The 140,703-nt window shown below is 48.6% G+C and overlaps 5 protein-coding genes and 1 pseudogene across 8 annotated transcripts in view; 3 read left to right on the top strand and 3 right to left on the bottom strand.

Annotated features, from left to right (window-relative positions):
- Positions 1–1,649: 1,649 nt before the first annotated feature.
- Positions 1,650–30,245, top strand: Rab4a (RAB4A, member RAS oncogene family). Of its 2 annotated transcripts, XM_032887757.1 has the most exons (8): positions 1,650–1,857; positions 17,888–17,968; positions 21,085–21,199; positions 23,059–23,121; positions 24,362–24,516; positions 27,548–27,643; positions 28,755–28,887; positions 29,616–30,245. In XM_032887757.1, exons 1-7 carry the CDS (start codon positions 1,827–1,829, stop codon positions 28,868–28,870), a joined length of 657 nt encoding a protein of 218 aa, XP_032743648.1. In that variant the 5' UTR covers positions 1,650–1,826; the 3' UTR covers positions 28,871–28,887; positions 29,616–30,245. The 2 variants fall into 2 exon arrangements, with proteins under 2 accessions (XP_032743648.1, XP_032743649.1); XM_032887758.1 differs by lacking the exons at positions 1,650–1,857; positions 17,888–17,968 and having other exon boundaries at positions 21,089–21,199; positions 24,400–24,516.
- Positions 30,246–34,478: 4,233 nt separating this feature from the next.
- Ccsap (centriole, cilia and spindle associated protein) lies at positions 34,479–52,030 on the bottom strand. Its single transcript, XM_032887695.1, has 4 exons — positions 51,851–52,030; positions 51,090–51,524; positions 39,065–39,330; positions 34,479–36,900 (listed from the first exon to the last, which is right to left on the bottom strand). Exons 2-4 carry the CDS (start codon positions 51,403–51,405, stop codon positions 36,724–36,726), a joined length of 759 nt encoding a protein of 252 aa, XP_032743586.1. The 5' UTR covers positions 51,406–51,524; positions 51,851–52,030; the 3' UTR covers positions 34,479–36,723.
- Positions 52,031–58,333: 6,303 nt separating this feature from the next.
- LOC116886174 lies at positions 58,334–59,565 on the top strand (annotated as a pseudogene).
- Positions 59,566–67,294: 7,729 nt separating this feature from the next.
- Positions 67,295–67,744, top strand: LOC116886465 (zinc finger protein 431-like; the record flags this gene model as incomplete). Its single annotated transcript, XM_032887966.1, has 1 exon — positions 67,295–67,744. A coding segment is annotated over exon 1 (450 nt), but the record flags the coding sequence as incomplete, so codon positions are not given.
- Positions 67,745–93,127: 25,383 nt separating this feature from the next.
- On the bottom strand, positions 93,128–95,105 carry Acta1 (actin alpha 1, skeletal muscle). Of its 2 annotated transcripts, none has more exons than XM_032887863.1 (6): positions 94,967–95,105; positions 94,546–94,870; positions 94,195–94,356; positions 93,905–94,096; positions 93,588–93,769; positions 93,128–93,511 (listed from the first exon to the last, which is right to left on the bottom strand). In XM_032887863.1, exons 1-6 carry the CDS (start codon positions 95,093–95,095, stop codon positions 93,161–93,163), a joined length of 1,341 nt encoding a protein of 446 aa, XP_032743754.1. In that variant the 5' UTR covers positions 95,096–95,105; the 3' UTR covers positions 93,128–93,160. The 2 variants fall into 2 exon arrangements, with proteins under 2 accessions (XP_032743754.1, XP_032743755.1); XM_032887864.1 differs by having other exon boundaries at positions 93,572–93,769.
- Positions 95,106–101,030: 5,925 nt separating this feature from the next.
- Positions 101,031–140,703, bottom strand: part of Nup133 (nucleoporin 133) — a 49,557-nt gene continuing 9,884 nt past the window's right edge. Inside the window, exons 5-27 of one of the 2 annotated variants that reach the window (XR_004386102.1) lie at positions 140,160–140,294; positions 139,299–139,469; positions 138,276–138,431; positions 137,562–137,632; positions 134,178–134,325; positions 131,494–131,641; positions 130,021–130,178; positions 127,691–127,779; positions 122,127–122,290; positions 120,650–120,744; positions 120,186–120,410; positions 118,976–119,098; positions 118,044–118,143; positions 117,134–117,385; positions 116,509–116,642; positions 113,896–114,054; positions 111,273–111,408; positions 109,038–109,156; positions 107,211–107,291; positions 105,545–105,609; positions 103,862–103,950; positions 101,172–101,383; positions 101,031–101,046 (exon numbers count right to left, since the gene is read on the bottom strand). Coding sequence is in view for 1 of the 2 variants with exons in the window: in XM_032887862.1 (XP_032743753.1) it covers positions 101,247–101,383; positions 103,862–103,950; positions 105,545–105,609; positions 107,211–107,291; positions 109,038–109,156; positions 111,273–111,408; positions 113,896–114,054; positions 116,509–116,642; positions 117,134–117,385; positions 118,044–118,143; positions 118,976–119,098; positions 120,186–120,410; positions 120,650–120,744; positions 122,127–122,290; positions 127,691–127,779; positions 130,021–130,178; positions 131,494–131,641; positions 134,178–134,325; positions 137,562–137,632; positions 138,276–138,431; positions 139,299–139,469; positions 140,160–140,294 (2,955 nt within the window). In the remaining variant the exon portion in view is untranslated. Of the gene's footprint in view, positions 101,047–101,161; positions 101,384–103,861; positions 103,951–105,544; positions 105,610–107,210; positions 107,292–109,037; positions 109,157–111,272; positions 111,409–113,895; positions 114,055–116,508; positions 116,643–117,133; positions 117,386–118,043; positions 118,144–118,975; positions 119,099–120,185; positions 120,411–120,649; positions 120,745–122,126; positions 122,291–127,690; positions 127,780–130,020; positions 130,179–131,493; positions 131,642–134,177; positions 134,326–137,561; positions 137,633–138,275; positions 138,432–139,298; positions 139,470–140,159; positions 140,295–140,703 lie in introns of those variants that run through there. The other variant, XM_032887862.1, reaches the window with a different exon arrangement.

Here is a 140,703-nt window from a genome sequence, read left to right on the forward strand (position 1 = left end):
ACCAAATTGTCACTAATTAAGAAAATTAGTCCTGGTAGCTTGCCTACCGGACAACTTTATGAATGAATTCTCAATTGTGGTGACTTTTTCTCAGATCCTAGCTTGTGTCAAGTTGACAAAAATACCAGCCAGGACAGGATCTCATGCGGGTCAAGCTGGCCTCAAACTTATTATATAGCTAAGTCTGGCTGGCTTCTACTCTCAACCCTCCTTCCTCCAATTCTTGAGGGACAGGATTATAAACAAGCCTCCACGCTTGGCAGTTTTTAATACCTCCCTTCTATCTTTTTAAAAATGAAATCATAGAGTTGTTCCTGAGGTACCCTGGATAGGGTTAGTCTCCCAATGCAGTCTTGGCTTGCCTAGAACTCACTGTGGAGCCCAGACTGGCCTTCAACTCAGCTGTGCGTGGCTCTGCCTTCTGAGATCCAGAGCTAAAGGCCTGTGCCGCCATGCCCAAGCAAGACAGGTGTTTTGAATGTAATCTTGTTTGTGAGCGACTCTGAATATTGCAGATTTTCAGCTGGAAAAGAAATGAAACAGAGCTCAGAGGTCGCACATTCTCAGGCCTTCAGCTCAGTTCCTTGCTATTTTAACATTCTTTCTTTTTTTTTTTTTTTGAGACAAGATCTCTCTCTGTTTAGCCCTGGCTGTCCTAAAAATCACCCTGGAACCAGGCTGGACTCGAACTCACAGAGATCCACCTGCCTCTGCCTCCTCAGTGCTCGGATCAAAGGCATGCGCCAACACTGCTGGGCTATTTTAACATTCTTATATGAAATATCTCTATATTAAATGAATTGTGCAGGCACTCATTCTTGTTATTTTAAATTGTATTTACTTTTTTTTTTTTTTGGAGTCTTGTCTCTATCATCTGTTTTCCCTCCTTTCTGTGTTGCCCAGGTAAACCTTCAACTTGAAACAATCCTGCCTACGCCTCCCAAATGCTGGGATTATAGGCAAGGGACACCATGCCAGGCAATCTCAACAGTCAATTTCGCATGCTGTGCCAGCAAGGGACTTCAACAAGATTCCAGGATGAAGGAGGATCCTTTCCCTCCCCACGTCTTATTTTTCCACAGACCCAGTCTCTGCAGCTGTGAAGAAGGCAGGATCTTAGGCCCTGCTTTGCTCAGGTGGGTCAAATTCCCGTCCCCAGTTTCCCGTTCAATAAATGTCCCGACCCTTTTCCTCGGAAGAAGGAATAGGTTCTGACCTGTATTGTTCCATAAACCGAACACACCTTTGAAATTAGCCTGCAGTCAGGGCCACGCAACACTGCACTGTCCACTAAAGCGGGGAGCAGGAGAGTTCACGTGACCAAGCACACCTGCCTGGGCTGGAGTTGGCTTTCTGCTGGTGAACCCTCTTTCTGTCAAAACAAGCCCTCGGGCGGGCGGCCTCCTGTGCACCCTAGCCTGGTAGGTCACACTTAAGGAAGACTGAGTCTGTACTGCTAAGCCATCTGGGAGGACCTATGGGGCGCAGGCGCCCCCTCCCGAGCCCCGCCCTCCCTCCTTCCTGGTTCCCTCCTTCATCCCCCCCCCCCTCGCCTTCGCCTCCTCCTCCGAGTAGGAGCCTCTAACCAGTTCTCTTGCCCCCCCCCCCCCCCTTCCCCAACCTCGCTCCTCCTTCCTCCTGCGACCCCGCCCCTCCCCCCTCCGCCGGGCTGCTTCGCCGGGAGGCGGTGCGCAGGCGCGGAGCCGAGTCCCGCTGGGCCGCAGCCGGTGGCCGGCTCGCCGTGGGCCCGTACCCGGCTCTCCACACTCGGTTCCTCTCGCTCTGCGGAGACTGGAGGACGGACCCCGTGGAGCTGTGGCGGCAGGATGGCGCAGACCGCCATGTCCGAGACTTACGGTAGGACGCGCGGGCTTGCGTGCGAGGATAGAGGGGCAGGCCTTGGGGTCCCGGAATGTTGGGGGCTGGGGTCAGTCAGGGTGTCCAGAGCCGGTGTCTAGACTATCGAGATGTCGTGCAAACCTCGCGGTGTCAGGGGCCAGGTGGAGATATTGAGAATCTTGGGTTGTTTAGGGTTGGGTTGGGATCCTAGTCATGTCAGCAGTTGGGATCCTGAGAATCTGGGTATTAGGGGCCAGGTGGAGATACTGAGGATCCTGAAGTGTCAGCGGCTGGGAGCCTGAGATTCTTGGGGTGTCAAGGTCGAACTGGAACTTGAGAATGTCTGGGTGTTTCAGGATAGGTTGGAATCTTGAGGAGCTAGGGGTGCCAGGCGCTGGGCTGGACTCTGTGGCCAGCAGGTGCCCCCAGCTGTGCAGAGCTGCTGTGAATCTCTCTCCCAAGTTCCCCCCTGCTTTGACCCTGGTTTCACCCTACATTTTCCTCCTTGGGTTGTTTAAATGGCTCAGGGTTGGAAGAGCCAATTTGTGGTTGAGTCTCCCCCCTCCTCACTGCAGTACCAACCGCGGGGATGAAGGTTCTGGGCCACGCCTGCATTCAGTGTCTCTGGGGGCACGGCTGTGGGCCTCTCAAGGTTTGGAATTCCTTTCTTTGCATTGAGATTATAATGAGTTTTAAGTGGATGAATGCACCTCTCTTCTGGAGACCCCTGGCCTCCTGTATCTTCCCCTTCCTCCCTCCCTCCAGCATATGTTTGCATTATAGAGATTTATAAATATATTTCCTCTTTATGGCCCGAGGCCTTGGATATGGAGCTGTGGTTTTGTTTATTTGGGTTTTTTTGTTCTTGTTTTTTTTTTTTTTTTCATCTTTTGTTGTTGTTGTTGTTGTTGTTGTTTGCTCCTGCAGCACCCAGGCGTTCTCAAAGCACGTGCTGGGTGCTCCCCCTCCCCCAACCGAGGTAAGACTAAACAACCAGTACTATGCACGGTTGGCCCACGTTTGCCTGTACTGAGACCTGAAACTTTGACTCAGTCTGTGCTGGTCCCAGGGAGGGACTCCCACGGAAAAGCGTGGTGATCTGTCAGGTGATCCCCAATATGTGCTCCCTGCTTTCTTCCTGCCACAGGGTGGGGTCAGGGTACCTCCAGGAAGGTTCTACTCATTGTCTGAGTGCGATGGAAACTTCCCCAAGAGTTTGCAGTCCAGCGAGGAGTAGATTTTTATTTCAGATGTGGCCTTAATGGGTGAACAATTATAAGCCAGGCAGCAGCTCTGAGGGATTCAGCACGGCTGTGTGAGAAAGCTGACCTAGATGGGTCAGAGACAGGCAAGTGGACAGGCAGACCTGGGGTTCAGGTCTGGGAGTGTGGCTTGGGCACCTTACCTTGAGAAGGGTGAGGACACAATTGAAGAACTTTGGCAGTTTGGACTTTGAGAGGGTGGGACCCTGGAAAGGGTGTCATGAGGCACACAACAGCCTGGTCCACTATCACCCAGAACCAGCATCGACTCTTCCTGTGGCAGTGGGGCATAATGCTTGTCCCTGTAAGCTAAAGGCACTATCCAGTGGGTGACTGGCTTTGTCAAGGCCACAGGTGGCCTATGTATGCCTCTGTGGTGTGGTGTGGTGTGGTTTGATTTTTCTGCCAGGAGCCACTGTAAGAAATGCCTCCAGCAAAATACACTCTCTAGCTCATTGTCATCCTTTTCTTTGAGTTGCCTGAGGAGTTCCTGGGAGGAGTAGAGCCCTCAAAGAAAGCCTCCTGGTGTCATGGCCAAGTGAGGCAGGAGGAGGACAGCATGGGAGGCAGCCTTGTCCCTTGGTTCTCTCAGGAAATGATAGGTAATAAGGCGGACATCCCTACACACCCTCTGCTTCATGGCACACAAAGTTAATGAGGGTTTGCTCACCACAGCGTACTGATTAAACTCTGATCGTGAAGTTGTCACTGTTAGTATTACCTCAGGGACTGGAGATAAAACTCAGTGGCAGAGAGCTTACCTAGCATGTGCAAGACACCAGGAGGCACACACATTTTGTGTGTGCCTGTTTATTAATTTACTTATTTCTAATTTACGTGCATTGGTGTTTCGCCCATGTGTATGCTTGTGCGAGGGAGATCTTGGAGTCACAGACAGTTGTGAGCTGCCATGTGGGTGCCTGGAATTGAACCCAGGACCTTAGGAAGAACAGTCAGTGCTCTTAACCACTGAGCCATCTCTGCAGCCCTGTGAATATTTACCTTTTCCCTTATTTCAAGGTATTTTTCCCAAATATGACTTTAGTTTTATTTTTTGTTTGTTTTGAGACAGGGTCTTTCTCTATAGTTCTGGATGTATTCACCGTGTAGCCCAGGTTGGCCTCACACGTATGGCAATACCCCTGCCTCTGCCTCCCAAGTGCTAGGATTATAGACATGTGTTCCTGTTTCCAGGGTTTTAATGTTTTAATTTTCTTTTTTTTTTTTTTGGAGCCAGGACGGAACCCAGGGCCTTGCGCTTGCTAGGCAAGCGCTCTACCACTGAGCTAAATCCCCAACCCCCAGGGTTTTAATTTTTAACTAAGTCTGAATCTAATATTTCTTTCAATGGAGGAAACATGTGTGTGTGTGTGTACATATATATATAATATTACAGTATTTATTATATATTAATAAGTAGAAGTTTATCTTTAGAAAGAGGCACAAGTGTTCCCTAAGGCCTCCGCCGTGAAAGAAAAGTCACCCAAAACCAAGGCAAAGGCTGTCACTTTCCCTTATCAGTGGCTGTGTTTACAAAGCATTGTTCCCCAAATTAAAACAACCAGGTCCTCTCCTTCCGGACGTTCGCCTGTTGGCTGGCAGAGGAATGTTTGCCTAACCTTTAAGTTCCTCGTGTTGGGGCTGGTTCTCTTTCTTTTGTGAAGGGGAGGCTCTGCGGCTTTGTGGAGGTTGATGAACGCTAAGAGGCAGTAAGTGCTGCTGCCTCCTGTTTGCAGAGGGCTGCTGATGGCTGCAGAGCGGTGGCTACAGTCCACACTGGCTGAATGAGGCCCAGCACCTCCTGAGCCCGAATCCCCTAACCCCGTGATCACTGCTTTAGATCACATGATACCATAATGCAAATTGGAAGGTTACACAGGTAGGCTTCTGGTGGAAAGGTGCAGTGGTTACCCAGTCTACCTGGTTAGACCGAGGCACCTAGTATATTACTAAAGCATACTCTAGGTATGTCTGTGGTGGGTTTCTGGGAGGGGGGGTCCATACTTATCAATTATCTATCCATTAATAGATTCATGATCTGATATTACTATCGACAACCTGTCTCTTCTTGTACACCCTTCGCTCTGCATCCTAGCATCTATTTCCAACGTCCCAGGCCCCATGGGATGACCCTTGTGAAACTAAGCAAAACAAGTCCTCCTTCTTCAGCAATCTTGGTCCCAGCAAACAACATGACACTGAATCCTCAGCCTGAGCCCCCTGATCTGAAAGGAGGGAGGTTCTATTGTTAGAGAAACAGCCCCGGGGTTGGGGATTTAGCTCAGTGGTAGAGCGCTTGCCTAGCAAGAACAAGGCCCTGGGTTCGGGCCCCAGCCCAGGAAAAAAAAAAAAAAAAAAAAAAAAAAAAAAAAAAAAGAGAAACAGCCCCCTGGGTTCAGTGAGGACTAGCTGGACCACCCCAACGCTAACCCCAAGATCAGCAGCCTGAGACCCCAGGGCTTGAAAACTATCCTTCAGTTACACAAACCTTTAGGAGAGATGGCTGGAAAGGTGGCTCAGTGGTTAAGAGCACTGACTGCTCTTCCCGAGGTCCTGGGTTCAAATCTCAGCAACCACGTGGTGGCTCACAACCATCAGTAATGGGATCTGATGCCCTTTTCTGGTGTGTCTGAAGACAGCTACAGTGTAGTTAAATATAATAAATAAGTAAATCTTTTTTTTTAAAAGCACAAGAAAAACACACCTTTAAGTTCCCCGTGTTGGGGCTGATCAGACAGAGTAGGGTATTTCTGGACGGACACTAAATGGCTGGTCACAGACATCGCTAAGCAGTGCGTGCAGGACGAATTTGAGACAGGTGTCTACCCCCTTCGGTCTACTCCGTGTACTGCGTGAGTGACTCCTGAGACAGAGGATGTCCATTCTTGCTGGTTGCTTCCATTGTAGTAAATTCAGTGTGGAATACTTCACCTCGAAAAGAACATAGCACTCTGGTGTCTGACGTGCAACACTGAGATCATCAGAGTGCTGTCTTAACTTCTCATCCTTTGTGTGTGTGTGTGTGTGTGTGTGTGTGTGTGTGTGCCTGTGTGAGTGTGCGTGAGTATATGTGTGTGTGTATGTGTGTGAGTATGTGTGTGTATATGTGTGTATGTGTGTGTATGTGTGAGTGTGTGTGTGTATATGTGTGTATGTGTGAGTGTGTGTATGCGTGTGTACGTGTGAGTGTGTGTGTGTGTGCATGTGTGTGTATGTGCGTGCATATATGAGTGAATATGCCACGTGAATAGGTGCCTACAAGGCCAGAAGGGGCCATCTGATCTCCTGGATCTGGAGTTCTAGGCAGTTGTGAGCTGGGTGCTGGGATTGAACTCAGGTTCTCCGGAAGGGCAGGAAGTGTTCTTAACTGTCGAGCCATCTCACCAACCCTGAGCATTTCTTCGAAATGAGAACAAGAGGTTTATTTTGTTTCTGGACTCTCTTCTCTGAAGCTGTCTCAGGGGCGTGGTCAAACTGAGCTGGCACGTTTGATCAATCTCAGGAGTTCTAGGAGAGCATCGCCCAGTTAAGGTGGTTTGTGGGAAGGCTCTGCAGGCCTGAGTCCTGGCCTACACCTTAACTAACCCCATTGCTGTCACGGAAGTTTCTGAGATGGGACAGTTTTGTTTGTTTGTTTGTTTGTTTGTTTTTCTTGTATGTGTCTGAGTGTTTGCCTGCATGTGTGTGAATATTCCCTGGGTGCCTGATGACTGCAGAGCTCCGAAAACCGCAGAGCTCAGAAGACAGATAGTGAAAAGGGACGAAGCCAGCACCCACCTCAGCGTTGCCGTTCTCCGTGTTTCACTGATGGACTGTTTTCTGTGCATTTGAAGGACGTGTGACATTTGCTACTCGGTGACTGCAACTGTGCAGTAAAACAAAATGACACCAGACGTATATTACAGGGTAGAACTGGGTGTCCTGTGCTATGCCAATAACCCTAGTACTTCTGAAGTAGGGCTAGGAGGGTAACCTGGGCTACATGAAACCCTGTCTCGAAAAGGTAAAAGGAAAGGAACCACATTGTACCACGGAACATAAGGGAAGGGAGCACTGCATACCTACAGTTTGTTTTGTTTTGGGTTTTTTGCTTTTCTTTTTCTTTTGAAGTTTGTCTAAGAGTTCTAAGGAACTGGGTTTGTTGGTTTCTAGCCTTTAATCCTAGAACTCTCAGGGCAGGGGCAAGCAGATCCAGACTGATCTACATAGAGGCTTGGGGCCAGCCAGGGCTTCAGAGTGAGACCTCGTTTCAAAAACAACAGTTCCAAAGGTAGTTTATGTTGTGAAAGACCTGGTCAGTACAAATCAGCGTGTGATGGCGGTGAATTTGACAGGTACCACCGCACCAAAACAACGTGTTTTCCCACCCGCCTCCAACAGCGTGTCACGGCATTCATCAGCTGAGCCCCGTGGCTGCTTCCGATTTGTCTGTCTGGTTTTGGGTTTTTGTTTGTTTGTTTTTGTTGGTATCTTGTTGTTTTTAGGACATGGTTTAACACTGGGAAGATAGCTCAGCAGTTAAGAATACTTGCGGGCTGGAGAGATGGCTCAGCGGTTAAGAGCACTGACTGCTCTTCCAGAGGTCCTGAGTTCAAATCCCAGCAACCACATGGTGGCTCACAAACCATCTGTAATGGGATCTGATGCCCTCTTCTGGTGTGTTGAAGACAGCTACAATATATAATAAATAAATAAATAAATAAATAAATAAATAAATAAAAAACAGAGTTTAAAAAAAGAATACTTGCTGTCTTCCAGATAACCCAAGTTCAATTCCCAGCTCAGGTAGTTATAACCCCCTAAGTCCAAATCCAGGGGGACCCAACAAATCAAATCTGACCTCTGTAGGCACTTGCATTCATGTGCATACACACACACCCACCACACACACACACACACACGCACATACGGCATGATTTAAAAAGAAAAAGACAGGGTTTCATGTAGCCCAGGCTAGACACCCGGTCCTTCTGCCTCCTGAAACAGGTTGCAAGACTGAGCCACCACATTCGGCTCCCATCTTCTCCCAGGTGCGTTACGCTTTGGCGTTTAAGCCTTAAGGAGTCAGTGATATTTAGATGGGGGAAAAAAAAAGACACTATTCATAAAGTGCTAATAAATTATGAATGGGAGGCCTATTTTAGAGAGATGTTTATCATTTTCTTTCCAAACATAAATTTTTAATCTTGCAGAAAAGCAAGTAGAGGTCTGAAAACAAAGCATTTTGTCATAGCTGGCGATATATGTAGAGCGTGCATTTAGGGGCCCCGCCGGCTTCCGGTGCATCTACCATAGCGGTTGTCGCATGCTCAGAAGGGAAACACAAGTCTGAGCACGGTCCATGGGTCCTTCTGCTCTTGCTTACGAACCTTCTTTCAGTATTAGAAAGTAAACTCTCATCTCGGTCCTCTGTGCAATCCAAGGACAGCCAGCCAGAACAGGCTTTGATGCGAAGCCATTGGAGAAACCATGATTTTCGCTCTCAGAGAAGAGGAAACAAAAAGCCAAAATAAACAGACACTTGGCGTGGAGGCCTGGTTTTATTATTCTGCTTGTGACAGAAATCAGACAGTCCCATTGTGGTGGTGGAAATGGAAGGCTAATAAAACCTGTTCTGTGGATTGAGTTTCCTGGACCGATGAGATCACGCGGGTACCTCCTGTAGCCTGAAAATAGGCAAAACAAGTCTCCCTGCCGAGGACCCGGATCTGGAGCCAAGGCCCTGCCAAGCCTCCCTCGGAGCAGAGCGTGGGAGGACCTACTTGCCAGCTCCGGGGGTGCCCTGGAGAGACTGAGGGTCAGATGGGGGTGGGGGTGGGCCAGCCAAAGAAGTCATGGGGTGAGGGTTGGGGATTTAGCTCAGTGGTAGGGCGCTTGCCTAGCAAGGGCAAGGCCCTGGGTTCGGTCCCCAGCTCCGAAAAAAAAAAAAAAAAAAAAAGAAAGAAGTCATGGGGTGACAAGCAAGGCCTGGGGTACCCACTCAGGTGCTGCAGGGCACATTTGTGTGCAAGACACAACTCAGAACCCCGTGGAGTTTGCTCAGTGCACAACCCCGGTGCATTCAGGTGTCTGGCTTCATTGTTACTGTTTGCACGAGGACTCCCCTTTGTCCCAGCTCAGGACTACCTGGTAGCCTCTCATTCACCTTGGTCTCCAACGCCCTGTGCGGGCAAAGATGACCTTGAACGTCTCATGCTCCTGCCTCTACCCTCTGAGTGGGAGATTATAGGTGTGCACCACCACGCCCAGCTCTTGAACACTGGGTATCAAACCTGGTACTTTGTGTGTATGAGGCAGGCTTGCCGCGGTCATAAAAACATCACAAAGGTTCTGGCTCATTTCTCAGGAACACAATTCCTGCTCCTTAGTTACCCCTGCTCATGGATAAATGATTTCTAGATGTCGACAGGCCTCAGTTTTCAGGGCTGATCGAAACTCTTCTGACACTAATGGTCGGTCCTCTGCCCACTGCTACACTGGGGACTTTCCCACCCCAAGAAGCAGGTATGTGCCTTAGTCAGTGGTTAGCCTTATCTGCGGATGGGAGGGGAGCCATATACTTCGTGCCCAGAACTCAAACCCATTATGAGGTGGACCGAGATCCCACATGCAGCCTTCCTCACCCCTACCCATGTGACCAGATTCTGTCGACTTACCGTGATCCATATGGAGTGGAATCTATCTGTGGATCCAGGGCTAATTTGGTTACAAGGTGGGAGTGCACAGTGGTCCCTCAGACCTAGGAGGCCTCTAGAGCATGGACACTGTCCATCTGTACAGTATCCTGTTCAGAGGGCCCATGCTTTCTGTGTATGCCTGTGGTGGCCAGATCACAGAACTCATCGCAATAGGAGGTCGGACTTTCTAAGACGGTGAGACCTCGGGTCCCTGCCCTCGGTGTGTCAAAGCTGACACCCCCTGAGCCTGCTCCCCATCAAGGAAGAGCTGAGAGCCAGCTGACAGTTCTCTGTCTAGCACGCTTACCCGCCCTTCTAGTATACCAAGGCACATCGGGAGGGCCCTTTGAATCAGCCATCAATCAAGGTAGCTGTTCACACTGGGTGCGGTCACCCGTACCTGTGATACCAGTACTTGGGAGGCAGAGGCAGACCCCCAGGTTGCGTGGTGAGACCCTGTCTATAAAGGAAAAGCTATTTAGCTCTCTCCCTCTTTCTCTATCTGTCTCTCTTTGAAATGTTCTGAAAATCATCTTGACAGACTATTTGCCCTTGTTTCTTTAGTGTTTGCCCGGCTTCATCCCTCCGTTAACCTAATCAAGTCTAACAGTCTACTCTTTAATACACTTAAAACTTGTTCCTGATTAAGGGCTTCTGTCCTAATCGGACATCTTCATCTTTAGCTCGCTGTGTCCTGCACTGGTGCTGACCTCTCATTCTGGGCTGCCTTTCCCTCAGGAGGACACCAGACTCCGCATTTTCTGAAATGTCCACGCCCTTCATGCTGAGCCCTGCCAGCTCTTTTTAGATTGCTGTCATCCACAGACATTTGGGCAAGCCGTCATCAGGGTCATCTGCTGGTCATCTTGCTTTGTCCTCAGTTCCTGACCGACCCGGTGCCTGATGCATCTCTACAGAGGACTGGCCAGTACCTCAGCCTCACGGCTCTGCATGGTCAATTCTGGCCACCTTCTCTTCTTCTGCTTCAGGTATTCAATTCCCTGGCTTTACCCTGGGTGCCTTTCTGCCCAGTTCCCATCACTGACTACATCGATCCTGAAGTGAAAGTCCCTGCCTCTTTGATAAGCCACAGTCTGCGCCCTTCCCAGATACCCTGCCCTTCACCCCCGCAGCTCCAGTGTCTGCATTTACTGCCCTGCTTCTCTGTGTTTCGAGGACATGTGCTTTGCAACATCCTGGCCCAGTCTTCTACCAGATCTGCTGCTCCAGGGCGGTGAGCTTTGTAGGGGGAGATGGTCAGGATTCTCTCCCTCCGCAAGGGCATAGACTTCACCGGGGCCTTTCATGGTCAACCCGTTTGAGGGATGCTTCCCGTGGCTTCAACCTTGTCTGCTCATAGGATTGTCCAGCTGAATCTGCCATTCAGTATCTCAAAATAGATTCTTCCTGCATCCTTTGACACCCCTCTATTGGTCTTCATCTCGCAAACTCTAAGCTTGAAAGCAAGGAGGCCCCAAATCTTCCACCTACCTGTCCAAAGCCAAGTGCCTCTTGGACTAGGAAGAAGGACCCTGGGGGGTGTGCAGTTCAAGGGCCCCCATCCCTCTATGGCCTGCAGCAACCTCAACTTCAAAGTGGCAATATGAAAGGGAAACTAAGAAGGCATTCTAGAACTCGTGTTCAAAGCTCTCCGCTATGAGGGTGTTAGCATGTGAGGGCGTGTGTCCTGGAAGGGGGCCACCATGTTTGTGTCTCCTTACCACTTTCTCCTTTGGAGAAGTGGGCAGCATTCTTGGGAGGACCAGGTTGTTGTCTCCTGAAGTCTAGTGCTGGCAGACTGCAGGTGGTGTGAACACACACACACACACACACACACACACACACACACACACACACATTGGCATTCTCTCATCTTGGGGGTTGGACATCTAGTTTCAGATAAGTTTTATCTTAACAGCCAGTTCCATGATGCCTTCAGAAGGAAAAAAAGATAGCAGGGTCCCATGATGCAGCGTGGGGCCATGATCCAAGTCTGAGAACAGGACCAGAGTTAAAGCAAAATGGGGTCAGAGCTGGCAGACAGGCACTGTCGGCCAACCAAGCCTGAGGTCACGGGCACTGGATGTTGAGCACAGTGTGCAATGCTGTTTCGTCATTTGACTGATCCCCTACCGCATACCCTGTTCTGTGCCTTGGCTCACCATCCTGCTGGGGGTCTGCTGGGGTCTGCTGGGGTCTGGGGAGGAGGTAGGGCATTGAGTGTCATGTCCTCTGACTACTGTGACCTTTTCTGCTCCATAGTGCCTTCCAAGGAAGGGTGGCTGTGTCTACTTACTGCTGCTGATTGCTTGATAGCTTTCCCATCATCCCATCTGACATTTATCATATGGAAAGTTAGAAGTACACTGGCGTGAGGTCCCGTTTTAGCATTCCTATTTTGGTATATAGACTCTTCCCTGCCTTGGAGCTAATTCCTCCCTGAAGAAACCATTACCTTGTGAGTGTCATAACCGTGGGGTTTTCAAGAGGATCCTGGAAAGAAATACCCTGAGGATGGAAATTCATTCCACCATGATTTGGAAGGGAACAGAATGCTCTCGCTCTCTCTCTCTCTCTCTCTCTCTCTCTCTCTCTCTCTCTCTCTCTCTCTCTCACACACACACACACACACACAGCCATGTAATAAATATTCATAAACTATAAAATTTCTCAGCTCAGAGCCCTGTGCTGTTCCTTCCACAACCCCTTGCCACCTTAGCTAAAGCCTCTCTCTCTCTGCCTCCTTTCTGTTGATTGGCTGTTGGATGGGTGAGTGGGGGTTGTTATTGTTGTTGGGTTAGGGTCTCACGGATCCCTGGTTACCATCTAAATCCTTTTTTCTTACAATTTTTTAAGATTTATTTATTTATTATATTTATATATTTATTATATTATATATTTATTTATTATAAATATAAGTACACCGTAGCTGTCTTCAGACACACCAGAAGAGGGCGCCAGATTCCATTACAGATGGTTGTGAGCCACCATGTGGTTGCTGGGATTTGAACTCAGGACCTCTGGAAGAGCAGTCAGTGCTCATAACCACTGAGCCATCTATCTCTCCAGCCCCTGGTCCTTGTTTTGAAGCAGGGTCTCGCACTGTAGCTCAGACTAGCTTTGAACTCTTAGTGACCCTCTTGCCTGTGCCTCCCCAGACCTGGGAGCCCAGGTGTGACTCACCACACCCAGCTGATTCCTTTAATGTTAGTGTCATAAAGCCCCCAATCACTGTGCCTTTCGGTGCTAACCCTCGTTAACAAATATTAGGTTTTCCTCGGTCTTCGTTCTCTTTCAGGGTCCCCCTGTGTGTTTGTTTTGGTGGTGGTGGTTTGGTTTGGTTTGGTTTTCTGTGTGTGTGTGTGTGTGTGTGTGTGTGTGTGAGTGAGAGAGAGAGAGAGAGAGAGAGGTGCTCTATTGCCTGCTGGTAATTTTCCTACAGTTTCCACCGCATGCATCCTCTCTTCACTGTGTCTTTGTCTGTTCCTCGATCTGCGTTGAGTACTGGTTTTGTTGGTTTTTCACCACTGGGGACTGAACCCAGGCCCCTGGACACTGCAGGCATGCCCTACTGCCTGGTCCTTGATACATGCCCAGCCCTCTGCTTTCACATTTTATTATGAGACAAAGTTGTCCAGGCTGGATTCGAACTTGTGATTCTCTTGCCTCATTCTCTTAAGTGGAAAGGTTGGAGTACCAGGCTCTGTGAGAACTTATGTTTAATGGTTATCATTTTTCTTCCTAGGCCATCTAGACTATTGTACCCGTTCTCCCAAGCCTCCTGTTCCTTCTTTTTTTTTTTTTTTTTTTCTTTTTTTCGGAGCTGGGGACCGAACCCAGGGCCTTGCACTTGCTAGGCAAGCGCTCTACTACTGAGCTAAATCCCCAACCCCCTGTTCCTTCATTTTTAACTGCATTTTCATGTTACTCGTTGTCCTGATGGCCCCTACCAGGCTGCTCATTGGCAGGTCCTGAAGGTAGGGTCTGCATGCGGTGAGGCACTGAGGGGCATCCCCACCCCCATGCCCCTGTTCTCTGTGTGTGAGCTCCAGGACCCTCACCCAAACGGGATCACCGTTTGGCTTATGCCACTAATCATAATGTCCTCAGGAGGGAGTTTGTAGTTTCTGGTTGTAAACTTATCTTCAGAGGGCCGTGTGTGTGTGTTTGTGGGGAGGAGGGGGGCTCTGTGTCCCTGTGTCTACATTGCTTTCTGGGGTTTTTATTGTCGACTTCCTGACTCGGGCTTTATTGTCTGGAATAATTACAGTATCGGCTCATAATTCATTTTCCAAAGGGACTGTTCCCATCCTCCTGAGAGGAGTGAGTGGGTTTTTGACGTTGTCCAGGTACTCCAGACCCCCTCCGCCCTTCCCCCCCAGACTGCACCTGCACTGTTCCAGCCAGGCACCGTCACTCCTGGTTTCCTAAACGCTGGACCATTCTTGGATATTTTGCCAAAGTGATTTCAAACAAAATGTCTTCTGTTTATAATCTGTTAGCTTTCTGAGCTTCCGTGTTTTTGCATAGAGATCATTTATCTTTCCGGTCCTTTCTCCTCATGGAACACTTATATGTCACCCTCTGACCAGGCGTGGCAATGGTGCAGTCAATAGTTTATGGAGGATGGTTCAACAAATCTGAGCCAAAGTCCATGCTCAGCTATGTGAATCCAAGGTCCAGAGTGTTCAGTGTCACAGCAGCTCTGGTCCTTCTCCCACAATACTCAAGAAGTAAGAGACCCAACGTTTCATCCTTTTTTTTTTTTTTTAATCTTCTCTTTACATCTTATAGAGCTTTATTTCCTAACAGAAGAGAATACTGAGCAAGGCGGAGACATTCCAGTTCCCTTGGCCTGGCAATCGTAACCACCTTACCTTCAGGTTCTTGGTGTGAAAAGCTGTTTAGCGAGAATGATTAGGCTTGGTTTCCCATGTTTTTTTTCCTGTGGATGGGGATACACACACTCCCCCCGCCCCCACCTCTTCCTCCAGGAGAGCTCGAGTGTGATTCCTCCAAACCCATGTAAAAGCTGAGTGTACTAGTGTAACACACGTCTGGATCCTGGTGTGGAGATGGGAGGTGGAGACAGGAGACAGAATCACCAGCTCTCCAGCCAGTGCACACTGTTAGATTAAAAACAAAAACAAAAACAAAAAACCCTGTCTCAAGCAAAACAAAATGCAACAGGCAGCACCCGAGACGGTCCTTTGACCTCCAGAAATGTCTCATGGCACAAGCTTACCGCATTCGTACACACCACATATGTTGTATGTATGATATAAAGACTGAAATTTTGTATGTACATTTCAGTGGTGTTAAAGCACAGTCACATTTCTTAATTCAGTGGTGACCTACAGTCTCTAGAACTCTCATGTCTAAAGCCGATTGATGCTCATGCCATGAGATAAAGTTCTCTATTTTTACCCCACCCAGGCCCTGGCACCCATCACTCCACTTTCAGTTTACTGTAAGGTCCTCACGTAAATGGAATCATCAGTATTTGTCATTGTATGACCAGTTTATGTCACTAATGTCCTTAAAGGTCATCTGGTATAGCAGGTATTCGAAACATTTCCCTTCTTAAGGCAAAGTTCCAGTCCATTGTATGACACATTGTGTGGACACATTGTATGGACACACTGTGTGGACACACTGTATGGACACATTGTATGGACACATTGTATGGACACACTGTATGGACATACTGTATGGACACATTATATGGATACACTGTATGGACACACTGTATGGACACATTATACGGATACACATGTATGGACACACTGTATGGATACACTGTATGGACACATTGTATGAACACACTGTATGGACACACTGTATGGACACATTGGACACACTGTATGGACACATTATATGGATACACTGTATGGACACATTAAGCTTAATTATTTTTATGTGTGTGTTTTGCCTTTGTGTATGTAAGTGTGTGTGCAGCTGATGCGTCAGAGGCCAGATGAGGATGCTGGGTCCTCTGGAACTGGAGTTTCAAGTAGCTGTAAACTGCCACGTGCATGCTGGGAAACAAACCTAGGTGCTCTGCAAATGCAGCCAGTGCTCTTATCAATAAGTCATTCCTCCAGCCCTTATTATAACTTGTTTTTGAACCAGAATTGAAGTTTATTAAAATATATTTTAACATACATTTTATACATAATTATTAAAAGAAAGAGAAGCTCTCAGGAAGAAAGAAGAGCAGGGTCTCCATGCCATGCTTTAAAAACATATAGTGAGAAGCTGACGTTGTTGGTATTTAAATGCTGACAATTCTAATGCACTGTTCCATGATTTTCTGCAACCATTTGAACATCATTGGAGACCAAATAGGTTTAATCTCTGAGTGATGGTAATAGTTCCAGAAACTGGTGGCAGGGCCATATCAAAAACTAGCAGCTGTCAGCTTAATGGGGGAGAACAGGAGCGGCTAGGGTCATGAGCACATGGTCCCATCTGGAAGAGGATGTGGTCTGGAGAGAGGAATACAGAGCGGTGCCGTCAGGGCGGGGCTTGCAGCAGATAGGGTTACTTCTGGAGCAAGGAGCCAATGGTGTGCAGCTCCCAGCTCTGCAGGACTAGATTTCTTACTAGAGAAGGCAATTGTTTGGGCAAGGTGGTAAGTGCTTTTAATCCCAGGTCTCATGTGGGCAGGCAGATCTCTGAGTTGAAGCCAACCTGGTCTATAGAGCAAGGTCCAGGCCAGCTACAACTACATAGTAAGATTCTGTATCAAAACCAGAAAGCAAGCTAGCTAGCTTGTCTTTAATGTCAGCACTTGGGAGGTGGAGGCAAGCAGATCATTGGAGTTTGAGGCCAGCCTGGTTTACATAGTGAGGTCCTGTCTTAGAGGGGCGGGGGATGGACGGATTGAGAGAGAGAGAGATGAAGGGCAGGAGGAACGGAGCAGTTGAAGTGCTGGGTATGTTAGCACACTTGTAATGGTGCACTTAAGAGGCAGAGGCAGGAGGACCAAGAGTTCAAGGCCAGCTTCTGCTACACTGAAAGTTTTCAACCCTGACTTTCTGAAGCTGTTTCATATTAATTAACAAATTCCATCTTGAAAGTCTTTTATTCCAGTCCTGTAAAAGGGATACCCCAGGGCTGGAGAGATGGCTCAGTGGTTAAGAGCACAGGGTGCTCTTCCACAGGTCCTGAGTTCAGTTCCCAGCAACCACATGGAGGCTCACAACCATCTGTAATGAGATCTGATGCCCTCTTCTGGTGTGTTTGAAGACAGCTACAGTGTGTGTGTGTGTGTGTGTGTATAAAAAATCTTAAAAAAAAAAAAAAAAGTAATACCCCAGAAACTGGAGAGGTCTCAGAGCAGTGGTTCTCAACCTGCAGGTCTCTATCCCTTTGGGGGTCAACTGGCACTTTCACGGGGTCATATCAGATATTTACATTATTATTCACAATTGTAGCAAAATCACAGTTATAAAGTAGCAATGACAGTAATTTTATGGTCGGGGGTCCCCGCAAAAGGAGGAACTGTATGCCCTCTTCTGACTTCTGCAGGTACTGCACACACGTGGTGTCTAGACACTCGGGCAGAACACGAAACATAAAATAATAGGTTTTTGGTTTGTTTTTTGTTTATTTGTTTTTTTAAAAAGGAACTATGCCAAACTAAATGACCCTGTCTGCCCTGAGTCAGTTCAGTCAGCCTGAACATGACCTCAGCTGCTTTTGGGGAACTCCAGCCAAGGGATGAGAAGTGACACACAGCCACGCGTCTGGGAACTCAGACGTAACGTATAGAGAAGGAAGGAGAAGCAGGCTTCTGTCTCTTGGCTAATTTTGCTTGCAGCTGAGAGTGTGTGTGTGTAGTGGCTAGCCGGGACACGTTTTATTCATTGTTGCGGCTAATTTTCAACCCAGGAAGAAGTTGTCAAAGGAGCGATTTGAAGAAGCTCTGAGCTTATTAGAAATACACAGATGTGAAATGGGTAAATAAGCACAGGCGGCCGTGCGTTTCCACGGAAGACTCAGTTACCTCTTGTGTCATAACCAGCAACTAACCCTTCACTAGATTTATGACCACGGCCTAAGAATGCCTTTAAAGTTATTTCTCATTCTTTCTTTGACTTTCAGATTTCTTGTTTAAGTTCTTGGTCATTGGAAATGCGGGAACTGGCAAATCCTGCTTGCTCCATCAGTTCATTGAGAAGAAATGTAAGTAGCAGCCCTCAGCAGCACGGGTCAACACCTGCACGCACCACGTGCTTCTGGGAAAGCTGGGCTTGCAGGGGGAAAACCATGGTTTCAAAGAACTTCACTTTTTTTTTTTTTTTTTTTCGGAGCTGGGGACCGAACCCAGGGCCTTGCGCTTGCTAGGCAAGTGCTTTACCACTGAGCTAAATCCCCAACCCCACTTTTTTTTAATTCCTTTTTAAATGTATGTGCATTGGTGTATTGCCTGCATGTCTGCCTGTGTGATGGTGTCAGATCCCTTGGGACTACAGTTACAAAGAGTTGTGAGCTGCCATGTGGGTGCTGGGAATTGTGCCAGGATCCTCTGGAAGACCAGCCAATGCCCCAGAACCTCCCCCTCAGAATCCTCTTCCTCACACACCCCACCCTCTAGAACCTTCTCTCAGAACCCTCTTCCTCACACACCCCACCCTCTAGAACCTCCCCCAGAACCCTCTTCCTCACACACCCCACCCTCTAGAACCTCCCCCAGAACCCTCTTCCTCACACCCCCCACCCTCTAGAACCTCCCCCAGAACCTCTTCCTCACACACCCCACCCCAGAACCTCCCCAGAACCTCACACACCCCCCCCAGAACCTCCCCAGAACCCTCTTCTCCACACCCCACCCTCCTAGAACACCCCAGAACCCCTTCCTCACACACCCCACCCCTAGAACCTCCCCCAGAACCCTCTTCCTCACACACTAGAACCTCCCCAGAACCCCTTCCTCCCAGACCCCACCCTCTAGAACCTCCCCAGAACCCTCTTCCTCACACACCCCACCCCTAGAACCTCCCCAGAACCCTCTTCCTCACACCCCACCCCAGAACCTACCCCCCCTCTTCCTCCACACACCCCACCCTCTAGAACACCCCAGAACCCCTTCTCACAGAACCCCTAGAACCCCCAGAACCCTCTCCTCCACCCCACACTAGAACCTCCCCCAGAACCCCACACCCCCTCTAGAACCTCCCCAGAACCCTCTTCCTCCACACACCCCACCCCCCCTAGAACCTCCCCCCCAGAACCCTCTTCCTCCACACCCCACCCTCTAGAACCTCCCCCAGAACCCTCTTCCTCACCCACCCCCCCCTCTAGAACTTCCCCCAGAACCCTCTTCCTCACACACCCCACCCTTACTTTCCTGTCATATCACCAGCTTTGATTTGGGTTGCTTGCCTATGTATGCGGGGGTAATTATAGGACCGTAGGCAACAGGCAGCTTACCAGTGGCTACACCCCTGAATTTAAACAACCCTCCCTCCCTTAGTAGCCATTAACTGCTAATGTCTCCTCAGCTGGTGGGGCCTTGCCCAATGAGCCCCTCACCCTTCTATGCTGAAACATTGGTGGACTCGATTTTGTGCAGGTCTTACACAGGCAACGCGGCACAGGTGCTGTGAGCTCCGTGAGTGCGGTGGCCACATCATGTCCAGACATAGCGCTCCTCCCCGCCCACAGCTCTTACAGCTTTCACCCGCCCCCATCCCCCACCCAACACTGTGAGCGGCACTCAGCCTTACCCTCAGCACTCTGAGCAGCTTCGAGTCTCTGCACTAACGTCTGCCCACCCCAAAAGGAAGCTTCTCTGACCGAGGCTGAGAACGGCCCTAACCTAAGGGTATAAATGTAAACATTTAGGAGGCGGTTTGACAGCATGACACGTCCATTTAGCAGCTGTAGCAGGTGCCCCACTAAGCCCCATAACCTCTTGAGCGTGGGCTCTTGGCCAGGATTGCAGAACCATTATGAATTTCCTCCTGTGGGGCAGGCCTCACATCCGGTCTGGATGGTTGGTTACTCCTGTAACAGTTGTACCAAGGGGCACATCCTGCCTGGTGGGTCAGCATCATAGCAGCAGGGACTGCTGGGTGAGAGTACTTTTAAATACAAGGTCATCTTATGTAGCCTTGGCTGCCCTGAAGCTCACTACATAAACCACAGTGGCCCTGAACTCAGAGATTCACCCAAGGCCTCTGACTTCTGAGCACTAGGATTAAAGGTTTTTTGCCACCGTGTCCAAATAGGTTGCATTCTTAAATCTGTGCATGATGGAGTTTTTATTTAGTGTTTCAGGCTCGGCGTATACCGTTTTCTTATCCTAAGAGTTGACAAGATGGTGAGCCCAGCAAAGGGTTCTTCAGTAGGACCCTGTTTCCTGGCAGAGTAGCCAGATACACATCAGAGTGCAGTTGGGTTATAGCCTTCAGCTGCCCTGGGTGGCCTTTAGTGCCTCTGAGGCCCTTTGTCCCCTGTCCTGGTCTGCAAGTCAGGAAGAAGGATGGAGAAGACCCAGGGAGTGGGGGATGACTGTTACAGAGGCCTCTAGACCATGGTCCCACATGCTTACCTTGACTAGCAGCATTAGGGAAGGGAGAGCTGGTCTTTCTTCCACACTGTTTAAGACTGCGGAAGCCTGTGAGTTCAAAAAGCGAAACCATGGTCATAGCGTGAGGAATTGTGGAGAACGACCTACCCGTCTAGGGCAGTCAGAGGCAGGCTCAACACAGACCTGGCTTAATAAAGTACACCCAAGGAGGGGACCCTCAGGTGGAGGAAGGAAAGAGTACAGAGCATCCTGGCCGAGAGTGAAAGAAGACATTTATGGAGTTCATTCCGTCAGCTTCTCTGACCCGCACGGGCTGTAGCATGGCGTCCCAACAGAGTGTCCTCCGAACCTTCACTTAGTTTTCATCTTTGGAAATGGATCATCTCTCATCTCTTAGCTCTCTGGCTGGCCAGGGACTTTGTATACAAGCCAAAGTGGATCAAACTCACGCCAATCTCCTATTTGTTTAGTTTTCCAGCCCTTGATCTATTTTTTTTTTAAAGATTTATTTATTTCACATATGAGTACACTGTCACTGTCTTCAGACACACCAGAAGAGGGCACCAGATCCCATTACAGATGGTTGTGAGCCACCGTGTGGTTGCTGGGAATTGAACTCAGGACCTCTGGAAGAGCAGTCAGTGCTCTTAACTGCTGAGCCATCTCTCCAGCCCCCCTTGATCTATCTTAACTTTCCTGTTTAAACCTTGATCTGTTGCCTCTGTGCTCTAAAATGTAATTATTTGTTGTTTGTTTTTCTTTTTAGTCAAAGATGACTCAAATCATACCATAGGAGTGGAATTCGGCTCAAAGATAATAAATGTTGGTGGTAAATATGTGAAGTTACAGATATGGGACACAGCCGGACAGGAGCGGTTCAGGTAACTTTCCTTCTAATTTACTAAGAACACTGGAACCTGGACTGCTTAGCTAGACTCCTTCTCTGGGCATGGTCTCAAACCGGCATGCACACTGAATTCAAAAGCTCCAGCTCGATCTGGGCGCTCTCAGTGTTGAGAGAGCCCTGACTGGACCCCAGAGATCAAAACAAGCAAAAGATCACTAGACTCTCAGAGGTGGCAACTCGGTCAGGAGCATGCAGTGCTGGGTGTCCGTGCAGTTGGGATTTGGCTCCAGTCTGTTTGGTGGTTTTGGTTTTTTTGGTTTTTTTTTTTTTTTTAATATTTTATTTTTCATATATGAGTACACTGTAGCTGTCTTCAGACGCACCAGAAGAGGGCATCAGATCTCATTACAGATGGTTGTGAGCCACCATGTGGTTGCTGGGATTTGAACTCAGGACCTTGGGAAGAGCAGTCAGTGCTCTTAGCTGCTGAGCCATCTCTCTGGCCCCTGTGTTGTTTGTTTTTAAGACTTACTTATTATGTCTACAGCATTCTGCCTGCATGTATGCCTGCAGGCCAGAAGAGGGCACCAGATCTCATTACAGATGGTTGTGAGCCACCATGTGGTTGCTGGGAATTGAACTCAGGACCTCTGGAAGAGCAGTCAGCGCTCTTAACCGCTGAGCTGTTTCTCCAGCCCCCCTGCTTGGTGTTTTGAGCCAGCCTCTAACTACAGTCTAGGTAGACCTCAAGCCCACGACTTTCATGTATCAAGCTCATGAACACCAGGATGACGGGTGTGTAGCGCCATCCCATAGTATGCATGCTTTTAGACTAAAATCAAGGGAAAGCAACAAGACAAATGGCTTTTTTCCGTATTACACTTCTATGGAGGGTTTTTATTCCTTTACGCTAACTGGAGTATGCCATGACAGTTGCTATGAGTCCTGCTGGGCACGTTTGCACAACTGGTACTCAGAAAGGCTAACTCCAGGTCCCTGCTAATCAGGTTGTGCAGTTAGCATCCTGTAACCGTGGATGCACAGCGGTGTGTGAACATTTAGTCATGCTTTCATTCAGTGTGGAAGGAGTGACACCCCCCAACACAGGCTTTTCACCTTTTGATTACACTTGGCGGATAGAGTGTGGTGGTACCCATAGTCCTAGCTACTTTGGAGGTTGAGGCAGGAGGATCATTTGAATCCAGGGGGGTCGAGACCACAGGAGGTGCCAGACCAAGTGATATCTTGCGAGTATAAAAACCTCACAAGACGGCTCAGCGGCTAAATGCTCTGGCTAAGCAAGCCCGACAGGCTGAACTCCATCTCCACAGCTGACCTCCATCTCCACAGCTGAACTCCATCTCCACAAAGGTAGAAGTAAAGAGTGACTCCACAAAGTTACATGCTGTGGCACCAACATGCGCCACCACAACATCATACAAAGGAAGAAAAAAAAAAAAAAAAAAAACCTAGCAAAGAGAGAGGGCGAAGTCTGTATTACAGGGGAGAAAATATATTACTGAGAAACAGATGGTTGAAAATGTGAGGTGGACAAAGACCCAGTCCTCAGTAGAGCAAGGGGTGAAGAAGGATGTGTGGGTCAGAGTAAACGTGGTCACTGGCAGGAATCCAGGCTGTTCCCATCTCGAGCTTCTCCTGGGAAGAAGAAAGGGAACCCAACAGGGCACCTGGAGGGGAGACAGAGAGAGATATGAGGATCTCCTGGTGCCTGCTGGCCACATTGCAGACCCATGAACCTCTGGGCTCTTCCTGCTTCGGAGAGAGCACCTGCTCATCCTGGCCCGCCCTATGTTGTGGTTCAAAAGGAAGCATTGTTTTTTATGGGGAGAAGTAAAGGGCCTTGATTGTTAGAAGCCCCTGTCATCCCTTCAGGTCTGTGACGAGAAGCTACTACAGAGGTGCGGCTGGGGCACTCCTTGTCTATGACATCACCAGGTAATGTCACCTCCCCATCACACAGGCTACTTGGTGTTCTGCATCCCCGTGTTGGAGAGATGTGTGATTTAGTTTGGTCAAAACAGGCAGCACAGCTGTACCCAGGAGGCTTCTGGGCCCTTTCCTGGGGCATCATAAAGGTCTTTAGTGTGTGAGCTGTTGGGACTGAAACAAGCCTTTTGCCTCATTCTTCACACCGTGTGGGACACACTCCTCCAGGTCTGCAGGGCTCTGTGCCTCCTCAGAAGTAACCAAGAGGCTAAAGACCCAGACTGAGGCTCACTCAGATCAACCAATGGCTTTGCCATCTCCCTAGGCCTGGGCCTCCCTCTTTTGGTCTTGGTTTCCTCATTGATAAGGGTAAAACTCTTGGGTTCTTAGAAAGCTCTGGAGGTGGTTAAATCAGCTAATGAAACACTGTTGCGGTTGCTGGTGACATGTAACTGAAACATTGTTGCAGTTACTGACGACATGTAACAACTTAGTTTACTCCTACCCTATTCTGGCCACATTTAAATGTGCCATGCCACACATGCCTGGTGACCACAGGATGGCCACTGCAGCTTGCAGCACATTCCCGTCTTGAAGAAAATCTCACCATTCACTACCTCAGTTAGCAGCACTGCCCTGGAAACACGTCATCCAAAAGGTTCCAGCAAGGGGCTCTTCCTGGGAGGAACCTGAGGCAGGAGAGAACAGCTATGCTGCCTTCCTCTTCTGAGAGGGGCGATACTCCTGACTTGACCCCAGTGCCATGAGAGACTCAACCTGCCAGGGTGTGACATCACTTGTGCCAGTCCTCAAATATGGGAGCCAACCTGCAGATCTGAGCTGGTCCTGGGTAAACAAAGCCAGGAAGTCCTGTGTAATATCCCCGAGCCCCAGCTCCGAGAGGCAGGAGGTCATTGCAGAGTGGACTCCTGTGGGTCAAGGAGCCCACAAATCTACAGGTGACCCTGATTAGTGTTGTAAGCCAGGCACGTACCTTGCACATACTCGGGGTTCAGTTGCATTTGGGAAGTGAGAGAAAGCCCTTCTCTGACTTACGGGTTTCATTGTAACAAAAGCTAAACATAGCCCATGGGTCTGATGTATCAAGCATTCACGTTCCCATGTCCCCTCTGAGGCGCCCTTGCCCTCTCTGAAGTGTTGATAAGCGGTGTGCATGGTGAGGATGGCTGGAAACAGTTGCTAGTTTTATAAAATACATGTATTATTTCCACAATCTTATGTTACACAGCCGAGAAACCTACAATGCGCTTACTAATTGGTTAACAGATGCCAGAATGCTGGCGAGCCAGAACATCGTCATCATTCTCTGCGGGAACAAGAAGGACCTGGATGCCGACCGGGAAGTCACCTTCCTTGAAGCCTCCAGGTTCGCACAAGAGAATGGCAAGTGACTTTTTCCTCTTAACGAGTCTCTCAGAGTGGTCTGGGCGCAGCGACAAGTGGGTGGATGGGGCTTAAACCACCCGGTGGGGTTTTGAGATTAAACTATGGAGTCACCACTGTCAACTCAGGCTTGTTCAGCGCAGCTTAGTCTGTCCCATTCTGCTGACACAGGTCAACAGGCCGAGGGAAGCAAGGTATTTACTATCAGCGGGGCCTTCGTGTCTCTGGTTTGTTAGCTGTCTTAGGACGGGCATGTTTGTTAATGTAACTTGAAGCGTAACTGGTAAAAGTCATCATCCTACATAGAAAGGAAGCAGAAGAAACAACCAGCCGGCTTCACTTTCTTACATTAACTCATTACATTAACTCATGCATTCAATGGTAACAAACTTCTATCTTGCTTGTTTTTGTTTTTTTATTTTGAGACAGTCTTTTTATGTAGTTTTGGCTGTCCTGGAGCTCCCTCTGTAGACCAAGCTGGGTAACAAATTTATTAATGTCAAAACTGCATTGCAAAATTAGCAGTCGCTTGTAGAAATAACAGCATTATAAACCTTCAGGAAGAGCCTTAATTCTGAGGGCCAGCTGCGACTAGTCCATCCTTCCGTTGGAATCAAGGACGAACGAGAAACCTGCTCTCCCAGCTTGATGGGTGTTTACTAAGAACTAAACATGAGCCAGGCTTGGTGTTTGGGGCCTGTAATTCTTGTACTTGGGAGGCAGAAGCAGGAGGTTTACTGAAAGCTTGAAGGTAGCCAGGGCTATACAGTGAAACTCTGTTTCAAAAAGGGGGTGGTGAGGAGGGGGGAGGAAAGAAAAAGGAAAGAGAACTAGTTATGTTTTACACAGGAGATGTGTGTTCCCAACCTTCCTAATGCTGGCCCTGTAATACATTACAGTTCATCATGCTGTGGTGACCTGGCCAGAAAAAATATTTTTGTTGCTAAATCACAACTGTAAATTTGCTACTGTTAGCAATCTTAGACAACCCTTATGAAATCATTCAACCCCTAGGGTCACGACCCACAGGTTGAGAGCCTTGTGTTAGCATTTAGCTGTTTGTATGGTTTTGATTTTTTTTTTTTAACTCTGAAAGATGTTTTTATATACATTTACATACATTACATACATTTCACTGGTTTTTACAATCTGGGCAACACGAGAGCCTGTTTTACCTTGTCTTAGTATGTTCAGCAATTGTATTTTTGTCCAGTCACATACTGGAGGATGCTATTTCAGTTTGGTTTTGAATTTGGATCATTGAAAGTTTGAATCTATTTCCATGTGTTAATTCTCCATTTGAAACTTCACTTTGATGAACCATTCTTTGCTCAATTTTTTTTTTATGTTTGATTATCTACAGATTTTTTTTAATCTTTAATCTTCCTTTTTTTTTTTGGATATTTTTTATTTACATTTTATATGAGTACACTGTAGCTGTGTTCAGACACACCAGAAGAGGGCACCAAATCTCATTACACATGGGTGTGAGACACCATGTGGTTGCTGGGAATTGAACTCAAGACCTCTGGAAGAGCAGTCAGTGCTCTTAACCACTGAGCCATCTCTCCAGCCCTTTATTTACATTTTAAATGGTATTCCCTTTCCCGGTTTCCCCGGCCATAAACCTCCTAGGATCCTATCCCCCTCCCCTTCTTCTATGAGGGCGTTTCCCCCTCCCCATCCCATCCCCCTTGGTTTTGATTTGATTTGGTGTAGCCTTGGCTGTCCTGGAACTCGCTCCCTAGACCAGTCTGGTCTCACATCCACCTGCCTCTGCCTCCCAAGTGCTGAGATTAAAGGTGTGTGCCACCACCCCACCTCCACCCTGCCACCCCTGCTCCCCAACCCCCTGGCATTTTAGAGCTATTTAGAAAGCAAGAGCTGTTTAGCATGATCAGGAAAGTTGTCCATTAGTACTGACCCGTTAGTACTGACCCATTAATACAGGCTAATGGCTGCGGTGCACCTGACAACAGGAGCGGGCTTTCCGCTGCTTTCCCCTTTCTGCATCCAAGAGCATGAATCCAAGTAGTACAGCAGGGCTAGATGGATAAGTGCACTCGTTCTTGCAAAGGACTCGAGTTTGATTCCCAGCTTACCACCTCCTTGGGCACCAGATACCCATGTGGTGCATAAGCATCCATTCAGGCAAAACACTCAACAAAAAAAATAATAAAAATAAATCAAGTGGGACTGCCCAACCTCCCCAATTAGTATTAATGATTAGTATCGATGATTAGAGGAGAGCTAAATTAGTAAAAATTGTGCCCAAATGCACACATTTTCAAAGTGAATGTAAATGGCTTTTCTTGGACAGCGGGGCTGTGTCTGGCTGGGATGGACCTGCTCATATGTATGCCGTGCAGTGATTTATCAGCACGCAGATCACTTAGAGGAGAAAGTCAGGCTCAAGTCTCGACTTCAGTCAGCCAGCCCCTACTCTGATAGTGACTGACACAGTTCTCAGTGTGCTTCCTCCATCCTGTCTGTTCAGGGGTCAGGGCACAATGGCCAGCAAGCGTTGGGCTCCCGTAACTTAACACGTCAACATACCCAGATATGGTGGAACCTGTGATCCCAGCATTTGGAGGCAGGGGCAGGTCAAGAGTTCAAGACCAGCCTCAGCTATGTGAACCTTCTCTCATAAAAACAGACAAAGTACATATTTCTGTGTATTGATTTTATAGTTATAGAAAGAGAAGATTTAGGTACTGGATTTTGCATGTAACTACCTGAGAATCCTGAATAGGCTGTCAGCAGTTAAAAGTCACTGTCATTGGGCCAGGAAGATGGCTAAGTGGCCAAAGGCACTTGCCCCCAAGCCTGAGGACCCGCGTTCCATCCCTGTGGCCTACACAGTGGGAGGAAGAAAAGTCTGACCTGTGACCAACTGTCCTCTGACCAATGCACGTGCACCATAGCATGCACTCCCTCCAAAATGAACGAGAAACTGTAATGAGACTCTAGAAATCACTCTCTCCCAATCTCTTCTAAATGTGGCTCCCTCTCTCTTTAATAACATTTGCAGAGCTCATGTTCCTGGAAACCAGTGCACTGACTGGCGAGAACGTCGAAGAGGCTTTCATGCAGTGCGCAAGGAAAATACTTAACAAAATTGAATCAGGTACCAGCCTTTCCCTGGCCTCTGTGGATTTTGCCCTGTAGCTCAACAGTGCCCCCTGCTGGCTGGGATGAGCAAGGCTGTAGTAAAGCACTGCTATATAGCAAGTCAGTCACACTTGCCTGGGAAGCAAGCACCCAGGAATCTCTCCGGTTAGGGGACGAGTGTGCACGGGGTGCTGTCAAAATTAGGTTATTACAAATTAGTGAGCATTGCTATCGCTTAGTTTTAAATAGATTCTTTTTATGCATAGTGCTGTCACATAGTCCCACTCAAAGAGCCAAAGCTCTCGCTGAGGTAGCTCAGAGGCGAAAAGCACACACTGCTCTTGCAGAGGCTCCAAATCCCATGGACAGCTCACAACTGTCTCTAATTCCAAGGGATCCAATGCCCTCTCATGGCCTTCTTGGGCACCTGCATGCATGCATGCATATGTACTCTTTAATTTTTTAAAAAATCCAAATGTCCCTTAAGTCAGCCATTGTTATGGGCTCTTGATCCTCCTAGGAATATTTGATATCATGTACTCAAATAAATATAGCTTTTCTAGGCACCGGGATGAACGCATATAAATACGAGGGCCTGATTCGATCCCCAGCACCTGTGTAATAACCTGGGTGTGGTGGTTCGCGTCAGCAGTCGCGGCACTGGTAAGGCAGAGTCAGGAAGACCCCTGAGGCTCACTCACCAGACTGCATTGCCAAGTTAATGAACCCCCGAGTCTCAGAGAACCCATGTCTCAAAACAAGTAGAAAGCTTGCAAGTTGAGCTCTGGCAGTCCATGTGTTACACACCTGCACACGCGTTACACACATGCATTTTAAAATTAAGGCATTTCTTTTCCAGCCCAGTGTGGCGGTGCGCTTTGATCCAGGGTTAGGGAGGCAGAGACAGCCACAGCTCTGCACTGGAGGCCAGTCCGGTCTACATAGCAAGAAAAGAGCAGCCAAGGCTACCTAGTGAGAGCCTGTTTCAAAAAACGACAATCTTTTTTAGTGGATACATTTTTGCTCTTCACAACGAAGATACAAATGTATGGGATGTTACACTCTGTCATCTTCCACTTTGCCATGTTTGGGGGACACAGAGTCATAGGCATTGTCCTGGTCCTCAGGTGAGCTGGACCCCGAGAGGATGGGCTCTGGTATCCAGTATGGAGACGCCGCCTTGAGACAGCTACGGTCACCCCGACGTACACAGGCTCCAAGTGCACAGGAGTGTGGCTGCTAGGCACCCCAGCAACACAGGTGGGTGTTGGGGGCCCTGCATCCTGGGTAGAAAGGAGAGGCTCTAAAACTGTAGTAGGTGGGGAAGGGGGGAGGGGAGGGGAGGCTCTTAGGAATAGAGGTCTGGGGCTGGAGAGATGGCTCAGTGGTTAAGAGCACTGACTGCTCTTCCAGAGGCCCTGAGTTCAATTCCCAGCAATCACATGGTGGCTCACAACCATCTGTAAAGAGATCCGATGCCCTCTTCTGGTGTGTCTGAAAACAGCTACAGTGTACTCATAAACAAAGGAATAGAGGTCTGCCCTCAGCACTGTCACTGCAGGAGCTCCTCCCAGCCATCTAGAAACAAAGGCAGGGCAGACAGGGAGAGCCCAGTGATCTGCTGTGGCTGTTTTTCCCTCAAACCATACTCACTTGACTTCACTGAAGCATCCCCAGAACCAGCAAGCTCTCCACCAAACTTTTGGTAGCTCCCTCTCCACTTACCACAGCAGACATTTTTGTTGGGGAAGTTGAGGCAGGAGCTTACTCTGTGTTCCACGTGGGCCTCCACCTTGCAACAATCCTCCTGCCTCAGCCTCCCTCCCAAGTTCTGGGATTACAAGTCTACATGCTCAGCTCACGTGACGCTGGCCAGCTGCATGAGCCAGTGTTGATCTGAAGGTGAAAACCGTCCTGTCTGTCGGACTCTGAGCTGCTTGGCCCTTTACAAGCACAAAAGTTTCTGAATCTCGCTTCATGTTTCTCAGGTTCAGTGGTGGTGTCTGGAGCACAGCCGCAGGAGCCCGAAGAGCTGAAGATTTTACTACCATCTACTACTCTGCACAGAAGTAGATCTCCACAGGAACGGTGCACGCCGGCAGCCAGGGCTCAGCAGCCGTTCTGCAAACTAACTCAGAGGACAGACAGTACCTTTACATGCCACACGTATGCAGATCCCCGCCCCACACGTACCCTTCATGTTCCGTTAAATCCAGCTTGTGCTGCACACAGCCCAGCACGTTCCCACACAGCACAGAGCCAGTGTGACATGATAGGATCCCACACCCAATGAGCTTTTTTTATTTAAACTCACGGGAAATGCAGTTGTGAATGAGAGAGAGAGAGAGAGAGAGAGAGAGCGCGTGTTTCTCATTGTGTCGGTTAACTTCCAGGAGATATGCAGTTTGTAAAAGTGGAGCGTGCTTTTCTCATTGTGTCGGTTACACGCGTGACTCAGTACGGAAGGACTCTGGTGTGAACAGCCAGTGCGTTTCTTATTTAACCCCTCTCACCCACTTTTACACTGTTTCTGTGATTCCACACCTGAAATGCTAAACCCACAGGACTCGTTAACAGCCTGGAAATAAAGTGGAACCGAGTTTCTCATGCACAGTAAACGCCCCTGCTCTGTGGACTCAGGTCAGCTTGCCCGTCCTGCTTGGCTTCCGGGTCACCTCCACGCCAGAAGACCCACTGTTGACCGCAGTGCTCTTCTTAAAGTTCAGCGTAAGGGCATCGCTGTGTTCTTTGTGGTCGCTTTCAGGGAACTCGCTACCTCTAGCAAAGGAGGCAACTGCTTATTAAGAAATCTTGGGCTAGGTTAAAATGCCTCAGTTTGCACGTGCAAGGCCCGGGGCTTATCCCCAGCAAACTCCTCCACACCACACATTATCAGATGCCAGGTGTGGTGGTGCACACCTACAATCCCAGCACTCAGTGAGCTGAGGCAACAGGAGGCTGTCAGGAATTCAAGACCAGCTTGACTGGAGTACAGTGCAGAGGTGAATCTCACAAAATACCTTTGTAGCTATCCCTGAATATGTCAATGCCTGACAACAAGCAGTTATCTAGCTGACCTGGTTTTGTTTGCAGGCAAGGTCTCACTATGAAGCCCTGGGACTTGCTATGTAGACCAGGATGATCTCGAACTCAAAAATGCACCTGCCTCTGCCTTATGAGTTCTGGGAATAAAGGCGTGAACCCTCACAGCTGGCAAAGCCTGTTTCCCAACAATGTTTCCTGAGCACTGCCTTGCGCAAATTTTAATATGCCGAAACTTCATCTCTCTTCTATTTAAAACGTCCGATTTTGAGACTTCTCTTTGGCAGTTTATTTTATGTGTGTGCTTAGTGCCCACCTCTCTTTGGCAGTTTATTTTATGTGTGTGCTTAGTGCCCACCTCACCTTGGGTCTTCTGTCACTGATTTCTACTTTACTTCTAACACAGTCAAAAACATATAATGCATGATCCTACTTGCTTTGACCAGCAAGGTCTGTTTATACAAGAGGACTGGTGTCTTAGTAACACTGTGTCCCGGGAGGGCTTGCACTGTCATGGCTGGGGGAAGCAGGATCATCACCAGGCTCTCCTGCCTCATGGCTGATCCTCGCCTGTTATCTCTAGTGCTCCTGGGAGGTGCAAGTCTCCAGCTCTTACTCTGAACTCCTCAGTCCTCCCTCTCAAATTCCCTGTCCGTAGCTGACGCGTACAACTCCGTAGTCCCAGCTAGACCTGGCTACACAGCCTCCGTCCCAGTACCGCAGCTGCTACAGGATGTCTTCCCTTACCTGTACCAGCCTGTCAGTGTGATGCTCACACATTCTGCAGAGTCAGGTGGGTCCCGGGAAGCCTCAGCATCTTTGCAGCGTGGTTGGCATGGAAACGCCAAGACACAGTACACCCCGATATGGCTGGTTTCTTTTAACGCTGCTCAGACCCCCTGAACCTGCTCTTTTTTAGGTTAAACATTTTTAGTATTACATATCTCATTGTAAAATTTCTGAATCGTTTTAGTCTTTTCAGAGTTCCCCCAGCCCCCTTTAAGAGAGGGTCTTACTCTAGCCCAGGCTAGCCCCTTTTGCTGGGATTATGGTGTATGCCAACATGCCCAACTCAGGATACAGAATTCCCAGCTGACATTTTTTTTCCCCACTAATGATCTACTTCCTCTGGTCTCAGTGAAGAGTTTACCATCGTTCCTTTGGCTTCTATGGTCTCTATAAAGAATTCACCACCATTCAGACTGCCAGGGCAGCGTGTGGGTTTCCTTTGAGCAGCTCATGGTTTCTAGTTCTCGGCAGTTTGATGACAATGTGTCCTAATGTGGCCTCAGGCCCAAATCCTGCCTCTGCCTCCCCCAGGATCACGGGTGCTCAGAGCCTTTCTTTGGGTCGATCCCACATACGGTTCGCTCAACCTCTTTCATCAGAGTGGGAGTTTCCGGCCGTCGTTCATTCCGATCCTTTAATGCCTTTGCTGTCATCTTTGTCACCTTCCATGTCATGGATCCCCTAAGACTCCCCTTTGTCTCTCTCTTGCTCATACTGGTGTGTGTCTCTCCTCTCCATTCAGCCACTGAATCTACCCAGCTGTGCCCGCTCACAGTTCTGTTTCCATCTAGGGTTTGTGTGTCTGTCTGTCTGTCTGTACACGTGAGCCCAGGCTGGCTTCAAACTCGCAGAATGTTCCTGCCTCTGCCTCCCCCACTCTGGGGTTAAGATGTACAGCGCCTGGCCCGTTCACTCGGTTCTTTAGGACGTGTTTCCTCGCTGACCTCTCAGTCCAGTCGTTGAGTGTTTCAATGGCTCACTAGGGCTACTTTGACGCCTGCATCATTTGCTGTCTTTCTTCTTGTGCCTCCCAGCTCAGATACTGAGTGGCATGGCCTTGTTGTTGCTTGCCGTCATGGCTAAACCCCTTAGAACAGTTTGAACCTGCTTTCACGTCAGGATGGTCCCAGTTTAGCATCAATTCCTAGAATCCTGGCTGCAATTCGGATGTGCCCCGCCTGTGACCCAGAGGTCCCTGGTGGCTGTTTCCTTTGGTATGCTAGCTATGGCCAGGTGACCCAAGTGGGCAGGAGGTCTGGACATCCAGCTGAGGTCGTTGCAGTATTCTGAAGTGAACGTGGCCCTCAAGATAAGTTTAGAGCAACAGTGCAAACTTCCCCTAATTGCAACTTTGTTCTTAAAAAAATCCAGGATACCCGATATACTGCAGGAATGAGGGCTGACAACTCCCAGCTAGCATCTCGAGGGATGCTTAGCCCCCTCACCCCTGCTGCCTAAAACCCCCCACCAAAGGTCCACAGAGTTAAAAATACCCAAACAGGACCAAAAGCTGCTTCTTGTAGAGATTTTTAAAAAATCTTCAGATACTTTCAGTTACATAAAAGCTCTTGTTAGTTCTCGCAGATCTTCAGATTTTTATACAAAGGTGTTCGGGATCCACAATTACTGCATTCCCGGGACACCGTCCATGGTGCTGACTTGGACGCTGGTCTGCACGTGGTCATATTTGAGAGGGCCCTGCAGGGATTGTCCCAGGTACTGAACATACGGGTGCTATGTCTGATGGACCTGTGCCTGGTACAAGCCTGGATGAAGAGGCTTTATAGAGACAAACGACGGGTGGACCAGTGTGCGGACCTTAAGAAACCACCGACTCACCTCCTCTGTGGAAGTTGGTAGCAAAAACGTAAGTGGTTGCTGCCAATCTAAAGCCTATGTTGAGGACTGGGAATAGATCTCAGTTGGCAGAGTAAACACCTAACATCCATGAAGCCCAGGTTCTTGCATCCCCAGAACTGCAGTAACTAAGCGGCACACGCCTGTTATCCCAGCAGTTCCAGGTAGAGACAGGAAGAGCAGAAAGTTCAAGGTTATCTTTGCCCATTTAGCTTCAAAATCAGTCTGGTCTATGTGAAACTCTGTCTTAGGATGGGGAGGGGGGAGAGGAGGAGGAGGAAGCAGCAGCAGCAGCCTTGAGGGTCGGGAGGTAAATGAATTTACATAGTGAGTTCCAGGACAGTCAGGGCTACATAGAAAGACTCTGCCTCCCAACCCAAATCCACTTCAAGTTTGCATGCACGTGTTTTGAAATGACCCCAGATTGCGTTGAAAGGGTTGCATTTATATTGGCCACAGAGTACATAGCAAAGACCTTACCTGAGCCCGGAACTGCAGAATTGGCCACGGCATAGCACCGGTTTAATCCGGAAAGTAGACCATGCAGCGATCATGTTTTTCTTGAGCAGTGAACTTACCAGGAAAGGGAGCCTCGCCGCCACCTGCGCTGGGCCTCTCCTGGCCTCTCCGATAACGCTTCCCCGTGTCCTCCAGGTCAGGGAGTCTCATTCCATTTGCAGAGATGTCCTTGAAAGATGTTTTTAGCATGAAAGGCTTTGCAGAATTCTGTGTGCTGCCATGTGGAGACCCCAGTGCCTCCTCCATGTCAAGCAAACACCTATGACTCAGCTGCATTCCCAGCATGGGAGAAGTCTTCTGGATACAAAGCCTTCAACGACAACTCCCTTGCCTGCAATTTAGTGTGAGCACAGACCTTTGAATTAGTGGGCAACCCTCAGGGAGACACAACTGCAAAGATGTTGCCCGGTAGCTGACACAGGCATTGTGAGCGGGTAAGATTACCTGCAAAAGTGTATAAACATGTTAGGAATTCCGTGGGGCAGAGAGAAGGAGCAGACACATAACCAACCCAAGCGTTAAACACACCATTTAAGAATACATTCCTATTTTCTTCTCATTCTTGTCATTGTAGCCAAGCTGGGCATCCTTACTTCAATAGTCTGTCTAATCCTAAAGAAAAAGCAGCACAGAAAACAAAAACGCTTATGGAAAACTGTTTTAATTAAGACCTTAAAATCAGATGTTTTAAAAAGACTCGTATATCATTTCTTTTAAATACGACTGGATTTCTCAAACATTTTCAGATGTTTCCAGCATAGAAGTTAACTCTAAATTATCTCACTGCTCCTAGAACAGGGAAAAGTTGTTAAGGTTCGTTAAAATTTTCATAGGCTCAAAAAGTAATCACCATCTTCTTAAAAAGGAGAAAATTTGACCCCTAAACATTAGGGACTCAGGTGTGGGGAGTCACCGCTAATTCATATTGACTTATTTGCGGTGTGCGAACATTAAATGTTCTCCAAAGTCCGGATCATTTGTGCTCTGTGTAAAAAGGATGTGGTAAGTCTTTAATCCCAGCACTTCGGAGGCAGAGGCAGGCGGATCTCCGAGTTCGAGGCCAGCCTGGTCTACAGAGTTTGAGGACAAGCCAGGGCTACATAGACAAACCCTGTCTCAAGAAAAGAAAAAGAATTTGGTAAAGACACCAGCAGACCTCTCAACATACCTCAGCCTGCACTTCTACACACATATGCAGAAGGATGCACGTCTGTTTTCTGAGCAAGTCTGAAGGCCAGGGTCAGGGTCCTGTGTCCCTCCCCGACCCGCCTTTCTGAGATTGTCAGGTGCGCTTTGATGATGCTGGGAATGTAGGCTTTTCAAGGTATGGCTTTACAAAGAGCAGTTCTCAACAACCTGGGCTACTGTGCCAATCACCCTGGTTATGTGACATTTGGGGACTAGGTAGTTAACACAGTTATCACTAGCAAGGTTGTATTTGGACAACATGTAGAACTTACTCTTTAATTAATATACACCTCAGAGGGGAGGGCTCTGTACACGGGGGACTATACAAAACTAGGCAAATAGTTTAAAAGTTTAAAAAAAAAAAAACCACTCATGATTCTTTAGTATGCATTTTCAAAGCCTGATAACAGTTTTCAGATGACATCGTGTGACAATCTCACGTGGAATGAAATCAGTCTTGCGTCCTAGAAATTACCATATTCAAAAACCCAGGGTAAAAATATCATGGAAATAAATGCTCAGCCGCACGCCCAACACCGGGTTTTACCCAGCAAGCTCAGATGCTGAGTGGGTGCAGGCAGATCTCCCTGTCTCTCAGGAAGAACACAGTGCTCGTCCTTCTGGAATTCTCTTCTACAGGGTGTCGAAGGCACCCCTCTCATGGGAACACACGTTCTTTAAAACCCTTTTCTTTCTTAAACCCTGACAGCGGTTCCCTATTAAAGGAAGGACGTTACAGTCAGGCCAGCGCCCGCCCTATTCTCCCACAGTACGGCAGCAAAGATCACCGGGCCAGAGATGAAGCCATCAGGTTTTCAACCTAGACTAGCAGCACCGCGCACAAAGCCGTCATTAAGCACACCACAGGCAAGGACACACTGGCGGTGTCTGCTGGTCCCATCCCCACAGGCCAAACAAACCCAGTTCATTTAAATGTCACTGCAGAGTTCTCAATGTCTTCATCCGCTATCTCAGAAGAGGGAATGGCAGGTCAGACGTAAGGGACAGACTGCAGTTAAAGGAATGTCACCATTGCTTGAAACATGCTCTGCACGTTGCTCACTGGAATGTACCAGAAACATTAAACTGTGCATTTAATAAACGTCTAAGGGAGAAGAGGCTCTGGCCAGAAAACTCTTAAATATCACAGTCTATGTGAAGGTGAGGTGAAACGAAATCTATCAAGTGTAATCGTTCTGCAGTTGCCGAAACTCGTCAGGAACAGCCGGGATCACCACGCCTGCTCTCCTGGGTGTCGGCTCCGGGCGTGGCGAACTGCACGCTGAATGCTCAATGCTCAACAGTGGACGGGATGCCCTGCCAGTTGTGGAATGTGGTGCTGATCAGAAAGGGCAGCTCTGACTAGACTACGGGAGGGTTGGGTGGGAAGCGCCTAGAGCCGGTTAAAGGCACTCAGTGTGGGTATCTCCAAAGATTAAAATCTTTAAAAGAAAACTCTTACAAGGATATCAAGACTTGGGGATTTGTCTTCGTAAACAAGCCAGCATCTATGGCTTCCACAGTCTGTCCCACCACTAAGGCAGGTGACCAACCATCAGGAAAGCACAGCCATCTCTTGGAATTTCCTAAGGGGAGCCGCCTTGCAGGACCAGTCAGTCTCTCCCACCCGTATGTGGTGTCATTAGCTAGTTTCTGTTTTCCTTCGCTCGCACGAACACTTGAAAGAGGATGCCCCAGGATCTACGCCCTCGCCGAGTAGCACCGCATGTACTCTGTCAGCCACGGGTTCTCCGCAGACGACGGCTTTACCCTCTGGTTCTTTTCCACATCCACCGAGTGAGCCCGCTGCCTCTGGGCAGCCAGCTTCCTTTTCTCCACCTGTCTTCTATTCTTGGCTCGAAGTGCTGACTCATGAATCTACAGAAAAGTCAGAAAGAAAGGTAGTAGCTAAGTGGGTTAGAGCCGACTTTTAAAGAATACCTAAATAACTAAAAGTCTGGGGAAACGGCTTGGTGCAGCCTAGCACATATCAAGCCCTGGGCTCTATTCCCTGGGCCTGGTGGTGCACACCTGTAAGCCCAGCACTTGGAGGTAGAACCAAGAGGATCATAAGTTCAAAGCCAGCCTTGGCTACATAGAAAGCTCAGCTTAGTGTCAGCCTGATGAGGCCCTGCCTTAGGTTACCAGTCTGAGTCCCTCAAGAAAAGAGCCAAGCCCCACCAGTCTATGGCATCAATGCTTGCTTCGGAGTAAACTGTCCCTGTTACACCCCATTACCGAGGACAGTAAAGATAAGCAACAGAAAATCAGATTTAGGGTGGAGACATGCCTCTGAGGCAAGAACAAGCAAGTTCTGCTCTTGGAAAGGGCCTGAGTTCAAATCCCAGAACCCAAGCTGGGCGGCTCGCAACTGTCTGTAACTCTAGCTCCAAGGAGATCTGATGCCTCCGGCCTCCCAGGGCACCAGCACTCATGCACACAGACGCACGCATACACATGACTAAAAAGGAAAGGTACTTTTAAAAGATAAAAGTTTAGATAGGGGGCTGGAGAGATGGCTCAGCGATTAAGAGCACTGGCTGCTCTTGCAGAGGTCCTGAGTTCAAATCCCAGCAACCACATGGTGGCTCACAACCATCTGTAATGGGATCTGATGCCCTCTTCTGGTGTGTGTGAAGACAGCGACAATGTACTTAGAATATAATAAATACATAAGTCTTTTTAAAAAATTAAAAGATAAAAGTGTAGATAGAAATGGTAATCATCTACCTTGCATCTAATCTAGGTCCAGCTTGGGAAAACTGCTGTTTTAGGGTTGGTTTGTTTTTTATTGAGGGAGGATCTTGTATGTAGCTCTGTCTGGCCCGGAACTCACTACATAGACCAGACTGGCTATAAATGTTGGGGATCCTTCTGCTCTCCCTCCAAAGCACCAAGATGATATGGGGTACCACCACACCAAGCTACAGAAAACCGTGGGCCCCCCTCTACATTAAGCAGGTCAAAGAGTTATCTAGCATGCTTTAAAACACGGCACTAAAAATGGAGGGCAGCCAGGTGCAGCACACAAGCCTGTAAATCCCTGAATCTGGCAAGAGGATCAGGGGTTCAAGGTCATCCTCAGCTACATACTAGGTTTGGCCAGTTTGGCTACATGAGACCCCCCCACTCTCGTGTTTGTGTGTGTATAATGTCAGAGGAGTTTATATATAATGTCAGGGGAATTTATTAGTTAAATCAGTCCCAGGGACTTGTGAGAATCCTCTGTTGGCAGCTCCCGTCTCAGATTTCACCTCAGATAAACAGCATCTGCCACCTACACGCTGCTGCTCCGGGAACTTGCATCAGGGAAACATCACAGGGAAACTGAGTTTGCGTTTCCTCTTCCTGCCTGTTCTTAAGGCGTCCCTGACGTTCAGCTGGTGCTAACACAGTAATTGTCTCATGGCTACAACAAGGGCCCTCGTGTGTAAAATATCTCAGGCCTCGACAGAATGACAAACCAAGGCTGAGCCAGATGACTGGAGCTCATGGGAAGAAAACACTATGGCAGACAAACAGGAAGTCAGCAAGCTTGAATCTCGTCAGAAGGGACAACAGAGGTCCCTAGTAGATGTCAAGTAGTCAGAGCCAAGGAGAAAGTCTCGGTTAAGGACACCAGGTTACCAAAGCTGAGGGACACTGATGCCTCTCCAGGGGACAACTCCAGCTCCTGCTATCCCTGTGGCCCAGGCCACAGAACGTCACACACCACAATGACAGCTGCCTCCTCCCGTCAGCAGCCATTAGCCCTGGCTATAGCCCCAGCCAACCAAAGCCCACTCCATCTTTCTTTTTTTTTTTTTTTTTTTTTTTTTTTTCGAACTGGGGACCCAACCAGGCCTTGCGCTTGCTAGGCAAGCGCCTACCACTGAGCTAAATCCCAACCCCCCACTCCATCTTTCTAGGACCAGAGCCCCCTTCTTTTGGCTTCTATGGACCCCCACATGACCCAAGGACCACCCGTGGCCCCGAGCACCACAGCCATTGGAGAAACGCCCCGAGCCAGCTCATGGCTAGAACGGCCCCGTTCAAGGCACACCTCATGCACAGAGGCCGATGCGCAGACATTGTGCGTCTTCTGGCTCCCCATGTCCATCTGTCTCTCTCCCCAGCCATAAAGGGCAAACGGGTGCTTGTTCTCTTTTATTTTGCTGGTGGGTCTTTGGGGGCTTCTGGCGGCTTTCTTACTTCCTCTGGCACATAAGGCACTGGGCTGTTGTCGAGGTCCGGGGCCACTGGGCGCCCCGTCAGTCTCTTTTGTCCTGTGTTCTTCAGGTCTCTCTTCTACGTCCTTTTTTGGTGGGGCTTTTGAAAAAAAAGAGACGAGAAGAGATGGGAAAACTTTACATCAAGTTCATATATAACGACTTTTAAGTTGAAAAAAAAATAATAAAAATTTCGTCAAGTCAGTCACACGGTTAGCTCTGCGGGCTTTACTTAAAGCCAGCTATGGAAACAAATTACCAACATTAAACCAAAACAATTCCGGAGCAACCTCGACGGCCATCCACAGAGGTGGTCATCACTCTACAAACGAGCATGAGCGTCGCAGGAGCTCCCTCCACAGGCACCCAAGGGCACCCCTCCTTGGGGACAGACTAGGCTGTCCTCCCTGGGCAGCTCTGAAGATCGGTTTCTAAGTCACTCCCTGGAGTGTGACCGCTCTGCTTCCTTTTGTGATGCACACTGATTGAGGAAAACCTCATCTGTGCCTACAAGGAGGTGGTTGTCCAACTGAGTCCAAGGGCTCGTGTCACCACAGGATGTGGTCACCACAGCCCCTGGCGCTGTACCCTTATACAGCATCCTCGGCACAAACAGCAAGAGACATTGAAACAGGAGTGACCTCATGAGCCAGGGCCACAGAGCTGTGCTCGGGATGTGCTGTCCTCGAGGGCTCCTGAGTTTGAACACCCGACCATGCTGGGGGTGCTGCTTTAGGAGGTCGAGGAATCTCGGGGAGACGGAGTCTTGATGGAGGGAGGGAGTCGCCACAGGATGAATATTATGGGTTGTAGCCCAATCCCAGTTTTGACCTGATTTCTGTTTCCCGAACCAAGATATAAGCAAGGAGCCCCACCTTAGCTGCCACGAACTCCGCCGTACCTGCCCCAGGAGATGGAGCACACCCTTTCCAAGGACAGAGAGGAAACTGTGTGGTGGGGGCGTGGGGGGAGACGAAAGAGGTCAGCAGACCTGGGGAGTGGAGGGTCTTGGGGGAGGGGATATATGTGGCTACCCCAACCTGAGTCGAACACCAGGCATTTGAGAACATTCCAGAATGTCTCAATTTCCCTTACCTACCTTTGACATTTTAATACCGCCGTCCTTTATAAGATGTGATTTTTGCATAAGTCCTTCCCTCCTACACACACACACTGAAGTATGAGCTCCGTGTGAGTCACCCACTGCTCTGGCATTACTTACAGCTCCTCCATCAGTCGCTGCAGAGCTCGGGTCTTCCTGACAACCACACAGAGTGCTAGAACAAAGCGGGGTCCCCTCAGAGCACAGACCCTCAGCCCTGATGCCCTTGGCTGGGAACCTGTTTCATATTCCTTTACAGGACAGTGTTCCCTGCACGGACAATCCAGACAGCATGCCTGATTGTAGGAAACCTTTACTTCTGCCTCAGCTTCAGCCTGAGCTCTAAGAACGCATTCATTTCCTGGGCCACACCTGGGTCTGACACCTACACCAAGGCCAGGCTGCGATCCCAGCAGGGAAGCATCACAGGGTGAAGGAACAGCAGGTTCCACTTACATTCACTCACTGCCCTAGTACTGGGCGCTGTACCCTTCCCCTTCCCCGCCTTAGAACAGGATGAGGAAGAGGGAACCTCAAAGTCAAAGCCCAGAGAAAAAGAAGCCTGAGGTGGGACCCTCGAAGTCAAATATGGAGAATGAGGAAGGGCACATCCACCTGCATTTCCAATCTCTTCACCTCCTCTCCTCCAGATCTCCCCGGAAAGCATGCCAGGGAGGACAATAATGCCCTCTGTGAGGAAAAAGCTTATGCAGGCCACAGAGAGACCCGGAGAGGGAACGTCCACTGAAAAGGAAGCAAGAACAATGAGACGCTCTAAGGACACGTGCACACACCGAGTGACAGCCAGCCACAGGCCAGGAGCAGGAGGCACCAGGGAAACAAAGTCCTTCTGTGCCAGCTTGAATTGGAGGTGGGGGTGATTGTACCTTAGAAATCATGGAGGACTATGGGGAAAGGGGTGGTTAAGCTTAGAAATAAAGTGGTCCTGTCTTTATTTTAAGATGAGCTGGATAAAAATAATAGCGTCAAATGCCTGCCAGGAAAGCTGAGAACAGACCAGGGTAAACAGACACACTGGCACCAAGCTGGCACTGGGTGGGGGTGGGGGTGGAGGCAGAAGAACCTGACGGGTCTCCACGGATGTTCTAAGCAGATGGTCCTCCAATCTATGGACCCAAGGTACCCAAGGAAGGGTGGAACAGCCAGGCAGGCTGCTGGGGGATACCACAGGCACCTTGAGAGAGAAGACTGAGCCGGGGCTAGGGGCAGAGTGCAGGACTGCCCAGGAACACATGGAACAGGAAGCCAAAAGGGCACAGTTGGATCCCGGGGACACTTATCTAAGGAGAGAGAGAGAGAGAGAGAGAGAGAGAGAGAGAGAGAGAGAGAGAGAGAGAACACGAACCCAAGAGCAGGACAAAGGAAGACTGTCTAGAAAAGTAAAAAGAGACCAGAAGAAAACCTAAGGAAGCGCCACATTTCACAGAAAAGTCATGGCGCTGGGACCAGAAACCCTGCAGCTTACCAGTGAGGCTCTGGTGTGGGAGGGGACACAAGGTCAGGGGTCAAGTCGGGTGGGCGAAGAGCAGTGAATCAACCCTTCTTACCCATAGGGCCCAAAACAGCTCAGAAGTATAAAAGCCACTGCCCGCAGGAACTAGGGACCTAGGCAGGACCCCAGAGTCCAAACAACCCCCACAAGTAAATTTTCACACAGCATTACCATGGCACGTACCACAGAGTGTCACAGAGGCAGCCCAGCACCCAGGAAGAGAAAACAATACAAACACAAGGGTCGGGAGCAATAGACTGAAGAACTTAAATTATCACCTACAGACTGTGAAGTAACGGTGCTTACACTCTGTGCTTAAGGGGAAAAAAATATTATTCCCAGCAGGAGACAAAGGACGGACAGAAACAGAAGAAACGAGATAGAACACATCGCTGTAATTTTAATATTTATAAAACTCTCAAAACCGTGCCTAGCACATGGTAATTAGATTTAAGTATATGCTTTCAAGATCCTATTCGAAAGAACGGTGTTCAAAAACAAGGGTATTTTCAGGCAAACAAAAACAGTAGTTCCCACAAGACACAGGGGAAGATTACAATGCTTGTCTCACCAACCGAGAGAACTGTCGAATTGAAATAAATCCAGGCTTTAGAGAGAACCATCGAATTGAAATAAATCCAGGCTTTAGAGCAGAGCTGCCCCATACAATAACCTGTAGCCAATGTGGCTATTAAAAATAAACTCAAGTGAATTAAAATAAGTAAAACGAGATGATTGTGCTTCTCTGTTAGACATGTCGCAGGTCAGCCATTCAGTATTGCCATGGGAACACCATGGTAGATGCTATGGAAAATGCACCTGCTAGCACAGAGCTGTAGGGCAAGCAGAATGCAGTCAGGTAGAGCGCTGGATGCTGGGCTGGCACATTCCCACCAAGCGGATGCAGAACATATACGAGCTTTTCATAGCCAAAGCCTTAAAGGAGAATCTTCCCACATTTACAGATCTGGACTTAACATAAACTGAAATTACACCGAACATATTCTCACAACCATTAGGGAGATGACGCCACAAACAGAAATAACTTCCAAATCTCTTTCATTTTTGAGCCCAGTGTGGAGGCTAACACTCATAACCCCAGCACTAGGCAGGCTGAGACAGGAGGATTGCTATAAATATGGCTGAGTTTCAGGCCAGCTTGGTACATGATAATTGTATATGCTTTTAAAATCCTATTTGAACAAATATTCACAGAGCATAAAGCCTCAAAACAGCAGCAACGAGAATTTAAAACTACACACAGGGATAGGAGAAATGGCTCAGGGAGTAAGAGGACTTGCTGTGGAAGCCTGAGGCCCTGTGTTCCGATCCAGCACACACAGGAGGAGTCAGGTGCAACGCTATCCACCCGTAACCCCAGCACTGGAGCTGGGGATGGTGAAGCAGAGGTCACTGCAGCCCACTGGGGACCAGCCTAGCTCCAAGGTCAGTGGGATGCGGTTAGAAAAAAACACATCAATGAAATGCACACTGGAAACTGTGCATTTCAAGAAGGTTAAGATGGTGAACTTTGTGTTCTATATTTTACCACAAGTTATTATAATCACACTTGGGCGATGGAAGCAATCGCATTCAAGGTCACTTCAGGATACTAACTGAGGCCAGCCTGGGCTATAGGTATCAGATGCCTGTGATCCCAGGGAGGTTGTTGAAGGACCTTTAGTTCAAAGTCAGCTTGGGCTATGTGGAAAGAGCCTCTCTTAAAAACAAAATCAGTGTATGGTGGCTTTAATCCCAGCACTTGGAGGCAGAGGCAGGGGGATCTCTGAGAGTTCAAGGCCAGCCTACTCTACAGAGTGAGTTCCAGGACAGCCAGGTATATGCAGAGACCCCGTCTCAAAAAGCCCAAGAGAAAAAAAAGCAAACAACAAAAACAGCTAGGCATGGTGGTGGTAAGCTTTTAACCTAAGCACTCAAGAGACAGAGGTAGGAGGATTCCTGTGAGTTTGAGGCCAGCCTGACTGAACAGTGAGTTCCAACCTATCCAGACGTACATACTGAGACTCCCAAGAAACCACATAGATAAATGTGTTCTTTCAGCACAAAAATCCAAAGCTAATAGACAGAAGTTAGTTTTGTAAAAAAAGAAAGAAACAAACAAAAAACAAACTAAAAACTAAACAGATTTACAAACTTCTTGCAAGCTTAATCAAGAAAGAAATGGTCCAGACATCGTGAAGTCCATCTTTAATCCTAGCACACCAGAGGCAGGTGGATTTCTGTGCGCTCAAGGCTAGCCTGGTCTACACAGAGCTAGGGATACATAGCAAAACCCCGTTTCTAGATGAATGAATGAATGAATGAATGAAGCAGGGGCTGGAGAAATGGCTCAGCAGTTAAGAGCACTTTCTGCTCTCAGAGAGGACCTGTCTTCACCACCACAATAGGTAGCTTACAACTGTGATTCCATCTCCATGAAATCCCATGTCCGCTTCTGTCCTGCACAGGCAGCTGCATGCACGTGTGCATGTGCATGCACGTACGGATGTGCATGCGCATACATATACAGCTAGGTAAATAATAAAAATAAAGTAGGGGGTTCTGTTTAAACGAGCACTTCAATCTCTTCCTCCCCGAAATCCCAATCGGTAAAGGCCAGAAGGCACAATGACGAAGGCCAGGGGAAGCACTGGTACCACACAAAACATTCAATAGTGAGAGAAGCAGATAAGACAGGAACATAGACTTGGGCTAATCAGAGGAGGCCCACTGCATGCAGAGCAGCACAAGACAAAAGCTAAGCCCGAAAAGGGTTCTCAAGGCTAGGGCAGTGGACTTCTTTCCAAAGGCCCAGAGCAGCCAGCCCCCACCACACACCCTTGTGAAAAGCAACAGACACATCTCTACTGAGGACCGGGTCAGGGAACCCCAACTCCAGACTTGAGCAGACGTCTGCAAGTTCTAAGGAAAGCAAGTTGAGAGGGAAAGACACTGTCTGACCCACAGAGAAACTGGAAAGGTGGGGATCTCCACCAAGCTCCGTTTAATTGCACGCTGTACCAAAGACCATCTGCACACCCTCAGGAGGGCACAGCATAGAGGAAGCTTTGCACGTGTTGATCTAGCAACAGCTCAGCTGGTCTCTCAGCAGAGGCCAAGGATAATGCCCATCAGACAAGGTGTGCCAGCCTTGGAAAAGGGCCTGTGTCTAGCCCACAGAGCCTACCAAGCCTCAGGAGTGGCGCCAACTTTGGCTGGGTTTCATATTTGCAGCAGTAGATAATCCTCTCATAGTCTCCCCACCCCCACCCCACCCCCCACTCTCAAGCTCTGGTTGTCCAGGAACTCACGATGTAGACCAGGCTGGCTTCGAACTCATGGAGATCTGCCTGCCTCTCAAGTTCTGGGATCAAAGGCGTGCAACGCCACTGTCCAGCCTCTTTCTTTTATTCTATTCAAAGTGCCTAACCCTCTCCTCCCTGACTGCCAGAGAACCCTCTAAAGATGGAGAAGCACAGGGTCCTGGACCTGGGATGCCAGCATGACAGGAGCCAGGGTGATACCTTCCTAAAAGGACAGGAGGCCTCAGCACACAGAGGGCCCTCCTCTGTAGCTTTCATCCTGGGCTCCAAGCATGTGGCAGACTGGCTGGTTCCCCTGGGGCAAGAGGAGAGGCACCATCTGGGAAGGACACCCAGGAGACTCCCAGAGGGTAAGTTTTAAATGCCCCAGAGAAACACCCCTGTCTCTCTCTTAGTCAACAGACAGGCCAATAAACCACCTCAGGACACCAACCATATCTGGGTCCCTCAGAGCAATTTCAGGCCTCAGCATTAAATATGAGCAAATAGGTCAGGCTTAGACATCTGGTTATCCCCCTCCCCCATGTGTGTGTGTGTGTGTGTGTGTGTGTGTGTGTGTGTGTGTGTGTGTGTGTGGTGTATGCATGTATACATGTGGATGTTAGAGCAAAACTTGGAGAAGTTGGTTCATTCATTCCACCATGTGGGACCCAGGAATCGAATTCAGGTTACCAGGCTTGGCAGCAATCACTTTTCTGCACTGAGCCTCTCACTAACCCATGGGTACATATTTTAACAGAAAAGACATGGAGATGGATGCAGTATTTTACACCTGCAATACCAGCTAGCCAGCTTAAAGCAGAACAGAGTTCAAATCAGTAGCGTAGGCTCAGCGATCAAGAGCACCAGCTGTTCTTCCAAAGGACCCAGGTTCCATTCCCAGCAGCCATACAGCGACTCAGGACTGTCTGTAACTCCAGTTCCAGGAGATCTGATGGCCTCTTCCGGCTTCCCTGGGGACCATATCTATGCGGGCAAAGCACTCATATACATCATATATATTTAAATCCAGACAGGGTCTCACTACATAGCCCTGGCTGTAGTGGAACTCATTATGTAGACCAGGCTGACCTGGAAGCCACTGAGATCTACCTACTTTTGCCTCCTGGGTGCTGGAATAAAAGGCTTGCACCAACACACCAGGTAATAAAATAAAATTCTTAACTTTAAAACGTTAGAAGTTTGATCCAACAAAGGAAGAAAATAATCTGGTCATGGTGGGGCAGATCTGTAATCCTAGTACTCGGATGCGAGCCTGAAGACTTTCTACAGTGTGAAATCAGTCTATGCTACCGTGGAAAAACCCTGCTCAACAGGGAGAAGAGGAGGGGAGAGAAGTAAAGACAGTGAACTGTGAAGCAGAGGAAATGACTTTACATTGCATTAGGAAATCTTGTCCTGCACGAAGCTTCCATGTTCAAAAAGCCCAGGATGATGAAGGAAGGAAGGAAGGCATCACAGAATCTGAGTCTGCCTAGGAGAAAAAGAACCTTCTGAAAGCTTCTGCCTCCCACCAAAAAGATGCTGAGACAAGATGTAGGAAGAACGAGGAGTAGGCGCGAGTAGGAAGCAGGGCAGGATTACTTCGCTAATTTTTGAACAGGTTGTTTAAAATAACGTTAGCGTATGTAAACTTTACCAAAGGTAAAATGTACTCTGGAAAGTGCGACCGTGGAATAAGGAACTGGAGACGGTCTCACAGGCTGGTGGGCCAGCATCTTACCTGCTGTAGACCAGCAGTGACACAGTTGCCTAGCAGCGAGAAGCTGGGTTAGATTCCCCGGTATCCCAAAAATAAATCTGGAGGTGGTCTGCCAGTTTCCCAAGAGAAGTGTAGTTAGAGTTTTAGTTACATTAAAAAATAAAATTATGGGGTTGGGGATTTAGCTCAGAGGTAGAGCGCTTGCCTAGCAAGCGCAAGGCCCTGGGTTCAGTCCCCAGCTCCGAAAATAAAATAAAATAAAATAAAATAAAATTATGTTATATGAATATGTTTTTGCTCTAATCCCAGGTGAGGGTAAGAAGCTGCTTCACAGCAGGTGATTATGATTTGCCTCGTGCACTAGCAGGGGTGTGATTTTTTTGGCCAGCTGTAGACAGTCTAATTCTGGGGACTCTGGAGAGGGTATAAATGAGAGTCCTTAAAGGGCCTGGGGCAGCTGCTGTTCCCCCTTGCTGCTCCTGGTTGCTGTTTGTCAAGTGGTCATGAACAAAGAGATGAGAAGAGACACTGGAAATATTCTGACGAAGACCGGACTTACCCAAGGAATCCAACACCTCTAATCAGCAGGAAGTAGTCTAAAGAGGTCTACTTTCCCCTCTAACTCTTTCTCTCCTGCCTAGTGTTTGGGCAGTAGAAGGGATTGGAATGAAATGAGGGTCGGAAGGGTGGTAGATAATAGAACCCACTAAAGTAGCCCCCCCCCAATACGCCAACACAGGTCAGCTAGAAAAGTACAGAATTCCTACTAACAACACACTCCCACCACCAACATGGCAGTTGGAACTTACCAGAGAACTATTCACAGCCATTTCTCAAATAAAAAAAAAAAAAAAAAAAAAGCCAACAGATCTCATTCATTTGAAAAACAGCCTCCAGAGAGCAATACAGAATTATAAACAAAAAGAAACAAAAACAAAGAAGGGGAGGAGATACAGTCCCCTAAACACACAAAGAGAAACAAAATCCTCTAATAGCTCTGACAAGAAAAGATACAGTGTACCCACTGCAAGAACCCGTTACTTCCTGTGATTCCTGCTGCAGAGGATTCACAGTTGAAGCCAGCTGGGGCTACTTAAGAAAACTGTTTCCAAAATGGGGGAAAGTTCACGCCAAACTAGATACTTTTCCCCCTTTTGAAACAAGGTTGCATGTGCCAGTTGCACAGTGCTTTCCTAGTGTATACAAAGTCTTGAGTTCCATTTCCAGCACCATAAAATGAACTCACACACACACACACACACACACACACATATACAGGAAAGGAGAAATCAATGAAATAAAATAATTCAAGACTCCCCAGAATTAAAGATAGCTTGGGGGCTGCAGAGATGGCCTATCAGTTATAAACACAGGCTGCTCTTCCAGAGGACCCAGGTTCTATTCCAAGCGCCCACCTAGAGGTTTACAACCTCCAGTTCCAGGGGATACGACACCCCCTTCTGGCCTCTGAGAGTATTGCATGCACGTGGTACATAGACATAGATACAAGCAAAACACCCATACACATAAAACAGTAAAGGGACTTACAAATGACATATCAATTCCTAAGAGTCAGGACAGACAAAAGATTCTAACAGTCCCCCTGCGGTCTGACTCAAGGATCAGGACTCACAGCAACGGAGCAACACCTCCACATGTCTTAGAAACAGAGCTGTCATCACAAACTCAAAAAATTAGGAGGATTGTTTTTCCTCAGAATTCAACTTTTCATCCTTTCTTAAACTAACAGATGACCTCTACCAATGAGGGGGTAAGTCAAAACATGGCGGTTGCTCCCACCTGTGAGACAGAAAGCCGGAAGTGCCTGATGTTATGCCAAGGGCCCTTTTTTTTTTTTTTTTTTTTTTTTTTTTGGTTTTTTTCGGAGCTGAGGACCAACTCAGGGCCTTTGCGCTCCTAGGTAAGCGCCACCACTGAGCTAAACCCCAGCCCCTGCCAAGGGCCCTCTTTAGACAACAACGTCAAGCCTGCCACAAGGGCAGCAGGCAGGCCAGACAGAAGTAGGTCAGTGGCCCCTGGGGATAAGTTAAGGTGCGTGTGATGATGAACCACTGTACTTGGCTACATTGTGAGAGAGAGAAAAAGGACCCAGAGAAGCAAAGTGGGTCAGCTTTGAGCACCAATCCAGTTTCCACGGGCCTAATATCACACAGAATACAGTAGCTATGAAGACTGTGTAGAAACGGGCATGTCTGTCTGTATAGAAGAGCAGAAATAAAGTTAAGAGCCAAGGTAAAGGGGCTGGGGTGGGGAGCAGCGATAAAAGTATACAGAAGTAAATACCAGCCAAGTGTACCAATGCTCACTTGTGGGCTGAGCTACTCAGGAAACTAGAGCAGGAAGATGGCTTAAGCCCGGAGTTTGAGGCCACCCTGGGCAAAACAGTAAGACCTGGTCCCAAATAAGAATACAAACAAAAAGTGTTTGGACCCAGTAGCACAGGCCTATAATTCCAGCTACCCATTCAGGAGGCTGAAACAGAAGGGTCATACATTTGAGGCCAGCCTGGGCTACAGAGGAAGTTCAAGACAAGTGTGGCTTAGTGAGACCCTGTCTCAAAACAAAAGACACAAAGTGGGCTGAGAATGGGGTTCAGTGGGAAAGCATTTGCAGTACCCCAAGAAGAAAAACGGAAAAAGCAGGAGAGGGAGCCGACAAGTAGACAGCAGCTGGGGGGCACCATGTAAGAAGCTTCATGGAGCCACAGGATTCTTCACGAAAAAGTCCTGGCACCTGGGCAGTGTTGGCACAGATAGCTTTAATCAAAGCACTCAAGCGGCAAAGGCAGCTGGATCTGAGTTCAGGGCCAGCCTAGTGTACACAGTGAGTTCCAGAACGGCCACATCTACACAGAGAAACTCTTGTCTTGGAAAAAAAAAAAAATCCTTGCAGTAAAAGTAAGGAAAATGTATTTTAGAGCAATGTGAATCAGTGGCTCACCAATCCAGCACCATAAAGCATCATTCATAAGGAATATTTCTCATGTCGATGATGCTGGTCCACAGGAGCCAGCAAAAAACCGTGCTGATGGAGGATCCTGAAAGCGGGGACATATCTATTTTCCCCAATGCCTACACACACCAAAAATTTTAGCAGGGATTTTTGTGAATCTTTGGGGAGGGCTCTGTATCTCCATGGAAACCCAAATAATCATGAACTCGGGGCACTCCTAACTAGGCAAACACGGGCACGAAGCACACTAAAGTGCTGTCAACAGTCTTCATATGGCACGCACAGATTTTGCTCTGTAATACCTGGGCGACATGCTCCCCGCCCCCACCACCTTCTGCCACTCTAATTTCTAACCGCATCACTGAAGGATCAGGATGGTCGTCACAAGCGACCGGCTGACAAGAAGGCAGCCGAGCCATGCAGGAACTGAGACTAGGCAAACAAGGGAACCAAGAGCAAAGCAATCCGACCCTTTCAGACTCTGACCATGGATCCCAAGCTCCCTTGGCTTTGTTTACAAAACTGAGATTAAATACAAAGGCCCCATCGAATGAGTTTGAAGGTCGGGTGAGAAAATACATTTTTCTAGACCAGTCACTGAGTAACTTTTTCATCACTAGACTCTCAGAAGATCTCGAAGGTGGCTGGCAACCATAGTGATGTCCAGTTGTTCTGAAGCACGGCCTTGAGTCCAGGCAAACTCCAGGGCTCTCTGCTGACAGCCCCACTCCGCTATGGCGGGAAAGTGGCTCACAGCCTAACCAGGGTGTGAGGCTGGACTAGCGTACACAAAGAGGGCTCGTTCACAAACACATGCACACCATTCTGCAGAGACAGAGAGGCCAGGCCAAGGCGTTCACACAGACAACCATGACCCTAATGACAGCTCGGTTGTTCTCAACTTCAGTCGGTCATCTTTGGAATGAAAAGCTCCTCTCGCCAAGAGGGATGTGCAGAAGCAAACAGATCCGCCATCTGGTGGATCGAGGGCTCACTGAGCCCGCCACTGCCTGCGACCAAAGACCCTAGCCAGGGGGCACTTGGAGGTCATAAAGGGCTCCGCCAAGAGTCACCAAATTAGGGAAATCCCGGGTGGGAAGGCGGAGATGCGGCCCGCACCTTCCCCGCTTAGCTCAGCAAGCGGATTCTGTCAACCCCAACCAAACCAAACCAAAACAGGAAGCGCCTGCCCAGAGAGCAGAGCAACGCGCAGCTCGGTCCTCGGAGCGACCCGCTGTGCCCGTACCTGGTAGCACTGTGTCCTGCTCCTCCGTGTCCCGCAGCTCCGCGCCGCGCTCCCCCACCGGCGGCTCCTCCTCCGGCGCGGAGGGCGCCGCGGGCTCCCCTATCGCGCCCCTGGGCGCAGGACTAGGTGAAGCCGAGCTGTCCGAGGGGCTGTCCGGGCCCCAGGCGTCCCAGAGCCAGGGCGCGTGCGCCTGCTCCAGCAGCCGGCGGCCCAGGCGGTAGCGCAGCAGTTCGCGGTAGCACGGCGCGTATTCGTCCCAACGCGGTTCCCGGTAGCGCTTCATATACTCGCTCTTCACCCCGCTGCCCGGGGACATGGTGCCGCGCGCTGCCGCCTGCTTGCTCCGCGCTGCCGCCTACGGGCCCGACCGGACTCAGAGGCGCGGCCCGCCGCGCGGTTCAAACCCGGAGCCCCGCCCGGACCGGAGGGCGGAGGCTAGGGCAAGGAGAGGCGGGGAGGGGGCGGGTCTGTGACGGGCGTTTTGGGAGGGGCGGGGCCTAGCGGGGGCGGAGTCCTGGTGGGGGCGGAGTCCGGGGCTGGGAAGGCCCGTAGTTCAGGTAATAGCGGGGGCGGGGTTCCAGGAGGGATTCCAAGCGACGCGACCGTGCTAGGTGGACTGGTACTCGTGGGTGGTCACCTGGGGTCTGCTCCACCCGGTAGAGGTGAAGACTGTCGGACTCAAGGTGGCGGGACAGGGGATCTTAGGTTCCCAGGCACCCTCCTGGGCGAGGAGTCGGGGACTCTGGGAGCCGCGGCCTTACCTCCCGAGTGTCCTATTCTCCGCTCTCCGGAAGTCGGCAGAGATCGTTGGTGCAGCAGCTACCGAGTGAACAGCGTTTCCCCTAGCACGTCCTCCACCAAGATGTCGCCGATAGAGCGGCGGCTCCGCGGTCCTACGGCAGCCGGAGGCGAAGGCGCCGCCCCAGCCTGAAGCCTGCACCTCCCCGCGCGCCCGCCGGGCCCCCGCCCGCTCCTGCGCCCGCGCCTGGGGCGCTGCTGTGAACCCCCAGCTCGCTCGCCCACTCGCTACTGGGGGCCTCGGGAGGAGGCTTCCCATATAGGTGTAACCTGTGCCTGGGAGCAGCCAGCACCTTTCAGGGCAAAACCGTGTATCCCGATTTCTTCCTCCCTGTTCACAATGCCAGGGTACTCAGGCCTTAGTGATTTTTTTTATTGTTGTTGTTATTTTAATACATTCCCCTCCTCTGTCCACTTTTTTAAGACAAATCTCCTGTTACCAAGGCAGGCCTAGAACTCATTCCGGAGCCCAAGCTGGTCTTGAATTCCTGATCCTCCTTCAACTTCTAAAGTGCTGAAATTAACAGGTATGAGCCGCCTCACCGGCCCTTACCCTTTATTACCTACAGGCCAACTTTTGTAAAAATAAAGAAACAAACAAACAAATAATAAAACCCCGTGGGACCTGGTGCAAATGTCTGGCTTGGCTCTAATGTAGTAACAACAGGGTTGTTACTGTTGCAATCCTGTTCTAAGGACTGCTTTTTATAAAAAGAAACCTTGACGCAATAGCTGCGGGAAGATGGGAAAGGAAAGGCATTCAAGAAGGATAACATTTTTAAAAAGGAAGGAAGGAAGGAAGAAAACAAAGAAAAAAGCAGGTCTAAGCCAGGATGTTTCCAGTAAGCAGATTACTCCCGGATTTCTGCAGTTCAGTTGAACTATGCCTCTGTGTCTATACCTGCTTGGACCCTTGGGTGAAAGACCTGAACTTAAGACGCTAAGACTCCTGGGTAGTTCACAGCTTAGGTGGCTGTCCTGAGAACCTGAACTGATTAGTCTGATGGGATTGTCCAGAGCCATTTTCTGGAGGACACAGAAATGCAGAGGTTACCACAGAGGCCAGGCTTCTCCCCCTACCACTCAACAAACCTCAGGAACCTCCTTACTGCATTCCCGTTTGTGGAAGCTAGTCAGGTTGATCTATGGTTTTTTGCAATCAAAAGAAGTTTATAACTACTTACCAGACATGGAGGCACACCTGTAATCCTAGCACTTCCGCAGTCTCTGAGGCTGCATAAGGCCTTGTCTCAAAACCTACGTAAAAAGATTCTGAATAGGGTAGAAGAAGTCGTGATGTACTGTGACCCAAGAAATCAGGGTTAGGGTAGATCGTTTCAGCTTTTGTTGCCTGAGAGAGAGAGAGAAGAAGAAGAAGAAGAAGAAGAAGAAGAAGAAGAAGAAGAAGAAGAAGAAGAAGAAGAAGAAGAAGAAGAAGAAGAAGAAGAAGAAGAAGAAGAAGAAGAAGAAGAAAGGAAGGAAGGAAGGAAAGAAAAAAGACAGACTAGGGATGCAGTCTCATGGTAGAGCACTTGCTTAGCACATGCAAGACCCTGAGCTCCATCACTGAAAAAGAACAAAGAAAGTGAACTAATGTCTTCAGGGTAGTGTAAAACAACTGACATGACTTTGGATGGCAGCAGAAAGGGGAGGCGGGTGGTCCCCACTGTTTAGCATTCTATGGAGGGTACTAGGCTGGTCCAGAGAAATTTGACTGCACTCATCATATCTCGTGGGCTAGACTGGCTTCTAAAAATCAGACCCATGTTCACCACATTCTTATTTTTTTTTTCTTTTCTTTTTTTCCGGAGCTGGGGACCGAACCCAGGGCCTTGCGCTTGCTAGGCAAGCGCTCTACCACTGAGCTAAATCCCCAACCCCTGTTCACCACATTCTAATGTCCAAATAAGCCCGAGTGCGAAGAAGATTCAAGGGAGAAAACAAGTCCATCCAACTCTGATTCAGACTACCACCCTGAACAGGACTGCAGCCTGCCGCCGCAGAAGCAGTGACCGTGGGTTGAGACAAGTATGAGACAAGTATGCAGGCGCTCTCAAGAGGGCTTTAAGGCTTAGTATCAAATGAATAAAGTCAGATTGATCATTTCTAACCTTGCTAGTGTTTTCCATCCATGAGTTGTGGTTTTCTCAGCACTTGGGAGGCAGAGGCCCATGAACTTGAACCAGCAGCCGGGCAAACCTGGTAAGACCCTGTCTCGAAGTTCACAACAGCAAAAAGTATGACTTTCATTATTTGAGGGGATCGCTTTGGTTTTTTGAAACAGTTCCTGGTCTGGTTTGGAACTCCCTGTGTAGACAAGGCTGGCCTCAAACTGATGGGCAGTCCTCCTGTCTCCTAAGTGCTAGGATTTTAGGCATGCGCACCATACACAGCTTGTGAATCACTAAGAATCCATCCCATGGCCTCACACCTGCTAGGCAAGCACTCTACGTCTAAGCTGCGTTCCCAGAACTCATTCAAAATGTTTAATTTTTTTTTAAATTGTTTGAACCCGGTGTGCTAGCGCACACCTTTGATCCCAGCACTTGAGAGGCAGAGGCAGGAGGAGTTCTGTGATTTTGAGGCCAACTTAGTCTACATCATAAAGTTTAAGGGCTTCCAGGACTATGTAGAGAGACCCCGTCTTGGAAAATATAGTTAAGACATAAAGAGTTTAAATGCATGGGCATTGCCTCTATGAGCGTCTGGGTTCCACATGGATGTCTGGTGCCTGCGAGGCCAGAAGTGGGCATGGGAGCTCCTGAACCTGGAGCAAGGAAGACTGTGAGCCACCCAGTGGGTGCTGGGGATAGAACCGGGGCCTCTAGGAAAACAGGTAGTGCTCTTTTTTTGTTTTTTAAAGATGTTTTATTTATTTTATGTATATGAGTGGTCTATCTACACCTGCCTGTCAGAAGAGGGCATCAGATCTCATTACAGATGGTTGCGAGCCACCATGTGGTTGCTGGGAATTGAACTCAGGACCTCTGGAAGAACAGTCACTGCTCTTAACCACTGAGCCATCTCTCCAGCCCCCAGGTCGGACTCTTTTTTTTTTTTTTTTTTTTTTTTTTTTGGTTTTTTTTTTCCGGAGCTGGGGACCGAACCCAGGGCCTTGCGCTTCCTAGGCAAGCGCCTACCACTGAGCTAAATCCCCAACCCCAGGTCGGACTCTTAACGACTGAGCCATCCATCTGTTACCATGAAGACAAACAAAAGAAAATGACTAAGAAAATAACCTAGAAGGAAGCATCCCTTTGGTTCACAAGTTTGAGTGACAAGTTTGGATGCTTGGCTCCATTGTTTCCGGGTGTGTGACGAGGCAGGCCGATCATGGTGGGGAGTGCATGGTAGAGCACAGCTTTTCACCTCGAGGCAGACCTCTAGGAGAGGAAGCAAGAGAGAACTTCAAGGTCCCACCTCCAGCGATCAGCCTCCACCACCACCTTCCATCTTCCCAAGTGTCCGTCACCTCCCTGTAACCCTTCAAGCTGTGTATGAATTCCCCAGTGGATAAACCCGAGTGCATGGGATCCACTCACCTCCCAGAACTCTGCATCTGAATACTGCAACATGGCAGCCCAAGTCTGCAGCACGCAAGCCTTTAGGGGAACCTCCTATCCAAACCAATGCTCTCTGGTTCAAAGAGAGCTCAGCCCAGGATTTAAGTCTGTCCTTGGGATTCTGCTTCCCTTTCAAGGGCTTTCTTCTCTGCTCTGTGTAAATGGACTTCATTCATATACTCGCAGAGCAATCCTATGGCCCACCATGCATCCCCCCACCCCCGGCTTTTGTCCCTCATCATCTTGGTCACAGCTGATGAGCCAAGTTGGGACACATAGCCCACAAGTGTGAAGCTTTCTTGATTGTGCAGACCCAAAGGAAGGGCTTTTAACCCAGCTGGGCCCAACTGAGCTATTGCATTCTAGGGTCTCCTAGTCCCCAGTACCTGAGGTCCAGAAAGGAGTTGACGGAGCTAGCCCTCCAACTGACCCAGGCAGCTGAATGAGAGTGAAGATCCCAGAGGCTGGAGAGTTAGCTCAGCAGTTAAGAACACTTGCTGCAGGGTTGGGGGTTTAGCTCAGTGCTAGAGCGCTTGCCTAACAAGCACAAGGCCCTGGGTTCGGTCCCCAGCTCCGAAAAAAAAAAAAAAAAAACCACTTGCTGCTCTTGCAGAGGCCCCGTGATTGGATTCCCAGCCCCAGGCAGGCAGCTCACCGCTGTCTGTAATGCCAAACCCAGGGGATCCAACATCCTCTCCTGACCTCCTCGAACCCCAGGCGTGCACGTAGCGCCTGTATATGTACTTGCAGACAAAGCACTCAACACATAAAAAATAAAATAAATGAAGCTAAAACAATAAGAATTTTTAAAGTCCTCAGTGACAACTCAGAAATGATTTACTTGCCCCCTTCTTGACCACCTACAGCAGACAGTGGAGACGCGGTGCAGAACGTGAGGTTCAGGACAATGACTGTTACTCTGGGTTGTCCTGATGGCCATACCCTTATTTCTCCAGGAAAAAAAAAAAATCAAGCTTTGAAATAGAAGTGTGTAGGAAGTTAGACTAGGAATCTCATCCCTCCCACATGACCTGGACCCCCTGGACCCCCTGTACATGCAACAGCCACAGATCTGACAAAATTGCCCCCCACCCACCCACACACACAATAGGAGCTTTGGAGGCTCTAAGGGAAAACTGCCAGCAACCTTCACTCCCCCAGCCTGAGAAGCACAGATGTTCTGTGTGGAGCCCACCAAACACAGGCTCTCATTAGACTCCACTTCTTCTCACCTGAGAAGCCTCAGGTGGGACTGATGCCCCCAGAGACGCTAAGCCTCTGCCCTCCACTTCTCCCCTCCTCCCCCTCCTCCTCCCCCTCCTCCCCCTCCTCCTCCCCCCCCCCGCCGCCGCCCTTCCTCTTTCCTTCCTCCCCGATGCCTGCCCTCCCTTCCCTCAGTGCCCCCCTCTCCTTTTCCCTCCCCCCATTTCTACCCCTGCCTCTGACACCCTCCAACCATTCCCCCCCACCCCACCCTTAGAACCATGTGACGGAGAAACAGAAATCTCCCCAATTACTTTGACTGCTAGATAATAAGCTGTCAAATGGAGAAGAACAGTGTGATTACCACGGCAATTTATCAGAACACAAAATTCCATGTGCAGCCCCGTTTGGCTGCACTGGAAACACCTGCTTTGAGAACGTGCCAGGATAGAAGTTTCACGGCTGTCTTCTGTAATAGTAGCATTGCTGGTGCTGCTGGTGGTGGTGGTGATGATGGTGATGATGATACTGATACAGATGCTGCTGCTGCTGCTGGTACTGATTTTTGATGATGCTGGTACTAATGCTGATGGTGCTGCTGCCAGTACTGATGCTGATAATGCTGGTACTGATGCTGGTAATCCTGGTGCTGATGCTGGTAATCCCGGTGCTGGTGTTAATGATGCTGATGATGTTAGTACTGATGCTGCTGGTGGTACTGATGCCGATAAAGCTGGTACTGATGCTGATAATCCTGGTGCTGATGCTGGTAATCCCAGTGCTGGTGTTAATGATGCTGATGATGCTCATCCTGGTGCTAAAGCTTAGCTTGAGGCTCCTACTCTCTTGCATTTCTTTTTCCTTTCTTTATTATTGTTAACTGAAAATTGTTTTTCATACACACAACATATTTTGATCATGTTCCCTCTCCAAAAAAGAAAAAAGAAAAAAAGCAACAAAGACAGAAAAACCAGAAACAAAACCTCCTCAAAAACAGAAAGAAAAAAAAAGAATCAAAAGAAACAAAGGGCCAATAAGATAAAATATAAAATGTCAAAATGAAGCAAAAAGTCCATGAAAGGGGCTAGAGAGATGGCTCAGTGGTTAAGAGCACTGACTGCTCTTCCAGAAGTCCTGAGTTCAAATCCCAGCAACCACGTGGTGGCTCACGATCATCTGTAATGAGGTCTGATGCCCTTTTCTGGTGTGTCTGAAGACAGCTATGGTGTACTTATAAATAAAATAAATGAATGAATCTTTTTAAAAAAATGGCACTGAGTTTGCTTTTTGTTGGCCATTACTCCTGGACATGGGGCTGGCTCTCCCTGGAGTGTGTTGACATTCCCCGGGACACTTCCTTAGAGAAAGCTGCTTCCGTACACGCTTGGGTCGGTTACTCCGTTCACCTGTCGCTGTGCAGATATGAGTTCTCACGTTTCCCCGAGGAGACAATCACCCCACTGCCCCACTGTGTAGTTACTGCCCACAGCTCAGTGTGTCCACACCCCAACTCCTCTGTTGCCCGAAAAGCTGACCTCCAGAGCTACTGGGATCAGGAGAACCCTTTTCTTTTTTCTTAAGCAACACAAGACATTATTTATTATAAATAGGTATGAGAGGGAGCCTTTTATGGTGAAATGAAACAACTGGACACATACTGCTAATTTCAAATGGCTAAACATGAAGTAACAATAAAAGGTCACACACAGACAAAAAGACAGCACTCTGTGGTCAATGTCTTCTTCTAATTAAGAGGCAAACATAGAAAACAATAACTGGGAGACTATGCTGATGGCAATACAACAAAAGAGGACATAAACTTTACGGCTGCTGCGTTTGAAAGGGGCACAATATAAAGCCGTAAGTAAGCAAAATCTATGCAAATTGTTGAAACTAAGTCAACATTAATTCAAACTCGATTGTTTTAAGATGTCCGTTCCACAAGGGGAATCACTAAGACAGCTATCCAATATTATTCCATAAAAAGAAAGCAAAATAATTGCGATTATGGGATATGTATTCTCTAGTAGAAAGAGACAGAATAAGGAATAGTAAGGGAAATTAAGAACATTTGAAACACAGAAAACACATAATAAAATACTAAATGTCAATGCTAACGGTATTTACAAAATGTAAGTTGATTAAACGATTCTAACCGAAAGATGGAGGCAGAAGAATCTTCAAAATGCTCGACTCAGGCAGGTGTGGTGGCCCAGGCCTTTGATCCCCACACTCGGGAGGCAGAGGCTGAAGGCGCTCTATGAGTTCAGGGCCTGCCTGGTTTACAAGAGAAGTTCCAGGCCAGCCAGGTTTGCATAGTGAGACCCAGTCTCCAAAAAGTTAAAACTAACAAACTTCATGGTTCCTAAAGAAGGCATCAGGGGTTGGGGATTTAGCTCAGCGGTAGAGTGCTTGCCTAGGAAGCGCAAGGCCCTGGGTTCGGTTCCCAGCTCCGAAAAAAAAGAACCAAAAAAAAAAAAAAAAAAAGACATCAGCTCTCTTTCCGCCATCTTGGTGCCCTCGGAGGCCTGCTAGGAACAGGACTTCTAAAAAAAAAAAATCAAGAATGTCTGCAAGGCTGTGGTGCAAGGCTGAGGTGCAAGGCCATTTTTGCTGGCTACAAGCGAGGCCTCCGGAACCCAAGAGAGCACACGGCTCTCCTTGAAATCGAAGGTGTTTACGCCCGAGATGAAACTGAGTTCTACTTAGGCAAGAGGTGTGCTTGTGTGTACAAAGCAAAAAACAATACAGTGACTCCTGGAGGCAAACCAAACAAAACCAGAGTGATCTGGGGAAAGGTAACTCGGGCCCCTGGAAACAGTGGCGTGGTTCGTGCCAAATTCTGAAGCAACCTTCCTGCAAAGGCCATCGGACACAGAACCCGTGCGATGCTGTACCCATCCCGGATTTAAACTAATGGAGAGTAGATAAATAAAATAAAGTAAAAAAAAAAGAAGACATCAGTCGATTCAATGACAGAAATAAGTCCAAAGCTAAAAGATTGGTCAGGGGGGTTGGAGAGATGGCTCAGAGGTTAAGAGCACTGTCTGCTCTTCCAGAGGTCCTGAGTTCAATTCCCAGCAACCACATGGTGGCTCACAACCATCTGTAATCAGACCTGGTGCCCTCTTCTGGCCTTCAGGCATACATGCAGGCAGAAAACTGTATGATGTATACATAATAAATAAATGTTTAAAAAAAAAAAAAAAAAGACTGGTCAGGATATCGTGAAGGCAGTACCTAAATGAGATCTGTCATTAGATTCCTAACTATCAGGTTCCTGTCAGGCTAATGCCATTGTTCTTATTTGCCCACTGGAAGAGGATGACAAGGCCCTGACGCAGAAGACACCACAAACTGGTCACAGGACAGCCATGCTCGAATGAGCTGGAAGCTCCCTCCCCACTCACCAGCTTTCATAGCCTAATTGCAACTGGGAGAGAAAGATCACAAGCAGTCCTATCCAGATGTGAACCCCATAAGCTAGAAACTGTAATACCAATTGCTAACGAGCGCTCACCACTCTGCTGCTCTGGGCTTCCCTTGAACCTTAAACAGAACTGACGCTGAGAGAGAACGTCACAGCCAAGTTGTCCTGGGTGTAGAACCTGGGGTCCCAAATATGGTCCACAAGCAAGCGTCATTCTTGGCCCTCGGTCCCATTTGTGAAGACCTTGGAAGACGTTTATCTTCCTCTTTGATTAGTGAACTGACTTCCTTTCTACCTCTCAGGGAAACTGTCTGTCTTTCTGCTTTGATGAATGGGGCACTCCATTTATATCCTTCCCATCCTTCTGCCCCAAGAAACAATCAGAGCTATTGGGGGTGTGTGTGTGTGTGTGTGTGTGTGTGTGTGTGTGTGAGAGAGAGAGAGAGAGAGAGAGAGAGAGAGAGAGAGAGAAAAAAGATTATTTTTTTATTTTTTGAGAGAGGGACAGAGACTTTGTGTGTAACTGAAGAAGACATTAATTACATTTCCACTCCTACTGCCCCCACCTCCTCAGTGCTAGGATTAGATGTGTGCACTACCATTTCCAGTCTATACGCTGTGGGGGATGGGATGCAGGCAGGGGTTGGTGCATGCTGGGCAAGCACTCTCTAAGTCAGCTTTGTCCTCAACCCTTTTCTATTTCTTATTTTGAGGCAGAGAGTCATGTTCTGGCTGACCTTAGACTCCCACTATAGCCTGGGCCAGCCTTGGGGCTTGTGATCTGTCCTGAGTCACCTTCTGAGGGCCTGGGAGGATAGGTATGGGCCACCACGCCGTACAGATGTTCTCTACTGGTATTTTTTGTCTCGATCTTCTCCAGTCCCAAGCACAGCTAGAACCTGCAGGCTGTTCAACAGAAACAGCATTTTCCCTTCCCCAGCAGTCAGTGTCAGAGACAGGAAACCATGGAAGGGCGCTGCTCTCTGATGCTAAGCCACGGTACTCAGTGAATGAGACATTCTTCATCATTCTTTCTTCTTCTTCTTCTTCTTCTTCTTCTTCCTTCTTCTTCTTCTCCTTCCTTCCTCTTCCTCCTTCCTCCTTCTTCTCTCCTTCTCCTCCTTCTCCTCCTCCCCCTCCCCTCCTTCTTCTTCCTTCCCTCTCCCTTTTTCTTCTTCTTCTTCTTCAAAAAATAAAACTTATGTATCCAAGTACTCTGCCTGCTGTACGCCTGAAGACCAGAAGGCGGCATTGGATAGTGAGCTGCCGTGTGGTTGCTGGGAATTGAACTCAGGACCTCCGGAACAGCAGCCAACTGCTCTTAACCTTTGAGCCATCTCTCCAGCCCTCATCATGATTTTTCAACTGAAGATTTAGTCAGTACAAAGTCTCCCCAGGAACCTCAGAGCACATCTCTTTCCACATGCTGGCCCATGCACTTAGGAGTTAAATAGACCTTTGACCTATTGATTTACTCTGATAAACTGAGAGTCTAACAGGAAACTGGGATTTTTATTAGGTCATTTATTAGGTCAAATACTAACAAAAGTATTTACCAGAGAAAGTGACGGTGGATGTAGCTCAGTGATAGAGCACTTGCCTAGCATGAGTTGGCCCAGCAGTTAAGATCACTGGCTACGTGCTCATCCGGAGGACCCGGGTTTGATTCCCAGCACCCACATGTTAGCTAGCAACTCTCCAGTTCCAGGTGAGTGGATGCCCCTTCTGGCCTCCAGGGGCACCAGGAGTGATGGCACACAGACATACAAACACTCAAGACACACAGACACATAAAATAAAGTTAAACAAATTAATTAAAAAGATAGATATAGTCTGCTTAGATTTGTGGAAGGAAAACAATCTGAGGAGAAAAATGTGTTCACATTAGAATATCAGAGGCAAAATTAGAGGATTCTTGCTCTCCGTATAGCTCAAAGCTCACTCTGAAGTCAACAGCCCGAAGGAGACAAAAGCATGGGTAAGAGGGAGGGCTCTGACCAGTGGTCAGAGTGGGGAAGGCCAGTGCCGCTCCCAAGGTTCATGTACACACACACACACACACACACACACACACACATATACTCACACACATTCACAAACACACTCACAAATACACACTATACATTCTCATACTCACACAGACACACATGTTCACAAACGCAAACTCACACACACACACATTCTCACACTCTCACTCTCACACTCACACACATACTTGCACACTCATACTCACATTCTCTCACACACTCACACACACACACTCACACTGCTAAACCCTGGGGTGTCACATTGTTCCCTGCTGCCAGTGACAAACCAGAGCTAGGCTCTGTAGGGTGAGTTAGGCCTTTGAACAGCCAGCATTTAGAAGGCAGAGGTTTCTGTGAGTTCGAGGCCTGGTTTACAGAGCTAATTCTAGGACAGCCAGGGCTATATAGAGAAAGCTTGTTTCAAAAAAATAAAAGAGGGGTTGGGGATTTAGCTCAGTGGTAGAGCGCTTGCCTAGGAAGCGCAAGGCCCTGGGTTCAGTCCCCAGCTCCGAAAAAAAGAACCAAAAAAATAAATAAATAAATAAATAAATAAATAAATAAAATAAAATAAAGAAAAGAAAAGAAAAAACAAAAACACACAAACAAAAACAACCAAAAAAGAAAAACCGAAAGGAGAAAAGTCTGCTTTGTGGCTGGGAATGTGGCTCAGTTGACACAGTGCTTGCCCAACTTTCACAAGCCTGTGGTTTGATCCCAGTACCACATAAACCGAGGTAATGCTAGCCCTTGGGAAGTAGAGGCAGAGAGTGGGAGGTTTAAGGGCGTTCTCACATGTGCAGTTTGAAGCCTCTCTCTCTCTCTCTCTCTCTCTCTCTCTCTCTCTCTCTCTCCATATGTGTGTATGTACATGTGTGATTCTGTATATTTATATGTATATAAGTTTTTTAGACTTATTTACTTTATGTATGTCCACTGTAGCTGTCTTCAGACACACCAGAAGAGGTCATCGGATCCCATTACACATGGGTGTGAGCCACCATGTGGTTGCTGGGAATTGAACTCAGGACCTCTGGAAGAGCGGTGTTCTTAATCGCTGAGCCATCCCTCCAACCCTCGAATAAAGTTTTCTTTGTCAGACTTATCTAAAAGAAAATGTGCTGGATGTTAGAAAGGGATTTTAGTCTTCCCACAGGGAGATCTGTCTTTACTGCACAACCACTCCTCAGGAACAGCTGCTGAGTCTCTGAAACGTTCCTTGTCTGACAGGAATACGCCTGAGGGTAACTGTAGACCTTCAATCAGTAGACCATACCACACACACACACACACACACACACACACACACACACACACACACACACACACACACACACAGATCCCCAGTCTTCTGCAAAAGCAGTATTTGGTCTTAATATCTAAGGCATCTCTCCAGCACCACTACCTCCTCCTCCCCTCCCTCCTCCTCCCTCCTCCCCTTCCCTTTCCTCCTCCCTCCTCCTCCTCCTTCCTCCTCCTCCTCCTCCTCCCCCCTCCTCCTCCCTTTCCTCCTCCTCCTCCTCCTCAGACAAGATCTCCCTGTATAGGCTAGTCCAGTCTAAACTAGATGACAACCCCCCTGCCTTTCCCACTGCCTCCAAGTTCTGCATTACAGCATGAATCACTTTAGGAAGCTCTTTCACCATCCCTGCTCCATGCTGCTGCCCTGATCTGCTTTGGAGACCTCGTAGGAGACAGCCTGTTAGACCTTTCCTCTAACAGTACAGCTCTTGTTCTCTCTAAATGGAAGCACACATCAATAATAGAGGATCAGAGGTTGGAGGAGGAAGGGCGGCGGCATCTGCCTTGGAATAGAGCGCTTTCTGGTAGACTGAGATGGCTGCAGTTGTGAAGGGCTGTGAGGATCTCTCTAAGGAGTCAGGCTGACTGAAACAGACAAGTGACTCCATAGCAGAGTGCTCGGTGCCTGACCCATAGAGATGGAGTGCTGTTACTTGGTACCTGACCCATGGAGACAGTACTATTACTTGGTACTTGACCCGTGGAGGTAGAGTGCTGTTACTTGGTCCACCAGCCTGGTTCACCTGGTGAGGCCACTGTCTTTTTAACTCTGGAGCAGCATGAAACACATTGCATCCTTCAGGCCCTTGAAGACTCTGTGTCGCCTCCTGTTTGGAGACAGAGGCATCCATTAGCAAGCCATTTTCTTTGAATGTTGGAGTTTACAGGACCGTTAAATGAAGTCCCTCTCCCTGGTGAAGAGGAACCATTTAAGAGCCATGCCAGCCCTAAGCTCATCTTTACCCTCTCCATAGCATACACTCTCCCACGTGGGCATAAGGACATGTCCTTATATATTGTTAGTTTTCGTTTTGTTCTCTTTGTTGTTGTTTGGATGGGGTCTTACTACGTAGCCTTTGCTGACTTGGAACTAGATGAGGATTTCTTGGAACTCGCAGAGATCTGTCTCTGCCTCTAGAGTTTTGGGACTAAAGGGATGTGACACAGCGCCCGAGTGCATTTGTTATTTTTTTTTAAATAAAAGGATTAACGTTGTATATATGGATTAAACATTGAAGTTTAGCATGCTTGGCATGAGATGTTCCGAGACCCCTCCCTGTTCTTCTGGCCCTGGGTGTCCTTGGGCTGGGCACAGTTCCTGGATCTTCAAAGGCAGGTGGCTCAGCAGGAGGGGGAAGAAAAGTAACTTTCTTCTCCAACGACTGGTAGGGATCTACTTGGTGCCTCAGGAAAACAGGCAGGGCCGGGGGCAAATTTTACCTACTGTGAGTGTGGGTCTGACTCTTTAGTGCTCTTTCACGAAGGCCCTCCCTCTTGCTAAATCTCTGTGCAGAGCTGAGGATGTGGCTTGGTGGGTAGGGCGCTTGCCTAACATGCACAGTCCAGTTTGAGCCCACCAACACCACATAAGCCTGGCATGACGGCACAGCCTGCTATACTAGCACTCATCAGGCAGAGGCAGGAGGATCAGAAGTTCAAGATCATCCTTGGCTGTATAGGACATTCAAGGATAGCCTGGGCTACATGAGACCCTGTTTAAATGAATAAAGAACTTTAGTACAAATCTGGAAGTTATATTGGCTGACATTTTATTTTACCTGTATGTATGTATGTATGTATGTATGTATGTATGTATGTATATGTATGTGTGTATGTGTGTATGTATGTATGTGTATGTGTGTATGTGTGTATTTATGTATGTGTATGTATATGTATGTATGTGCGTGTATATGTATGTGCATATATGTATGTATATGTATGTGTGTATGCAAGTATGTGTGTATGTATGTATGTGTATGTATGTGTGTACGTATGTGTATGTATGTATATATATGCGTGTATGATATGTATGTATGTGTGTGTGTGTATGTATATACAAATGCCACAACAAGAATATGCAGGTCAGGGGTTGGGGATTTGGCTCAGTGGTAGAGTGCTTGCCTAGCAAGTGCAAGGCCCTGGATTTGGTCCCCAGCTCCGAAAAAATGAAAAGAAAAAAAAAAAAAAGAAGAATGTGCAGGTCAGAATGGTTCTCCCTCTCTACCGTGTGGGTCCTGGGCACAGACTATAGGTTGCCAGGGTTGGTAGCATCACTGTTACCATCGGAGTATCCCACTGGCCCCTGATCATCATTTCATTCATTGACCTGAGCCCACAGTTGCAGGCTGCTGAATTCAGGAGATGAGTTTGGTCACTGTCTAGAAGTTTCCTAACAAGCCTTGTGCTACCCACAAATTTGGCAGGTTTTCTGCTTCCAAACATTGAGGGCCAAGAACACAATGTTAGCAATATCGTTTTTAGATATGTATTTGTTCAACCACCTGATCTTTGACTGACAAATTTTGCTAGCACACAGCCCACAATATATACACACATATGTACACAATATATACAATATATACACATATATATAATATAGACACAGGACTTAATGGATTTCTCTTTCTTAACTTATTACTTATGATTTTTGGGGGGTCATGCATGTGTAAAAATCAGGGACAGCTTTGTGAATTCAGTCTTCCCCACTTTCCTATGGGTTTTGAGGTTCAAATTTATATCATGAGGTTCAGAAGCAAGCACCTTTTACTACTGAGCCATATTTGTTTTTTTAATGTTTTTTTTTATTTATTTGTTTACTTATATTTTGGGGCAGGATTTCTCTGTGTGGCCCTTGCTGTCCTGGAACTCTCACTGTAGACCAGGCTGGCCTCGAACTCAGAGATCTATCTGCCTTTGCCTCAGGAGTGCAGGGATTAAAGGTGTGTTCCACCTTATTTATGGGCTTCTTTGATGCTCTCGGCCAGGTTCTCTGAGGTAGCAGCTGAGCACCGTCTTACAGAGAATGGCATGTATTGAAGGTGAAGTATTCTTTTTTTTTTTAAGATTTTTTTTAACATTTTTATTTATTTATTATGTATATATGCATCATACAGCTTCCTGCCTGCGTGTATGCACCTGCAGGCCAGAAGAGGGCACCAGACCTGATTACAGATGGTTATAAGCCACCATGTGGTTGCTGGGAATTGAACTCAGGACCTCTGGAAGAGCAGTCAGTGCTCTTAACCACTGAGCCATCTCTCCAGCCCCGAAGGTGAGGTATTCTTTAGGAATGAGCAAAATATGGTAGTTTGAATGAGAATGTCTCTCATAGGTTTATGTTTGAATGTTTGGTCACTGGTTAATGGAACTGTTTGGGAAGGATTAAGAGGCATGGCCTTGTTGGAGGTTTCAAAAGCCCCCACCAGGCCCAGATTCTCTCTCTGCCTGCAGATCAGGGTAAATGATTGCCCAGTATCAGGCCTGACTGCTTCACGACACGATGATTATGGACTAAACCTCTAACACTGTAAGCAAAGGCCCCAATTAAATGCTTTCTTTTATAATAGTTGCCTTGGTGATGGTGTCTCTTCACAGCGATAGAACACTAAGACACACAGAGTCCTGGTAGCCTTTACTATTGTTACTGATGGTCACTGACCATATATATTCTCCAATTCCCTCCCCGCCAGAAGCAGCTCTTTAGGGCCAACTGTACCCCTCTTTTCACTGGATTTTAGCCAAAGGCCAAGAAATGAAACATCTCTCTTTAAAAATTGGAGCGATGGAATGCTGTAGCTGTGGCTTTTTGAGTGATTGGTGTGTCGTGCACTGTGAGCTACTGCTGTGTGCTGTTGGGGGAGTTCAGGCGAGCTGTGAACACGAGATATGGGTGCACTGACCTGTGATGATTTACACATAAACTTCACTCAGGAAGAGTGGGCCTTGCTGGACCCATCTCAGCAGAGACTTTACAAAGATGTGATGCTGGAGACCTACAGGAACCTCACCGCTATAGGATACAATTGGGAAGACCATGATATTGAAGAACATTTCCAAAGTGATAGAAGACATGGAAGGCATGTAAGAAGTCATGCTGGAGAGAAATCATATGAATATACACAATGTAATAAGGCCTTCACATGTCACAGTCATCTTCAAAAGCGCAAAAGAATTCAAACTGGAGAGAAATCCTCTGAAGCACGTAGTAGTCTACAAAAACGTAAAAGAACAGATACTGTTGACAGACTCTACAAATGTAATCAATGTGAAAAAGCCTTTTCACGACATAGCTATGTTCAAATACATGAAAGAACACATACTGGAGAGAAACCCTATGAATGTAATCAGTGTGATAAAGCCTTTGCACATAAAAAAAAAAAAAAAATTGGAGCGATGGCTCAGCAGTTAAGAGCACTGACTGCTCTTCCAGAGGTCCTGAGTTCAATTCCCAGCAACCACATGGTGGCTCACAAGCATCTGTAATGAGATCTGATGCCCTCTTCTGGTGTGTCTGAAGACAGTGACAGTGTACTCACATACACATAATAAATACATTTTTTTTAAATTCAAGGCTTTTCTGCATGTAACCTGTTATACTGGTATCTATCTATCTATCTATCTATCTATCTATCTATCTATCTCCCTATCTCTCTATCTCTCCATTCATTCTGAATCAGGATCTCGCTCACTGTATAGCTCTTAATAGGCTAAAACTTGATTTATAGAGTGGACTAACCTCAAACTTGCAGCAATTCTTTTTTCTGCCTTAGTCATTCGGAGAACACAGGCTTGAGTCACCAAACATGGCTTCTCTCTGGTATCTATACAAATTCTTCATAGTGCTTAACAGTCACCCCTGCCCCAGGCTGCCCCCCAAGCCTGAGTCCGATGTGGTGGCACACAGTTTTAATCCAAGAGCTGGGCATGTGGAGGCAGGATCTCTAAGCGTTTGAGACCAGGCAGAGCTGGACCATCTCAAATAAATATAGAAATCTGTCTCAAAATACATGGACAAATAAACTCTCCCCCTTAAAAGTTCCCGATTATTTCCGGTAGCATGGAGCATGCCCAGAAGGCCTACTCAAGGTGCCCTGGTCAGAAACCACAGCCAGTCACAATGTCTCATCCTGCCTGAGTGAGTGTGGTGTTCCTTGTGTAGTGAAATTCCCTTGGTGACACGAATGGACCCAGAAATTCAAACTGCTTCCTTTTGCATGTTCAGCACATGTGACAGGCCCAGACTTTTCCAAACCCACCAGCTGGGGCCCTCGGGGACTATGCCTTCTGTCAGGCATCTCCTGGGTAGCAGCCACTATGGATTAGGCAGTAAATGATGCCACAGCCAGGTCCACATGCCCAGACATCCAGCCTTGTGCAGGCGTTCATCAAAGCCTGCACCGTATGTCAGAGCTATAAATATCTCTCCGGCCTCTGCGCTAGGTTCAAGGTGTTCCTGAGAGTAAAGGGCACTGTTGAGGTGAGGGAAAAGAATTCTTTCATGATTTCAAGAGCATCAATCCAAGCCTATATAGATTCCAGGATTTTCAGGCTAATTTCCTCTAGGATTAGTTTTAGATTGGCTTTAAGACCAGACAACAGAAGGCCAGAAACCTTAGAGGCTGGGGCACTGGCTGAGCGGAGGGGGAAAGAACCCAAGACTTAGTTTCCAAATAGCTAAATGATCTAATTTATGGAGAAGCAGATAAATGTCTCCACAGCAGGTCCTCAGCCATCCAGCCTCTGTAAGGAAGGGCACACAGGCGAGCTTACCTCCTGCCTGTCCACTGGAGGACTGAGAGAGTGAAGTAAACCTTGTCTCTGCTTCAGGAGTTATGTGAAGGTGGGCAGTGCGGAGCAGTACCTCAGGCCTGAGAGAAGGGTAGTAAGGATGCTACACAGCCCAGATTTTGGTCCTCAGAGGACAACCTAGTGCAAAGAGAACACTCACTCACTCTTAAAGAGGAAGAGCATGTATTCAGGGATCCTTTGTTTGTTTGACTGGTTGGCTTTTGTTTGTTTTTGTTTTGTTTTGCTTTTTGAAGCAAGGTTTCTTAAGGTCCAGGTTGGCCTCAAATTCTTGATCCTCTTGCCTCTGCGTCCTTCGTGCTGGAATTCCAGGGTTATACTACCACACCCGGCTGGGACAGTGGATTCTAAAGAAGTGCCTGCAACTGTTCTCTGGCCAATGACAGACAGAATTCCGGAGTTTTCTGCTGGTGGCGGTGTGGGCACACAGGCCAGCATCCTGTGTGGTGAGCTGGCTGTGCTCTGCTGGCCAGCGTGGGCTCACACCCTCCACCCTCTGTCCCCATAGCATTTCACACCACGGTGACCACTCACACCGGGGCCTTCATAGTGGCCCCTTCTCGGTGTTTGCTGCTCCATATCTCATTCCCAAACCACAGCCCAAGCAGGTTTGGTGTCTAGTCAGAGTTCAGGAAGCTACCTTAGTTACATACTAGTCACCTCTCCAATTCCCCTCACATTGTCACATACCCCAGGAAAGAGAGTTACACACCCACTTATCCATGACAGCCCCTGACACATGCTTCAGAGCCTTGTGAGGACACCCTATGTGAACGTGGGACAGAGACCAAGGCTGGCTCCCAGCTCTGAGCTACACACAAGCCCTACCTGGCTCTGAGTCAGTATCAGACCTTCTTGCTCAGCAGTCTCTTGAGGCTGCACTCAGCCCTTAGCTGGCTTTCTTCCTTCCCTCCCTCCCCCCTTTCCCCCTCCTTCCCCTCCCCCCTCTCCCCGTCTCTATCCCCTTTCCCCTTCCTTCCCCCTTTCTCTCTTCCTTCCCTTTTACCCCCCCCCCCCTCCCTCCTCCTCTCCTTTCCCCCTCTCCTTCCCCCCCTCCTCATCCCTCTCCTCTTTCCCCCCCTTCCCCCTCCCTCCTTTTCTCCTCCCTCCCTCCTCCTTCTCTCCCTCCCCCCTCTTCTCCCCTCTCCCCCTTCCTTCCTTCCTTCCTTCCTTCCTTCCTTCCTTCCTTCCTTTCAAGATGAGGTCTTGCTATGTAGCCCTATCTGGCCTGGTACTTAGTAACTCAAGACATAACCCTAGTCCTTAAATTTGTCATTCTGCCTCAGCTTCTCAAGAGATGGAATTAACAAACCTACACCATCATAGCTGGCTCTGTGTCTGTAATTTAAATAGGATCTAGGTACGTAGCCCAGGCTGGGCTGGAACATACGATTCTCCTGCCTTAGCCTCCCATTGCTGAGATTACAGGCATACAGCATGGTGCTGGGCCTACTTCCACCTTTCCTGGTAGAAAAACATGGACTCCTCCCATAATTACCATCCTGAGTGCTGAGTTACCCATCGGTCATGAGCCCTGTCGCTTTAGAGATGGTCTTGCTCTGTCTGGAGAGCCAGGCTCACAGGAAATGCTCAAGATTTTGCTTCTGGAAGCAAACTAGCCAGAGTGAACACTATTTTTGTTGTTATATAAAGACGCAAACCGTTCTGCCTCTCGGAGATGATCTTCCTGCACGAAGACGGAGGGCAGAGCTGAGCATCGCTGAGATGAGTCATCTGTGGCACTGTCATCCATTTTTCGCCCCCTGGCTGCCTCACTTCAAGTCCTTTGAGCCATCGGACTCCGTATCACTCCTGAAAGCACACGGTCTTTTGTTCAGATGAGGAGAAGGTCAGAGGGATGCTCAGGCGTGATGACAGGATCGCACATTGAAGGTAAGAGGCCATGGCGTTAAGGTTACCACTGCATGAGTGGGCACTCATGAGTGTAGACGTACACTTGGGCCACAGCTGTCTCTCGTACATGGAGGTCAGAGGACAGGTTGCGGAAGTCAATTCTCTCCTTTCATCATTTTCAGATTCCAGCGGGAGCGCTGTAAAACGCCTTTACCTGTCACTCCATCTCACCAGCCCTCAACTCTGGTCCCCGATCCTTCTTCCCTGAATTCCTTTTTTTTTTTTTTTTAAAGATCTATTTATTTACTTATTATATGTAAGAACACTGTAGCTATCTTCAGACACACCAGAAGGAGGCATCAGATCTCATGACAGATGGTTATGAGCCACCATGAGGTTACTGGGATTTGAACTCAGGACCTTTGGTAGAGCAGTCAGTGCTCTTAACCGCTGAGCCATCTCTTCAGTCCCCCTGAATTCCTTTTAAGACACATAAGTCAGGCTGGAAGCACTGACTGCTCTTCCAGAGGTCCTGAGTTCAATTCCCAGCAACCACATGGTGGCTCACAACCATCTGTCATGGGATCTGATGCCCTCTTCTGGCTCACAAGGGTACATGCAGATAGAGCACTTGTAGACATAAAATAAATCTTAAAAAAAAAAAAAAAAAGACACACAGGCCATAACATCTGCTGATCAGGAGGGCATTTATTTGAAGACGCCACTATTTCAACACAACTCTCACTGCCATGGAGGCCTTGGTTCAGCACAATGAAGCCTTGGTGTCAGCCGGAGTCTTAAGGACCCACACCAGAGCTAATTTCTAAAGCCAATACTTTCATGGGCAAGCACCTGCCTTTCTGAAAATGTCATGTGTGATATCCTCTGAGCCAAGCCACCATCTTGGTGGTGTTCAGCTGTGTTCTTGCAAAAGGATTATCCCAGCTGGGTTTTGACTGTTCACACCCTCTCTGGAGGGCTGGGGAGACTCACAGGACCCTCTCCTGTGCCCCTTGCCTCTCAGTACCATGCCCCTGTTCCATTCTACTTCACCTTGATTGCAGTGTGGCCCAGTGGGAAGAGTATGGACCAGACAAGACTAGGAGGAGGGGCTCCATCTATGTAGCTATGGGGAAGCCCTCCTCTCTGTTAGGTAAAGGCTTCCAGGACTAGCTTCTTGGGAAGGACCACCCCATTGTATTGTATGCAACCTGACGCTCTATACACCCAATGAGTTCATTGCTTCCCCAGAGTGATCTTTGTGAAATCGTGCCTTGGTTTGTCATGGGGACTTTAGAGGAGAACTTAGGGAAGGGCTTTTAGAAACGGAGACTAGGGGTTGGGGATTTAGCTCAGTGGTAGAGCGCTTGCCTAGCAAGCTTAAGGCCCTGGGTTCGGTCCCCAGCTCCAAAAAAAAAAAAAAAAAAAAAAAAAAAAAAAAAAAAAAAAGGTCAGCCAGGAGACTAATGGAGCTGTTGCATTCCATTAAGACTCAGGGCAATGGGGGTTGGAGATTTAGCTCAGTGGTAGAGCGCTTGCCAAGCAAGCGCAAGGCCCTGGGTTCGGTCCCCAGCTCTGAAAAAAAAAAACAAAAACAAAAAACAAAAAATCTGTAAAAGACTCAGGGCAATGGGACTGTGTAGACACGTCAACAGGCACATGCACACTGGTGCGCATGTACACATACACTCTTGCATACATGTACTTACAAACACGGATGGACACCTCCATTTCCCTTCCACGCTGAAATGAAGAAGCCTTTTCAGGAGGGAGCTGGGCCTCCTCTGTCCAGACCCACCCTCGTTCCTGACCCTCTTCCCCTCAGCACTGCCTTTGCCAATGTCCGCTGAACAGAGCAATTGCTCACATCCACTCACCCCTTCCAACACAGACTGTGAGCTTTGGATTCCTGGTCCACAAGGAAAGTTCCAGACAGAATCTGAGTGTGCCTATGTGTAAGGCCAATGGGAATGCCCGCTTATCCTATTTTTTCATTGTTGTGACAAAATATCTAACAGGAAGACACTTCATAAAGAAAGAGAGGTTCATTTGGGCGTGTGGGTCGAGGGCAGCAGGGCCTGTGGTAGGAGTTGTTGGCTTGTGACTGCAAGAAGATGCTTGCTTATATCTGATCAAGAAGCAGTGACGGGACCAGAAGTGAGGCTGGAAACCTCAAAGCTTGCCAGCAATCGCTTCCTCCATGAAGGCTGCATCTCCTAAAGGTTCCACAGCACCCAAGCCAGGGTATTCCACAAAGCAGCCTGCTGGAGGGGGATCAGAGGAGGGAGTTATGAGCTGCCCTGTGTTCCTCCAAACCAGTCCTAGGCCCAGAACTCAGAAAGTGACCTTATTTGGAAAGAGGGTCTTAAATGTAATAAAATAAAAGTTGTTAGGGAGAGGCCTAATTTATTAGTCCTGTGTTCTTACAAAGAATGCAATCGGGAATAGATAGACCATTAAGGAGGACACCATTAGAAAGGAGGAAGGTATTTACAAGGCAAGGAGAGGAGAGGGTTCAGAAGAAACCCCTCCACCATGCTTAACACCTGTACCTATTTGTCCCGGAAATAGAAACATCTGGCTTTCAACACAGTAAGTATTAATCATGGCAGTGCAGGCCTGTGATCCCAGTACTCAGGAGAGTTAGTCAAGCCTGGGCTACATAGTGAGATGATACATTAAAAGTTATTAAAGACACATCAAAATCAGATTTTGAAATACTTTTCCTTTTTTTAACTCAAAATTCTCCTTTATCATCAATAACAAAATCCTATATTTACTGTCACACAAAACAGGTGGTGGTAGTGAGGGACTATACTCTTCAATAGGGTACCTGCGGCTCTCTTGTAATTCCAGCACTCAGAAGGCTGAGGCAGGAGAATTGCCATGACTTTGAACCCAGTCTGGGCTACACAGTAGGTAACAGGCCAACCAGGGCTACCTAGCAAGACCCTGGATGGAAAAACGAGATGATCAGTGGTACACACCTTAAATCTCAGCACTCAGGAGGGAGAGGCAGGTGGATCTCCTTGAGCTTGAGGCCAGCCTGGTGTACAGAGTTCCAGGGCAGCTAGAGCTACATAATAGAGAGACCCTGTCTCAAATACCAAGATGATGATGGTGGTGATGGTGATGGTGGTGATGGTGATGGTGGTGATGGTGATGGTGGTGGTGGTGGTAGTGGTGGTAGTGGTGGTGATGGTGATGATGGTGGTGGTGATGGTGGTGGTGATGATGGTGGTGGTGATGGTGGTGATGGTGGTGGTGATGATGTGATGGTGGTGATGGTGGTGATGGTGGTGGTGGTGATGATGGTAATGGGGGAGGAAGAGGAGAAGGGGGAGGAAGAGGAGAAGGAGGAGGAAGAGGAGACGGAGGAGAAAGAGGAGGAGGAAGAGGAGGAGGAGAGGAAGAGGATGAGGAGGAGAAGAAGAAGGAGAGAGAGGAGGAGGGAGAGGAGGAAGAGGAGGAGGAGGAGAAGGAAGAGGAGGAGGAAGAGGAGGAGGAGGAGGAGGAAGAGGAAGAGGAGGAGGAGGAAGAGGAAGAAGAGGAGGAGGAAGAGGAGGAAGAGGAGGAGAAAGAGGAGGAGGAGGAGGAAGAGGAGGAGGAGAAAGAGGAGGAGGAGGAAGAAGAGGAGGAGGAAGAGGAGGAGGAGGAAGAGGAAGAAGAGGAGGAGTCGGAGTCGTCTAGATTCATTTTTGTTTTTGAGGCAGGGCTTCCCTGTATAGCCTGACTGTTCTGAAACTCACTCTGTGGACTAGGCTGGCCTTAGACTCAGAGATCCTCTCCTGCCTCTGCCTCCCGAGAGCTGAGATAAAGGCACGAATCACCACCACCTGGTGCAATGAGTCCGGATCTAAATATTGAAAGATGTCAGTGACGAAGTCGGGTTCTTGCCCCTTCTGCTCATCAGTCCTTGTTTTAACTCTTCTGTCTTTCTGCAGCCAGCAGTTGGCAGCTCTCTGGCTTCTGTCCCTATTTTTTCTGGTCCCAGAAGTCACTTGTGGTTCCGCAGCTGAGAATTCATCGATGTTTGGGGAAATGCCAGGGACACATTAGACCTGTTCGGAGAATTACACGGGCAGGATTGATTCTACAGGAATTAGCACAAGCACCTTCATTTCTGGGTAGAGACCTGCTCTAGAAAAACCCAGTGGGTAAATAGTCAGTGCCCTCTAGTGAGAGCACAGCCTTCCCTCTGCTGTGACTCCTCACAGCAGAATACACTGGGGAAGGAGGAGGAGGAGGAATAGGAAGAGGCTGAGGGGAAGGAGAAGACAGGGGAAGGGGAGGGAGAGGAGAAGACAGGGGAAGGGGGAAGAGGGAGAGAAGGAGGAGGAAGAGAGGGAGGGGAGGGGGACAGAGGGAGGGGGGAGGGGACAGGAGGAGGAAGAAGAGGAGAAAGAGGGGGGGGGAAGAAGAAGGGGAGGGAAGGAAGAAGGAGAAAAGGAAGAGGAAGGGGGGAAGGAGAGGAAGAGGGAGAAGATGAGGAGGAAGAGGGGGAGGGAGAGGGGGGGAGAGAGGGAGGGGGACGATAGCATGGTTATACTTTTCCACTCAGGACTCCAGTGACCTGGGAGTTGGCACTGTCTTAAAGTCTATGACTCAAAGAAGCAGCCATTCAGACCCGCACAGACCGTGATCCTTGACTCCAGGGGCGGCCATGAGCTTCCTACACTGCCACAGCATGGGAGAGCTCTGGGGCCTTTGTAGGAACACCTGCTGCCTGCACTCTCACACAGGAGACATCCTGAGCCTCTGTGGGCACGACCTGAGAAGATGAGGTGACAGTGTCCAGGGAAGTCTCTCCAAGAGGACACACTCTCGCCTCTGTCCTCTGGTAAAAATATCCCCTCAAATCTACAACCCGCTGAGCAGGGAGCATCGCAGAGCCTCAGCCATGATGTGGAAGCTTTCTGTGGGCATCAGGGCTCCCCGGCTCAAATGCTCATGGTTCACCAAGACAGCTCCCCCTCTTCCTGCCCCATCTGGATGGAATCCGGGACCTCAGGAACGCCTTGACTCTAAGGGCCCTGCACGGATGTGCTGCTCATACACACGGGTAACACACCACACACATAAGTGTTTTCATACTAAAAAGCAAACGAAGCCGGCCCGGGCTACAGAGTAAGTTTAAGGAGAGACTGATCATTAAATAATTTGGAGCTGACGAGAGCGTAGTGGCTGAAAGCTCTCTCAGCAATCATAAGGTCCTGGGTTCCATGCCCACTGCCATAGAAGAGTCCAAATGTGCTCTCTAGCACGCAGAGATCCAGCTACCCTCAATCCATTTGTCGAAAACGCCATTCCTGGGCTGGAGCGATGGCTCAGTGGTTAAGATCACTTGCCGTTCTTCTAGAAGACCCAGGTTCAATCCCCAGCACCCACATGGCAGACTGTAACTCTCGTTTCAGGGGACCCAACGCCCTCACACAGACATATACGCAGGCAAAACATCCATGCACATGAAATACAAACAAATTAAAAGGAAAAAGAAAACGCATTCCTCCTTTCCCTGAGTCCCCTTTTGTGGTTGACCAGTTGACCATCAGTAGATGTCAAGCTACTGTCAGCAAGATACTGACTTGAGCTTGAGGTGAGAGCCAAGAGCCAGATGCAAACCTTTGGGGCAGACAGGAGGGCTCATGTCTATCCAGCCCCTTCAGAATGTCTTATTCTGTGGTACTCAGTGATTCCGTAGTTTTCTCTTACTAAAGGAAAACTAAGCTTTAGAGAGATGGTGAGATTCAGGAACGGCCAATCAGGGGCCTGGTCTCCTGTCAAGCTCTTGGAAAAGAAATGACTGTCGCTGACCTCAGTTGGTAGAACGCTTGCTTGCATCAGCACTGCATGGGTCCCCAGCGCTAATAAAACGGGGCGTGGTAATAAGTTCCAGGCCCACTGCAGAGTGAGACCCTGTCTCGAAAACAGAAGGTCCAAGGTCATCCTCATAATGAGTTCAAGGCCAGCTTGGGATACAAAAGAGGCTGCCCGCAGAAGGAAGGGGAGGGAAAGGAAGGAGAAACAAGCAGTATGGTTTGTAAACAGAAACATGGCTTCTACCCAACAGGCCTACGGTGGCATGTTCAGGGCTGACTGGTCCACTCCAAAGGCAACACTCCAGGCTCTGGGGAGCTCAGCCTGGCCCACAGGGTTCAGCATAGCAGTTGCCTGCCCCTGGCCATGTGTGCAGGGTCCAGGGCCTCCTGCTCTGGAGGAGAAAAGGGTCTGTGTCAAAGACTACTTCAGGCTCAGTCTCGAACAAGCCACAGTGCACAAGAACTGCTAAGGCTATGGGTTTGCTTTTTTGGGTTGTACGTATGAGGGTTTTTCTGTAGAGGGAGGGGTTCAGCTTCCTCAGTCCTGCTGAAGGTTTGGCTGTCTATTTCTGGAGAAATTTGGAACACATGGAGTGTACACGCTCACAGACACGTGCACACGAGAGCTGGACTGCAGCCCAGCCCTGGGGAAGCTGCTTCCCTGGTGACAGATTCCCAGAAAGGAAAAGCCCACGTGTGAACGCGTATGAAATCATTAGGTTGCCTAGAGCCCGTCCGTCACAGGATGCCGCAGCCACCTGATATTCAGGAAACAAGGATGCTCTAAATACCAGGGCAGAGAGGTTCTTCCTTCAAAGGAGAGCTCTCAGGGACTCCAGAGAGAAAGAGTGAGTCTGCTTCCTCCCAAAGGGGCCAAGAAGCCCACAGTTGACTTCAACAGGCAAGTGGTGGAAGCCCAGCAGTAACCTACATGTTAACTACCTGGGGTGATGTGCATCTGTTACACCAACCCCAAGGAAACATGCCCCCTTCCCTGAAGATCCCTGTTGCTTTGTAGATTTGGTCCATGCTAGGAAGGGGGATAGGACAGAAAGGGGACAACAAATACTTATGTGTAAGTCTCCACCATGTAAACAAACACTGGTTAAGTATGTAAGTGGCTTCGAGGGCAGCGGGGTGTGTGTGTGTGTGTGTGTGTGTGTGTGTGTGTGTGTGTGTGTGTTGTGTGTCTGGGGGGCTCCAAGGTTCTGAATAACACAGGTGACCACTTCCTCCTCCAGCAGGTGGAGCCTATTCCCGAGCTCCAGAGCAAATTGCAGGTTCAAGGTAATTTAGACAGAGAGACCCAGCAGACAACATGCACGTGCAGTACATGGTGAGGGTGACTCCCCAGGCTTGCCCAGTTACTCAGCAGGAAGTCACTTTGTCACTTCCATGTTTGTTCTTAGAAGATAATGGTCAGGGAGTTGAAGACCATTCTGTAGAATCTCTGACCAGGAGCCGAGCATTGTAGCTCACACCTGTAATCCTAGCCCTTGGGGGCAATGCTGGGAGGAGTGTGAGCTCAAGGCTATCCTCAGCTACATACTGAGTTGGAAGCCCGGGCAACCCGAGAGTCTCTGTCTTAACAATAAATCAAACCAGATCAAAATGAAAATATTTGATCAAGGACTTGAGTGTTGTCGAAATTATTGAAGAACAAGAAAGGGTTGGGATGGGGTTGGGATTTAGCTCAGTGGTAGAGCGCTTGCCTAGCAAGCGCAAGGCCCTGGTTCGGGTCCCCAGCTCAAAAAAAAAAAAAAGAAAAGAAAAAAAAAAAAAAGAAAGGGTTGGGATAGTGTCCCAGCCCAGAGGAGCATCAGCAAGTGTGCTAATCACATGGAGTCCTGCATGGGTTCTCAGAGTGGGAGGCTTTGCTGTGTGTAGCATACATCTCTCGGGGGTGGGAGGAACTGAAGTATGGTGGCAGGGTGGGACCCAGGCTTCACAGTGCCCTCTGCCTGCATCCTTCCTCCATCCTCCTCAACCCAGACCCTGGCAACCCTGACACCAAGGGCTCAACCTCGTTACCCCTGTCTCCTGTCCAGCTCATGGACGGTGAAGTGGTTTCCGTGGTGACTCTATTGCCGGAGGCTGGAGTCTCCTCACAGCAAAATTCGTGGGAACAACCCCAGCTGCAAAAAGCACCTCCTGGTGTTTTCACATCTGCCGAGACCAGCGAGGGAAGACAGCTTTAGGGAGCAGATGGTAAAAATGCTGGGTGATCACTGTGGACAGAACGTCAGGCCAGACGGACGCCATCTTGGAGACAACAATGCTTGCTGCATACACTGCAGGTGAGCCGCACGGGCACAGCTCCGGAGGACAGGCAGCAGCATCGCTCGCACCACAGTAAAGAGAACACGAGGGAGGCTGTCTAATAACAGCAGTAGGCTCTCGTCGGAAGGGTGCCTGGTCTCATAAGAGACCTCAAGTCTTTGTCAGGCTCCCTAGGATTGACAGACCAAACTCCCCCCTGCTTTGCAGCAGCTCCCCGACTGCTTCCTGCAGCATTCCAGCTGGGCAAGGACCACAAACCCACGCGGACACTTGAAAGCGGTGAGGACTGCAGAGTCTCACTCAACAGCAGTTTGAGGCGCTCTGTTCGTGGAGCTGGCTCTGGAGCCCAGGCCTGCCGTGGCTCCTCTTGCTGGCATGAGTGAAAGGAGACAGGTGCACTTTGGAAGATGCCTGTCATTTTCTGCCACCCCCTCCCCATTCCTCCAAATAGGAAAGTGGAATGTAGCATACGTTCCTCCCAGCCCAAACAAGCCTTTGGCATGGAGCAAGGTGGGGCCCACCTCACCCGGACCCCACTGAATTACCTCCCGTTTCCAAAATTAGCTACTATAGTTGAGTTACATTGACGGGCCTGGTAAACTCACTCATGTAACCACACAGGGTGGGTAAGAAGGCCCTGGCCAGGCTCCCACCAAGTTAATTTACAGAAAGAGTCACCGGGCGTTGGGAATAGTCAGGTAAGGAAGTCATAGTCTTTTGGGAGTCTGAAAACATTAAAAAAAAAAAAAAAAAAAAAAAGTCTGGTGTCCCCTCTTTCTGGAGGCCCTGGGCCTGTCCTGCAGCACTTGAGGCCATCTCAGGTTCTGAGATAGAAGCTATAACAGACACCCCACCCTGCCCTACCCTACCCCCGTGTCTCTGGGCTCTCCAAGTTGTGGAGTTCCTAAGACCTAATAATACACACAAATCAGAAGGCAGGCCCCAGTCCCTAGCCATGCAAGGGCAGAAAGAAAGTTGATACCTGCCCTGGCTTGTCCCCTGACTTTGCCCTCAGGCAGCACGGCTGCCCAGGGCCAGCCGGGCCTATATTGAGAGCATGAGCCTGCGGGCGGGAATGGCTGGCATGCATGCAGCTGTCCCAGCAACCCTGCCCAAGCCATCCAGCAGAGCTGAGCTCACAGGGACATTGTCATGACACTCATCATTGCTGTCTTCCAGTTAGAACCCATGGAAGCACTGCACATGGGGAAGGGGACTTAGGGCAGGACGACATCAACCGAGGAGGTCATGTGTACTCAGAAGACCCGCCCAAGGTCTAAGTGGGAAAGGAACCACCTGAAGCCCCACCATCCCGGAAGTCACCTTATGATCTCCTGACTCAGGGGAAGCACAGGCAGAGACAATGTCCTGATACAATAGTATCTACTAGTATCTGTGATCACACTCCCTTGGCCTTGTCTTGATACAATGGTATCTACTCCTTGCTCTCATATCCACTAAGTAGGACTCTTGGAACCTCTTCTCCCTAGGGGGCAGCTCTCAGTTCTCCCTAGGGGACAGCAGACAGTTCCTTTACTCCAGGTCACCTCCCCCAGATGGGCCTGCTGTGAGGGAGTCAGTTATGAAGGGAAACTTGGTCTTTACTTTTCCAAGGCTGGTCAGAGAACGGCAGGCGTCTCAGGGAGAGTGTCTAGAAGCTTGAAGGAAAGTTGCTTCGCCCTTGGGATCAGGGGATCAGAACCTGAACCCTGGATATCTGGACTCTTGAGAATTGTCTATCAAAGCTGCTCTCAGTCCTGAGTTTACATTTTAGGCTGTGCTTACTGGGCTAAGGTAAGCCACAAAGCCAGAGCAGGCTTGTCGGTGTCCTCTGCTTCCTGCTGGGGTCAGGCAGCATTGAAGAGAGGTCAGCTGCTGCCAGAGGCTTCCCTCCAGAAGAGGAACCTGTGCCAGGGAGAAAGCGCCCATAGAAAGCTTCAGTGTTCTGGGAGGCCCTGCTTCAGTCATTTTTCTGAGTGTGGGGATCTTCTTGAAGACAGACTGACAAGTTTTTGACTCTTTTCCATTAGCTCCACAAGCCAGTGTCTATCCCGGGGATGTGGGACACACATTCACTTTAACCACCCACCTCCCCAAAGCATGTTGAGGAGATGCGTGTTGTCCTACCTCACCTGGATCCTTCTTCTGGAGTGGACAAAACTCCACTCAGTATGGACTTTACAGATGAGAAAGTGGAAGCTTAAAGACATGGACTAATCTGCCCAAGCTACCATTCTTCCCTGAACGGCAGCCCCGGGGCTTCTGTCTGTGGTTCTGTCCTTATCTCATCATCCGTTGTGTAGCTGAGAGACCTGTCACACGGGTGCCTGTGCCCACTGTTCCCTAGCCCTTCCCGAAACAGATGCCTCTGGTACCCCAGCCTGCTGCTGTGCTTGTAAATACTCTGTTCCCAGAGCCTCTAAAGCAACCAAGGGTCTTGCAGCTCTAAAGCACCTAGGGCCTCCTCATAACAGCAGAATTGCTCTGAAATTCCTGCATAGATTTTCGAATGACTCCTTCAGCCCTTGCCCTCTGCCATCAGATTCTCCTCCACCAACTGGAAGGCTTATTTCACGCAAGATGCGAGCAGGCGCTGGTATAAAAATAGAAGCAGGCAGTGGGCGCTGCTCAGTGACTCACTGAGAATGGCTCTGTAGACAGCTGCTGCCCAGCTCCTCTCTCCCTCCTCCTCCCCCTTCAAGCTCCCCTCCCAACCAGCACCCTCCCTTCCCTTTGCTGTCCCTCTCCTGTTATCTTGGGCTCTCATCTCCTCACCCCCTTCCCTTCCCTCGCCTTCCCTACCCACACACACACACACACACACACACACACACACACACACACACACACACACACACACACACACACACAGAGCAGGGACTCCAGAGCCCACTAAGGGTCAGGCAGGACTATTTATACAAGATAGGAGGGGACCACGGCAGCAGGAGCTCTCGCCCTCCAATAGTCATGGATTTTCTGCTCAGCATGTTTTAATTCCAGTTGTACTGAACCTCCCTCCTAGCCCCAAGCTTCCAATGGACTGAAGGGAAATGAAAAGGCTTAAAGCGAAGTCCTGTGTCACCCAGGGCCCGGGCTGCACCCCTCCCCCCACCCAACACAAGGTGTGCTTGTGGTAAAAACAGATCAGTGATTTCCAATTGTATTTATTTATTGTTTATTATTATTCTTGCTTATTTAACGTAGGCTTGAGTGTTCTGTCAGATGATTGCATGCTGGGACCAAACCCCAGTCCTCTGGAAGAGCGGCCAGAGCTCTTAAAACAAGGAGCCATCTCTCTAGCTCTCTTCCAGGCTCTTATGCTGCACAAACTCTATGTGTCCAGCAATGAGGCTCACCCAGTGGGGCAGCCACTCTCAGCACCCACACCTTCTCCAGCCACGACCTTTCTCCAAGTCCAGCTATGGCCTTGCAAGAGCCTCTCCTCTCAATATGTCAACTCCTGGCTCCCAGAACTCCTCCCCCAGCACTGTGACTGGGTCTAACCCTTCTTCTTCTTCTTCTTCTTTTTTTTTTTTTTTTTTGGTTTTTTTTTCAGAGCTGGGGACCAACCCAGGGCCTTGCGCTTCCTAGGCAAGCGCTCTACCACTGAGCTAAATCCCCAACCCCTTCTCCTTCCTCCTTCTTCTTCTTCCTCTTCCTCCTTCTTCTTCTTCTTCTTCTTCTTCTTCTTCTTCTTCCTTCTTCTTCTTCCTCTTCCTCTTCCTCTTCTTCTTCCTCCTCCTCTTCTCCTTCTCCCTCTCCTTCTCCCTCTCCCTCTCCCTATCCCTCTCCCTCTCCCTCCTCTGCTTCTTCTTCTTTTTTAATTTATTTCACTTTAAAAAAAATTTATTAGATACATTTCTTTACTTACATTTCAAATGTTATTCCCCTTCCCGGTTTCCTGTCCATAAGCCCCCATCTCCCATCCCCTCCCCCTCCCCCATACAGGTATTCCCCCATACATCTCCCTTATTGCCCCCCATATTCCCCTGCACTGGGGGTCCAACCTTGGCAGGAGCAAGGGCTTCCCCTTCCACTGGTGCCCCAACAAGGCTATTCTCTGTTACATAATGCAGTTGGAGCCCTGGGTCAGTCCATGTATAGACTTTCAGTAGTGGTTTAGTCCCTGGAAGCTCTGGTTGGTTGGCATTGTTGTTCTTATGGGGTTGCAAGCTCCTTCAACTCTTTCAATAATTCCTCTAATTTCCCACAAGGGAGTCCTCTTCTCAGTTCAGTGGTTTGCTGGTAGCATTTGCCTCTGGATTTGACATGCTCTGGATGTGTCTCTCAGGAGAGATCTACATCCGGTCCCTTTCCACATGCATTTTTAGCTTCATCAATCTTATCTAGTTTTGGTGGCTGTATTTACATGGGCCACATGTGGGTCAGGCTCTGAATGGCCATTCTTTGAGTTGCTGCTCTAAACTTTGCTTCCATATCTCCTCCTATGGATATTTTTTCTCCTTTTAAGAAGGAGTGGGAGCATCTGCATTTTGGTCATCCTTCTTCTTGAGCTTCCTGCGGTCTGGGGATTGCATCTTGGGTAATTTGAGTTTTTTTGGCTCATATCCATTTATCAATGAGTGCATACCAAGTGTGTTTCTCTGTGATTGAGTAACCCCACTCAGGATGTTATTTTCTAGTTCATTCCATTTGCCTATGAATTTCATGAGGTCATTGTTTTTGATAGCTGAGTAGTACTCCATTGTGTAGATGTACCACATTTTCTGTATCCATTCCTCTGTTGAAGGGCATCTGGGTTCTTTCCAGCTTCTGGCTATTATAAATAAGGCTGCTATGAACATAGTGGAACATGTGTCTTTGTTGTATGTTGGAGCATCTTTTGGGTATATGCCCAGGAGAGGTATAGCTGAGTCCTCAGGTGGTCTAACCCTTCTCCTTTGCAGCCTTCTGTTGGCATTCTGTCTAAGCTCCACCCCCACAGTTACCGAGCAACAGCCAGGTATGCTCCACCCCACAGTTACCTGGCAACAGCCAGGTATACCTGACTCAATATAAAAGGGGTTGCTTGCCCCCTCCTCATTCTCTTCTCTTGCTCTCTTGCCCTCTTCCCCTTTGTCCCTTCTCTCCCCATTTAATGAGAGAAGAAGAGTAGAAGAGTAGAGGAATAGAGGTCAGCCATGAGCATGTGGAGGGAATGGGGGATGGAAGAAAGGGGCAGGGACAAAGAGGGCATAAGAGCAGAGAAGAGTGAGAGAGGAGTAAGAGGGAGAGGAGGGGGCAAGCAGACCCTTATATGGTCAGGCACAGATGGCTGTTGCCAGGCAACTCTGGGGCTGAGCATACCTGGCTATTGCCAGGTAGCTGTGGGGGTGGAGCTTAGACGAATACCAACACCCTGCTTTCCTCGTCTTTTCCTGATGATGGAAACCAGGGTTGGTTCCACAGCTTAGCTAATGCGGATAGCGTTGCAAAGCACTGATGTGCAGGGGTCTCTGTGGTTTGTTGACTTGGAGTCCTTCGGTGAAATCCCCCAAAGTGGAGACTGTCTAGCAGAGCACAGGGGAGCAGGGAGGAGAGAGAAGGGAGAGAGGAAGGGCAGGCAGGTGGAGGAGATGCTCAGCATGCATTATACGTACAGATGTCCTCATGTAACCCTGTGCAATGAACATTAACACTGACTGGAAAACCAAAATGGCCCGTTATTACCCCAGAGCCTGGCTGATTCTTTGAAAGTGTCACCTCGATACAGCAGGAAGGAGACAACCTCATCTGTAACTGAAGAGACCTGTGGTGACTCTCTGGCCTCACCTGCCCTGGCATATGAGTGACCTTATGGGATTCCTTTCTTATTATATATTTGTTTGCTCCATTGCTTGCTTATTTTGAGTCAATCTCTTACTCTGTAGCTCTGGATGGTCTAGAATGCTCTGTGTAGACCAGGGTAGCCTTGAACTCCCAAAGATCCACCTGCCATTTGCTTCCCGGGTGCTGGGGTTACAGGTGGTCATTACCACACGTGCCTTATGTGATTTCTGAGGGACTGTAGACCCTCTCCCCAATTCTTTCTTTGTTGGGCAAGGCCAGCATGGCGGGGGCAAAACATAGCCCTCTCCCCCTCTGTTGTCTCTCTGTTCTGTCTGGGAACTCCTAGGGAGCTCAGCTAACCCTGCCTGGACTTTGAGGGACTCTCAGGGAAGTGTGGGAGAACCCTTCTCCTTAACCCCCTGCTGTGCATGGTTTACAAGCTATGACACTCACAGCCCCTGAGTTTAGCTCCAGCTTTCTCCCCTACCTCTCACCAGGACTCAGAGCTGCAGGTCCCTTCCCACAGGTGTTCTTCATGCATCAAACCCAGGCCTGGTTGGCTTTAGTGTCAACTTGCCACAAATTCGGATCATCTGGGTAGGGAGCCTCGCCTGAAGAATGCCCCTGGTTGGTTTGGTTGATGTGTATAAATTTAACTTTTTTTTTTTTTTTTTTTGGTTCTTTTTTTCGGAGCTGGGGACTGAACCCAGGGCCTTGCGCTTCCTAGGCAAGCGCTCTACCCCTGAGCTAAATCCCCAACCCCTAAATTTAACTTTTATTCTCCAGATGTAATTGTCATCTTGTTGGCCTACTGCTGAATAAGCTCACCCTTTCTTGCTCTTTCTGAACTCTGGCTGGCTGGTTCAACTCAGCTGTTCTGGCCCAAATTCCTCTGCAAGCTGACTGATTAAAACTAGCTTCTCAGGCTGGAGAGGTGGCTCAGAGGTTAAGAGCACTGACTGCTCTTCCAGAGGTCCTGAGTTCGATTCCCAGCAACCACATGGTGGCTCACAACCATCTGTAATTGGGTCTGATGCCCTCTTCTGGTGTGTCTGAAGACAGCTACAGTGGACCCATACATAAAATACATTTAAAAAAAACAACAGCAACAACAACAAAAACAAACAAACAAAAAAACTGGCTTCTCACTGAACTGCTCTGTTTGGCCTCAAACTAACTTTAGCACTCTGTTCTAAATGTCTGGTTTCTTCTTACTCTCTGGTTTCAACTACCTCTGCATGAACTCACGAACAAACTCAACTAAACTGCCTTGCCTGAACTCAAACTCCACTCTCCCTGTGTGGCTCTTAAGTAGCCTCTTTTTCCTGTCCTCATGAGAGATGGGTATATCCTCTTTCTGACTCATTCTGGCGAATCTTTCTCTGATTCGTCACTTTGTCTGCCCCTCAATTAGACATCACTTTCAAACGTGGCTGCTTCCTACAGCAAGCCAGTTTTACCTTTGTTGTTTGGGATTGAAGGTTTGTATTAAGGCTGTGTCTATTTCAGCCAGATTACATAGACCTAGAAGGTCTTTGGTGTGATCTTCTTATGCCAGAGCAGACACATTTCTGGATTAAAACTCTTCTAGAGAAGTGGAAAGACCTACCCTGATTGTGTGCAGCTTCTTCTAGTAGGAGTCCAGATAAGAGTGTGGGAGACAGACAATCATCTTGGCCTTTTTTCTTGTGGCAGAGTTAACTTGGCCTTTGCTGCTGCTGCTGCTGCTGCTGCTTCCTTGCTGACTTCAGAACCAACAGTTCCAACCTTTACCCTATGAGGAGAATAAAACATTTGTATATAGGTGAATCTCTGAGTTTAAGGCCAACCTGGTTTACAAAGGAATTTCAGGACAGCCAGGGCTACACAGAGCAATCCTGTCTCAGATAAAAAAAGAAAAAAGGAAGGAAGGAAAGAAGGGAGGAAACAAGGGAGGAGGAAGGAAGGAAGGAAGGAAGGAACACTTGCACAAAAGCAGGGAAAGGTAAAAGATTTAAATTCCTTGTCCTAAACACAGCTCTATTGTGTTTGATAGAAAATACTAGTATTTAATGTTTCTTATAAAGTCCACCTTATTTTTGAACATTTTCGTCAAATCATTAAAAAGGAGTTTAGGGGTTGGGGATTCAGCTCAGTGGTAGAGCGCTTGCCTAGCAAGTGCAAGGCCCTAGGTTCAGTCCTCAGCTCTGAACAAAAAAAAAAAAAAATCAATAAAACGGAGTTTGATTTTTTTTTTTTTTCCTATCACATCTCGGAGTGAGAAACTCCTCTAGGGAGGGAGTGGAATGCCTCTTCAGTAGCTTGCGTAGTAAGCCCCTGAGTTAGGCTCTACCATAAGGGACTAATTATTCCATTTATTCAGTGGCCTGGTTTACTGGAAGCCTGCCTTCCTAGGGGCGGTTCCTTGGCCGGGAGACTGACCTGGCCCCATTGGAATGTCTACACGCAGGCCAGAGATTCTATTCTCTTGACTAGGAGTTTTCTCTTAACGGACTGTCTTAGTCAGGGTTAGTATTCCTGCACAAAACATCATGACCAAGAAGCAAGATGGGCAGGAAAGGGTTTATTCAGCTTACGCTTCCACATTGCTGTTCATCACCAAAGGAAGTCAGGACAGGAACTCAAGCAGGTCAGGAAGCAGGAGCTGATGCAGAGGCTATGGAGGGATGTTTCTTACTGGCTTGCTTCCCCTGGTTTGCTCAGCTTGCTCTCTTATAGAACCCAGGACCACCAGCCCAGGCACCACCCACAATGGGCTGGGTCCTCCCCCTTGATCACTAATTGAGTAAATGCCTTACAGCTGGGTCTCATGGAGGCATTTCCTCAGGGGAGGCTCCGTTCTCTGTGATGACTCCAGCTTGGGTCACGTTGACACACAGAACCAGCCAGTGCGCAGGCTTTCCTTGCTACTTAAACCTCCTGCTCGCCCTCCTGCCTCCATCTTTGGGCTCCCCCTCCTCCAGTCGCTAAGGCTGTTCTCCAAAGTGGCAAACCCAGCATCTGCTTTCAGGCCCTTTGGTAGCTGTTGGGGTGTCTACAGCCAAGAGTGTTTTGGACCTCTTGTAAGGCTTTCAGACAGGGAGAGAAGAGATATTTAGCCATTGCTTAATAAGTTTAGGTTAAAGTAACAGTTGGGCAAGGTGGTATAGGCCTCTAATCCCAGCACCAGGGAGACAGAGGCAGGCAGATCTCTGAGTTCAAGGACAGCCTGGTTTACAAAGCAAGTTCTAGGACACCTAGGGCTACACAGAGAAACCCTGCCTTGGAAGACAAAACAGGTGGCCAAAATTAGTTTTCTTTCTCTCTCTTTCTTTCTTCCTTCCTTTCTTTCTTTCTTTCTTCCTTCCTTTCTTTCTTTCTTTCTCCTTTCTTCTTTGTTTGTTTGTGTTTGTTTTTGTATCATCGAGGCCAGTTGAGGATCTGGTTCTCAGGGTCCCCTGGACTAGGAAGGGATCTCCTGTTCCTTTACCCTTTCACCACTAAAACAATTTCACACTTTATTATTTTTTTGTTTGTTGTTTGTTCCTTTGTTTTTTAGATAGGGTTTCACTGTATAGTCCTGGCTGTCCTGTTACTTCTTTTGTAGACCAGGCTGGCTTCGAACTTACAGACCCACCTACCTCTGCCTCTTGTGTGCTGGGACTAAAGACCTAAGCCACCACCACCCAGCTTTGTTCTCCTTTCTTACTAACATGAGACATTGTAACAGACCCTGAGGCCTCAGCACAACTGACTCCATGATGGAAGCATCATTCAGCCTGCAAAACTCAGCATATAAACAGTACCACCTGCCGGGGCTAAGGCAAATGTCTGCTCTGTAGTTCCGGGAACATCTCTAAATGGACTACCCTTGCTTTTGGGCTTCTGTAGTTCTGCTCCTGGCTAACCGTTCTTGTTAACTGGAATATGTCAACCTGAGACATATTTTTTGTGCTTAAAAGTTCACTCTGAGGGTTGGGGATTTAGCTTAGTGGTATCTTGCAAGGCCCTGGGTTCCACCCCCAGCTCCGAAAAAAAGAAAAGAAAAAAAAAAGTTTACTCTGAGAAAGACTCAGGGCTATGCTGGGATCCCAAACACCACTTTCTATTGGCTTAAACCCATGTAGGAACAGTCCTCTCTGGCAAATACACTACAATGTAACAACATCAACAAATAAATGTATCATCTGTTATGAAAACTTTCTCTCTGGGGAGAAGGGGGAACTCAGTCATGTCTCTCCCGCTTCATGAGGTCCCAATGACGAACCAAACATTGGTTCCATCAAAGTTTGCTCTGGGTGACCAATGGGTTTATTGAGCTTACTGACAGAACATGGCTGAGATGTTTTGACTGGAATGTGGGTCCTCAAGAGTAGCCACACTGGAAAGTCTTCGCCCTGTACCTGAGGGCTCCCCCAAAGCTGCACAGGTGGTCCCCCTCTCCCTAATCTTTCCCAACTATGTACTTACTATAACAGCTCCTCCCCAAAAACCATGAGGCCACATCTGATTAGGACAGAATTATACACCTCCGACTGAGAGGAAAGACTTGCTGCTCAGATGAGAGTCCAGTGTCATACTCTAGCCACTACAAAGGACCCTTCACAGTCACCAAGCCCAGCTGCCTTAGCCTGCTCTGACAACCCACTGCTGGCTTTAAGAGGACAGCAGCTGTTCGACTTACAGAGTAGTGCTGTATAGTTCCAGCTATGTGAGGAGAGCTGACCCCAAACTACATACGTAAGATAAAGTAATGCGTTAATATTGCGTACACACTGCTAAGCTATGAGGCTTTGTAAGTCCCAGATAAATCTCCTAGAAAACACAAGACAATCTTTGTAGGTCTATTCCTCCCATTGGTCTGTCTCTTTGGAGAACCCTGACTAACACATCCTCCTGGCCTCTGAACTAGAACCCCCGCCACTGGGAGGGTGGGGCCTTTTCCTTTGCCTATTTATTTGACTTTCATTTCACTTTAATGTTTCAATGCTAACATGATACATATCTGCTGGAAATATTAAGTCAGGAGGAACATGGAAAAGTGGGGGGGATGGGCAGAAAAGGAAAAAAAAATAAAACCCACAAAACCCAGCCCTCATGCTCCCCATAAAAGCTTTGTGGTGATTCGTCACTTTGACCTGATTCCTCTGTCCATTTTACCCTTCATTTTGTTCTTTTTTCATGGTTCAGATGCTCCACGGGCACATTATGTGTCAGTGTTAGCCTGCAGGGCCCTCGGTCCCCCTGGCCTTCCAGCTGCTCTTGTCCTCCTGGGGACTTGACCAGAACAGCAGGTTGAAACCCGGCAGCAGGGCTGGGGCTGGCCCTCAGCTGGTGGAGTACTTGTATAACATATGCAAAGCACGGGTTCCACCCCCATGCTCCATAAACTAGGCTGCTGGAGCACCCCTTTAGCGCTAATCACCTAATCTGATCATCTAGATCAGAAGGTCAAGGCCGTCCTTTATTTTTGGCAGAACAACAACAAACAACAGCAATAACAAACAAACCAGAGGACAGTAGAGTTTGGGTCACACCCCCCCACACACACCTGGCTCCAAGTTGAGCTGAGCAGCGCTTCAGAAGCAATGATGGGACTGACACTTTTTAAAACTGGGAGGCTGCATTTTATCATTGTTTGCATTGCTGTTCTGTGCTCCTTTGTTGTGTGGAAAGCAGTGCTCTGACCATGTCTCATCTGGCCTGCTCCCACACCCAAGGTTCCTACATGTTGGTTTCTTAATACTGCTGCTATTCTCTCCCCTGCTAAGCTAGAGCCCCAAGGGGAGAGAACGGTCACCTGAGATGCTCAGACGCACAGTTTGTAGTGTATCTCTCTCTCTCTCTCTCTCTCTCTCTCTCTCTCTCTCTCTCTCTCTCTCTCTGTGTGTGTGTGTGTGTGTGTGTGTGTGTGTGTGTGTATGTGTGTGTGTGCTGGTGTGGTGTGACCTGTTTTGTGCCTCACTATGTTGTTTTGTTTTGATCAGGGTCTCATGTTGACCAGCCTGATTTCAAACTTACTGCAGAGCCTAGGATAAATTCCTTTATCTCCCTAGGGTTGGGATTACTAGCATGTGCTGCCAAATTCAGCATTCTCTCTCTATCCCTCTCCCTCTCCCTCTCCCTCTCCCTCTCCCTCTCCCTCTCCCTCTCCCTCTCCTCTCCCTCTCCTCTCCTTTCCCTCTCCCTTCCCCTCTCCCTCTCCCTTCCCTCTCCCTCTCCCTTCCCCTCTCCCTCTCCTTTCCCCTCTCCCTCTCCCTCTTTCCTCCTCTGTCTCTGTCTCTCTGTAACTGTCTCTCTGTCTCTGTCTCTGTCTCTCTCTCTTTGTGTGTGTGTGTGTGTGTGTGTGTGTGTGTGTGTGTTTTCTGTGCTGGGAACATGCTACACTGAACTTTCAAGCCTCATTGATAATGGTTTGTCAGAAATCAACAACTTTCTCCAAGGGCATGAGAAGATGCAGAACACTTAACGAAATGTATGACACTTGCTTCTTTTCAGAGAAATATCAGGAAAAGAAAGGAAACCTTAGGCTTGGTAAGTCTTGAGTGAAATTATACAGTCCACAGTTCTTGTCCCCTTCTCGGTGGTAGACCGAGTCTTAGACTCTGACTGGTGCTCAGGGAAGTGATTCGTTTCCAGAGTCTAAACTTCTGTCAGCTTCAGAGTATCTTGAGTTGCTTGTTGATTGCCACTGTAGGAGAAACAGGTCATTACCCTGCCCATACTTAAGTCTCTGGCTCCAACATGCCCAATATGGCAGCCAACTTAGAGAATACTGATGGTTTCCTGGGTGATATTCATTCAGATATGTCCGGCATTGGGTATCAGCAGGCTGGGCATCCCTAGTTATATTTAATATTATTAATACAACCTGAGTTCCTATATAAGGCTAGAAATTGATCCATCTTGAGCTTTCCTTCCTGCTGGGTGGAACAAACGTGTGGTTTTCAGTAAGTCTGGCACCGTCCGCTCACTGTAATAAAGTCTGAAGCTGTATTTAGAAGCCAGCTCTTCTGAACAGCGCCCTGGGGCCCTTGGAAATTCCCAGAGCTTGTCAATAGGAAAGAAAGAGGGAAGAAACCCTGAGCTCTGTGGCAGGTAACAGGTACATGATTAAGCCCATATGTGAGCATGCGTCTAAGTGAACTTTTTTCTTCTTGAGTTGGCATCTGTTTTATTGAGATCACTGCTCTTGGAAATATTGACTGGGAATAGTAAGGTACTTTTAATATCAAGTTGGGTCTGGTGATATTAGTGGGATGGCAACTACAGAGAAGCCGGGGTGGGGGGAGGGTGGCTGAGAGTCCAAGGCCAGCCTCTACTACATAACACATAAGAGATCCTGTCTAAGAAATAGATAAAAACAGGTATAGTCATCTCCTGGGGAATTTCAAACTGTCGTGGTTTGTTTCTTTAAAACATTTGGCGGTGGCTGGGATGTAGCTCAGGGACTGCGTGTTGTCCTAGCATGCTTAGGGCACTGGGTTGGGTTTTTAAGATGGTTAAGTGGTGACCAATTTTTGTGCTTATGATGTCTTCTTCTATGAGCCCGGCTGCCAGCCTTGGACTTTGTGAGTCATCCCTTTCTGGATAGCCCAGATCCTTCCTTGTTCTCCCTTCCTGTTAGCTTCCCCACAGCCCCGAAAGAAGAGGGCTCCTTAGCGCCACCAGCATTTGATGGAAAGGAAGAGTTGGTGACTGTTAAAAGTTCTCAGTACCGCTGGTTAGACTAGAGGATCCAATTTCCAGACCTGGCGAGAGGCGCTTCGGGCAGCACCACGGCCAGCGCCCGCCGACTCACAGCTGGCAGTGGCCGCCTCTTAAGGGGCGTGGGGGTGGGGAGATGTCAAGCAGCCAGGGACCAGACAAGCCACTTAGATACCCTTATAGGGGGGACTGGCTATGATCTAGAAGGAAAAAACAATGGGGGGGGGCGAGAAGACTTAACTTCCTAACGTCTTTCTTTTTTTTTTCTTTTTCTTTTTCTTTTTTTCGGAGCTGGGGACCGAACCCAGGGCCTTGCGCTTTCTAGGCAAGCGCTCTACCACTAAGCTAAATCTCTAGGCAAGCGCTCTACCACTGAGCTAAATCCCCAACCCCTCCTAACGTCTTTCTTAAGGAGCTCACCCAGTCTGTGAACAGTGAGAGGTGGAGAAGGGTCCTTCGTTTGCCCACTGCCTACTCCCAGTAAATAAAGACAACACACACTTTATTGGAGCAAAACAGAATGGCTGGCTTTAATGCTTCAAGTTTTCCATTTCCTTCCACAGGGCTTTGTTTGAAAAATAACAAAATGAGGTAAAACGAGTGAATCTATGTACACGTCAAAAACAGGCGCCGGCTGCAGTGGCGGCGATGGAGCCACGGCAGAGGATGGGGCCACCCTGCAACCACAGCACGATGGTCGATTGTCGTCCTGAGGAGAGAGAGCGCGTACACAGACGCGGGTGCGCCTAGAAGCATTTGCGGTGCACAATGGAGGGGCCGGCCTCGTCGTACTCCTGCTTGGTGATCCACATCTGCTGGAAGGTGGACAGCGAGGCCAGGATGGAGCCGCCGATCCACACTGAGTACTTGCGCTCAGGGGGGCGATGATCTGCAAGACAAGAGTGTCAGGTGCCTGCGAGGTCCCCCCGCCCCTGGTCTCCGCCCATACCAGGCGCGTCATCCACCTTGATCTTCATGGTGCTGGGAGCCAGAGCTGTGATCTCCTTCTGCATGCGGTCAGCGATACCGGGGTACATGGTGGTGCCCCCTGACATGACGTTGTTGGCGTACAGGTCCTTCCTGATGTCGATGTCGCACTTCATGATGCTGTTGTAGGTGGTCTCATGGATCCCCGCAGACTCCATACCTGGTGGCCCGGGGGAGAGGCAGTGTGAGCAACCACAGAGTCAGACTAAGGGCACCGGCGGGAGGAGACCCCGTACTCTGAGGCGTGGGATGAGGGAAAATTGATTCCGGCACACCAGCGGAGCCGAAGGCTCACCGATAAAGGAAGGCTGGAAGAGCGTCTCCGGGCAACGGAAGCGCTCATTGCCGATGGTGATGACCTGCCCGTCAGGCAGCTCATAGCTCTTTTCCAGGGAGGAGGAAGAGGCAGCGGTGGCCATCTCATTCTCGAAGTCCAGGGCCACGTAGCACAGCTTCTCTTTGATGTCGCGCACAATCTCGCGTTCAGCTGCAGGAGCAGAAGCAGTGGGAGGCCTCAGAGCAAGGCCTGGGGCATGTGCTCACCCTCTGCGGGCCCACCCTCAGCGGGGCGTTGGGAGCACGCACCTGTGGTCACGAAGGAATAGCCACGCTCGGTGAGGATTTTCATCAGGTAGTCAGTAAGGTCGCGACCAGCCAGGTCCAGACGCATGATGGCGTGTGGCAGGGCATAACCCTCATAGATGGGCACGTTGTGGGTGACACCGTCCCCAGAATCCAACACGATGCCTGTGCAGGGGAGGAGCAGTGTGTGAGTGGAAGGAACCAGCAGAGAGAGCAGAGACAGCGGTTCTGGACTGGGGGTCATCAGGGATTGGATGGGAACGGTGCAGGGTCTGGGGCAGAGGATTCAAAAGCTGGGCTGGAATGTCGGGGCGACGCTACCTGGCCCAGAGCGGGCCGTGTGTGAGCACTCACCGGTGGTACGGCCGGAGGCATAGAGAGACAGCACCGCCTGAATAGCCACATACATAGCAGGCACGTTGAAGGTCTCAAACATGATTTGAGTCATCTTCTCCCGGTTAGCTTTGGGGTTCAAAGGGGCCTCAGTGAGCAGGGTCGGGTGCTCCTCAGGGGCCACACGCAGCTCATTGTAGAAGGTGTGGTGCCAGATCTTCTCCATGTCGTCCCAGTTGGTGATAATGCCGTGCTCAATGGGGTACTTCAGGGTCAGGATACCTCGCTTGCTCTGGGCCTCGTCGCCCACGTAGGAATCCTTCTGACCCATACCGACCATGACACCCTGCAGATGGAGACATCAGATACTTGTTACTACAGCCAGGGGGCAGGGAGAACACGGGCTGTATTCGGAGAGCCTATCTTCTGCTCGCAGCCTGACCTGGTGACGGGGCCGACCCACGATGGATGGGAACACAGCCCTGGGGGCATCATCCCCGGCAAAGCCAGCTTTCACCAGGCCAGAGCCGTTGTCACACACAAGAGCGGTGGTCTCGTCCTCGTCACACATGGTGTCTGGTGTCTGCAAAGAGAAGGCGCTGAGCGTTGCGAGTTTGTGATGGGGGTTAAGGTGAGGCTCTGCTTAACCCATCTTCACTTTGGAGATGCACAAACGCCTCTCCCCCAGCCCCTTCCTTGCACAGGGCCAGAGGATGCTCTCCCAGCTCAAGGCTGTGCTTTTTTTGCTATGGGAAGCAGTTTGTTGGCCACTTTAATCCCTCCATGTAGGCGTGCAGAGGACATCCTGAGATCCTCAGCCTTCGCTGTTGGCCACACGCGCCACAGCTAGTGCTGGCGCTATTCCTCTCTACTCAATCTCATCTGTGAAGGAGGCATTAAGGTCCACCTGCCAGTCTTATGAGAGCGGCAAGGATTTTGCCCAGGGAAGGGTAATACTGTCCCAACTCTGGAAAAAATTGCCCGTTTGAAGCCCCACGGCATTCCAAACTCAGAAGGAACCCTTCCGCCCCCGTCTCCTATTTCAGAGAAGAGTAGCCTGGCATGGTGCTGGGCTTTAGAAAAGCCTTGAGCTCAGAAGGCTAAGACAATGCTTGCCTCTCTCCAAACTCATCTTCAAGTCAGTCTCCCAGGGGCTGGCTCTGTGGGAGATCCAGCCCACCTCTTGCATCACAAGGGCCCAGATTTGATCCCAGCAGAGAAAGAGGGTGGGGAGGAGAGAGGGATGAAAGGCAGGAGGGGAAACTAATTCAGGGAGAGAAATCTCAACCAACCAGGGGCTGGTGTGTGGCTCGGTAGGAAAACACTGGCTTGCTCACTTGCAGGAGGACTCGGATTTAGTCCCCAGCAAGGGGGGGAGGGTAGAGTCTGAGGGTGGAAATGGATGGGTGTCAGACACCCCCTCCCACCAGGCAAAAAAGTCAGCATCCCAAATGGGCTGGATATGAGTTTGGAGAAATTCCCAGAGCCCAGTGACAAATACAGGCCCAAGGCTCAATAGGTTTCTCTGCTGGGTCTCCAGGTCACCCTCCCCACCTCCACCCTACCTGCTGCTCTGACTCTGGCCCTGGGTGCCGAGGGTAGGAAGTGAGGCTTCACGTCCGTGTGACCGCCTGTCCCTAGCTCAGGTTTTTATATAGTCCTGGAGCTCTCTCCACACCGCCCCGAAGGAATGTTGTTGCCCTTCCCAAGCCATATTTGGGTGTTGGGCACTAGAGTCCCTTCGGCTGGTTCTCAGCCTGGGTCCCCGCCCGGGTCTCCTGCACTGACCAAAGAAGGAGAGAACTGGCCCTGGCCCAGGTAGCTAGGACCGGACCGGGCCGTATATGGAGAGTATCCCAGCTGTCCGCTCCTCCCAACTGGCTCCAAGGCTGCTGAAGGGCTGGGCTGGACCAAAGGTCACTGTTTTGCCGATCACTGATCTGCACTTCCCAAGTTTTACCTGTTTCAAAGGTCTCCCCAGATCTGCCCACCTGAGCACGATTGCTGACTTGTCACAATGCACTCCACCTACGGGTTCTTAACTCCAAACCCTGATGGGTAAGCCCAGGGGAAGAAGCCCTGTTGTCAGGTGAGCTGGGAGGGGTCATGGGCCCCAGATAGGGATGGAAAAGAACCCCCACATTCAAACATTTTCTTCCCCACCTCAAAGCTCCCCAATCCAGAGATCTGACACACATCACCCCCATTCACCCCCACAGGCTGTCAGTCAGTGTAGAACATGCAGCTGTCACTGGGCAGACAACTGGTGGAAGAGAGGGGAGGAGGTAGTGAGGGGAGAGGCACAGCGGCTATGTGGCCTTGGCCCATGGAATGTGAGGCCAGGGCATTAGAGCTGTCCCCGAATTCTACAGTGTACTCTTGAAAGGAATGGAAGGGCCAGTGCGCGCGTGTGTATCCCAAACTCTGGAATTGACTGGCATCTTGTTGGCTAGGTTGAGCAAATGATACCCCTTCTCCTCTGGTGGCACTAAGTTTCCCTCCCCTGGGTCTGAACAAAGGGTCCCACCTGGAACTGTTGGAACCTAGAGGGGGCTGAGGCAGGGAGAGGTGGTGATGAACGTGCCTTCTAAGGAGCACTCAGATCTTACACTGCAGCCCAAGAGCAGCTCCTCCCACCAGACTCATCTTTATATTTAGAGGATGATGCCTGTCAGCCAGGCTGCTTCCCATCCACCTTGGGGGCACCACCTGCCAGGCCTGTGTGGGTTCTATTTATACTGCAGATAGATGGGGATCTATCCGCCTTTGGGTTTCTAGAAGGAGCTACTTATGGAAGCTGGGGCAGGGGGGTGAGTAGAGGTCATCTCTTGGCGCCTGTCTCAATTTGGGAATGGAAAGGGATAAGAAAGCCCAAAGGAAACTGTTCTGTGACCAACCAGGCGACATGCTTGGAGGGGTGCATCAGAGCCAAGCCTCCATGGAGCCATTCACTTTTCTGATGGCTTAAGCGCTCCCAAAATAGCTGTTCCCATTTGGAGTGGAACTTAGCAGCTGGGACAGGTGCAGAGCCTCTGAGAGAAGAGGCTCCATGAAGGGACTCCAGGCTCCCACACAGCTCTTCCTAAACCGGGGCTGCACTGCCTAACCAGCATCAGTCCTGTGGCTTTGCCTTTACCCTGTGCCGGGACAATGGAACCGTTAGAAAAAAGCAAGCAGCAAACTCGTTCCACTTTGGGCATTCATATTGGAGCCATGGATGGAGGGAGAATTGGGCTGATGTGCTGGACTACAGCAGGGCTGCTCCCAGAAGCTCTTGTTAATTCCACTATGCAGATTTCTCAGCTGTGCGTGAGAGCACATTCAAAGTGGACCGTGAATACATGTATGCAAACTACAGGAAACCTGCGGCACCATGCCTGGGGCAATGTCGGTGGCAGGTGAGCAGGGCAGATGAACTCTAACCTCAGTTGCACTCTTTCCTGACAGTTTTTCTCTGGAATCCTGGCTAGGCTCTCACCATCTTCCTGCTGGTCCCCTAAATGCTTGTGTGCAGGGCACTTCTACCGCACCTCTCCCCTTTGTGCCATCACCCCTCACATCCTGTTAGTCCTTGCAGTATCTACCCAGGCAAGGCTGCAATCTCCCAGTCTTCTGTTGTAGCAAAGGTTTGTATTAGATCAGTCTGCCCTTCCCCAGGGGGCAGCAGCTCTGAAGTCACAGAGCCTCACAGGGAGGGCACATGTGTCACAGGTCAGCCTTATGGACCTGGTCCTCTCCCTCCACTCGTGTACTCTGGGAACTGGATTCAGGCTTGCCCCGCTTGTGATGCTTACCTGCCGAGCCTAAGAAGCTGGTTCTTATGAGTAAAAAGCAGACAAAAAGAAAACGTTGTCTTTATTAAGGCTATAGAAGATCTGTACAAGGAAGGACCTGCCATCCTAGCAGGGAGGGAAACCAGAAAAGCTGCCTTGAGAACTTAAGTCAAAAGGTGTGCAAAGTACTCACCCTTCCCCACATAATACAAAGGTGGTCTACTGCAGCCTGAGGCTCATTTCTTTTTTTTTTCTTTTTTAAGATTTATTCATTTATTATATGTAAATACACTGTAGCTATCTTCAGACACACAAGAAGAAGGCATCAGATCTCATTACAGACGGTTGTGAGTCACCATGTGGGTGCTGGGATTTGAACTCAGGACCTCTGGAAGAGCAGTCAGTGCTCTTAACCAGCGAGCCGTCTCTCCATTCCGTGAGGCTCATTTCAAACAGAAGTCCCAGGCTTCTAGGTCAACCAGTTACGTGAGTTTATTTTGGATATGAGCTGAATGTCATGCTCCACATGCCTTAAAAAATTGTTCGAGGGGTTGGGGATTTAGCTCAGTGGTAGAGCACTTGCCTAGCAAGCACAAGGCCCTGGGTTCGGTCCCCAGCTCCGGGAAAAAAAAAAAATTGTTCTAGCCAGGGCTGGTGTGTACACTTGTGGTTTTAGCACTTGGGAGGCTGAGGCAGAGGGACTGAGAGTTTGAGGCCAGCCAGAGCTGCATAGTGAGACCTTATCTCAAAAGTTAGTTTTATAAAATGTGTGTGTACAATGTATACAATATACATACACTGTATCATACACATGATAAACATATTTACAACATATATACACTATGTTTCCCAGCATATACTGTATTTTACACATGGTTGTCATGCCATTCTGAGGACAGACTGGGTGGGTGGTGGAGGCTCCAGTGAGCCTGCAGTTAGCCTGGAAACATTCAAGAGTGCGGGGCCATGACAGCCTGAGATGACAGGCTGAGATGCCATGAGTTCATCTTGCAGATGCTCTCCCCACAGCAGTCGGTCAAGAGAATGAAACAGTAAAACCTCTCCCTCTGTGCTCCCTACAGGTTGCCAGGACCCTTTCTGGGGATTTGCAGTCAGTGTGCCTGTCCTACCCAGGTCCTGACTGACTCACATATCCTCAGAACACAGCACACTCACCTCGGGGACAAGGGTGGCTGCTGTCACTCACAGTCCTGGCTAGTTCACATGCTGAACTAATGAACAGACCAACAAGGTCCCAAGAAGAATGTGTCACTGGGTACCAGGAGAGACTTAGCTACTTCATTTAGAAACAAATCATTAACTCTTCAGAGTTGAATTATGTGCCCAGTCTTTAAAAGTTAGGAGGGAAAGATATTCAAAACTGAACGTTGTCATTTCGTTTACTGTTGGATAAGTTAAGTGCCAACCATTCTGGAGCTGTAGTTGTTGACAAAGGTTTAGCTCCCTCCTTCAGACAGGTAGGCTTGGCATGACAGGGAGACTGGAAACCATCCTAGTCCTATCAGTCAGGACTGAGATCACAGCCAGTGCCAGCACCATATTTGGTAGTAGCGACAAGTCACTGATGGCTCAGAAAGCCACGTGAATGTCTTACAAACACTCTAAGACTCCTCCATTACTGATGGGTGTGGTCGTCTACACCTTAATCTCAAACTCAAGAGGCAGGTGGATCGGAGTCTGAGGTCACCCTGGTCTACAAGAGTGGATTCCAGGTCAGACAGAGTTACACAGTGAGACCCCTATCTTAATGGGTTTTTTGACTCTTAATTTTATCTTTTTAAAAAGATTTATGTATGTGAGCACACTGTCACTCTCATCAGACACACCAGAAGAGGGCCTTGGATCTTATTACAGATGGTTGTGAGCCACCATGTGGGTGCTGGGAATTGAACTCAGGACCTCTGGAAGAGCAGTCAGTGTTCTTAACCACAGAGCCATCTCTCCAGCCCTTGCTTTTAACTTTTAAACCAATGTAGAAAGTAAGGAACATCCCCAGTGAATTACCAGCTGTCAACTCTCCATTTTGCTAAGTAGGTACTTCCTCTGGCTCTGACGAGACAGAGAGAGAGAGAGAGAGAGAGAGAGAGAGAGAGAGAGAGAGAGAGAGAGAGAGAGGAGAGGAGAGGAGAGGAGGGAGGGGAGGGAGAAGGGGAGGGGAGGAGGAGGCGGGAGAGGGAAGAAGAGAGCCAGCTTCCCAGAGACTCCTCAGTGTACCACATGCAGAGGGTAATCTCTAATGTTTCCCCCTCCCACACCTCACATCACTCCTGCTGGCCTGCTCTCTCAGACTCATGGCCTCTTTTAATTGTTGACTCAAATACAGACACAGTCCACTCAGACCATACAACTGTTACTTGCGTGTATATTATTCCAGGGCTGTAAGACAAGACCATACTATGCTGTCCAGGCTGACTGTGAACTCAGGGTCCAGTGCTGGGATGACAGGTACATGGCTCCAAACCTGGCTCAGCCTCTCAACCCTCAAGACAGTAATTGATGTGCACACGAGGCCGCGCTGGAGAGACTGCTGCCTCGGTGGACCAAGGGAGGCTGGAGAAGGGCAGCAACACAGAAACAAGGGCAACTTCCAGTGGAAGAGGAGGAGGCAATACCTTACAGCTGAAAAGGGACATTAGGGTTGCACCTCCTTTTACATCATGCACCCACATAAAGCATGGAAAACCCACTGCCGCAGATAAAACAGACCTCAAGTTGATTAAGAAAAGACCTGGGGCTGGGGATTTAGCTCAGTGGTAGAGCGCTTTTACCTAGGAAGCGCAAGGCCCTGGGTTCGGTCCCCAGCTCGAAAAAAAAAAGAACAAAAAAAAAAAAAAAAAAAAAAAAAAAAAAGACCTAAGTTTTTTGGCCTCAATATTTTTTTTATAAGCAAACATTTATACAAATTTTAGAAAACGATTTCTACAAATGTCACATCTGTCCTTGGACATAATACTCATAATTTGCTTTTAGAACAAACTCGAAGTAAGAGTTGGACTTGAGGCTCCCCAGCTGCTCGGCCTGCAGCAGGTCCTTCACCTCTGGTAGATACTCGCTGAGCTGGACGCCTGCAAACAAAAGACACGGTCACTCTGGTCCTGAGATGCCCACGCTGCCCACGCTGCGGCCTCCTTGTCCGGAGCCCTCAGGAGGATGGCAGCTCCTCCAGAGCCCTGCAGGTTCCTATTGGTCAGAGCAGCTTCTCCAGAGGAAATCTTCAGTAGAATCCAAATTTTTCCTTTTTTTCTACAGTTTAAGATACGTCTTTAATGTGTAAGTTTTCAACTAATAGTCATTTCTATGTTGTCCTATTGGGGGACTAATTTAATAGAAACACTGTCACAAAGCTGGCCACAGTACTGCAAAGGTGTTAAGACTTAACCAGGGAGCCTGTCTTTCCAGCACTCAGGATGCTGAAGGAGGAGGATCCCTTGAACCTGAACGCACGCACGCACGCACGCACGCACGCCTACCCACCCACCCAGCATTTTACTATCAGGGTCTCTTTGTTGTCGTTTTGGGTTTTTTTTTTTTCTTTTTTTTTCGGATCTGGGGACCGAACCCAGGGCCTTGCAGTTGCTAGGCAAGCGCTCTACCATCGTTTTGGTTTTTTGAGGCAGGGTTTCTCTGTGTGACAGCCCTGGCAGTCCTGTTCTTGCTCTGTAGACCAGGCTGCTCTTGTACTCACTGAGATTCACTGCTGCTACCTCCCGAGTGCTGGGGTTGAAGGTGAGTACCAGCACATCAGGCCTGGCTTCCTGGTTTTAAATGGGGTATCCCTGAGAGGAGGCACTTGTCACGTTAAAGTGTTCTTGATGTATCCAGCATCGTCTTTTTTTGTATTTGTTATAAGTTTAACAATTCAATATCATCGAAACCCAAAAAGCTTACTGAGCAACTGTGTACCAGGCAGGGGTGGGCATGTTTTATGCAGATTAAATGACACACCTTGCACCATGTGTAGCATGGGGATCGTCTGACTGCCATCTTCAGTCATTCTGCAGGGTCTCTGGAGTCAGGCTCCATTCACTCACTGGATGTTTCAAATACAGCATCTCTGTATCTACCAAGACCTGCCAGACGCAGGCCAGCTGGTCTGCGCACTGCCAGGACCTGGTACCCTGGTGTTGATCTAATAATTCTGTAGGAATCACACCTGCTTCTTTCTCTGTGGCCTGCTCTGTCTTCTGTGCCTTCCTGACATTCTGCATTAAGCCCCCAGTATATAAAAGAAAGGGAGGTCTTTTGAGAATCATCTTTCCCAAAGCAGTACAGACGTGGGCCTTTTCCAGGAAATATGATTTTCTCACTGCTTTAGACACAGACATACTCAGTCCTTAGTTTTATATCTTTCTCAAAATATTTATTTATTTCATGTATGTGAGAACACTGCAGCTGTCTTCAGACACACCAGAAGAGGGCATCGGATCCCATTACAGATGGCTGTGAGCCACCATGTGGTTACTGGGAATCAAATCCAGCTTCTCAGGAACAACACCAAATGCTCCTGTTTAGCCATCTCTCCAGCCCCAATTTCTAAATTATATTTTCTTTAAGATATATTTATTTAGTCATTTAGAAGTATTTTATATGTATGACTGTTCTGCCTGCAAGTATGAATGTACACCTCATGTGCCTGGTACTGCACAGGCAAGGACTTCAGCTTCCCCAAGACCAGAGTTACAGACGGCAGGAAGTTACCCTGTGGGCGCTGGGATGGAACAAGAGCTCTTAACCGAAGAACAGCTCCCACCTACCCTCGCCCTCCTTGTGTGTGTGTATGAAGGTCGGAGCACGACTTCTGGGAGTTGATGGTTTCCTTCCACCACGTGGGGATGAACTCACGTCCTCAGGTTGGCGGAAGTCTCTACTGCTGAGATGGCCCAGCAGCCATGTGTGAGCTGGTGACTGTGCCATGTGTGAGCTGGTGACTGTGCCATGTGTGAGCTGGTGACTGTGTGGCAGATGTGAGCTGGTGACTCTGTGGCAGATGTGAGCTGCCCAGCATGGGACCTAGGAACTGAACGCCTGTCCTGTTAACTGCAGAGCCATTTCTGCAGCCCTCTTGTCATTTACTCTTGAGCAGCTCAGGAAGGAAGGAGTTCACCGAGAGTCTATTTCTCTTTTCACATCTGCAGTCTTTGCAGGAGTCAGCAGACAGTCATTTCAGTCAGACTTTGGCTGTTATAACCAGAGTCTGTGTCAAGGGGTGAAGAGCTTCAACTGAACCTTGTTAACCCTGAGGCCCCAGTGCCAAAAACAGAAAAGCAGCTTCACTGAGAACAAGGCTTATCCTGCACAGGATCCCAATTCATCTGACTCCTGGCACGGGTCATGTTGGCAACACACAATTCCCACGATATCCAAAATTAACTTGCAACATTTTCTGTGTAACAGCTTTAGTTGCCCTGGAACTCACTCTGTAGACCAGGCTGGCCTCAAACTCAGAGATCTGCCTGCCTCTGCCTCCTGAGTGCTGGGATTAAAGGTGTGCTCCACCAAGCCCCCTGCAACATTTAATCTCTAATAGTTAATAAATCACCTACCGTCTTTTATAAGTTTCTGCAAGATCTTCACAAACACACTGTCTTTAGACACTTCGATTGGATCGTCTCTGCCATCTGAGCCAGACCAGCTGAAAAAAAAATCACGAGGTAAACGGAATCACCATGGCAGCTGACACATGGTTTTTGTTTGCCACTGTGGCCTTCTCCGGATGGCCATGGGATGACAGGTTCTGGGACACTGCTCTAAAGTATCAAAGTGACAGACTTTAGACATGGGACCTATCTACATCTGTATTGGCCTGAGCTATATTGTACTGGCAGCACATGCTATCAATTCCACCACCACAGAAGCTTTACGACTTTGGTTTTTTGAACATGGCATTTTGCTATGTAGTACAGGCTAGCCCCAAACTCTATCCTCACGCCTCACACCTCTCAGGTGCTACTAGAATCACAGGCACGTTATCATACCTGTTGTGAGGCATCTTTCTGAAGAAAATGCTTCATTTACAAACCTAGTCAGCATCCTAGAATGCTGTCCCAAGCACAGCAGTCTAAACAGTTCTCAGCACTTCCTGCCTTTCCTGACTATGAGTGTGCGACCTCAGCTGTGGCCATGAAGATCCAGCAGCTGCTTTCTAGTGCTCCATGTACACAGCCACAGCCAATGTAAAACAAGGGCTTAGTGTGCAAACATTCTGCCATCCAGGTCTGATGTTGCAAGGCTGACACCAGGTGAAGGTAGGGAAGGAGAGAACTTTCCACGGTTATTTTCTGACCTCTACCACACCCACATACAATGGCTAAACATTTGAAACTGGGCCAGGGAGTTCTCATCACAATACAGTATGTTTCTGAGAGCGGAAGACCTGGTCCTGCTCCTCACTCAGGAGCCTGCCTTGCATTTTGCCTAAGCAGCATAGTGGAGCCAGTCCAGAGCAGAGAGAGGGAGGGAGGGAGAGCTGGCCCAGTCCCTCCCAGGCTGCAACACTTCAGACTGGTTCCTTGCCTTAACTGGGCAGCACAGTGGAGCTGGCTCTGGAGGATGTGCAGGTAAGCCAGCCTAAGGGCACGACAGCCAACCTTGCTCTTGCTGACAGTGGAACTGGGTGGCCTAGCTGGAGCAGTGGAGAGCTCCCCCTGGTGGTGCGGATAAGGTAGAGCCGGCAGGCTGGCCGGCTCAGCTACCTACCACCCAGGCCCAGATTCAGGGCTCTGATTGGCCCACAGTCTATATACTCTTCAAACGGCGGAGATGTGTGTAAGGACCAGCCCTGCTGATCCAAACCTGTAGGATCTCCATGACACAGAGCAACAACAGGATAACCAGGAGAAGGTCCAGTAAGGACCCAATATTGACGATGTCACAGAAGCCAGAGATGTGGAACCAGACCAATAATTCATTGCAATGAACAGAGCAAGTAAAGATGTATGGACAGATGGACATACTGTGTGACACACTGTGACATGTTACAGCTTCCAAGATGGGATGTTTCTATGCTTTTGTTGTTTGTTTTTACTGGGGGAGTTGCAAGGGCATAGGAAGACAGACGGAAGGGGATGGGGAGATGAGTGGGGTTGGAGTGCATAACGGGAAACTCAATCAATACGAAGTAACCCATAGTGTGTTACGCTAAAGGTGAAACACCCAGAAGCACGTAAGCCATCTTGTGTGCCCGGTCACGGTTCCCACCCGTGGACCTGGTGCCCGAGAGGACTTACTCGTCTCTCTGCAGCGCTCTGCACAGGATCTCCAGTTTCAGGTCATCGATGTTCACATCTTCCTCCTGTACAGCAAACAGAGCAACCCGACTAAAGCTCGGCTTCACTAAAGAGCACAGTAAAACTTCATAATCCTGGCCCCAAGTTATACTGTGTTCACACGAATTCACAACCACCGCCATCTAGACACTTGCCTGCCTATGAATATTTTGCTGATATGTATATAAATGTACTGTGTGTGTCATGATGCCCAGGGAGGCCAGGAGAGGGCACAGGATCTCCTGGAACTGGAGCTACAGATGGTTGTGAGCTGCCATGTGGGTGAGGAACACAGCAGGGTCCCTGCAAAAGCAGCAGGTGTCCCTGCCTGTGACGCTCCAGCCCCCTTTACCCTCTCTAGTGTTCGCTCTGCTGACAGCTCTGCTGGTTCCACTGAGTTCATCAGGAATCTCAGAGGTTAAGATGATAAAGGGTCAGGCAGGGAAAGCCCAGAGAGGCCCCAGGGTCAGGAGGCACATCTGTAGTCCTGCAAGGGAGAGAGAAAGGAGGACCCCTGGTCTCACTGGCCAGCCAGTATAGTCCAAGTGATGAGTTCCAGGAAAACAAATGACCTTGTCCCAATGGACATGTGTGGATGTGCTCCTGAGGAGGACACTCAAGGTTGTCCTCTGACCGCCACACCCAGGTGCACAGATGCACACATGCAGACACAAACATGAATGCACATAGGATAAAAACCCAAATGGCTATATAGCCAGGCATGGCGGCACACACCTGTGAGCTCAGCAGTTAGATGATCTCCATCATACCAATACCCTATTTCAAAAACAAAACAAAAATGGAAAAAAACCAAAACCAACCCAAATCCGAGATGGGCTGGGGAGAGGACGCAGCCATCAACAGCGCTTTCTGCTCTTACAGAGGATGAGGTCACAGCCGTTTGTAGATTCGGTTTCAGGGACGCTGGCACCCCCTGCTGGCCTCTGTCGGCACTGCACACAGATGCTGTACTACAGGCGTGTGGCAAACATTCACACAATAAAATCCCCCAACAAAAAAGGCGTGGGACAGTTATCACCACGACCTACAACCTATCAAGCAACTGCTCCTTACACAGCTGGAAACACAACCCAGAGGCTCCACCTTGCATCCTGACCTCTGGAAGCTGAGAGACAAGCTTCCATCAGGTGCCTACTGAGGAACACCGTGCGACTTTGAAAGGCTCCATTGAAGTTTGTTCTGTGGCAGGTAAGGGCACTTGTCACAAAGTCAAATGACCTCACTTTGCTCCTGGGAACCCACCTGGTAAGGAGGAGAGAACTCTGGCGTACAAGCTGCCTCCACACACAACACATAAATAACCCCTCTCCAGTTTTTTTCCACTTGCACAGGAAAAGCCAACTGGAGATGTGGCCTTTCCTGTCAGTTCTGGAACAGTCTGGATGGATGTCTGCCTTCACAAGTAACCTTAGGCTCTTAACCAAAACCAAATCTCTCCATAAGGACATCTTTTTATGCAGATGGCTGGGACAGTGTTTTCTCTTTCTCTTTTTTAACTTTTTTCACTCACTCTGTAGACCAGGCTGGCCTTGAACTCACCTGCCTCTGCGTCCTGAGTGCTAGAGTAAAGGCGTGGGCCGCTCTGCCCAGCTGGAGGATTTCTTACCTCATCGATGTACTCCAGTAAGTCCAAGGCTTTCTTGAAATCATACTCATTGGCTCTTCTGTTTTCTTCACAGATATACAGCTGTAACAAGTCCAAGGCGGATTACACACAACATTTAAGGAGGAAATAAGTCATTATTTTCTTTCATATAATCTGCATGTATTTTTTTTGTAGCCAAAGAACAATGTTACATTTGGGAGCTATTTTGTGTTTATAGAAAATTGTCTAACACAGGCTGGAGAGATGGTTCAGTGGTTAAGAAAATTGTCTAACAATGGATATTCTAAGCCAAAAGTTGATTTGTACAATTCGATATACATGATTTTTTAAAATGCCAGAAACTTTCTATTCTTAGGCCAGGAGTGCAGCACAGCTCTCTCATAGGCTCAGGAACAAGCTTTGCCATAAACTCCTGCCCCTGAGCTCACGGGACACTCAGTGTCTGGCTTTGGAAGGCCACTCTTTCAAATGGCTTTAAAAACTACAACCTAGCACACAGCTGGGTTTGTGGTGAGCACCTTCGTAGCCCAGGAGGCCCCAGGTCCAAGTGCCTGACACCGTAGAAGTGAACAAACGCCTGTGTGATCTAGTCTCTCTGTGATGACAGATGACTACACATGTTACTTAAAATCCTGCCATCTTTTAATCAAAAAACATTTTTTTTGATTAAAGGATTAACCTTTAATCCCAGTGCTCAGGGAGGTAGAGGCCGGTCTCCAAGTTCAAGGCCAGCCTGGTCTATAAAGTGAGTTCCAGGACAGCCAAAGCTACACAGAGTAAACCCTGTCTTGAAAAAAAACAAAACGAAACAACACAAACAAGTTTTTTTCTTTTGGTTCTTTTTTTCGGAGCTGGGGACCAAACCCAGGGCCTTGCGCTTCCTAGGTAAGCGCTCTACCACTGAGCTAAATCCCCAGCCCCACAAGTTTTTTTTTAATTAAAATTACCAATATGAGTTTTCCTATCTCCTTCTGCTTAGCATTATATGTCATAAGACAAATTTTATTTTTAAAAAGTGTATATAATTCTTTAAAAATGTCCTAGCTTTCGCCACCATAGAGTCTTAAAATCTATAATGTTTTGCAAAATCCATTTGCCTCCACCCTTGAAACTGGAGAGTAGCATTTAACTGGCTGGTGTGTCTGAACAAGCCTGGCATCATGGTGTCCATGAATAACGGCACGCACAGCCTACATCTTAGATCTCTCAATTAAATGTCCTCAGGAGAGCGCACCATCAGAAGCTGCTGCTGGCCGTGGCCTACTCTCACTCAAGGCCCTGGACTGCTTGCTTTCCTCTGACTGTGAGGAGGAGGAGGCATCGTGCACAGCCCCAGCTGCCCCTCTGAGGCATCCTAGATGCTCTGGCCTTGCCTGGATCACTGTTGCCAGGAAACAGTGCAGGACTTAAGTCTGCCTCTGAGCTCAAGAGCAGCTGTGCTGACAGGAGCTGCAGATAATGCCTGGGAAGTCTCCCCACGGCTTGCACTCCTACTCTAAGAAAGAAAGCATCTTACTGTGATTCCTACAAGTCCTCTGAAGGAGGGAGCACCGGGAGGGGGAGGGCCAGGCAGCTTACTCTCCTGCTTCTAACAGCTTTCCTAGGGAAAGATTCTCTCTCTCTCTCTCTCTCTCTCTCTCTCTCTCTCTCTCTCTCTCTCTCTCTCTCTCCCTCCTCTCCTCTCCCCTCTCCCCTCTCCTCTCCTCTCCCTCTCTCCAGGTGAGAGAAGGGAAAGACCCTATGGGGAGCTCCAGAGCATGGCCTAGCAAACGCCAGCTTGCTCTGGGTGAGGACACAGGACAAGGCTGTGAGACCTAAGACACTTACACTGATGAGCTGTGGTGCAGTCAACACGGGCATTGCACTAAGACTCAGCTGTCTCTCGGTCAGCAGCTGCTCTGGCAGGGTCTCCTGGTGCAGCAGGAAGCGCTCTTGCTCAGCCATGGCTGGTGATCAAGGACAATGGGATTTCACTGCTGCCACCCAGTCACTCAAATGCAAATTAAAGCCCACCAGCTCTAAACAGCTCTAAAAGGCCAGTCACTGCCACCCCACAGCCTCCAGACGCCATGCCTTTCACTGCTTACTCTTCACTGCTGACAACAGATTTACTGTTTGATCCAAGACCACAGCAGCAGAAGGCATCTGCCAAGAGAGAAAGCCACTTCAGGAGGAGCGCTGCCCAGCTGCTGGCCCTCCTTCAGGGCAGCTCAGTGAAAGAGTGGGGCAGTATTATCCAGAAACCACGGTGTATCGGGAAGAACACCAAAATGAACACCCACTGCATGGGTTCAAGCCCTCTGCACAGTGCAGGTTCTCTGCCCAGATGCATGTCCACCATAGCAGTCACAACAGGCTGAAGCCCAGCCCGTCCTCTCAGGGCAGCAATGTTGCACAAACTCTCAGCAAGCAAAATAAAACCAAAATCACAGCAGTTCCTTCCGGAACAGGAAACTTCCAATCCATCCCCTTCCATAGAAATTACTCATAGAATTAAAATTGATTTAATTTTTGAGACCAAGTGGGATCACTGGAGTGCCCAGCCACTAAAAAAAATGTTTTTTTTTTTTTTTTTTTTGGTTCTTTTTTTCGGAGCTGGGGACCGAACCCAGGGCCTTGCGCTTCCTAGGTAAGCGCTTTACCACTGAGCCAAATCCCCAGCCCCTGTTTTTTTCTTTTTTCAGACAGGATCTTACACAGCCCAGGCTGGCCTTCAGTTTTCTATGTAGCCAGGATTGGCCTTAAAACTTCAGTTCCTCCGCTTTAGCCTCCAAGGTGCAGGGATCACAGGCAGGGGCCACCAGGCCTGGCTTTCCTCCTCCATTTCTTCCCCTCCCCCTTTCTATCATAGGGAGGCTGCAGCCCTCATGGCATTTAAATTCTAAGTATACAGGAGGTATTTTTTTTTTAAGATTTATTCATTTATTATATATAAGTACACTGTAGCTGTCTTCAGACACACCAGAAAAGGGCATCGGATCTCTTTACAGATGGTTGTGAGCCACCATGTGGTTGCTGGGAATTGAACTCAGGACCCTGGAAGAGTAGTCAGGTGCTCTTAACCCTATAGGAGGTATTCCTAAGAATAAGGACACGCTTTTAATTCCAGAACTAGGGAGGCAGAGGCAGGAAGATCTTCAAGTTTGACACCAACCTGGTTTATAGTGAGTTCCAGGACAGCCAGGACAGAGAAATCCTGTCTCAAAAAAATACCCCCAAAAACAAAAATAAGGGCTGGAGAGATGGCTCAGTGGTTAAGAGCACTTACTGCTCTTCCAGAGATCCTGAGTTCAATTCCCAGCATCCATATGGTGGCTCACACCCATCTGTAATGGGATCCGATGCCCTCTTCTGGTGTGCCTGAAGGTAGCTATAGTGTACTTATATGCATAAAACATCTTAAAAAAAAAGAAAGAAAAAGAAAAGGGCATCTAACCACCAACAGCATTATCCGGTCTGCAGAGGTTAACACGCTTATTGCACTGTCATCTAGTATTAAATACGTTCATGGGAGGATAATACTGTAAGTCCAGATGCCAGCTCGGGCTTCAGAGTGAGACTCCATTTCAAGGGAAAAAAGAGAAGTTCAAGTTTCCTAGGTGTTCCCAAAATACTCCTGCCAGTGGTTTGGTTGAGCGATGACCCTTGTGCCTTCACAGTACTGACAACTGAAGGGTGTAGGCTGGGTGTGTATGGTGCCCTGCTCCCTTGTGCTGAGGCCACTGGCAAAGGGACTTGTGAGCTGATGACATGGCTTGTCTTAGCTGAGAGGTCTGTGCCCCTCAACCCAATGGCTCAGCTTTTGCTTATGTAGAAGCCGGAGGTGACACAGGATGTCTTCTTCAGCTGCTCTCTACCTTAGCTCGTTTTCACACGGAGTTTCTTAAAACTAAACTAAACAAAAATCAAACCAGAGCTCACTGATTTGGCTGGAGCAGCCACCTACCCAGCAGACTGGGGATGGATTAATGACCCCAAGTCCATGACTGAACCCTAAGACAGGCAGCACCGTCCTACTGAGATGGAGTGACCACAGGCAGACACAGTGTGCTCCTCGATTACCTTCGATCTTCTCTTGCAGCGTGTCCTCTGAAAGGTCTGAAGCTAGGGCAGCCAGCTTACTCAGGCCGAGAAGGGTTTTTTTCTTTGCAAAGTAACGGGTCTCCATATTTGCCAAACCTAGCAGTGTTGTATGAGCCTACAATAAACAAAACAAGGAAGCTGTCTGAAAGGAAAACACATTGGTGAGCAGTGAACCAAGCTGGGGTCAGTGTCAAAGCAACCCACAGTGAGACCGCAGGCTGACAGGGCAAGCACAAGAAGGGAGACTCAGGAGACTCCTCCCTAGCACCCTGTCCCCAACACTTCACTATACACCGCCTCTCTCCTAATCTGAGTTTTGTGCATGTATTCCTGTTTGTGTGCACGCAGGGCAGAGGTATTTGGTATCGTTAAAAAATGTTTTTAGGGCTGGAGAGATGGCTCAGCGGTTAAGAGCACTGACTGCTCTTCCAGAGGTCCTGAGTTCAATTCCCGGCAACCACATGGTGGCTTAGAACCATCTGTAATCTGATCCGATGCCTTCTTCTGGTGTGTCTGAAGACAGCTACAGTGTACTCACATACAAAATATATATAAAATAAAATAAATATATAAAATAAATAAATAAATCTTTAAAAAAATGTTTTTAACATTTATTCTATGTATTTATTTGAGTGTTCTATCTATATGCATACCTGTGTGTCAGAAGAGGGCATTGGATCCCATTACAGATGGCTGTGAGCCACCATGGGGTTCCTGGGAATTGAACGCAGGACCTCTGCAAGAGCAGTCAGTGTTCTAACCGCTGGGCCACCTCTCTGTCCCCAAGTTTGGAGCCTTTCTTTTATGAGACAGTGTCTCTCACTGAGCTCGGAGCTCATGGACTCGGCTGCCTGCCCAGGGAGCTCCAGGATCTGCCTATCTCTGCCTTTTTAGTCCTGAAGTCACATGTGTGCCCTGGAGGTCAGTCCTGAAGTCACTTGTGTGCACTGGAGGTCAGTCCTGAAGTCACATGTGTGCCCTGGAGGTCAGTCCTGAAGTCACATGTGTGCATTGGAGGTCAGTCCTGAAGTCACATGTGTGCCCTGGAGGTCAGTACTGAAGTCACATGTGTGCCCTGGAGGTCAGTCCTGAAGTCACTTGTGTGCCCTGGAGGTCAGTCCTGAAGTCACTTGTGTGCACTGGAGGTCAGTCCTGAAGTCACTTGTGTGCACTGGAGGTCAGTCCTGAAGTCACATGTGTGCCCTGGAGGTCAGTCCTGAAGTCACTTGTGTGCACTGGAGGTCAGTCCTGAAGTCACATGTGTGCCCTGGAGGTCAGTACTGAAGTCACATGTGTGCCCTGGAGGTCAGTCCTGAAGTCACTTGTGTGCCCTGGAGGTCAGTCCTGAAGTCACATGTGTGCACTGGAGGTCAGTCCTGAAGTCACATGTGTGCCCTGGAGGTCAGTCCTGAAGTCACATGTGTGCCCTGGAGGTCAGTCCTGAAGTCACATGTGTGCCCTGGAGGTCAGTCCTGAAGTCACATGTGTGCCCTGGAGGTCAGTCCTGAAGTCACTTGTGTGCACTGGAGGTCAGTCCTGAAGTCACATGTGTGCACTGGAGATCTGGCTTTTACATAGCTTCCCAGGATCCTAACTCAGACCCTTCTGTTTGTACAGCAAGCACTTACTGAGTCATCTCCATAGATTCCATGATTTAAATTTTCATTACAAGTCATTAGCAAGAAAAAACTATTAATTTTATATAATTAATAAAATGTTTACAATTTTAAAAATTTAGTGGACCGAGCGCAATGGGAGTAACAGAAGCCCACATGGGTGGTGTCATCCCAGACACATGGGCCTGGGCTATGTAAGAAGGTTCCTGAATGTGAGCCTGAAGACAAGCTAGCAAGCCGCATCCTCCATGGCTCCTGTCTCTGCTTCTGTCTGAGTTCCTGTCCCAACTTCCTTCAGAGATCACTGTGATTAGGATGTGGAGGCCAAATCAACCTTTTCTTCCCTAAGTTGTTCTTTGTCAGTGTTTATGACAGAAAAGTGTATGTGTTAAGAATCCATTAATAGTATGTTTTAAATGAAAAAAAGGAAAAGTTTATTATAAGTTGACACATCTTACGTCTATATATTCACGGGATACAAGATGCAGTTTAAACATGCACACAATGTGAAAAGGTAACGGCTAACAAACACATCTACACCACAGGAACTTACGGGTCAGAGACGGATCATTAGATAAGCAGGCTTGGCACCACCTGAGTTTGATCCCTAGCACTAGGGTGAAAAGAACTAACCTGAGGTTGTCGTCTGACCCCTCCCCGCAGTGCTCACGGTGCGCACACACAAAATGATGTAAAGAATTTTAAGTCAGGTGTGGTGGCGTATGCTTTTAATTCCAGTACTCACAAGGTAGAAACAATGAGACCTCTGTGACTGTGAGGGCAGCCTGGTCTACAAAGTCAGTAGTCAGTTCCAGATTAGCTAGGGTTACAGAAGAGACCTTGTCTCCAATGAGAAAAGAAAAGTCTAGATACTAACCATTTACCAGCTAGTATAGCTATATAAATACTTTAATTATTAAAACTGAGATTAATTCAAAGTACTTAAAGTACATAACCAGCTACTTCTTATAACCGAACCATCTTACCTTTTCTAATTCTTGACTATTAATTTCATGTAACCAGCTGAGATGCTCATGGGCTTGCAAAAAATTTGCCAACTGTCCATGCTGAGAAATGGGCTGAGATAGCAATTTGCCCCGCTTTCCTTTCTCCAGGTACCAACGAAAGAGAAAGTCTGAAAAATTCTACAGAGAATAGACCAAGAATATGTCAACAGGTAGTAAAACTGTTTTAAAATATAAAATATTCAGTCCCTTTTAGAACCCCCAAACAGAAAGAATCCCTCCAACTTTTTTTTTTTTTTTTCGGAGCTGGGGACCGAACCCAGGGCCTTGCGCTTCCTAGGCAAGCGCTCTACCCCTGAGCTAAATCCCCAACCCCATCCCTCCAACTTTTACCGTGTGTGTGTGTGTGTGTGTGTGTGTGTGTGTGTGTGTGTGTGTGTGTGTGTGTTAGAGTGTGCCCACATGTGCCATGTTAAGCATGAAGGTCAGAGGACAACTTGGGAATTGGTTCTCTTTCCACCATGTAGGTTCTAGGATCTAAGTCAGGTCATCAGGTGCTAAGCCACCTTGCAGTTCCCCAAACAGAATTTTTTAGCAAGTAATCCTGTGTTATAAAAATACAATACAATATAGTTGGGGCTGAAGAACTGGTTCAGCATTTAAATCACTGGCTGCCCTTACAGAGAACCCAGGTTCAATTTCCAGGGCCCACATGGTGTTTCACAGCTATATTTAATCCAGTTCTTAGTAATCCAATACCCTCTTCTGGCTTTTTCCAGGCATGCATGTGGTGTCTAGACATATATGCAGGCAAAACATCCATATACATTTACTTAAGAAGCAAAGCAAAACAAAATACTGTCCCATATGATTAGCGTCTGCCCCTCATGGACAGTGCATTCCTACTCTTGAATCCGGCCATCTCTTGACAAATCGACTAAGAAGCACTGGTGTGAGGGCTGGAGATGACTCAGCAGTGAAGAACTCCCACAAAGGACCTGGTTTAGTTCTCAGAACCTACATGACGGCTCACAACCAGCGGTAACTGACATTCCAGTGGATCAATGCCTTCTGACCTCCAGAGGCATTGGGAACGCCCATACTGCAAATATAAACCCGGGCAGGCAACAACATAGACATCAAAGAAACAACTGAAGAGAAGCACCAGCATCTGTGCTAATACAGGACCCACATACTGGTCCTCACAAGCACACTGCACACACACCACCAAAGGTCACTGGAACTCAGTTACATTAAAACCTGTTCAGCCAGGCATGTGGTTTAAACCCCAGCACTGCAAAGGGAAGGACAGGTGGGTCTCAGCTAAGGTCAAGGTTTAGCTACAAAAGAAGTCCCAGGAGACCCTATTTGGAAAACAAAACCTGTTTTCTTTTTTTTTCTTCCTCAAGCCATTGACAGCTACTTATACCCAGTGGTTCGGCTCTGTAGTGGCGGTCTGAACTTAATACCAAATTCCTTTAATAGTGGAGGGGAATGGCTTTTATACGGTTAACTCATGGGACAAAGTAGCTATTTAAAGGACAATCAAATCATCCTGGCAGCATCAGGCATCAAAACTTTGTCTAAAAACAGAAAGCTGGCATCAGAACTGCTGACGGTAGGAGCCTGTCTGAGTGCTCTACAGGCCGGCTCCCCGCCTGGGAGGATGCTCTGTTTCAAGCGCTCCATCCCTGTACTTCAGAGGTCAAACCACCAAGGTGAAGGTTTAACATTTCCCAAAGGCATAAACCTCCCCATGTTTATGTGGTGGTCTGATGAGATGTCCCCTACGGGTTTGGACACTTAGTCCCTAGTCAGTGGCACTGTTTGAGTAGGTCTATGGGGAAGTGGCTTAGTGAAAGAAGTATGTCACTGGCCTCAGACCACGCATTTCCAGATGAAAGACACGCAGCCTTTTCATGTTTAAACAGCCCTAGGCAGCACGACACCCCTTGGCCTGTGAGAGTCCACTTCCCTACAGATGACTCCGTTACTCATTTCCAGGTTCCATCTGGGCCGCTCTCAACAGGCAGCCCCCGGGCCATGCCCTCTGGGCCACGCTCTCTTGTCCACAGCCCATGGTAGCTCTTCATTTTTAAATATGCCTTAGGCAGGGGTTGGGGATTTAGCTCAGTGGTAGAGCACTTGCCTAGCAAGCACAAGGCCCTAGGTTCGGTCCCCAGCTCGGAAAAAAAAAAAAAAAAAATGCCTTAGGCAGCACGGTAGCTAGGCAACTGTGGTCTAAAGCGGGAAGGAACCCCGAACCAGGACTTTAAAGATATGTTTACAACACGAGATGGCTGAGAATGAACAGCCTCACCCATTTCTAGCTTGCCCTCTCTGCTGGAGGCTCCAGATGTGTGACCTTCTGCTTTCGATGGTCATTCGTTTGCTCTGCCTCTGTAAATGTAAACGCGCTCTTCCCTAGTTGCCTTGGTGATGCTGTATCACAGCAACAGAAAGGTAGCTGACAACCATTTACATAAGGACGAGTATGCCGACAAGACAACATAACGTGAAAACCTGTCATCTTCCCTTCTCACTCTTCCTCATCTCAAAGCCACAGCAGCTTTCTGGAAAGGGAAAGCCTTAGGCAGTGTGGTACGAGAGCCCCACCCCCACCAGTGTGGTTACCTGGTCAGCGAACTGGGTCATGTAGCGCTGGAGTCGGGCCTGGTTGTCCGTCTGCTCACACATCTGCACCAGGATGTCGAAGTCACAGTACTTCTCTGCCAGAGAAGCTGCCCATGGGTACTGGCCTAGTGTGACTTCAGGAGAAAGAGGCGATGCAACATCAGCTGTGCCCATTCCTGATCCTCCTACTCTCTCCTGAGAGGCAAATGCAGCCCTCGGTCCCTTGCTGGTCCTCAGAGCAGACCCCACCACTCACTAGCAGAACAAACTTTCCTGATCTGGCTATGAAAGGAAATTGCTATCCGCTCAACACCGTGCCCACCATCGCCAACCACCAGGCCCTGTTCTAAAACTAGTTGTTCACATGAAGGCCTGAGTTCGTTCTTCTGAGCCAGCCTCTCAAGTGCTAGAAAGATGCCACCCCGCCGGGCACGCTGAACCCCACGGTTAAGGGCATCTGCATTGACAGATTTCCTTTTTCAATCAGTTGACCCTCCTGTGCTGTTTGTATCAGAATAATACAAGGCCTGGTTTGCCTTGGTCACAGGCGGATTAACTGCACAGACTGCACTATGTGAGCTCTCCAACCTCTACCCACAGCCATTTCTGACGCTCAGACACTCACGAAGGGGAGAGAGGAGCTCCGATCTTTTCTGTAGGTATTCCACTTCCAGACTGCTGTATCTTTCTTGGTCACTGGATTTCTCCAGAGACTTCAGCTGGGAAACGTAGCTGTCCAGGAAGCAGTCAATCAGGGCCACCAGCTGCTCCATCACGATGCTCCGGAGGTTGCTGTCAGCCTGAGGGTACACGGTCTTCAGGATGATCCCGTGCTGGCGCATGATCACCGTGCGGATGCCCGATGGACCACTTGTGGCTGTAAAGGCCAAGGTAACTTCCTAAGATTCCATGACGGTAGGGGAAGACCAACTACCTGAAAATCAGGGCTCTCTCTCCACTGCTCTAGGAAACAAAGCAGTGTTCAGGTGATACCCACTCATGCCCTGTGAACCTCATCCTTTTCTCAGTGGAGATTTCCTTAACACAGGTCCATGTGACACTGTGTCCTTCCCAATTCCTTCAATGCTGCTCCACTTACTCTGTGACATGAGTGTGAAGCAGCGTCTACTCCTCCAAAACCTCCACCCGCTGCTGTGGAGGCCTCGCTACTGAAGCCTTGCACCATAAATCCACTCAGACAGGAAACACCAGGATGGAGTCAACAAAACAGACAAGCCAAGCAGTGGTGGCCCATGCGTTTAATCCCAGCACTCGGAATTAACTGGAATCTCTGAGATTGAGGCAGCCTGGTCTACAGAGTGAGTTCCAGGACAGCCAGGGCTGCACAGAGAAACCCTGGCTTCAAAACAAAACAAAACAAAACAAAGAAATCAACCAAGCAACCAACCCAAGGGACCCTTTGAGTCTAAAGATGTCCGTTAAGCTGTCCTTCATTTCACTCACAAACCTGCCCTAAGGACTGACACAGCACTCGCATGGCAGACTACGGGAGCGTGTTCTGAGCAGGGCAGTACCTGTCCAGGGCACATACTCGGGCTCCTTCCCTAGCGGCTCCTCCCGACTGTACATAGAGCCTTTGTTTAGGCGGTAGTGAGCGGCAGCCTGCAGCATGTCCTGGGGAGATGGAACACATCGTCACATGTGGGAAGCAGGAAGCTGTCAGTACCATTCAGTCCCTCTCTTCTGTGGGACGCTTGCCTAAGGAAAGCCTATAGCAGCAGCCGACAGCACGTGTGGGCTCTTTCAGGTTTCAAAAATCTGTTACTCCGTAATTAACTCCATTTCAGAAAGCTAAAGCAACCAAAGCAGAAAAAAAATGTCACCGTAGGGCTGAGAGCTGGCTCAGCGGTTAAGAGCACTGGCCGCTCTTCCAGAGGTCCTGAGTTCAAATCCCAGCAACCACATGGTGGCTCACAACCATCTGTAATGGGATCTGATGCCCTCTTCTGGTGTGTGTGAAGACAGATTTTATCTATTTTATCTATCTATCTATCTATCTATCTATCTATCTATCTATCTATCTATCTATCTATCTATCGGAGCACCTGAATGACACCTTAGGTAATGATCTTAAGTAACACATCTTGAGCGACTAGCGCAGAAGGTAGGTGTAGCAGCAGAGCACGTCCAGCTAACTGGAGCTGAGGCTGCAACAGGAGTTCAAGGCCAGAGAAATGAGTGGACTCTGGCAGTCACATTAACAGCAAAACCTCTGCAACGATGTTACAGAAAAAAAGAGAATCCTTTCCAGACACAAAGGTAAATTATAGAGCCATTAGTGTGCACAAAGGAAGAAGAATAAATCTGTTAGTCCATAAGAACACAGGCTGTCCTAGCTTTTTGGAATTTAACAAACAGCGATAATCTCAGAGCTCAGGCTACACAGAGCAGTGTTAAGAAAACCACTCTCTTGCCCCTATCCTGGATGGTGGCTTGCTGACGTTACCTTGAGGACTGTATTGACATCGATCGCCACTTCTGCCCACTCCTGAGAGACCAGTGCAACGTCACGCAGGACTTGTTCTTCGTGCTCCAGGAGGCACTCGCAGATCGTGTCCACCTGGGACACCTGAGGGCAGAGAGCCACAGCATTAGGCTCTTAGGGATAATAAATAGGTCCTCCTTGGCAGGCTGTACTCCATCCTTCAACAGAGGCTAACATACTGAGGAATGATGAAAGTAAATGTGACCTGTAAGTTACTGTCACTTCAGCGAATAGACGGAACCCAGAGGTGACTTTCAGCACCCTAGAGGATGTGTGTCTAACGAAAGCCAATGAAGACTCCATGCTCTCACTAGTGTCCAGTGGTGCAAACACAGCTGCTGTGCTATGCCACTGAGTCGGTCTGAGGGGTTAGCACTGCCTTTATGAAGCCTTGAATGGACCCCACCTCTTCCCAAAGCAATGACAAGGTGGGGCGCTCCTCCAACCAGGCCTCCTGCCCTTTTCCTGTCTATAAGGGCTGCCAGAGCAAACATGGCCCTCTGCTGATCTGAGCAACCATCTCTTAACATTATTAGTACCCTTCAGGAATGTGCTGATGCTATGTGCAAGCAGACAGGATAAAGTACCGCTCCAGAAAGAGGGCTGATGGGAAAGGACGGTCACTGGGTTACAGTCAGTTACGTAGAAGCTTGGTCTTGGGCCAGTGAGACGACTTAGCCTGCTGCCATGCCATTTGACACATTTGACTCCTGGGAACCACATGATAGAAGAACTCCACACATATGCCACATGTATAAACACACACCACACACACACACACACACACACACACACACACACACACACACACACACACGTGTGTGTGTGTGAAAAAAGTTTTGTTTGTTGCTTTTTTTTTAAGAGTCTGGTCTTGACAAAGTCAAACTGCCAACATGCTAGAGAGCAGGCGCTCCTATGCGCTGCCAGCAGTGCTCAACTCTTCATCCTAGAGCAAGCTAGAGGCCTGGGAGGCCCACTTCCTGTGCGAGTCACGAGGGAGCCCCTTTCTCAGTCAACTGTATCTCCTCCTGGAGGGCACCAAGTAACATCTCCTAAAGGAAGCGCCTGAGCGAATACATTATGAGGTCTTTAACACTCTGCCCCCAGGGACGACCACACATGGCACAGTGCAGCGAAGACACAGGAGGACAAGAACTAGGGTGCATCTGACCTCTCGAAAGAAGACATCGGCAGGAGTCAGGCTGGGGGGCACCTCACACTCCCTCTTGTTCAGGGCGAGCAGGATAGCTGCGTTCACCAGGTCTGGCAGCCGAGAGTGGTGGTTTTTGAGTGTGATGGCAGCTGACAGCTTTTCTGCATGTTCACAGAGCAGCAGGCGGGTGGTCATGGGTGTCCCTCTGATTGGATAAGAGTCCAGCCGTCTAAACAGGCCGACCTCACAAAAGCAAAACACAAGCACATGTTCTCAGAAAGCACTCCTAGAAAATGTGGCCACATTCTCCTAGGAGCTTCCTTGCTATAGGCCACTGCTGGGCGACATTGTTCTCAATGTGTATAAGGTAGAATCATACAGGGCTCCATGCAGGGAAACTCGAGGAAGCCAGATCCCTCCAAGGAAACACCCAGAAGAGGACTAGAGCGCCAGCCCAGCGCTTAGCCAGTGCTGAGGCTTACTTGGTGAAGGAAGTCCACCAGGAGGCAGTGAGCTTTCATCTTGTCCTCCAGCTGGTGCAAAACGATCAGCGAGGTGTTGCTCAGCCCAGGGGCCTCTGTCACAACAGAGCAAAGTGCAGACGCAAAACCATTTTCAGAACAGCAGCAGACAGAAAGAAACAAAAGCTAAGAGATCTACAGGAGCAGAGCCCCGATCCTCAGCAGAAGTTACACACATCACTGAGATGCAGCACTGAATATATAAGTCAGTGGTGGCTCACATTAGTAATCTGACCTCTTGGTAAAGCAGAAGCAGGAGATCACAAGGCTAGCCCAGGATACAGTGACTTCTGGGATATCCTAGACTACAAAGTGAGAGCCTGTGTCAAGAGCTTTTAAATTCAGAGAAACACTTAGCAGTGTTGACACTGTACTTATTCAAAACAAAAGGTGTGCCCTGGGTTAGCCACTGTATGGTTTGGCTCCAAGAAAGCAGCAAGGAAACTCCCAAGTCCTTAGTAAGGCACAACCAACATCTCTGAAGCAGATCTGTGTGTGAAGAGAGATGTACATCTGAGACACTTTCTGGTAACGGGGAATGCACAGCAGCCTAAGTAGGTTGTCACCTGGGACAGCTGGGGGAGGTGACATGGTGGGAAGTCACCTGGGACAGCTGGGGGAGGTGAGGTGTTCACTTCTGAATGCCAAGTATTTCTCCAATACCCGGGAGATCCTACTAGCCAATGCTTGGAGTGTGCCAAAATTATTTACTTTGCAGCAAGTGAGTACCAAATGCTTACCAACACCCCTGTGATGGCTACTCTTGGCTGTCACATGCAGTGACACTTCTGGAAATTAAAAACTCAAGCCACTAGGCACACCTATGGGAGTTTTATTTAACTGGATCATTTGAGATTGGTAGGAAGATTATTTGAGGTCAGAAGACCCATTCTAAATCTGGGCCATACCCTGTCATGGCAGCCAAGTAAGGACAAGGGAGAAGCTCTTGCTCTTCGCTTGCTTGCTCTCACTCTCCCTGGCAAGTCGACGCCTTCACTGGCATGAGAGCTGACTTTTCTTTGGGATTCTGGTGTACTGAAGGCCAGCTGAGACAGCCACCCTTGAGGACTGAACAACTACTGGACTGCTCAACTTTCTGTCGGTAGCCGGTCATGTGGACTAGCTGGACCACTGCTTGTAAGGCGCTCTAATAAATTCCATATACTTACTCATTCTACCACTTCACTTCGTTCCTCTAGAGAACCCTGACTAACACAATCACGAGGCTGTTTTAGATAAAAATGCTGAGAATCATGACTTGTTCTACTGACACACAAGGCCATGTGTTTGGGGTCCTTGTCAGAATTTACCAGAGGGAAGGCTAACTCTAATTGCTTGAGATGCTAAAAGTACGCGGAGTGGTCACTGAATGCGGAAACCACACTCCTGTCTGCTCTGTGTTTCGATGCCTTCATCATCTTGAATCAAGTTGACTTACCCTGGGGGACAGACTCTGCCCAGCGTGGGTCCGAGGCTGGGTAGTCATCGATCAGGTCCACACTGATCTGAGTCACAGCCTTGTCTAACTCAGGATCTGACTCCAAGTCAGTGTGAGAGGAAAAGAGCTCATCAGCCATCATCTGAGCGCGGCCCAAGTCTTTCCTGCAGTGAATGGAACATGAATGCATCTTGAAAACAAAACATTCCCAAGCTCAGCACAGAAACACCGAGGTCAAAACCACACGTCCATGCTTCAGCCCAGAGGACTGCTAACACTACAAGAATAAAGTTCCCGTGCCGCTGTGCAAAGTCACAGTGGCATCGGTCAGACCACTAAACACGCAGTGGCATATTCACAGGCAAGTGCTTGGGCATGGAAAGACAGACAGAACTGTGATGGTTCACGTGTTAACTGGACAGGCTCTAGAATCACCTTCAAGACAAATCTCTGGAGTTTTCTAGGTTGAGGTGGGAAGACTCCCCCATTGGCTAGACTGAATAAAAGTGAAGTGGAACTGAATATGTCCATTCTCTGCTCTGCTTCTTGACTGACTGCAGATGCAATGCACTCACCACCCCCTGTGATGACCACCCTATGACCACTCCCTGTGATGACCACTCCCCATTCCCTGTGATGACCACTCCCTACAATGTCCACTCCCCATTCCCTGTGATGACCACTCCCCATTCCCTGTGATGATCACTCCTGTGATGATCACCCCTGTGACCCTCCCCCGTGATGACCACCCCGTGACCACTCCCTGTGATAACCACTCCCTGTGATGATCACTCCCCATGACGTCCACTCCCCATGACCACTCCCCATTCCCTGTGATGACCACCCCCCGTGACCACTCCCTGTGATGACCACTCTCCATTTCCCGTGTTGACCACCCCCTGTGACCACTCCCTGTGATGACCACCCCCTGTGATGACCACTCCCTGTGATGTTCACTATGGCGTCCACTCCCCATGACCACTCCCCATTCCCTGTGATGACCACCCCCCGTGACCACTCCCTGTGATGACCACTCTCCATTTCCCGTGTTGACCACCCCCTGTGACCACTCCCTGTGATGACCACCCCCTGTGATGACCACTCCCTGTGATGTCCCTCCCCATGACCACTCCCTGTGATGACCCTCCCTGTGATGACCCTCCCCATTCCCTGTGATGACCACTCCCTGTGATGACCACCCCTGTGACCACTCCCTGTGATGACCACTCCCCCATTCCTGTGATGACCACCCTGTGATGACCACTCCCTGTGATGACCACTCCCCATTCCCTGTGATGACCACTCCCTGTGATGACCACTCCCTGTGATGACCACTCCCCACTGTGATGACCACTCCCTGTGATGACCACTCCCTGTGATGACCACTCCCCATTCCCTGTGATGACCACTCCCTGTGATGACCACTCCCTGTGATGACCACTCCCCATTCCCTGTGATGACCACTCCCTGTGATGACCACTCCCTGTGATGACCACTCCCTATGAGGGATGATTCCCATTGGCTCTAAACTACAACACAATTCCTTCCTTTTTTAAGCTCTGTCTCAGACACAACAATGAGGAAAGTAACAACACCAGCAAGCACAGAAGACAATAAACCCTTCAGAGGGGAGGAGAGCTCTGTGGAGAAAGAGGCCAAGGGGGGATGCTCAGCCATCCACAGAGCATGTTCTGTTGTCAGCAAGGAAGCTGCATCAGATGAGAAAAACAGGCCTCCTAGTGTCTTAGCTAGAGTTTCTGTTGCTGCAATAAAGCACCATGACCAAAAGGCAAGTTGGGGAGGAAAGGGTTCATTTAGTTTACACTTCCACGTTGCTGTTTATCAGCGAAGGAAGTCATGACAGGAATTCAAAACAGGGCAGGATCTTGGTGGCAGGAGCTGGTGCACAGGCCATGGAGGGATGTTACATACTGGCTTGCTTCCCCTGGCTTGCTCAGCCTGCTTTCTTATAGAACCCAGGACCACCAGCCCAGGGACAGCACCAGTGGGCTGGGCCCTCCTCCTTGATCACTAATTGAGGAAATGCCTTACAGCTGGGTCTCACAGCTGCATTTCCTCACGGGAGGCTCCTTCCTCTCTGATGGCTCCAGCTTGTGCCAAGTTGACACAAAACCTGCCAGTGCACCTAGAAGAGTTTAGGGAACAAGTTTTAGAGCAACAGTCTAAGGGACAATGAGGGCTCTTCTAACTAGGGAGACATGAGGAAACAAGCAGATACCAGTAAGGCCGAGAGGAAGAGAAGTGCAGCATACACTGAGAAGGGATGAGAGATCTGAACGTGTGCAGCCTGGCAGACTGGTGCAAGGCTGCGTACAACCCCAAGGCCCCAAGAGATGAGCAGGCCCCACTCTAGTTCCGTCAAGTATGGGAAGTTAGAAGACTCTGGTAATAACTCAGAACTCTAGTGGAAGAATGATTTTTTTACCGTGAAGTGTCCACTTCCTTAAAATTCCTAGTGCAGTCCTGAGCCGTGCACAAGTAGAGCTCGTGGGAATCTAGGGCATAGCTGTGTTGGGCCAGCAACACTTCCTGCGGCTATTCAGGCTGAGGCCCCTTCCTGTACCTGGTAACCCTCTGGAAACACTTCAAACTGCCTGCACCAGGTGGGCCCCACTGTCTACCTGGAGCCTCACGTGCACTCTATTTGGGAAGGATTAGTTAAGGATCACCTCAGGGGTAGGCCCTAGACCCAGGGCCTACGGCTGTTACAGTCATGTGTGAGCGCAGTGGGACAAGCCCGATACCCCAGCATAGGGTGCAAGGCTGAGGGAGGATGATCTCAAGTCCTAGGCAGCTTAGGCTCCATGAGGAGATGCCTCAGGAGAAAGAAACTCAGGAAGCATCACAGGCTCATCAGGGGCCATGGCTGTCGGGATGAGAGAGGCATGAAAGCCAGAACCCAGAACCTCCAGGGCACCTGCAGCCTTGCAGTGTGAGCCCCACAAGCCACAGAGTTTATGGTAAGTTGTTTTGGTAGCCACAAGAAAGCAAAGTCAAAGCCGGCTGCGTTGTCAGGTACCGTCTACAAGACCATCCCGTGGGGTTGGGGATTTGGCTCAGTGGTAGAGCACTTGCATAGGAAGCGCAAGGTCCTGGGTTCGGTCCCCAGCCCCGGAAAAAAAAAAAAAAAAAAAAAAAAAAAAAACAAGACCATCCCGAGAGACCTGTGCAGGACCAAGTAACCCAAATCTCTCTAGGAAGGCTGAGCCAGAAACCCAAGGCCATAATAAACACCACACTGTCTAGCGGCGCCCCCATGTGGACAGGAAAGGGAGTCCAGCAGACCATAAGAAGGCAGCCTTAGACTGACACGCACCATCCTGCAGACTGTGTGAGCGAGGGGCGGGGCGGGGCGGGGTGGGGCAGGAACTTGGCAGTAGAGGCAGTAAATGCTGAAAAATCATCCTTCCAAACCAAGCTGTGCAAAGCAAACTACTGCCCCTCATTCCTCTCTCAACCCCACAAAGGACTAAACGCCAGAGTCAGTAACCATCCTGCCACAGTTCTGGCAAGAACAGACTTGGTAGGCAAGGCGTGGCCATGATTTTCCCAAGTCCGTTCAAACATAACCAACGCTGTCTACGAAAGGAAGCACATAACAGGCAGAAAACGTGCTGACGATAAACTGAGATGTGACCCCGTGCCCACTCATGCCCTAGAACCTAGACGGCACAGTTCTAAGGCCACTGTGCCCAAGCATACGCAGTCCATCAGGAATCCTGCACTCCACACACAAGCCCAGCCAGCCAGGAAGACAGTGGGGTGGTCAAGTTCCAGGGACTCTCTGCATAGGAGACTCTTCTGCTACGGGGGAAGACGTGGTCAGGACGAAGAGGGCTGAAATGATCTCTGGGCTGGAGCCCCAGGCTTCCTGTGGGCTGTAGGGATCTACTTGTACAAGACCTAACCAAGATCACAGATGCTTCCCCAAACTCTCATCAATAAAATGTATATACATTTTTCAAATAGAGATAAATGAAAACCAAATAACCCAAAGCTAAAAATAGACAACACATGAAGTTTTATCTGTTATGTTTGACTCTCAGGACTATTTGACAATCTCTGGAGAGAATGTGGTCATAACAAACAGGGCAGGACCAGTGTGGTACAGGCTTCTAGTGGAGAGGCCTGGGGTACCGCTCAACAGATGACTCTAACTGGTTACCTGTCTCAAACGTCAAGGCAGCGATCACACACTACAGGAAGCAAAGAGCCGCCAGCCAAGACCTTAGAAATGTGAGAAGTCCAGGCAAGAAACAGCCACTTCGGAATCTGGGCACAATAGAGAGAGCACAGCTGGGACCCGCCCAACTGCCATCTGCCCAGACCTCCAACAGCCAAACTGCAGAACCTGAGCAAGGCTGCAGAGCCACTAGGTTCTGTGGAACTGAACCTCAGCTAAAGGGAATACGTCTCTAACATCCATCACACTCGATCTGCAACTCACTCGCTCTGATCCTCTACAAGGGAGACCTTGTCCACTGCCTTCAGGATGCAGATTTTAATGGCCATTGTTTCCCACAAAGGCTGTGTCAGATCCGATGTTCCCAACCTATGTGGAGCCTCTTGCGGCTCTCAGGTACAGACAATCATGTAGAACCCCAGCACGCACAAAGACCTCCTCACCACTAGCTCTTGGTACCCACCAGTGCACAGCAAGCATCAGTCAACTGTGTCCCACACAATCGGTAAGCTGTTTTTATAAACGGTGTTATTCACAAGTTTACCCTTGTGTTATTCCAATGCTGATTTCTCTGCCCTCACATCTTGTTTCAATCTGGACAGGGCACTGTAACGCTCGTACCAAGAATCTCCTGTCTCAAGCTTATGTGACCAATTCTTACCATTTATTCTCTGCCTTGTCATTAAATGCTGATCACCCAATGGCTGGGCAGAATAGAGAACAGGGTGGGACATCCGCCAACCAGAGGAAGGAGAGAGGGAGATTCAGATCCTCGAGGCGAATGGAGGGTTTAGAGCCATGAGGAAGGGGTCTGGAGAAAGATCATGGAAACACACCTGATGCCCGAGGTGCCAGAGCAATAATAAAATCCAAGGATGGGATGGGAGGAGGCAGATTAGCATAGGAGGCTGAGGGAAATCATTTAACTGCTCAGCTATTGAGAGCAGTTTTAAATAAATCTTGGTTTCTCTGTGTAGTTACTGGGGACTAAATTAACTGCTAATATTTATATTAATAATGCATTTATAAGTGATTTAGTGTGCTGTGCCAGCTGAGCATAGTGTCCATGGCTACAGATCCAGCAACAGAGGGGCAAGGCGGGAGGGCCAGCCTGGGCTACATGACAAGACCTAAAAAACAAGGAGTGTGCTGGGGTGGCAGGAGTGGCACCTGCTCTTTCAGAGGACCTGAATTTGGTTCCTGTCACCCTCATCAGGTGCCTCATAATCACCTGTGACTCTAACTCCAGGAGATCTGATGCCCTTTTCTGGATTCTATGAAGACACACGCACACACACTCACACGCACACGTGCATGCACGCACACACACTCACTCATCTTTAGTAAAACAGTGCTGTACCTGCAGTACTGCAGAAATGCAGTTTTAAGCAGTTTGGTCTTGTCTTCATGGGCTGCAGTGTCATTTTTTGTGGTCTCAAAAACCATACTCTGCAGAGAAAAACAGCTACAGCTTAGAGGAGAAGGCACAGGGTCCTGAAGAAGAACCGGTCATAGATCGCACACCCAGAGCAGACTGCCGATGGCCAATCAAAGCCCTGCAGGAAAGGCAGGTAACTCAGGACTTTTCACCATTGGTCAGAACTGTCCCAACTGTCCCTAGGCTTGTCACAATGGGCACTGGCACACGAGGAATGACACGGCTGAGCAGGCCTAAGGAGAACTAAGAAGGAATGGAGTGGTGTACAAGGAATTCAGGAGTTGGAGCAGCGCTGCTAAACAATCACAGGATCATCAACAGGCGCTAAACACACCCGATCCATATCAACTGCCAAATCGCTTCAAGGTTTCTGTTTAAAATGTTTATTTTTATTCCACATGTGTGCTGTGTCTAAGGCCCTCGAAGGCCAGAAGAGAGAACAGGATCTCTTGAAACTAGAGTTACAAATGGTTATGAGCTACTATGTGGGTGCTAGGATCAAACTCGAGCCCTCTGTTTAGCCATTTCTCCAGCATCCTCCTCTTCCTCCCTCTTTTTATTGAGACAGGGTCTCACTATGCTCCTTGGCTGACCGGAACTCTCTATGTAGACCAGGCTGGCCTCTAACTCAGAGTTCCACCTGCCTCTACCTCCTCCCAAGTGCCGGGTATTAAAGACTTGTACCACCATGACTGGCTTCATTCACTTTGACTTTCAGTTATGAAAAGTCCAGACAAAGTTTGGACATAGGAGCGCATGTCTGTTATTCTAACACTGAGGAGAATGAGGCAAGAAGACGGAGTTCAATGCCAGTCTGAGCTACACACATGGCAAGACTCCACCTCAAAGAAAAGTCTCCACACCAAGACTTACAGACATTAGACAAGCCAGTGCCTTATGATGGACAAAATCAAATATGTGGATTTGTCATGATTTCAGTGGAAGAGAAGACATATTCTAGGCAAATATGAAATTATTCTTTGCAAACACTTTTTATATTTTGTTTTGCAAGATAAGGCAATATTTTCTTTTAATAAATTTTAGATTCTCACATATTACACTACACACTACACAAATATGAGTGGCTGTGGCATTACTACGTTTCCCACTCCTGTAATTACTGAATTAGTAAACAAGAGTAGACAGTCTTTAAAACTTAATTTGTTTTTTTTTTCTTTTTTTTCGGAGCTGGGGACCGAACCCAGGGCCTTGCGGTTGCTAGGCAAGTGCTCTACTACTGAGCCAAATCCCCAACCCCTTAATTTGTTTTTTATATTAGCAGCTTTGGAGTTTGTTGAAAGAAACACAGTTGGTTACATTAGTGTCAAAATAATATTTCTTGTCTAAATTTATTTTTCAGTATTTCATATAGTCTTTAAATGAAAAAAAAATCTGTAAACATTATTTTATCCTTTTGTGACTGAAATATTTTTTATTGTTTAAAACCCCCAAACTTACAGATAAAGTTACCTCAGGTTCAAGATAACAAAGTTGATTTCTTATTCATTTTTTTTTTTTGTTTTTTTTTTTTTGGTTCTTTTTTTCGGAGCTAGGGTCCGATCCCAGGGCCTTGCGCTTCCTAGGCAAGCGCTCTACCACTGAGCTAAATCCCCAACCCCTCTTATTCATTTTTAATCTCGTTCTGGGGTCACTGAGGAGAGGGCTCAGTGAAGATACTGGCTGTGCGAGTTTGGCTACCTTGAGCTTGAGCCGCAGAACCCACGTAGGGTGACATACAGGTGCCAGGCATAGGTGGAGACCGGTCTTTAGAGTCTGGACAGTGAAGAAAGCAGGATAAGCCTGGCCACCTTCCTGAGGTGACCCCAGGAAGACTACCCAACGAGCACCCTCCAGAGCTGCTGGATGGTGTGTGTGACATCAACTCAGCCAATGGTCCATGCTGTCAATGCTCCAGAATCCCACAGCAGCACAATGTGTGCAACGCCATGAGCGCTCCCCTGGGCTCAGGAGCCATACCAGCCATAGCCCTGAACCCTGCTCCTAGGAAAGGTAGGGAAAGGAGAGGAGGAAGTATGAGTTGTCCCAAGTCCTTGCTTTAAAGCTGGTGACCTAGAGACACACAGGAGAGAGCAGAAGGAATGGCTGAGACCTACAAGCAGCTCTTCTGGGAAGGAAGACCTAGGGACGGGGGACAAGAGAACCAGGAACTGATTTCCCAGTCCTTTTAGACAGCCGCCTTTTCTGGTGCGAATGTGCTAATAAAATAAATGTTAAGCGATCGTGGGCCTTACCTCACTACCCCGTCCACCACCGGAAGAGGCCAAAGACTCTTCCAGGCCTTCTGCTAACAGGGACATACTTTCCCTTGGAGTGACAGACACCAGACCACTGTTCCTAGAGAAAAGGATAGGAACTCCACCACAGGAGCCAGCGCCCAAAATGCCGTCTCCTGAGAAAAAAATATACACCAAGATTACACAGAATAATTCCTCAGATCTACCACCCCAACTATCCTGATGGCCTGTGACCTTTCATGTTTACAACTCCTAAAACCTACTCCATGAAGCAGACTGTCTTTCCACTTTAAAGACAAAGCAATTAAAGCACTTGCTGCTTCTGCAGAGGACTGCAGTTCAGTTCTTAGTGACCTCACGGAGAGGCTTACAACCCCCGTAACCCCTGCTGCAGGGACTACACCCTCTTCTGGCCTCCACTGCTATCCCTGTTCCTACAGATAAAAATCTTAAATACAACAGCCAACCAACCAACCAAACAAACAAACACATACATACACAGAAACTTGCCCTGCAAGGGAACAGTGAGCAAAGCCCTCCTCGACTCTTCCAAATTCTTATTCTGAAAACTTAGAATGGCAGTATCTCTGCCCTGTGGTCCCCTTGCTTCTTGCCTAACTGTTGGTCTCTGCTGGGCTGATCGGGCAGCTAGCAGGCGGCTCTGCGCCTTAGGAACAGCCCGAAATACTGAACCACCATGCAGCTCTGCTATGGCCCTGCCTGCCCAGCCCGTCCTCTGCAGCAGTCGTGGGAGGCTGCCCCACCCGTCAGCATCTGTCTGTCTGCTCTGCACTGTGGGTGGCTCCCAGGGGTCTTCCCGCCAGGGCTGGACTAATCAGAGTGAAGACTCAGAGCAAGTCTCTCACACCAAGACGAGCACTCACTTCTCCCAGTGCTAGGTCTTCCTCCTCGGTCTCTTTTGAAGAAAAAAAAAAAACCCTTTAAACTACTTTTGCCTGTAAAGATAACAGTTGGGGAATTCTGCCCAGCTTGGGCATTCAGCATGGCCGTGAACTCAGCTGCTGCAAACAGTACTAACGTTTCTAACTGGCAAATCAGAAGCAAAATGTACAGTAAAAGAAGAGAAATAACCAAGAATGGCTAATGAGTTGACCAAGGAATTATTTATTGGAGAGATGGCTCAGTGGTTAAGAGCACTGACTGCTCTTCCAGAGGTCCTGAGTTCAATTCCCAGCAACCACATGGTGACTCACAACCATCTGTAATGAGATCTGATGCCCTCTTCTGGTGTGTCTGAAGACAGTGGCAGTATACTCATATTAATAAATAAATAAATCTTTATTTAAAACAATTCCTTATTGAAAGTTGTATAGTACTGGGGAATGAGTAGACACATTTGAAAGCAGAACGAGAGAGTCCAGGAAGACACCAGATGCATGCAATGAACTGAATTCTGACAAAGGCAAAATCAAATCAATGAAGAAAGAACCATCTTGTCATCTACAGTACCCTGTGTATCGAAGACAATCTTCTCCTGAGGAAGCGAAACCTTCCCAGTTCCTGTGGAGCATACAAAGACAGCGCTCTCCATGTAGAGGTAGGTCATCTGGCTTGGGAAGTCTGGCACCATCAATCGACATGCAACCAGGTCTTCAGACTGGAGGTAAATTAGAGTTATAGATAGTAATTATAGATAGTAATTATAGATAGTAATTATAGACAGTAATTATAGATAGTAAGAATTAAGACAAAATATCCGTGTGATTTTCACAGCCATGTTTACATGACAGCATTCCACACTGATGTTAAATTCTCATTCACTGATTACCCTGTGAAAGTTATATACTACACAAGATGACTCGCAAACAGGACGGGGAGGTTGGTAATCACGGCCATTGCCTGGATGCGTGTGTTCCTCTGGAGTTCAGGTGCTGAGCTGCTAACCATGTTAACATGGAATCTGAGGGACCCTGCCTGGTAAGCCTGCTCGCTTTCAGTGAGTGCAGCAACAAGAAGGTGCTGGAGCTCCAACCGGCAGGACTTCGATAGCTATAAATTACCCAGCCTCAGATATTTTGCTACAAGGGCAAATAAACTAAAATACTTGTCTTACAAAAATCATTTGTTGAATTGTAATTAGCAAAATTTTAACACTCTTTTATGAAATTAAGATAAGTCAAGTGTGGTAGCAGGACTAAACACCTTTAATCCCAGCACTCAGGAGGCAGAGACAAGAGGATCTCAGTGTGAGGCCAGCCTGGTCTACAGAGTGAGTTCCAGGACAGCCAGGGCTACACAGAGAAACCCTGGCTTGAAAAGCCAACCAACGGGCTGGAGAGATGGCTCAGCGGTTAAGAGCACCCGACTGCTCTTCCAGAGGTCCTGAGTTCAATTCCCAGCAACCACATGGTGGCTCACAACCATCTGTAAAGAGATCCAATGCCCTCTTCTGGTGTGTGTGAAGACAGCTACAGTTAATTAAATATAAAAAATTAATAAAACTTTAAAAAAAAAAAAAAAAAAAAAGAAAAGCCAACCAACTAACCAAAAATATTATAACTCAAAGTTTGCAGCAAATGAGAAATTAAAAGCTTTTTATTTATTTTTATACTGACAGATGCAGAAAAAACCCACTTTGGTTCTATCTTCTTTTTTGAAGACAGTTTTGCTCCGTGTCCCTGGCTGCTTGGCTGACCTTAAACTCACTGGGATCAGCCGTCCCTAGAAAGGCGTGTACTTCCTGAGGAGCATGTACCACTACACCAAGCTGGGTCTTGTGTTACCAAACATGTTCAGGCCTGAGGCCACCAAACAAGCTCTCACGTCCAAGACCACTGAGTTTATCTGTTCCCACATGAAATCAGAGGAAGAAACATAAGTACAAACTCACTAGACACAAAACTAGGACTACAGTCACCATCGCTAAGGAAGTCTTTTTAATGTGTGTGTGTATGTGGCACCTGTATGTGGATATGTGGACAGATGCAGGTACCACAGGGGGGCTACATGCTTTAGAACCCCCACCCTGGCTGGAGGACAGGTGGCTCACAGCCACCTAACATGGCTGCTGGGAACCAAACTTGGGTCCTCTGCAAGAGCAGCAAATGCTCCTCATGATTGTCTCTAGTTTCCTAAACTAATATAAGAAATATTTCCTTAAAGTGAGACGGTAGGACATACTTCATTCTCAAACTGTTTTCTTTGTATATTCCAGCACTTCGTGAAAATTAAAATGGCACTGAGCTATGACTTCCAGCAATACTGAACTGAAACACACAAGAAGGTTTACTCCTGTTAGAAATAAAAGATAACAGCTTTTCGTATGGGACTCAGAGAAGCAAGTATATTAAGAACAAAGATTTAGTAGCTGAAGCAAGGGCTCTGTGGTCGATGCTCTGGAGAGGAGCCATGTTGGTCCCCGCACTGCTCTGGGACGGCTCACAATCAGCTGTGACTGGCTCCAGAGGCACACACAATGCCTCTGCCCTCTGCAAGCACTGCCCTCACAGGCAGGTACCCCAAAACAAGCAGGCGAGGGCCAGGCAGGGTGACACCTCTAACACCAGCACGTGGGGGGCAGAGGCAGGCAGCACCCCGAGTCCCAGGATGAGCCAGAGCTCTGTCCCTAATAACGGCGCAGGAGGACGGATGCTGCATCAGGTAAATGATGTCAGTGATGAGAGGACGTGTTTAACCTGTCTAAACTCAACATTTGTGCTACTGTCTTCTGGGGCTTTATTCTGCGGAGTACACAAAGCAGTCATCCCCTAGGCACATGGAATTGGTTTATAACATAAAGGTCTCAAGACTGAACCCCAGGAAGACACCATGGCACATACCTAGAACAACAACTTGGAAGACAAGAGACAGAAACGTCTGGACTATATAGTCAGACTAGACGAGTCATCCTGTCTCAAATCAAATCAACACCCACCCCCAACTGGATCCAAATATTTCACATGCGCTCCCCATCACACTTCCTTTCCACTCAATAACAAGCTACAGCCAAGCACCAAGGTCTGGCTGTGGGCCACCGTCGTATCATCTTCCTTTAGTTCAGACTGGGCTCGAGTGAGGTGGACAATGAACAGCAATAATATCTACAAATTTCCAAATCTTGCAAGCGAACCTCAAAGACACCAATGGTTGTACAGGACCCCAGTGTGTTGTGGTCTCCTTGTAACCTGACTTACCTGGAAAGGTGGGTTATACTGAGTCACTTCAACGGTGACTGCATCTGACATCTGGTTACCGTTGTCCTCCACTGTGATCACAGAGTAATAGACAAGACAGGGGCTGTCTCCCAGGTGCCATGCTGCTGCCAAAATCAGGAGCCCATCGCTAGAAAAGGGGGGTGGGAAGAGAAAGGGGGCTTCTGTGTGTTGTTGTTTTAAGGCAGGGTTTCACTAGATAGCCCTGGCCATTCTGAAATTCACAGAGGTCCAAAGGCAAAGGCCATACACCGTGCAGGCTTCTCTCTAAACAGTAATGCCAGATTTTTACAAAATTATACGCACTCACAGTCACCATATAAACTAGAGCCCTGAATCTAGATATTTGAATACCTAAGGGAAGGAAAAAAATATTCTCACAATTACCTCAGTGCAAATGTTTACAGTGGCTTTACTGCAGTAGCCAACTTGAGAGCAACCCAATGACTTCAACTACGGAGCAGAGAAATCCTGGCATGTCTACATATATTCTCCTGAATACTACTTAGGAATGGAAACAAAGTAATGTCTGAATCAAGTTTAAATCCACCATGTCAAAGCTGAATCACTCAGCACGAGTCCATTTATACACCATTCTGAAAAGGAGGGAACTTTGAAGAAGGGATCCCTAACTGTCAGGGGCACAGAGGATTGTGGAGGGAGGGGGTCTCTCTCCCCATCACCGACACAGCTCAGTCTCTGCCTTGTGCCTGTAGATGGCGCTGTAGCACCAAGCAACATGGCCAGCTCTGCTGCCACAGCTGTGGTTAATGACTACTGTGCGTCCTTAGCAAGACTCACAGAACTAAAATCAAGCGAGCACGGATGGTGGCACACACCTGTGACTTGGGGCTTACAGACAGAAGGACCTGGAGTGCAAGGCCAGCCTGGGCCTGTCTCAAACAAACAAGCAAGCAAATAACCCAAAACCTCAGAAACGCATACGGAGATGACTCAGTATCACGACGTGTGAATTACAGGACAACCAGCCTGACTTAAAACTTTAGTCTGGGGATTAGCACAGTCCATTCCTCAGGTCAAGGTGATCTAATGCCATGGAACAGCACCTACGCTTGGAACCCGAGCCTGGCGCGCTCACTAAAGCACTCGAAGGTAAGAGCAAGAGTGAGGGCTGACTGACAGCACTCTTCACAGCTTACCTAGTTGAGAGAAAAACTGTTTTTGTTTTAATCATCAATTACAGAAATCCAAGCCGCTGTTTATAAAAAAGCTTATTTTGCTTGTTAAAACTTATGTACTATTCTTTATACTGTTGTCCAACAAAAATGTTAAATATCCCCTAATGCAAATTCTTCCAAGGTAGCAAGCACCTTCTTCGGGCAGCCACTCCTAAGCAAGTTAATGAGGGCTCAGGTGACAGCCCCTCCCCTAATCCTCCCACTGCCACTCAGAGGAGAGAAATTCGGGACTTGCAGCTCTAAATTGCAGCTCACTGTCATCACGCTGACGTTACAGCAAGGTCAGGGGAGAAGGCCGAGGGCGTATCCTCTCTGTACCATTCAGATGACAAAGTGGGCCATCCCAAGGTCAGGGCTATAAGAAGGGTCACTAAAGAGTGTATCACCATGCTACCAAGACTGGAGCGTTATCTACATAACAGGGTCTTTAAGAAGTGGTCCTAGGGCTAGGATTCCCTGACAACTTTGTTACCCATGGTGCTAGAGACTGCTCACCAACTGCTTTTTCTTTCTTTTTTTTTTTTCCGGAGCTGGGGACCGAACCCAGGGCCTTGTGCTTGCTAGGCAAGCGCTCTACCACTGAGCTAAGTCCCCAACCCCCTCACCAACTGCTAAGAGCATTGCTACTCCTCAAAGGCCTGAGATTAGTTCCCAGAACCCACATCAGGAAGCTCAGAAGCATCAAACTCCAGCTCCAAGGCATATGATGTTTTCTGGGCTCTACAGGTGTACGTGTGCATGTGTATAGACACACATAGAGAGAGTGGGAGAAAGATACAGAGAGAAAGAGAGAGAGAGAGGGATAGAGAGAGGCTATAAATCTTAAAAAACAAAACGAAACAAAACCTTCTACAAAAACCCCACTTGGGAAGTGAAGACAGGCAGGTCTCTGTGAGCTCCAGGCCAGTTACACGCTCCAACTGTAGCTCGCTGAGCTTGTCAGCCCGGACTGTAGCTATGGAAGGACTGTGAAAGGTCAAATGGTAACAGGAACACAGCATTCTCACACAAGAAGCCCGTGCACTCCCATCAGGGAGCTCAGGAACCTGAGAGGGAACAGTGACTGAGACAAGGAACAAGAGTCCCCAGCTCTTACTTTGTCACAGCCGGACACCATGACCCAGAGGCAGAGTCTCAGGGCAGCAACTCTGAAGCAGCTTTCATCCTCATTTTCAACCTGAAAAGGCCATGGCACGCACACAGTAGGCTACACCCTAAGTTTCCAAAAGCCGGGTAAAGTTAAGTGAGAACAAGTATGTCTTTAGTAGAAACTAAGAAAGTGCTGTCATTTTTACCTCCTGGGTAGCTTTTTATGGGGTTTTCAGATCCTGCCGAGAAACAAGTCAACAGACTCACCAGTGCTAGGGAGATAACCACACCTCACCATGGCAACTGCAACACCCTTCTGAGAAACAAGGACAATGGGTGTGCTACACCAACACCAGGACACAGTCATCACGACTCTGAAACCCATGAAATCTTCAACTGTCCAGGTATGGCGGTGGCACACCTTCAATGCCAACACTCTGGAGGCAGAGGCAGGCAGCTCTGCGTCTGAGGCAGCCTGGTCTACAGAGTTCTAGGACAGCCGAGGCTGCATAGTGAGACCCTGTCTCAAAAACAGAAAACAAAAAAGTCTTCACCTGGCTTTATTTTTGACAGAGTTTTGTATATACCTCAGGCTGGTCAGGAACCGTAATCCTGCCTCAGGCTGCCTGAGTGCTGAGACCACAAACTGATCTGCCAAATCCTTCCTGAAAACTGCTAAGAGGAAACTCGGTGCAAGCATAACCATGTGCGTCTAGCTCGCCATGGAGGACACAGCCTCATTACATCAGCTCAGTCACAGACTGTGGGACACAGAGCTCCTCCACTGACAGCGACAAGAACCCCATGTCTCCACAGAGAGCAGAGAGCACTGTTCAGGACTCCCTTGGCAACAGAAAGGAGGGGGTGTTAGCATCACCTTAAGATTGAATCAAGACAGAGCCATGAAGATGTAAGTCTCATCGGGGCATGGACACTATTTACAGCTGAGGAATGTTTTTATTTCCCACACGGACCAACACCACTACCTAAGGAACGGACCTCTCAGAGGCACAGTAACCATACGAACTCTGGCACAGCAGGCAGCAGGTCGCCTGGCTGTTACAAGTGAGGTACTTACCAGTTTTGTTTCAAATCCAAATACTGAATGCTGACCCCTTCTTTAATAGCTTCATAGTTACTTTCAGACCCCTAAATGGAAATACCGAAGTGTAAGCTCCCAGTAGTTACTGTGCCTTTTTTTCCAATCACTGTATGCCCGGCACCTGGCAAAGTGTTGCTTCCATGAGCAATGAACATTTGAAAACTAGCCAGGTGCACACCTTTAATCCCAACACCCAGGAGGCAGAGACAGGCAGATCTCGTAAGACTGAAGACAGCCTTGTCTACAGAGAGTTTCAGGAAAGGCCGGGCTGTAGAGTGAAACCCCGACTTTAAAAAAACACTAGGTCAGCTGGGTATGGTGGCACATGCTTATATTCCTACTGAAAGGTGGCAGATGCAGGAGGATCAACTACATAGTGAGTTTGAGGCCAGCCCGAGCTGCACAAGACTGTCTTACATTACAGGCACTCCCACGTATATGTATTTAATGGCTATCCACTTATTACATGGAAATGTGCTCAAATAAATGAGGCAGACGGGCGGGCTGTGGTGAAGCTCGCCTACAGTCCTAGCACCTGGGAAACCGAGGCAGGAGGACTTAAAGAGCCACAACCAGGCTGGGCTGCATAAGGTGAGTCCCTGTCTCAAGTAAACAAAAGACAGAGAAGGAACGATGAGTCACACACCCTAAGTGCTGAGTAAACCACAAGTGGGCCCCACTGCTCCTCACCCAAATAGCATCGGTGATGCTCTCCTTCAGGGCTCTGTGCATATCCCAACTGTAAACCTGCTTCTCTGAAGAATCATCCAGTTCCCATTTGCTGATGTTTGAACTCGTCAGAGTGTAGAAACTTGAATTTCCTCTGTCCCACAGAACACTGGCCAGCTGTGCAGAGAGAAGGGGACATGCTGAGACTGACTCCAACTTCGTGTGCTTTATAGGTTTCTGACTGTTCCAGGCTCTGTAGGAAGAAGCAGGCCCTGAAAGCAAGGCCAGCTCTCCAAAGAGGCGGCCTGGGAAGAGCAGAATTGGAAAGCAGAGTCGGGAGATGGGAAAGTTAAACAATCCTCAGAGTCCTGAGAGAATCGGTGTCTTGTTAAATTGGAAGCATATGTAAGAACTCTTTAAAGAAGCCACAGCAGGGTCTTGAGTGTGAAGTCTATAAACTTAGTAAGTCTGGAGACGTTGCTTATGGCTTCTGAAACAAGAACTTGAGTGGAATCCGGCAGGGAGGAGGACACTTATCAGGCATGGCTGTTGTTCCTATGAGTAGACTCCTTGGTACCAAATAGATGTTAAGCTATGTACATGGTTTTAAGTTATGTACACATGCTTTTTAGTTTAAAACCCCATTGTCTCCATTCTCCTGTTATAGGGCAAGACAGGGTAACAGTGAAGCCGTCCCTGCCTGTGAACAGGAATGTTAACAGAGCACAAGCCAAATTCAACTTTAACATTTTCACAATAAGGCTGGGGAGAGTTCTCGCTCTAAGAGGACTGGAGTTGAGTTCCTAGCACCCTCATGGCAGCTCACAACCATCTGTAACTCCAGTTTCAGAAGAGTTGATGCTCTCTTCTGGCTTCTTGCAGGCACCAGACGACCATGTGGCATCCAGAAATACATACACAGGCCAACACTCAGACACATAAGAGTGAAAGAAGAGAAACACGACAGCTTACATTCATATGATGGCAAGACCACTGTCAAGGGAAACTTTCAACTTAGTGTAAAGGAGTTCTTTGTAAACTTACCATGAGGTCACTAGTAGGGGACAGAATCCCAAAAAGGGAAGAAACCCTCCGGCCAATCCCCGAGAGCATGCCTTGGCCCTGGGGCAGGACATGCTGGTGAATCTTCCCTGAGCCCTCAGGAATCAATCGAACCAACTGGCTTCCCACAGAGGACAGGATGAAACTTCCTCCCTGTGAATAAATACCAAGTCCTTTCGTTATCTAATACACAAAAATGCCCTTACAGCTTTTTAAATCCGAGTTTTAAATGAAGGGTTTACTACTGGTATGTTCAACAAATGTCAGATTTGGGTTTTTTTATTTGTTTGTTTTTTGAGGCAGCCTCATGCATTCCAAGCTGGCCTTGAACTCACTATGTAGCCAAGGATGACCCTGAATGCTGGGATCACAGGGTATGAGCCATCACATCTGGTTTAAGTGGTTCTAGGGATAGAATCAAGGACCGGTGCCTGTTAGGCCAACCTCAGATTTCTTCCATAACTGTAGATTTCAGCAAGTATTATCCCAGTGTCTAGGAGAATTAGCTTCAGAGTCTCTGTGTCTGTCTCTCTCTCTGGTAGACAGGGCTTCTACATGTAGCCCAGGCTATCCTCTGCCTCCTGAGTGCTTGGATTAGAAGTGTGCACACCAGGCCCGGCTTGTGCAAGCCTGTCTAAGATCGCCTCTGTAGAGTGCTTACGTGGAATGAGCCGATACATACTGCCCAATGAGCAGCCTCCTTGCTCTAGTTCACATCAGGCCCTCACCACCTTCTTTCCTTGCTGTCTCTGATGCCTCCCAGGTCCCCACAGCAGTTCAGAACCCACATTTCCAGCTTCAGACCTTCCTACTAGTCCACACTGCAGCTCTCCCCATACGCACCTGCACTGCTGTCAGGAACCTGCACACCTTCTCGCCTCCCAAATCCACAGAGGTGTCTGAGTAGGTGTCTTCCCTGGCAAGGCTGGGCCAGTAGCGGATGGACCCCTCTTTGGTAGCAACCATGACAGAAACAGCCTTGAAATAAAACCACAGTCATCAGCAACAATGCAAGAAGGCCTTACAAGCAGGTGCCTAAGACACTGATGAAAACAAGAATTAATGTTTAATTTTATTATTTTATAGAATTATTTATTTTAGAGACAGTCTCACTGTGTAGTCCTGGCTAGCCCTGAACTCTCAGAGAGCTGCCTGTCTCTGCATCTCAAGGATTAGGATTACAGCTGTGTACACCATGCCCATCAAAATCCTTAACAGACCAAGCAACAGCAAAACTGCCCATCTCCTCTGGTCAGGCACGTGAGTCTCCCGTGTGCACCCATCGTAAGGACACGCGGCAGGTCTGTCACCCACTCCTTATGTGACCCTGGCGGCCGCACTTCCCTGTTTTATCTGGACCCAGTTTCCATCTCTGCACTTTGAGAAC

This window comes from Rattus rattus, chromosome 17 (assembly GCF_011064425.1).
Source record: "Rattus rattus isolate New Zealand chromosome 17, Rrattus_CSIRO_v1, whole genome shotgun sequence".
Taxonomy (NCBI): Eukaryota; Metazoa; Chordata; class Mammalia; order Rodentia; family Muridae; genus Rattus; species Rattus rattus.

What these genes read in the sequence shown, in the direction of transcription:
- Rab4a (XM_032887757.1), top strand. Translation starts at nt 1,827, where the DNA reads ATGGCGCAGACCGCCATGTCCGAGACTTACG. An exon ending in CGCCATGTCCGAGACTTACG is followed by an intron (nt 1,858 to 17,887) that starts GTAGGACGCGCG and finishes TTTGACTTTCAG; the next exon opens with ATTTCTTGTTTAAGTTCTTG. An exon ending in ACTTAACAAAATTGAATCAG is followed by an intron (nt 27,644 to 28,754) that starts GTACCAGCCTTT and finishes CCTGGTCCTCAG; the next exon opens with GTGAGCTGGACCCCGAGAGG.
- Acta1 (XM_032887863.1), bottom strand. Translation starts at nt 95,095, where the DNA reads ATGTGTGACGAGGACGAGACCACCGCTCTTGTGTGTGACAACGGCTCT. An exon ending in TGGGTCGGCCCCGTCACCAG is followed by an intron (nt 94,871 to 94,966) that starts GTCAGGCTGCGA and finishes CTCCATCTGCAG; the next exon opens with GGTGTCATGGTCGGTATGGG. An exon ending in TGCCTCCGGCCGTACCACCG is followed by an intron (nt 94,357 to 94,545) that starts GTGAGTGCTCAC and finishes TCCCCTGCACAG; the next exon opens with GCATCGTGTTGGATTCTGGG.
- Ccsap (XM_032887695.1), bottom strand. Translation starts at nt 51,405, where the DNA reads ATGTCCCCGGGCAGCGGGGTGAAGAGCGAGTATATGAAGCGCTACCGG. An exon ending in GCAGGACACAGTGCTACCAG is followed by an intron (nt 39,331 to 51,089) that starts GTACGGGCACAG and finishes TTTTTTCAAAAG; the next exon opens with CCCCACCAAAAAAGGACGTA. An exon ending in CATCGGCCTCTGTGCATGAG is followed by an intron (nt 36,901 to 39,064) that starts GTGTGCCTTGAA and finishes ACTTTTCTGTAG; the next exon opens with ATTCATGAGTCAGCACTTCG.